We start from the raw sequence: 120,849 nt of genomic DNA, 5'->3' as shown, positions 1-120,849 counted from the left end.
AGCATTTTGTTGATCTATGACATTTCTCATGGGAGACGATAAAACATTCAGATAACATGTTCATGTTGCAATGCATGAAGTAAATGCAGATTTGCATGTTTTGATCCCTATCATAAAGGACTGAATCTTTGAAATAGTGCATGGAAGAAGTCGCCTCCAAACTGGGGTTCACAGGCTGTCAGTGAACAAAAACATCCCAGTTCAGTTTTGTAGTTTTACTGCTTAAATTTTTCAAACCTTGTCCTGACAAGCAATGAAATTAATATAAAGGAATCTGTAGATTCAGTCTCAACTTTGAAAGAAGCTGCTTGTGTGCTGTCTAACAGATCTGGTTATAGCTACTTAGGTACCGTGCTCAGAAAGGTCAGTACTAACCTTGAATAGCCATATGGAGTGCTGAGCATTGCTGGTGCTGCTTTAAGGGTTAAATGTGTGCTTTATTCTGTATTCATGTATGCACATATGAAAAATGAGTTGTCCCAGACAGTTCACTGAGCACCTCAGTTAAGTCTAAATGTATGGGACACCATTTCAAGTGCGGAAGGGTGAAGAAAGCTCGTTGGTGAGGATTAAGATCTCCATCTGTTAAGTTTGCACTGATGATAAAACACATGCTCCCAGTTGGAACAAGATGCATTAAAAGAGCAATTTCACTTCTACTGCCTAGCAACAATGTCATTGAGCACCTGCAATAGTTTAAACATTAAGCATAATTGGCTTTGCTTGACATAAATCTGTAGTTTTGTAAATAAGAGCAGTTGAGTTTCCATGTAATACCAATTAACTATGAGGAATGCTTTGTTTGTTGAAGCCTGAAGCTTTGCAGAGGAAAGAGGGGGCTGTTAATGCTCAGCAGTAGTAGTCAGAAGATAGGTCCTGGATCAGACATTGCATAGACTTCATGTGTGTCCTTGTGCAAATTATTTAATCTGAGTCAGGTCCTCTGTCTGTGAAAAGAGTAATAACATTCTGAACTCTTTTTTGGTAAAGAACTCCGAGTGTGTCAGATTAAAATGTAATTTTACAGCATTAAACCAATCTCTGTGGGTCTGCGCTAGATATCTTTTTGCTTTCTGTTAGGTGGAACTACTAGTGCACCTGAAAAGCTTGTGCACATTTCCTAAAATTGCTGCTTTTCCGCCAGTTTCTGGAGAAAGAGGTGCCTGACCTGCTCGATATAAAAATCACTCTTGCTTAGTTTCTTATTCTTGTTCAGCGTCTGTGGGAAATCTGGGTAGGAAGGAGTCAGGAGAAGCCTTCCTCATGGTCCCAGAATTAATCCTTTTGGACTTCAGCTTGGTGTTAGTTTGCTGTAACATAAAGTAACATGCCTTGGCAGGGACAGACATAAGTGCCTTCCAGTGTGTTTGGAAAGACTGTTTTTATATAATTCTTTACAGTAAAAATAGGTTCGCAAGTCTCCTCATGGCGTATCTGCTCTAAATAGAATACAAATTACCTCTTCCTTTTTACCTTCCTGATCTGAAGCAATGCTCACTGAAGAAAGTATTATTCTGTTGGCTTAGTTCTTCAAATTATTCTAGCTTCAGTCTCTGCCTGTAACCTGAAGTATAGATTTCCTTAATTTAGAGAAAGTTGATGGGGAAATTGACATCTGAACCTTATGAAGTCTACTAGTCCTGGTGCTGGCTTTTTAAATTTAGTTAATCAGTACTCATGCACAATGAGAGTTTAAACTAAAAAGAATTTATCTGGTAATGATTTTTCTGTTTTTTGGAGATGCTTCATCTCTGCAGAGGACTGGATAACACACTAAGAATAACAAATCATGAAGGCAACTTGTGCTTTTTGTTGGGGATGTGCACACTCAGAAAATGAGCAGAAATCTTCTTAAAAGACTGTGTGACTGGCATATCTTCCTGCTTTTTTTTTTTTTTTTTTTTTTTTTGTGTGTGTGTGTGTGTGTGGATTAAAACAAATAAGTATATATACAGTTTAATTGGAGGGTAGCCCACCTCTTTCCAAACACTACGGTTTTGTGTGGAGCCAAAATATGTCCATTCCAATAATGTAATACTCCCTTGAGAAAAAACACACATCCAGAAAATACTTCAGTTATTAAGTTTACAGTTTGGGGGTTATACTCCTTTCCTGTTAGTTGTGGGAAACTCCTATTCAAATGCTTGCTGCACCACTTCTGGAATAGTTTAGTTTAGAGCAGTAAGTGAGTTTTCTATACCCAGCAGGGTATCTCTGGGATAGAGGTTGAACGAAGGTGTGTTGGGTTTTTTGATACATTATTTTTACTTAATGAAAAATAATGCAAAATGTTTTTTTAATTTTCAACTCAGAAAAAGAGATGCTTTGGCATCTAAACAAAACAAAACAAAACAAAAAAACACAAACCAACAACAACTAATAAAAAAACAATCTGTCAGAAAATAAACAAAGGAACAGAAGCCCTTAGCAGTCAACATTTGTCTTCCCTGCACTGTAGTCTGTGAAAAAGCATCTTTTGAAAACAGATCCTGAATGTTTTCCTTGTCTTGTCTTGTGAACTTCAGAAGATCTCAGGTTGAGGATGGTAGTTATGGGAGTGCTTTAAAAGAGCACGGCAAGTTTTCTCAGCTTTGCTGTAGGGATGGTCAATGAATGCAGTATGTAAATGCTGTCTACTTGGCTAGCTGGCAGAAAGAGGATACCTTTGAAACAAACAAACAAACAAAAATCTCAAATTCAAAAGCAATTTTAAGTAGTAACTAAAGGTTAGCAGAAGGCGTTGCTTGAAAGCTAATCCAGCACTGTGCGCAACTCTGCATTTCTCTACGTTGTCTTAGAGTTCTCTTGTTGTCTTGAAATTGTTAGTTTTAAAACGTTCAGTATATCATGTGAAAAATATACAAACCTGAGATAATTTAATAACTTGCTGACAGATGATAACCTCTTCAACAAGCTTTGTCACTGCCTATAAAGAGTTGTCACTTAATAGAAATGCTTTTAAAGCTTAAACTCTTTGTAAAGTAAACTTTAATGTTCAAATGCTGTATAAAACTTTAAACACCAAAAGTTCTGCACATATTTTCTATGAAAAAGAGCAAGGGAATATTCACCACTTTAAGGAGGACACTTCAACGCAGAGATCCAAATATATAAATTATACAGATTTTGTAAAAATAAGTAAAAAGCTTTAATAACAGAGCAACAAACCATACCAGGGAGACAAAGTGATTATTACTGATTTGAAAATAATGTTGTTGTGTTGTGGGAAATCTTTTTGTTGTTATTTGGAATAGGAGATACTAGTTTATCGAGTATGTGAGAGTGGATGGAGGTCTTCTCTGTTACAACATACAGAGGCTTTAAAATAAAATAGAATAAAAATAAAAGTAAATACACTGGCATAGAGGGAACACCTATCTCATACACTGCTTGTAGTTCAAAAATTGCACATAAGAAGGTATTCCTGAAGCACTGGTTGAAATGGTTGTAGGGTATAGCTTAGTTAAACCCAGTTTTTTTGTGTTTTCTTTTTCCCAGTTCCAAAGTGAATTACCAGTTGATCGATTATTGCTTTTGTGAAGTTAGTTCACCTGGTTAATGGCTTGGGTGAACTGTTTTCTCCTCAGGTTTTTGTAATATCAAGATAGTTAACTAAATCATCGCGATTCTGTTTTAGTCCTTTCCCGCAGTTTGCATTTTCAAGCTATGTTCCTATGCAGCTGGTGGTTGTTACACCTAACTTTCCACATTCTTTAGAAAACTACATTCTCACTTTCTTTCTTCGAGCCTTTTAAGATGCAGTGAGTTCCAAATAATCACTTGCACAGATGCTCATAAATTTTTTTTTTTGAGATTCTCATACAGTTCCAAGGCGGGCTCAGGCATGTAGATCCTTCAGAAATGCTCAGAGAGAGTGGCCCAATTTAAATTATCTATTGAATGCTGAAACACAAATTGCACATGAAATCCCCAAGCTTCAGGGGTCTCTGGCAGGTCACATCCTACCAGTCACTCAAACATTTAGTCAGTGCTACCCCCGTGCACCTATGAAACTGAGGCTGTTTGACACCTCTGAGAATATTTCTCATGTTAGATCTGTTGTAAATGAGCACATGGTCCAGAATAATTAATGGTAACACTTCAGTCCTTTTTTGACAGAGTTGTGTTTCTTATGCAGTTTGCGCTGGTCTGTCTATTTAACTGCAACCAGCCATGCCTGAAAGACAGGAAAGAACAAGACGGACAAGTGTGTCAGTGAGTGAACCTCTTTTCTGTAATTAGAAATGCACAGGGAATAAATTATTCTCCAATTCAAGCTGTCCAGCTCACACTAATAATAACAACCCAAGAAGCAATCTGTTTACAAAAATTAAAACTGAATTTGTGAGATTCTACTGCAAGACGGGTTTTGCCATGTAGTCCTGTTCTGGTTTATCCCGCTTATGGGTCTCTGTCTAGGCATTACAAGTGGTTCAGTCTGGACTGCATGGTGATTTCGTGCACGTGGTTTCTATCATGTAAGAGTAGCTAAAACTGCTTTAATCGGAGCTTGTTGCAGCATCTCGGGACCAAACTCATACTGCTAAGTGAGTAAAAGGTAAGGAACAAATGCTACAGAAGAAAAGTATAAGGAATTTGTTCAAAGACTATTTTTTTTAAGCCTGAGGACACCTCTTAATACTACTGCATTCAGTCATCTTTCAACTTGCATTGGCAAAGCTTTCTCTGTAGAGGTACTTGGAAGGAACCTAGCAATGGCTTGGCTTTTGGGTTATCTTTGTTTCCCTAACTATAATTTCTCTGAGCTCATTTGTATTCCTAATGGATAAAGATTTCATATAAATTATCCTGAGGTAGATCTGACAGTTCTCAAACCATGGTCATACTAAAATTGGAGGAATCAGATGGGTTCAGAAGAATCTGCTTTAGCCATAAGGCACAGCCACAAAACTAATGGCCAAACTCTTCCTTCTCTGGCTTCTGGGTAAGGGAGTGTTGACAGGATCTTGAAATTTGGGGCCCCAAAGAGATTTGATGGACTCAAAATGTTTCTGAGCTTTTTTCCTAAACTTTTGTTTCCCTTAATTTTGGTTATTATCTAATTGTAGCACCTGATTAAGATGCAAAAAGCTGAGTGCTGGAAAGTGCAGAGCACTCTTACTTGACTTCAGCTTGGCTTGAAGTGGCAATGTCATTCCTTGAGAGCAGATGAGGTGCCGGAAAGTTGCCTTTCCAGCAGACAGCCTGAAAATGAGAATGCGCAGTCTCCATTTTAAAACTGGGAAAGTAATCAGGTCTTGGGATTAGATGTGTTACTTATGCACCTTTAGAGCCAAAAGCTATAAAGAAACTGCTCAGAATTCGAGCAGCTGTCATAAAGCATCTCTGACATTTTTAAGCAATCTCAGATCTTTGGATGAAGAGTCATGATAGTAACTCATATTTTTGGAATGCTGAAACATACACAATGAATTCTCTCTGTCAGACAACATGCTTCAGAAGAGAGTATTGACTACAAGAAGTCAGACTAACAGGTATTATTTTTTGTATTATTGTTATTGAATCGCAACAAATCACTTGAGCCATTTCGTTCTTCATACGAAGCACATGCATTATGGTCAGTTGCTGATCCGATAGTACAGATGAGATCCTGGGGAGAAAACAAAAGCTGTCTAAGGCTTATCTGGCATAGTTATGTATTTACATCACTTCAAACCAAGTAGAACAAGCTTGAAGAGTCACTGGACAGTAATTCAGAGTACCTAATTAATTTAATTGCAAACCATGAAATTCTCAAATTAATTTATTATTCAAATATATTCATGCATTTCCCTCCCCCAGGGCATCTTCCCTTAAAAAAAAACCTTGCCTTTTCAGTGCGGTTCAGTTTGTGAATGTCTGAAATGCGAACAAAAGAATAGCGGTGCTATGTCAGCCCCATGATCCTTGTAGCAGGCTGTGAGGAAGATGCACAAGGGAGAACACAATGGCCTGCTTGTGCTCTGTGCAGCATTCAGGCTGAAGGAGTTACCCCCAAGTTCTATGTTTCTGGTCATCATCTTACCGTTTATGTAACTAAACGTTATATTGATGATAATTGTACCTTATATAATTTTCAAGTTGATTGTGTTCCAGTGCAATGTGCTGCTTACTATTCAGATTTGTTTTCAGTATCTCTCTGTTAGCTACCTGTGCTCTTGTGGTTTCTATACTTTTTTTTTTTTTTTTCCTTGAAGTCAGCTGTGGCCAAACCTCATCACTGCTCAGACTTCTAGAAGCAGTAGGAATCACAGAGAAGAAGAGAGAATGCACAAATTGTTTACTTTCACTCCTCAAATATTGTTTTGTATGAGTAATTGCTGCCTTCCCACAGCTTTTTAGCTCAATGCCTAACATCAACTAATAGAAGAATGTGGGGATAGAGGAAGGACCTGGGGTACTGGGGAGGGGGATTCTTTTTCACAGTCTTTTGCTGCAAAAAAAATAGAACTTTCGAGGTCTGCACAGAAGAGACATAGGTGATTTATAATTTGATTTTAAACTACTGATAGGAAAATCCTTCCATGGGAAAATGGCATGATCTCATTCCTTTTTGACATAGAAATAAGCAAAGGAATTTTTACTTTTTTTTTTTGGATGGCAGATCTGACCTTCAGTCACATGGCACAGTAAGTAAGTATAAGTTGATGCTAACACCTCAGCTTGCTACACCTTTATGTGAACTCAAACCTCTCATTCAACCTGACCTCAAAATAGGACATGAATCCTGGTGGATTTTTTGTTTTCCTTTCCTTGATTTGTCCAGTTTTCATCCCACCAGTGCCCTCAAACCTTTGTTTTGGAGAGCACCCCATGGCATTGTAGGTGTTCTCTTGTTACTCTGGCTCCTTTGGATGCTTTTGACTGGCAGCTGTTCAGTGGTCTGGTGCCGACATCCCTGTTCCTTCTCACCCGTACTCTCACCTGTTATGGCACTGGGGTCTTTTCCATTTGCTGCACTGCACACCAAGCTCCAGTCCAGTATTCCTGCACACCTCAGGAGAAGCAGTTCTGCTTTCTGGCTCCCTCCCAGATCTGTCACCCAGCCTCGCTCCATGATGCATTATTAAGCGTGCAGCAGGCGCCAAGTGAATTTGGTGGAAACCGTATTCAAAGAGTATTTCTCTCTCAGTGCCTGTGGGCTGCTGCTCCCCTGCTCTCTAGTTTGCTTCTGTACATGCAGGTGTGCGTGTTTGCGTCTGTGTGCACTGGAGGTTTGGCTACTGTGGAAGTCATCACTTGCTGTGTCCTTGCACACACTCTGCTCTTTGTCAATTCTGCTGCTTTTTCTATCTGCCAGCTAGATGATGTCTGCATTGCATTCAAGGAACAGTGAGGACATCCAGTGGTCACATGGGTTAAAATTAATTACTCCAGATCCTGTCAGCAAGATCAGATTTCCAAGCTTTCTTGTTTTTTTCAGCGTTTGACTTGTTTTTCATCATAGCTCATTATGCTGTAAAGTGCCTGACAGAAGGTTGGGATGACTTCTTTCTCTCTTGTCTTTTCCTTTACTCACCCTCCCCCCCACCCCCCATGTTGTTTCATACCTATCAGCAACTGAAATCAGGAAATTGGGTCTTTTTTAGAAGAAAATGTGGGTATCTTTTAATTGCATTTCAAATGAAGAATTTGGGAGAAATAGCAAGGGAAATATTGGCTATTATTCTGAATGCACAACACTGGAATAAGAAGTAAATATGTTTTCTGTTAGGTGGATAGACACTCTTCAAAAAAAAAGTTTCAATGAGAAATAATCACAACTTGAACTTTTTATACAACTTTTTCAATTTATCTCATACAAAATTCATGTGTACCTTGGTTCATCCTGGAGTCTGTAATGAGTCTGAGAGGAGCTGTCTCGCTCTCTTTTCTGAATGTGCTGGTGATCAAATTCAGTCACTTAGCTGGTGCCATTTCGGGAGCTCCTAATCTTCTAGTTAGCATCGGAACAGCAAAATGTCTATCTGCTGCGCATCAGTGTAGCCAACTTTGATGCTCCCTAGTTTGGTGCAGGTATGTGAAAAAAGGAATATGAACCCTCTAGGAATAAAGAGAGCGTATGGAAATCTAATTTCATTTCTTTTTTGTTATTATGGTTAGAATAAAAGAAAGATTATTTTATGTAATATTATAATATAATCCTCTTAGCTCACCTGATTCTAGAAACGCTGGGTTTTTGTTGTTGCCAAACTACAAATTAATTTAAATTAAATCTGATTGCTCCTGTGCAGTTTTTTTGGTTTTTTTTTTTCCACATTGAGATAAAATTTGTGGAAGCTTTGGGAGAAATTCTTGTAGAGGTCACCGGCCTAATCATAAAATGTCTTTAAAATTTTTATGGTCCTTTAATAGAGTGCTATTGGATAATTCCTCCAGGAAAAGATCTAGCTCTGTAATAAACCCTTATGAAGGAATGCTGCAGCTTTGGTACAGCTCTCAACAGCTCTTTTCCCCAGATTTGCATACGGTACCTAAGTGCAGTGACCAGTACAAATTCCTTAAACGTTTGCAAAAATATAATGCTCAAATTAAGCAAGAGAAGTGCAATGGATTTAAAATATTACAATGACAAAAGATTATGACAATTTAAATTAGGAAAATCCTTATAAGGAAAAAAGCATTTATATAAATGCATCTGACAGCTGAGCATGTTTCATTAAGTTACGTCTGCTTTATTTGTGAAATGACAGTTGGCTCCTGCCAGTGTATCATGATGGTCAAATTTCATAAATCCTTAATCCTACCTGGGTAATGGAGGCAGCAGGAATGCCAGACTGAAAAACCTGTGTTGCTCTCTCATTTTGTGTTCTTCTTTGCCCATATTCTCCCAGGAAAATTAATCTTCAAAACTTGGAACAAACATCATGTGGCAAATTATGGGCACATGTGAATTTGTATATGTAAAATGTATGTTCATACCTACCCCGATTCCTAACAATGAGGCTCTTTTCATTACAACTCTGTACCTTATGTTGTTTGATGGACATCTGCTCAACACTGAACATTCTTACTGATACCCAGCTTTGCAACAAACGTATTTCTAAGGACAGAATAAATGTTGTGTATGTGTTTTTTTACACATCACTGGCAGTAGTATATTGACCATTCTTCTCTATTTTCAAAAAAAACAAACCAAACCAAACAAAAAGGCATTCTAGGACATATGGAGGGGTGGTCAGGAAGTGTCAGGGCTGTACATCCTGAGTAGCCGGTCGTCCATCAGCTCAGAAGCAGAGCTCAGTTCTGTGAGGCAACTCACCTGTTTCCTCCTCCGCTTCTTTCTGAGGGAGCTGCTGCTTACACTTAACATCTCCAAACAACCTACAGTAATATGCATTTGAAGTTCTGCCAAAGGAAAGTGTAACAGCGTTTGACAGTAGCGGATATTGTGAAGATGGGAAGGTTTTTTTGTTTGTTTTTTCATTTCTTGAGATGAGCCTTTCCGTTTTTGCTTGAAGTTTTGCTTGATTAATGCATTCATTAAAGAGAAGTGACGGTAATGATTAAACAAAAACATCTTTAAAATGCAGAGTTCATTTCAACCCATTTGGTTTTGTTGCACACAAATTGGATTGGCATTGCATCCTGCACAGCAGGTACTCCACTTGAAATCAAAGACAGATGCTTTTATAGGATTAGAAAGGATATCTTGAGGGGTGGAGGAAGAGACTGAGGTGGGGGGGTTTTGTTACTTTCTCTTTTCTATAGTGCTTCTTAGTAAAAATGCTAAATGAATAGTGATAATACTGCTGTTTTGTCTGCCTTGAGAACTAATAATACTGTTTGCTTACAATTAAAAGGAAATAAAAACTCCATTGTAACTTGAATTGTTAACAAATCAAGAATACTTAATTGAGAATCTTTCGCTCATAAATAGCTAATGGCACCTGCATCTATTTGAATCGTAATGCTAAATATCTCTGAATGAAAATAAATGTTTGACTGCTGAGTCATATCAGGAAGCCACATTAAATACTTATTATTAATATTATTACTATTATTATCCTGCAGCGTACATATCTTTAAGAGATTCACAGAGAGTTTATCCTTGTACGTGCTCAAACAGAAACTCACAAAGGAGCTGCAACATGCAGGGGATGGTAGTTGGTTATGATAAATACAACCAGTGCACATCTCTTGTGTGGATGATCTCAAAGAGTGTGTCACATGCAGAAGTGCTTAAGGTGCTGATCCTCCTCAGATGCCCTCTGGCCAGTTGACTAAGGAAGCCAAAAGAGGGACAGGCCTTGGCTCAGTTCTACAATTATGGTGGTATCTTCTATTTAAAATGCCAATTTGGCTGGATATCACCCTGAGCATCCAGTGCCTATTAGTAAACTACAAGCAGCTTTTGATGCAGAACATCTTGATACTGCTTGGTGTGTAAAATGATCACATCATACTACGTTGACTTTGGTCCCCAGAACTGGAGTATGTATGTTCCCAGTATTCTGATATGCCTAATCTTCCAATATTTCTGCACATTATAGCTTTTCAATTAATGACTACTACAGTTAGTTAGCGCTGTTCGCTACTTTCCACATAGCCATAAATATGCAACAGAATGGACTTCCAAAACACATCATATTTAGTCCCTTTCTAAAGATGGTTTGAAGAGCTGCTTCTGCCTCCTGGCACCACAAAGCATGAAAAAATGGATTTTACCATTATATACATACACACACATATACATATATATATAAATCTTTTTTTTTCTTTTTTTTACACCTATATTACCTTCAGTCAAATCTTAGCCTGGGCAGTAAATAACAGAACTGAAAGGAGAAGCAGCTTTCTGGGAAAATCTATTTTTTTTTCTTATTTTTGCAATGTTGTTAATTTCCTTACATGTACGAAGATTTTGATTACATTCAGAGTTCACTTCTGTGTGTTATTCAAATACAACAGATGGAGTTTTGTTAACCCCCAGCAATTTGTTGTTGCATTTTGAAACAATAAAGAAAGAAACACTGGGAAATAAGAGAGAAATACCACATACTCCAAGCAATTCAAATTTTTATTCACTTAATTTCTTTTGACAATATTTTATCAAGTACTTTGAGTTTCATCTCAGTTGTTACTGTCAGTTACTTCAAGATTATGAGAATCATGACTGCAATGGACTCCTGTTTGGGCTTTAATTCCTGGTTTCCTTTTGCCTGACTTAGAAAAGCCTTCAGAGAGGGTCTGAGATGTGCCTAATATAATTTGCATGAGTATGGTGTGACCGACATGATTTTTTCAACTGTGGAGTCCTAAAATTCCCTTATAGGGCTTGTATTTGTATTCTAATAGTTAATTTTTTCACATTTCTTACATTATCTCTTTAATGCATATGTTTTATCTAAGCTAAGAACTACATTTTGATTTTGTTGATCATATCATAATAAGGAATAGCATTTTGTCATTCATTATTTCACTGCTGCAGAAATACTCTTATTCTGCAAATTATAATTATAGCCCAAGACTCTTTCCTGACTTCACTTACAAAACTGATCTCTATCATTTATTTTTCTCATTATTTTTTTAGTTTTGTTTTTTTTTCCCCTTTTTTTAATTTTGTCGAGCACTAAAATTCTTTATCTATGTTCCATATGAATGTTAAAATGAATTCTGGACTAGGTTATTTTATTTTTGTCTATTTTTAAGAATAAAGGATCAGTCTTAACCTATATAGCTCAAATGGTGTGGACCAGGGGAATAAATAAGTCAGCTTTATATTTTTGCTTGTCCTACTTGAGAAACAAACTTTGTCACTTAACGCTCTTTCACAGTGATTCTTACATTCAGTTGTTAAATCAAACTCCAGACTCCCAAGGAATGTGTTGATTCTTAGAAATGAATAGAAAACAAAAAATTGAGGCCAGGAATTGTAGAGGTAGATTTTCTATCCTTAGGAGACAATGAAGATCAACATTTTTGCATAAGAAGAATCAGGCTGCTTTTTCTGCTCCTGTTATTAGTATATAAGCTATTTAAGTGGTTGAGATTTTCACAAACTCTGTAATAAATGAATGTTTTCCATTGAACTTTTGAGAGAGATGCATTCTTTTAAATTAATGAACAGAGAAACAGTTTGCTTACTCAAGAGCAGTATCCCCATTAAGAAAAGATGTGGTATTTATCATGAAGCAATCAACTTAATTGCCTTCGATTATGAATTTGGCTTGGATTTTTGGGTTTCCGCCACCACGGTTTTTAATAGCACAAATGAATTTTTCATAGAATGAGAATGAAAATAAGTTCAAAAATTATGAATTCAAAGATGAATTTTTCCACTGTGCATTCTTCTAGACTCCTGCTGGAAATCACTGAGTCAGATGTTGTTATTGCTTGTCAGAAGAATCATCCAGATGGGAAGTCTTTCTGTGTTAGCAGAGGCTGTAGGAATGCAGTAACAGGGAAACAATCCTGAGGTCTTCCAAAGGCAAATACAAGAGGCATGTGATGAACCTTGCACGGGGACTTGAGGACTTTTACTTCTGTGTGGTTTCAGTACTAGCTCAAATATTTATACAGTCATGGTACAGTATAGATGCCCCTGATCCACATAACTTTTCAAGCTTATTTTCTCCATTGTAGCATGGAGTCAACATCAGGTCGGGCAACTCACTTCTTGTCATTTTGGAAACAGGCCACTTCAGATCCACAACTGAGAAGATACACATTGTTTATATGCACAGTTAGTGAAATGGAGGTGAAAGATTTGGGGGATTTCCATTTTCAGAAGTGCATTTCTTCCTTTCCTCTCTTTCTTTCCAATCCCTTCTGCATGAGAACCATGTGCTTCCTGCTTCAGTGGCTCTGAGCTGTTACTGTTTGCAAAAATTAAATCTGAGGGCAGCAGTGAGGTGGGGTTAACTTCTTCTCCCAGATAACAGTGATGGTTACAAGAAAGAATGGCCTCAAATTTTGCTAGCGGAAGTTCAGGTTGGATATTAGAAAAAAATTCTTCTCAGAAAGAGGGGTGAGGTTGGAACAGGCTGCCAAGGGAAGTGGTGGGGTCACTGTCTCTGGGGGTGTTTAAGGAAAGAGTAGATGTAGTGCTTATTGACATGGGTTAAGGAGTAATATTAGAGGTAGATGGATGGTTGGACTGGATGATCTTAGAGGTCTTTTCTATGAAAATAGTGATTTAACACAGCTCCATAGTAAATAAAAAAACTACCTAACAAGATTTGAGATGCAAAGTACACTTCATTTACTGCATAGAGGGTTAAACACTCATACAGGACACCCTCCCGTTGAGTCACAAAGTACAGAATGGACCCCTTGCTTTCTAAGAAACAGAAGCAATAGAATAAATGCTTTCCTGAAGGCAATTCTTTAATGTAGTAACATCACTAAGTAGCTAAGAAAAAACTTATGCCAATTTAACTGGGACCAATTGGCTATTTATTGTATCATAGCTATTTTATTTTAAATTATAGAATCACCAAAGTTACAAAAGACCTCTAATATCATCCATTCCAACTGTAAACCTATCACCAATATTTCCCACTAACCGTGTCCCTCAGTACAATATCTAAATATTTCTTGAACACTTCCAGGGATGGTGACTCCAGAACCTCCTTGGGCAGCCTTTTCCAGCTCCTGACTACTCCCTCAGAGGAGAATTTTTTCCTAATGTCCAACCTAAATCTCCCCTGATGTAAGCTGAGGCTATTCCCTCTAATCCTATTGCTAGTTACCTGGGAGATGAGGCTGACCCTCACCTCACCACAACCTCCATTCAGGTAATTGTAGAGAGCGATAAGGTTTCCCTGAGCTTCCTCTTCTCTAGACTGAGCAAACATAGTTCCCTCAGCCTCCCCTGATAAGGCCTGTGCTCCAGACCCCTCAACAGCTTCGTTGCCCTTCTCTGGACATGCTCCAGAGCCTCGATGTGTTTCTTGTAATGAGGAGCCCAAAACTGAACATGGTACTCAAGGTATAGCCTCACCAGTACTGAGTGCAAAGGGATGATGGCTTCTCTGCTCCTGCTGGCCACACTGTTTCTGATACAAGCCAGGATGCCATTGGCCTTCTTAGCCACTGCTGGCTCATGTTCAGCTGAGCATCAACAAATAACCCCATGTCCATTTCCTCTACGCAATAATAGTTTATTTTTACAAAATTGCAAAAATAATAACTTTTTGTACTAGCAAGCAATATTTTAGTTACCAGAGGTATTCTGTTATGGACCTGACATTCACAACCAGCATTTCACCCCTTAATTTACATATCATTTTCACTTCTTTCTCAGCTCCTGTGGTCAAAACACATCAGCAGAGTTAATTTTTAGAGAGATTTGGGAGATTTTCTAAGAATAAAGAACTACTGAGAATGATGTAGAAGTTTGGGTTTTTAAAAACAAAACAAAACAAAAACACATTTGTGTTGGCTTTTCTACTTTGAACATTGATATTCCAGTTGGATTTTCTGTTTTGAGGGAGTGCTTTTATTTGTTGTTGTTGTTGTTCTGTTTTAAAAGGCAATCTATCATGCAATTTTTAATGGCTCTGATTTTCATGGTTGTGCTATTGAAAGAAAACACATTCCAGTATGTATTTGAAAGATGTTACTTAATTCTAAGTAAAATTTAAAATTCTTCATATATCCCATATCTAAAAAATTAATTTTGAGGCCAACCTAATTTAGGAATCTTATAATCCAGGAAAATCAGGCTGCTGTCTGACACACGTTAGTAAATGCTGACTTCTCCCAGTGGTAAATGCTGCATGTGCTTGTAGCTGTCATGAGATCAGGCAGATGTGTTGTCTGACAATAGTTGTATTTTTGACTTACCTGTCAAATTTGAGAGGGGGTGTTGATGGTATGCATGGTTCAAAAGGGATGGAGGTGAATGTCTGAAAAGACAGCTGGAAATTTATGAGTTAAATGTATATTATTTTGTAGTAGGGTAAATTTTTAATCCCACTGCAAATGTACTTTTTTTGGTGAAGGAAGTAATTGATATTTGGGACACAGAGGGACATAAATATTTTATTCAATCTCCTAAATATAAAAGGAGTCATGTGGGTTCTTTCATGAACTTGTATGTTTGTAAGGTTTAAGATGAAGGAATTTATTCATGAATGTCGAGAAGCAAAGACACCATCAGCAACAACAGCTGCCTAAATCAGTTGAGACAGTAGTGACTTACATAGGTTTGGTTTAGATCTGCTTTTACTTTTGTGGGAAGTGAGCTTGTAAACACTCACTCTTTTGAAAGTAAGTAAAAAAATCTCCGCAGGTGGTGACACACCTTTTTCTTAGTTGACTAAAGCCCATCACCAATTCCTGTGTTCTCGTCCTTCTTTGGCACTGACAGTGTGGTACAGAGCTACTAATAAGAACTGCAAGAAAAGCCTGGGTTTTTCTTTTGGAACGAGCTTTTTTTCTGAGATGCTAATTGATCCCTCCTTGACAGAACAGCAGTGGCACAAGTTAACTGCATAGGATTTGGTGTACGTTTTCTTGAATAATATGGTTGTTGGTTATTTTTTAAGACTTTGTGTTCAGGTATTTAAAAACACGAAAATATCATAGTGACACAGTGGTCTTGCATTTAGTAACACAGCAGGAAGAGGTGTGTCAAGATACATGCAAGTGGTTCGTGACACCACTGATTGTTCTGAGTTAGAAAATTAAAACATCCTCCCAAGCCCTCCTATTTTTATAGAACCATAGAATCATTTGAGTTGGAAGGGACCATTGAAAGCAATCCAGTCCAACTGCCCTGCAGTGAACAGGGACACCCACAGGTACATCAGGTTGCTCAGAGCCCCGTCCAGCCTGACCTTGGATGTCTCCAGGGATGGGGCATCCACCACCTGTCTGGGCAACCAGTGCCTCACTACCTTTATTGTGAAAAACTTCTTCCTTATATCCAATGTAAATCTCCCCTCTTTTAGTCCCCTTTAGATACAGAAAGGCTGCTCTTGGGTCTCCCCAGTGCCCTCTCTTCTCCAGGCTGAACAGCCCCACCTCTCTCAGCCTGACCTAAAAAGAAAAAAGTCCTGTGGCATTTCCTAACACATATGCATACTGTTTTTTCTTTCAAATGAGAACAGAAATGTGAAGGATGTAGAAGAAACCCAGCTCTCACTTGTGTTACCTGTTGGTAAGCAGTGATGTGGGACTGCTGCTTGCTCTGCTATACCTGGGCAGAGCTTGTGCCCATGGCCAGTCTCTGGTAAGGGACAGATGTGACTAGAGCAAGATATTGAAATAGTGTTTGTATCAGGAAAAAATAATGTTGCAAATGCCTTCAATTCACTGCATTCAGTTCACTGCTCTTTACCCTTTCTTTAGAAACTAGCCCCTGACAATCCCCACCTATGCATGTGTGAAGACAGAGTGAGGCATGGCCCCAGTCTAACCCAACAGGCAGGGAAGATGTAGCAAGCGTGCAGATGTGAAGCAGAGGTGTGAGCATCATCTTGAACAAAGCTAGCAGGGGGTTGTCAGCCCTGTCAGAGCCTGTCCCCTCCTCTCAGCTCCTGCCTGGTTAAACAGAGGATACATCAAGTTGTTTTGAAAAAGTTCACCAAAAAGCAAGTATAATGCATTCACTAAATTTTACTGCACTGCACTGTCTGCTCCTTGTTTATCCAACTTTGTTAATGTTATTATCAATCCCTCAGGAAAATATTTTGCTTAAAATCTGTGGTGTAGCCTCTGTTCTTTTTTTTCTCTCATTATATTGCTTGATGCCACTTGAGCATAGCACACTGCTTGAAAAACCTTTGAAAATATAGATTGGGTGATCTATCTCTTTTAGACCATTCACTGATGAAATTTCTACTGTACTACTTTATTGTGACATTACCTGACTAGATAAAACCATTTTCTGTCTGAGAAAGGAGAGAAGCTGGCAGCATCTACATAAATCGCATTACTCATTTCATGCCAAGACAGGGGTTCCCAAAGGGAGACCCTTGGGGACACTTCCCTCCTCAACAGAAAACAAGCAGAGATGCAGCCTGTTTCTGAGGGATGGGGATGATCAGTTTTGTAACGTTGCTGTTACTGCAATAAATGTTCGTGGTCCAACTATTACAGTTTGGCTTAATAGCAGCAACCACAGGCTCTGCCCTGAGCTCTAGAGTAAGACTGAGATATTGTCTATAGCTGCCTGAGCCAGTTAGGGCAATGATGTGGGGATAGGCACCAAGAACAGCTCTGGAAGATTTGGAAGAAATTCTTTCCCATGGTGGGGTTGAGGCGCTGGTACAGGCTGCCCGGAGAAGCTGTGGATGCCCCATCCCTCTTAATGTTCAAGGTCAGGATGCATGGGCCCTAGGCAGCCCAGCCTAGCAGAAAGTTTCCCTGCCTTTGGCAGGGCAGTTGGAACTAGATGATCTCTAAGGTCCTTTCCATCCCAAACCACTGCATTTATCTATGAACAGACAGCCCAATAGCTATAAGAAAGTAAAGCATGTATGAAAGAAATACACCCTCTTTGTCCCAAAACACTTGACATCACCATTGGACTCCAGTTCCATAGAAATGAATGGACATTTTAAAAGAATATAACACAGGTCTGCTCATGCCAAAATTTTGCACGGCCTAGTTAGATACTACTGTCCAGTATTAGTGTGGCAGCTGCCAGATTAGTTTGTGAAAGCACTAGCTTTTAGTTACACTTATTTTTGTGAGCTGTTCACCCACTAAACCCTAATGTGCTTCATAAAAGGCAGGTAAAATTCTCATCCTTGTTTTCCAGATGGCAGACAGCAGTCTTTAGAGATAACTGAATGGTGGAGCTGGACAGGATTTCTGGGGAAAAAAAAAAAAAAAAAGTCAGTAAACATTTATTCATTAAAGCTCTTTTGCAGAAGCATATGCTTTGATGAAACTACTGGCGCAAAGTTTTTCCTGTGTCTGGTACAGAATTTAAAGTGAGAACTTCTGTGCTAGTTGAGAAGCAAATATGGGCCTTCTTCTATCACTGCACAGGGCCCCTAATCTGGAAGATGTCAGGCTGCAAAATAGAGCACCTATTGCATGCACAGCCTGTGTAGCACAGCTATGAGCTCACCTCTTCAGTTCAGGCACAACAGGGACATGAACTGGGACCTCCTGTTACCCTTGAGAACATCCTAAGCTCCTAGCCTCTGGTATGTTACACACCTTTTTCCTCACAGATTTTTAAAATAATCTTTTTGCAAAGGACCTACAGCTTCCAACCTCCAAAGCACACACACCAGATAGTTTATTTCTCGTAAGGCTTTGATACAACATTAGCAGAGATGAAAAGAGAAAGCCTTTCCAACACACTTGGCTACTAGAGAAAGCTGTCTCGTCACTGCAGAGGCAAGTGCCTGCTGCTTGTCCAGTAGAGACACCACAGAATCAATTGAATCATCTAGGCTGGAAAAGACCTTCAAGATTATCATATCCAGCCAGCAACCTGACCTACTTAGTCCCATCACTAATCCATCTTCCTTACTGTCACATTCACACATCCTACATACCTCCAGGTATAAGGACTCCGCCACTTCCCTAGACAGCTCATTGCAATGCCTGTCCACCTCCTTGTGAAGAAATTCCTCCTGATATTCAATCTAAGCCTTCCATAGTGCTACTTGAGACTATTTTGTTGCATACTATCACTTGTCAACAGAGGAAAGAGACCAACACCCATCCTGCTACAACTTCCTTTCAAGTAGTTATGGACAGCAATGAGGACTCCCTTCAGCCTCCTCTTCTCCAGACTAAACAGCTCCAATCTCTTCTGACACTCCTCATAACTGATCCCTTCAGCAGCACTGTTGCTTTTAGATCAGCCAGCCAACTGGTTCTTCAGAGCAGAGCCATGGGGCAGCCGAGGTCGCAGTGCCACCAGATGCTGAGGCATTAATGGAAGGCATAGTGCTGCCTAGGGCTGCCTTTTGTTGTCCTGCCCAGGTGCTTCTGTACACTCTGTGTAGCTGGGAATGAAGAGTGAGCCACGTTTTCAGACTGCTTTGCAAGAAAGGCCTGCAGTCTGTCCTTTCCTGTAAGGCTGTGTGGGGCTTTCCTCACACCAGGCATGTACTTGGAATCACGCTGGGGACGAATGCAAAGCAGTTTAACAGTGTAAAATAGAGTGGGCTGAAGAGCTAGGACTCAGAATAATTAATTTGTACTTGACAGAGAAAACACTTTGTTCTGTCCTATCAGTAGCTGCTGGGAAGAAACTTGTGGCAGAGCCCTAGAAAACAATAACTGTCTGTGCACAGTACTTCTGGTGCCACGCTGCCCTTCTGAGCCTCTAGAAAGAAGCTTTTACTCTTCTCCTTTGAAGGAGGCTTTGATCTGCAATGAACTACCACAACACTAACAGTAGTGTTCTGCACTTCTTAGGGCCTGCTTCCCAACACAGAACTCCTGTATGGAGACTGAAGGAAACATCCAGCTGCGCCTGAGAAGTGGGCAGGTTAGTCTGCCTTTCCACAAGTGGGGGAAGCAGAGATCTGAAGGACTAGGAGATGTTCTCATAGACACACGGGAGGCCTGCCGTGCACCAGAGTCCGAGTACAGGAGCATTGGCTCCTTCAGCATGCAGACTGTGCTTGGCGCCATGCAAGGAGAGCACTGCCAGCCTCCCGATGGATGCCCTGTTCCTGCCTTGCCTGCGTGGCCACATCCCCACCTAGAGGCTCAGTGCTGTAGGAGGAAATTAAAACTTAAAAATTAAAAAAAAATGCAATTCTTTTGTAGCTGGTTTTGATTCTGTTTTTGTTTTCTTTCTTTTTTTTTTTTTTTTCCTAAACACAGTTGTTTTTTTTTTCTGTTCTTTTTCTTTTTTCTTTTTTCTTTTTTTTGGGGGGGAGGAGGGTCCCACTTTGTTTTCCAGCTCCATCCAAAATACCCAGGACTCTGTAGTCAGCTGATTAGTGTCTTCTGGGGTCTTTTCTCCTTTGATAAAATGCTGCTGGCTGTTCTGTACCTGCTACGTTATGTCCTTCCCCCTCTCATATATATCTATCTATATCATATGGAAAGGATCAAACAGTTTTGATTTTTCCCAATGATACTGAGAAATGCAATATTTATCACAGGTTACTTGCAGAGAAGAAGAAAGGGGAATCTACGAATGTTCCCTTCAGCTGTGTTTCTGTCAAGGCACAGTATACATCCCAGTCCACCTCTATTTGGCTCAGCGTGTTAGTTCTGCTCACTATAAGCTGTAATGCAGCAAGACTGATCAAGTTGGTTGCCCACTGGCCATGCGAAGGAGGAAAAACAACCAATGCTGGTTGTTAGTTATCCCCACTAAAATGCTAAACAAATCTCCCAGCAGCTAAACTCTCTTCCCTTTTTATTACTCGCTGTACCTTGTAAATCAAATATTTATTAACTGAAAACAGCTTTGCTCGCTGACTGATCTTGCAAACACGGGACAAATCCGCCGCAGCTGGCTACTAGCCAATTGCTTATTCAGGCTGCTAAAGGAAATCAGCCTGTTGGAAAGACAAACTATGTGATGATCCCCCCCCCCCCCCCCCAGCTTTCCCCCACCCTGTTCTGTTCAGGAACAAACTGCTGGCATCACTGCTTTGCCTGCCATCTTTACCTTTCATGAAAGCGAGCGTGTCTGAATGAGGTCACTACGACTCTTTTGAAGAGGACCTTTTTTCCATCGCACCAGTGTCAAAACAAAGCTTTCATGGTTTGAAATCGCATGAGCAGACACAGATGTTGTTTCAATTAGCATATCAGGTCCATCACCCGGTGAAATGAAAAGATCTTTTAAGTATCTGTTTCCATGATTGCCGTCTGATCATCTCTTACCATCTCCTGTCTTCTGCCTGTGCGTTAATACATGGGGGTCCTCAACAGTCTGGCTGCAGCTAGCTAAAAGCCCTTGGATGATGAGGGATAACAGTGTACAAAGATTTTTGCATTGCTTCAGGCATTGCATTTTGTCACTCTAATGAAGGTAATTTGGTGGCCATTGCCTAATAACTATCCCTAGGACCCCGAAGTGGCAATGCAGTTGCATGTAGTCACTGAGAAGGAAGCAACAGAACATAGACTGCAGGCATCTCAGCAGCTGTAAAAGGAGCCTCTTTTGGGTGCTGTTTTCTCTCTCAGCAGTACCAGAGTCCATGTCTGCAAGCATGGTTATCACAGTGAGCACACACAGCTGGTCAGACAGGCAGGTTTCAGCGCCCCTTTTTGCAGCTGAGGATCCACATTTCATGCCATGAAGTTTTGCTCAGCAGCTCTGCACACTTGACACTCCTGCCATCTGTGGTTCCATTGATTTCTCTGATTACCGAAAGGACTTCAGATCTTATTAATGCTTCATGTAACTACTTTTGTTCTCTCTAGCAGTAACTGAAAGAAGTATGCAGAGATTTAAAGCAGCACTTTTGCCCTGCTTAGGCAGCAGCCAGCTCCTGGGTATATATCCCTTGTTTTCTGCAAGCACACACGGGGGTTACTCGCTTCCCCTCTTTCTGCATGCTACCACTTCTGCTGCACTCCAAGCATCTTAGCCCTCTAAATGCAAATATCTGCACAGTAAGTGGCAATATCCCAAATACTGGTTTGCTCTGTGGGTCACAGTCATCTCCAGGTCCTTCAGATGAGGCTGCACTTAGAGCAGGAGGAGGTCACTGCTGGAAGGGGATGGGGTCATTGGTGTGTGTTACTGAAGTCAGGGGTGGCTCTCCAAGGATGGATTGGGTTCTTGTCAGGCTAGCCACATTTTTTTTCGAAGGCTAAAAAACATAATAATGTCTGGGTCTTCTGACCTATTCCTTTGTGAAATATTGCTATTATTTTCACTTTTTCATTTTTATACCTTTAGATATTTTAAGATGGATATCCTCTGTCTTTAATCACTTTGCCAAGCTAGAAATATTTATATACAAAAAAATCTACATTTTATATTTGTGACAAGACAAATGAGCATTACTGAGCAAGCAGCAACTGCCAGAACCCACAAATCTCTGCGTTTGTTTTACATCCAGAGAACAGGGACAGTATATTTTATAGTGTGCATTAACAAGATGGTCATCTGAGACTACTCATTTAGATAGCAAATAGCCAACGAGTTATTGTTGCTTTTTAAAAACGTTTTTTGAATGTGCATGAACTATTGCCTCAAAAGTTCCCTGCATACTTAGCAAGGGTGGAGCAGGGAAATGCATGCAGTCCATGAAGAGCTACTCACTGCCTGTGTCTGTTACAGCCAAAACAAGGTTATTCCATTTAAGGGCACCTTAAGATTTATATAATATATTTAGATAATATTGTTCTGAGCTTTAGTAATTAATGACTTTGTAAAACTATTTGATAAGATACTATACCTAGCTACACTACGGGCATGTCTACCCATGCAAGATGGTTTGACTGATGAAGACACAGGTATTGCAGCTGGGGCATTCTTGCACAAAGCTTTCCTGTTGCCATGAAGTGGTACTTCATCAATTTAAAAAAAAAAAATGGGGTAGGGGGTTGGGGGGGTGAAGCCTTGTGTTGTATATTGTGATTAATTTTTTATGCCTAGGAACAGGCCTTGTATATAAGTAAGTTCAGCATCACCTGTAGGTTCCGTTCATCTCACAGGAACTCTTCTTTACTTGCAGTGTGCTCCACCTAGCAAGTGAGGGGACACAGTCCAGATGAGTGTCAGAGCCAGGCTGAGGAAACAAAGCCTTAGATATCCATTCTGCCAGCTACTGGTGTCCAGCCATGTGAGTTAGCCTAACATAGACAGATAGTAATGGATTAGCTGCTCTAGAGCAGATGTATTACTGACAAGTAATCATTTGCAACCTACTGTGCTCTTCCACCCAGAATTTTCCAACTGAATATCCCTACGCCCCGTCATCCTAGCACCATCTAATGTCAAGCCTGGAGACTCATGTATGATTAACTGGGGAACACAGTCAGCAGGGGGAGAAAGTCAAATATGGTTGGCTTAGGTGGTGGTGATTGGTTGGGGTCTTTGGTTGTTTTTTTCTTTTTTTTTTTTTTTTTTGTTTGTTTGTTTGGATACTAATTGTGGGGATTTTTTTGTATTTTTTTTAATGTTATGTTTGTTGGTTGGTTATTTTTTGTTTGTTTGTTTGTTTTCTTGTTACCATAGACTCCTACAGCAGCTTCCCAAAAATCTGCAGCTGCAACAGCCATACAGTTGCTTTTATTTCCAAATCCTGCCACCTTCTTAGCAAAATAGTCTTCTTTTGGATATTTGAAATCTCTCTGCATAGAAGAGGATAATAAGTGGGGACCATATTTACTCAGTCGGGACATTGAAATCTTCACTTTTGTGGAAGTGTATCTTGGCTGAATGAATGAGTGCATAGAGGTATTGAGAAGAGACTTCATGAAACATGCAGGCTTTTAAATGGAGGTGGTTAAAATGCCACTGCTCAGGAGTGCTGGCTTATTTCCAAGTGGATAGAGCAATGGAGAACAGTGTGTGCCTCAGAGAACTGCAAAACGAGACCATAGTCACCTGGTAGTGTGAGCTGGCATGCAAATCTACAGAAATTATTGCAAAGTGTCTTGTGAAGTCAGAAGCACAGCAAGAATGCTGGCATTCCTGAAGCTGGCCCCTGCACAGTGTGTGCCATGCTAGCTTGTTGCCAAATGCTGAGTTTACTACAGAGCCAGGAACGTGCATTTGTTGCCCTTCTGTTGTATTGACTCTAAGGGGTTAAGTCTTGCAGTTTGAAAAGTAAAACTCTGTGTTAGCAGATTAGTTATTGTATGTAGAAATGACTAAAGTCTGACAGTCACGTGTCCCCTGGGAAGGACAGCTCATGAGAATCAGATAACAATGAGGAAAAAATATGCTTTGGGGAAAACCTTCCAAAATTTTTAGTAGTTGTCTACAGTGTGTTTTTTCCTTATGTCTAGCATTAGCTCCAGAAAAGAGGAATACTTTTGCTAGGTGCATCTCCTGGTGCATGTGTGTGGCTCTCCACACCACAGCTGGCCGCTTATCATCTCAGCTATGGACAGCCATAGCTGCTCACATGGAGATGTATTAAAACCATGAGGACCTTCAGTATGTGCCCAGTCAGAACTCTGAGGGCTACCTCATCTCCTTGAGGCCTTTCCAGCAGCGCCCACATTCACATCTAAAGGAAAACCCTCCTGGCTCCCCAAACCCTTCCATCTGCATCACCCTTCCCAAAACTCATCTTGCCCCACAGTCCCTGTCCTACAGAGCAGGAGCCACCTGTCATGAAAGAAACTAGCCCAGCTCACCAAGTGTTTGGAGGCCATACTTCAACTGATTGCTGATTTAAAATGGAGGAATGATGTGCCTATCTCATAATTACCTTCTGAAAGTAGCCTTCTTTGGTAAGGATAAGCTTTGGAGAGGAAGAGAAGTAGCTACACGAAGGAGTCACCCTGTGTCCTTACAAATAGATGGGATTTCAGATGTGGGAACGCCCAAGCCCCAGCAGCTGCTGAGTGTGCCCACACTGGCTGACACGAAGGAATTCCACCTGAAGTTTGTCACTGAACAAGTGAGATTGCTGAGGTTTCGGGTGTGATTTTTCTAAATTCATCTAAATTTCTCATAGCAGATGTTTTGTCTTCACTTCCCATTTGTTTTAATTATTCCTGATGTTTTGCCTATCAAATTGCAGGCTTCTTCAAAGGGGAAAGAATAAGCAGTTGTCATAACAACAAAGCTCTTCATTACCACATGAACCTTTGACAGCTTTATTTAAAACATTGAAAATAAATAAATAAATAAAAGAAAAATTCTACCAATTATTTTTATCAGTCCGATTCATGTTCTCCTTAAACAGATTACAGTGTGTTCTCCAGCAGCTACACTGTGAAGGGAATACTGCATGAATATTTATTATAGTGCAAACTTCAAGAAAAAATATATTTAAAAAGTGAGTTTGTTGTCCTTATGAGCTTTCCATGGCAATAGCAACCCTTGAGTGTTTATTAGGCTGTATGATATGAAATTTAAAGGCACTTTTTTTTCCTCTTTTTTTTCTCCCACATGCAGCAAAATGGTCACTGTGAAATAAAAATACCGAGAGAGCCATTCATACGTTCTGGTCAACTGCATCTTCCCTTTTATAAACCAAAAGAGGATGTTAGGATCCTGGAGATAGAGATGGAGTGATTTGTTTGCAAAGGGGACAGGGCCCTTTGCAAAGCTTATAACTAAACCTGGCTAGAATCATCAGTTCTCTGAATCTGAGAAAGAGGAGGAGAAATGATAACCTCCTGCTCTGCTATCTTGCAGAAGGGAAAGCTGCAGGGAGGTGCTGCTTGCTGCTTCCCAGCACTGCAAGAGTGAGGTGCAGGCTGTGAGCAGGACGAGAGCACTGGCCTAGAGACAGAGGTTGTGCCAAAGGGGACCAGCAGCACACGTACCCTGTATTTTCTTTGCACAGGAGAGGCAGATAGCTCCCACTGCCTCCTTTTTCACTTGCAGACTCCTATTTGAAAGATACTTTTCTCGATTTCACATTCTAATTTTTAGTATGAAATAAAAGCTAAATGCCTTTCATCTGTTCCAGGCATTTATAGTATCCTTAGTAAAAGGATTTTTCTGCCGCAAAGTGAAGGATAATACTGGAATTGTTAAACTTGTATCCCTTAAAATAAGTTACATTTGTCCTCAGTTTGAACAGAGATGTTTCTTGCTGGGCCTAATCAACAACTTAATTCTTTCTCTAAGCCAAGGAAAGAATGAATATCTGCAGAGACCTATCATTCTGTCTTCCATCCATAAAAGAATATAAAAAGCAGCTGTGGCATTTATCTTACAAAGATGATAGCTGCAAATTGTCTTGCCTCACCAGCACTCCTCCTGCAGATGTCCATAATTCCTCTGTCATGACAATGACCAAGAAAAAGCAGGGGAAATCCCAAACAGATGAAGCCAGACTCCTTTCTCTAAAGGACAGATTACTTAACCTCAGCAATGTGTTGGGACTGTAGTATCCAACAGTTTTCGGACTGAGATGCTCCTACTTAATTTTTAACGAGGACTGGCTGCACAGAGAAGAACTCATTTTATTCCTGAGAGAAGGTGATGGGGGGTATTCGGTATATTAGTTTCCTTGTAACCTACTTCATCTTCCCACAAGTTGGGTTTGACGGCTTCACTCTGATGGGAAATGTGGCTGAGACTCTCCTGTTACATGAGACGGTGTAGGGAGTTATTATTTAATTATGACAACTACACATATACAAGACATTGCATTAGGAAACACACATACACCATCTGCTAGATTCCATGATTTAGCTGTAGGCGTACAAGAGCGGAGTCTTATGAGCATTAACTCTATTCTAGGAGACTATAAATGCAGGTCTCCTTGTACAGCAGTGCCGAGGGAGGCATTCAGAGAGAGAACATTCCTCGATGATATAGTCATTACTGTTTCAGAAAGATGTTAATTTTTACAATAAATAAACTTAATCCTTTTATGCAGATCGTTTTAGAAAATAAACAGGCCATTTTTATGAGCTACTTAGAACTGGGGATGGGATGGGATTTGCAGTAGGATCCTGCATATGCTATAAATTGTAAGCAATTTTTAATTCCTGGGGAACTACTGCAGATCATTAGTTGTTGTTTTTTAAATAACGTATAGATGCAACATTTCTGTGTGTTTCAAAGCATTTAAAAAGCAAAAACATTGCCTGGCAGCACTAAATTGCTGATTACGAAAGAAAGATTATCATAATCTATGCACTCCACTTGTGTTTCTAACACACAATCTTTATTTGATTGCTTCTCAAGAACTAGTACAGAAAATTGAGCATGTCGGAGGGCATGGTCACTGGCCTTTGAAGCATCAGTGCCCCTGGGTTCCAGGTGGTCTCCTCTCCTGATCACATCTGTAACTTCAGCTGGGTCTAGCAAACTGCTATCTGGTTCTGGTGCCTTTAACCATTGTCCCCACTTGTGGAAAGAAAGCAATAATATGGTTTTGGGCTCAGGAGAATATTACTGTCTTGTATTAAGGGGGCTATGAACAGTAATGTATCATGAATGCGTGATTCTGATGCGAACAGTTGATTAATGTTTGTTGGAGAAATAGTGTGCTATCTTGAGAATAGCAGAGATGTCTTTTTGATGAAGTATGGAGGAAATAAACAATATTAGTGGCCATAGAAAGTCGTTGAATGCCTATGAGGAAATCTTGAGAGGATACTGATTTTGCCTTCTGGCCTGCCATGAGATGGATGCATTTACACAACAGACTGTGTTTTCAAACAGGTTATGATACAATTTCCTGGCTAGGTGGTTTTGCATGTTTGGTGAGAGCCTATGAAGAAGCTGAATTGCTCTATCCCCAGACATTCTGGCTTTCAGGAGAGAAATACCCTACCATTAGGGTTGATGCTGCTGACCTGCAGGCTCAATTTGCTGATCTGCATCTGCATATGAGAAGAACAAAGTGGCCCAGCCTGAGCTTCTGTAGTAAACTACAGACCTCATTTTCTTAGGAAATCTTGTTTTCTCTTGAATGCCAAAACTGATGCTCAGACACCATGGAAAAGAGTCTCACAAAGACTTTAAGAGGTTATTTGCATCACAGAAGCATCCTCAGTTTAGCAGCTACAAGTTGATGTAAAATACCTTCAATTCCTGCAGCGCACAAGCATTAGTAGGACAGTGTTCCTTTTCTTGTTATGCAGTGAGCCAAGCAGTTGTGCCTTAGAAGTAAAGGAAAAGCAAGACATGGAGTGGCTTTATTTGGGGAGCCCCAGAGGTGCTGTGGTTCTAGCACACATCCTACTCCAGCTAACAGACCCCACTGCAACACGCAGAAGCCCTGGCTTGCTCATCCAGTTTCAGATACATCAGTAGCTAATACAGACAAGAATACCAACCAAGGAGCTGTGTTCACAACCTAAGCCATGCAAGCTGGCTTTGAGTAAACTGGCATTGAGCTGAAGCACCCTTGCTGCCTGCTGACCATATGGACGTTCCTGCTACATGCTACATGAACAATGCTCCCTGCACACCCTTGAGCAGAGGGTGCAAGGATCTCTTAAAACCCTGCAGCTGTCCAAAATGCTTATTTACTTAAAAACATCATCTTTTAAGCATCCCAGGTGTTAGGCAAAAGAACAAGCAGATGAAAACATCAATAGTTTTGTTCTGTAAAGGAGAGTTTTTATTGTTTTATTTCTAACACATAATTTATATTGTAAATATAACCTGGGTGAGAAACAGAAAAAGTGTTTTCATCACGAAGGGGACTGTAATTCCCAATTAAACAATGCCTAATAAGTGTTGGTATTGTTCAGCCACTGAGGAGGCCACCACTAACATCACACCGCATGCAGGCTCCCAACACTCCTGTTTGTTTCTAAAGCGATCAGGTCACACCACTCAGTTCCCCTCAATTTATTTAAATCTGTTACTTTATTTCAAGTGCTAATTATCTCTCACAACAAACAGAGCCTTGTCAGCTGCAATTACTGGCATTACAATAGATTATCAACAGAAAAGTGTGTCTTGAAGCAAAATGTGTTGCCTTGGTTACCAACCCAAAATGCTCCTGGATTGCATCTGTAGCCACAGTTTCCCAATTATACCTGAAATATTTCATGAGCAAGGCCCCTCTTTTCCTCGTATATTAGTGCAGCCCATCATGAGCCAAATGATTTTGGGATTTAAATTAATGGAAGGTGCAATGTGGAGCTGGCGGTGGGTACTTAAAGGCAAAAGAGAGGGCTTACACTTCACATGAATGGAGGGATGCATTTTGCTCTTGGAGTTGGCATATAAAGGAATAATTCCTCTGTCTTCAGCAGTGATATGCCTGACTTGTAAATGGGAATAGGCTCTTGTCCAGCAAACCAAAGCAGGTGTGTTTAATAAGGATGTTCTCCTTTCCACCAAGCACTTTGACGCGTACGAAGAGCTGGCACGAGGTAGGGAGCTTTGGACTGGATGTAAATGCAGTTTTCAGGATGGCTGTGAGAGTGAGATTTGATTTGATTTGGCAGAAGGATAAATGTCAGCTGTGAAGGAAGGATGAGCTCCAAGTTCAGGCAAGAAGTTGGTTGGTTGGGTACGTCTCTCCTCCTGTGTCACACAACAAAAAGCTAAATGCCTCTGACTGCCTAAGAAATATCTGCTTGTCTTTCATTCCATGTACGATTGCTTAAAATAGGAGGGAATCAGAGCCAGTGGAGATACAATGCTTGAAACTTAGTGACCTTGTCAGCTGAATGAGGGGGTGCTGAACAGGGGGACGCGTCACTCTCTAAAGAAGACAGAAGACTGGGATACCTCAGTAGAATTTGCATGAAATATGCAACTAACACAATCCGCAGTCCTATTTGAACCCTGCTTTTGACTCAAGCTTTTATAAGCAATTTTCTCCTTGCAAGTTTTCCAAACATCTCACAGTCCGTCTTTGTGCACCCAGAGAAGCGATCTTAATCTTGAAATAGCTGACCAGCTTGCTCACTAAGTCTGATCATGCTTAAGCCTAAGATCTCCAAGCAATATATCTGTACATTTGCTTCTCTCTGAGGAGTCTGAAATTTTTGCCTTTCCCCGTCTTCTTATGAGAGCTGAGCCACCATGTAGAAGAGAATCAGTAATGATTTGGCCAGAGAGAAGGAAGGAGACTATAGCCAGGTTTGTGGTCAGAGCATTTGGACAGAGTCCTGAGTTCCAGTCACAGCCCCTCCTGTATTTTATCTGTGTAGAATCCATGTAATGTAAAATACATCAAGTTCTAAGAGCGTGCACTGGGACCCAACACTCTCCCTCTCAGAGGAAAGTTCTAAATAGTAATCTGAAGAGCCACAGTCCCTGTTGCTCATACACACTCCCTCTCCTCTCTCTCTGGCCCAATTAGTACTGAAGTTCTTCGGCTTTTGAGGAGAGGATAGGAGTGAAGGCTGCCCACCTTCACACAGGGCTGTGCTAGGGCACAGCTGCATGAGCACACCTGTATGTAGCCTGGTGGTTAAGGTCAGGCATGTGGATCTTAGCACCTGAAGCTGAGAAAAGGCTCATGACTGTATGTGCTTGATCTTGAGTGCTGTAGCATCACCAAACCCACAGTGCTGGGTTTTGTGATGTGAAATTGCACTCCTCTGAGGGTTGGATCCAAAATCGATCAGACACGCCTACAGAAACTTGACAATTACTGAGCTGGAGAGAGGAAGTCCTACAAGGGCTACAAAAGCAGAGTGAAGGTCTGGGAACTGAGCACAGACCTGTACAGCCAATGCCCAACTTGGGCACATCATCAGAAGAACATCATTGCCAGTAGTATAATAAGGTGCTCTCCCAGCACACGTTTCTTCAGGTTAGGCAGGAAATGAAGGGTACTTCCATACAGCTTCTTCAGAGGTAAGCTTGGACTGTTTCAAAAATTAATTCATTAATTCTAAAAAAAATGGAAGTTTGAACAAAAAGTAGGTTGTAAGGTGAAGCAGCTAGTGCTGAGCGGGAGAGCTTGAGAGAAATGGCAACACAGAGAGGTTTGGGCACACAGAGAAGTATAAATTCACGGTTAGCTTGTCATGCTCCTGCTACAATCAGATTCTGTCTGTTTTCTCCTAACTTGGGCTTTCTTGCTGTCTTTGATAACACTCCCACTGATATCGTAAATAGACAGTTGGGAAGTTATACAAGTAAATTTCTATCAGTCCTTGATATTTGATATGCTTGGTAGTGCTCAGCAGCTAGGAGGAGACCCGCTGCCCTCTGCGTGGTTTGCAAGGCTGCTCACGGATGAAGCGGGCAGAAGCAGGTTTGTGCCATTGTTTAGATGTGGTATTTGAGTGGCCTCTAATGCATTTTGTCTGCATGCAGCCAGCACTGGAATACCTCTAAAAGGCTCCCTACTGGACAGCAACAGGTTTTGACAACTGCCATTGCTTGAAGGAAAAGTAATTGTGTGATTTAGACCACTGTTATGGAGTTGTTTTTTTTTTTTTTCGCAAAGACAGTTGTCACACTGCAAAAATGTGAAGCCGCATACAATAGGAAGCTGAATGTAAAACAAATGACATCCCTATTATTTAAAAATGCATCTATGGCTTTTTACCAATTCAGCATTGCCAAATCACAGAGAAGATCAAAAACTGCGAACAACTTAGCATGTCTGTAACAAACATCTGTTCCAGTTGAGGCTATGTTACCGCAATTTTTTATTAAGAAATAGAACTGTATTAAGAAAGATGTATTGTGTTTTGTTTTCCTTAGAGGTGTGTGGCTCTGAAACTGCATTTTTTTGTTTTCCATAAAACTGAATTTTGAAGTTTTAACAAGAAATAGGGGTCAGTTTCCTCAGGCAAGTTGAACAAATCATTTCTGATGATGTATTTAGGAGCAGTGCTGTGATCTTCTTGTAATCATACACTCAGCACCAAGAATGAGGTGTGCAAATCAGTCTGCTGTGCACCTTTGAAATAAATGGATAAATAAGCCCAAATGCATTGGAAAAAAATGATTCCAGAACAGGTTTTGTTTTCTGTGGACAGAATGAACCACCAGAAAAGTAAAAATATCTCTGCTGTAATTGAAAATTTTGCTGTCATAGACTAAAATTAACAACACAACTCTGAGCAAGCACAGAACAAAGGAAGCTACTCTGTCCCAAAGACTTTCCAATAAGAAAATTGCAATTACAAATACCAGGTCCCCCAATTTTTTTGTTTTATGGCTCTTTCTCTGAAAATGCTTTAATTTTGATCTTTATTTGCAATATTTGCTCCTGAATTCCTTGCAAGCACCAAACTCCTCAGGCCAGCTAGAGGATCAGGACGGGGCCCTTGCTCTGTTTTTGTATCAAATGTGTTTGTTTCTCAGATGGGGAGCTCCTCCAGAATAATGATAGTGTGACTACTTGAAAGCCACATGGAGGGAGAGAAAAAGGGAAGGAAGGGATGCTATTCACTTCAGCAGTACAAATAAAGCAAGAGCTTTCTTTCTACAGGCATGTGTGGGAAGGGCAACAACAGAGCAATTACATGGTGGGTGGGAAAGAGGATTTTGTCACTTTTGGCAGGGCTGACAGACAGAAATAAACTGCTTCTAGGGGGATAGTAGGGTAAGAACTTGCACATCAAGAACAGAAGCAGAATTAAAATGGTCTCTTAGGGGGATTTATTGAGGGTTTCTTTTTTGTTTGTTTGTTTGTTTTAAGCGCCTAAGGCCCCTACTATTTCACTGTGTGCATGCCAAGAATCAGGAGTGAGGAGAGAAAGTAAACAAGTTACAGCCAAACTAGTAAGAAAGAGTTTAACTGCAAGAATGAGACTGCAACCCCTGTGCAGCTGTTCCTGATGTTGGGGAATGGTACACTCAGTGTGTAGGGCCTGGAAGGGAGAGTGTCATGTTCAAGGAGACAGCATGGAAAAGCTCTCTGTTTTTAATGAAGGAAAATAAATTGAGAACTTTTCAAACCAATATCAAAGTCCCTTTCCTCTTTTCTTTTTTTTTTTTTTGTACATAAAAAAAAATGCTATTACTGGTCATGGTGTCTAGAGAGGTGTAATACTACCTTTGGGCACATGAAACACCATCATGACGAGGTAGTAAACTCTGTGAATTAGAATGTTAAAGTACGGCATTTGAATTCCCTCTACCTGTGACAGACTTTCTTCAGCAGATGCGACTGTACTATTCTCACTTCTTCTTGATTCCCCTCTCATTCAGTATTACCCATGAGGGCAGAAGGCAAAATTTGTTCCAGGTCAGCTGGAAGAGAAGACCACAACATACCTGTTCTGTAGCTACAGCTGTAAGTGCTGTTGGTCTTTTGTGGGAAGCAGTCATATTAATATAGGTTACAGGAAAAACTGATTGCTCATAGACACATTCTGCTCATGGAGATGGTTTTGCCTGTTTTTCATTTATTTATGTTCAAAAAGAAAACAACCAGAAATGTCTACTAGCACAGGTTGACACAGAGAATTGCAATACAATCATTCTGAATTGGCAATAGCAGATTGATGTAAAAGGCATGTAAGAAATAATATAGAATAAGTATGGGAACATGTTTACACGCAGTTCATTCTGCCCATCTCTCTACCTTACGCCCATCTCAGAAGAAACTCCCTGACACAGTGAATCCTTCTTTCTCTTTCTCCTTTCCAGAAGAAGTGATGAAAGGGACATCTGTCTTCTCTTCCAATGCTGAATGCTGCAAAGGGCTGGGAAGCAGAATTTTCCTTGGTGTATAAAATGTGTATTGCTATTCCATGGACATTAGGTTTCAGCCAAGATGCCCACAGTCAAACTTGAGTGGATCACCATTTAGTGGTGCCAAGACTACACAACTAATGACACTCTTTTGGTCCAACAATGCTTTTAAGAGCAGGCTGTGCTCCATGGAGTGCACAGCAGCTAAAAGAGAATCAGCCTGTCTTCAGCAAGACAGCCCAGAGATTTTTTAGATGGCAGATGATTGGTGATGTCACATAAAATTGACAGCTCTTCAGAAAAAAGGATGAAGTTTGACTTAATGAGTGCTATGGGTGGGTGTATAAGCAAAGACTTTTCTAACAATTATCATTACCTGAGAAAGGCAATTTTGAGCTGAATTGACATTCCAGTAATTAAGGGCCAACGTAGAAAATCTTGGTCATTATAACTATTTAAATTTTCAAATTGCTTAGTTTAGAATTGCTTATGGTTGAACTGCTACTGACAGCTCCATCACTTTCTATTCTCAGCCAGCTTGATTGGCAAAATGATGAGGTCTGTACCACATATCACAACTGCATGCTGGCACCAAAAATCACTACCTGGAGCAGAACAACAAGTATCAACAGTGGTCAGATGAAATCACTATGAATCAAAATTTATATTCAATTCCTGATAGTGTATGTGTATGTAAAGAGAGCCTCTGTGTACTAGTCTTGAAAACACTGGTGGACGGTGTTGCATCACTGTATTTAAATTTACTTTATTGTGGCACGTTTTATATCCGATCAGTTGAAATCCCTTCTTATGCCGGACTAAGAGAACACTTAATTGTTGTTTGTGGCTAACACTTTTCCTCCGTGTTATCTTGTTTGTGTGGAACGATTTTCAGATGGCTAGTGCTATTTTGTGGCAGTATAAACTTTTTGTCAGTGAGCTAGATAGAAGAAACATCTGGAGGAGTTCACATTATGTATTGAAGTAACTTCCCTAATTTTGAAAGTTATTTTAATTCCCTTGTCATACCGAAGTCAAAAAGACTGGGAGAGAGATACCATATTTTTATTTTAACAATTTAGAAGACTTGGTGCATTATTGTGCAAAAATGAAGGCACTGGATCTCTTCTAGCTTTAGCATGTTGGCCTCTTTTTTCCCCCTGTAAAAATGTATTAACTTATCATGTACTTTGTTCTACTGTCTTAGAGGCAGATTTTTTTTTAGTCCCTCTTCCTCTGTACTGTCACTTTTGATTCACAGTTGCTAAGCATTGCAAAAGCTCACCAGAGGGACACTCTCATAGTGTGATTTGCAAACTTTGAAATAACACCCACCAGCAGAAGCACCATATGCTACGAAGTTGCACAATAAACTGACAGCAGTATTTCATTTATAATTTGAATTTCCAAAAATGTCAGCATTTTTCACATCAACAAATGCTCTCTGCTTGCAGCTTATGACTCTGTCCTCTGAGTGGACATTAAATTCTGTTAATTCTTCTTAAATTTCTCCAGACGTTATTAATCACTGCCACATGAAAATCAATTTATTTTTACTGTGATAACTCGGGGTATTAAGACAAAATGCATCTATGAGTTATGTGAACATGTAGCTACGTCACTGGGTTAACATTCTACACAAATGTTGGTGCAGTTTATGGCATGTGGACTCTGTGGCTCTCTGTAACACTGATGATCCAGTGCACACTTTTTGATAATAAAATAAAGTACCAAGGAATATTTTTTTAATCAATCATAGGCAAACTTCATATAAAACACAAGCTGTTCCCTTTGTGGTTAATTTTCATCCAGCTGCACTTAAGTACAACAGAGCCAGCAGAGAAAACTACTTGGCAACACTTCCTAATTAGGGGACGTTAATTACAGCTAAATACTATACAATTTCTATGTTATAAGAGTTCATCTAAATCAAAGTTATTATGGTACTAAAGGAATTAATAATGATTTCATACTTAGAGGCTGTTGCCAAACTACCCATTAGTTCAGAGTTTAAAATGACTTTACAATGAAATCTCTAAATCTGCGTTACATAAAACACTGGAATATTCACAGACAATCACACATGGCACTTCTATTATGTATTAATAACTGTGCCTGATGGCATCCCTTTTTCATGCTGGAGTGTTGATGGGAAGGGTGAGAGAGAGAGAGGAGAAGGCCCCGGGAGGGAAAGCATATATCCTTACAAACTGTGAAAGTGAGATTTCTCTCTGAGAATGGAGGTCGTTGACTGGCAGATTTGATGCCGACTTCAGGGAGGACACCAACACATCCACTACAAAAACACACATAACTTTGTGCATGAGTAGTTCAAATTCCAATGCTGGAATATCATTAGTTGGGATCTACAGGCTGTGCAGTGGGACTGCAGTGCCTAAATCCACTGAGGCATGTGGCTCCCATGCCCCCATTCCTGACACACCCCTCTCTCCATTTAGGATGAAGAACTCATGATTGATCTGACACAAGCAAGTCCCCTCCTTCGGGGGAGACAGTTTTGTTTCAAATGTAACACGGTGATTGTATCACTCTTTTTGCATCTTCCATTTCTTGCAGCATCTGCCTTGTTGAAATTATGATTTAGCATTTCTAAATCAATGCAAATTAGAAAAAAGGAGGACCAGAAGGCTACTATGCAGATGGAGAATTTCTCTCAGGTTAGTTCTTATTAAATAGGGAACCACAAGTGCCCATTGCTGTCAGAGCAGCCACTGCTCAGCAACCTCGTCAGTAAAACTGGAAGAGAGATCAAGCGCAGATGAGATGCGCAGAGCAAACTAACACCTGGTCTGCACAGGGCCCTGGAAGCTCCTGAGCTACAAGCCTGCAGGGGCTCAGCACAGACTTCACAAGGAGGAAGTTTAAATGGCTTAAAATCTTCTTTGTGCTTTCTCAGTTTACGACAGCTCTAGTCCATACACTTTCCCTTAGCACAACTTGTACAGCTTGCAGTGCTCTCTTGGTGCTGCAAGAGCTCACTGGACTTATCCCTACCCAGAGTTACTGCCACCCTGGAAAGCACTCAGCTGTACACTTATTTTCCAGTGCCGTGGGGAATGTCCCCCTTACTATCTAGCTCTTTTTTTATTTCATCCTGCCCCTTTTATTCAATGTGATGGAGGAGATATGATGCGCACAGACACCCACATTCTGGCTGTCTGCTTTACAACATCATTGGTTTATTTATTTCTGAAAAAACACACAGAGAAAGATTAGTGTTGTTGCAGGGAAAAACTGCTCAATTCACATAATTTAAGGTAAATCAGGATCAAAGAAGTTTATTGATTTATTAATAGCATGTAATTAACTGGCAATCAGTGATCGATACATCCAACATCTTTATCAAGCATAAGAGAGAAACCAAAATATGAGACACTTACAAAAGTAAACATAAATTCAAGAAAAGCCTTCCATAAGAATCATAGAATCACAGAACCATATAATAGCCCAGGATGGCAGAGATCCACAAGGATCATCAAACCCAACACCTGGCTCTGCAAAGGACCACCCGAAGTCCAAAGCCTGTGTGTGAGAGTGGTGTCCCAGCATCCCTTGAACTCTGGCACTTGGGGCTGTGCCCACTGCCCTGGGCAGCCCATTCCATGCCCACCGCCCTGTGCTGCAGCCCCTGTCCCTGACCCCCAGCTGCCCTCCCCTGACGCAGCTCCATGCCGTTCCCTTGGGCCCTGTCGCTGTCACACAGAGCAGAGCTCAGCGCTGCCTCTCCACTCCCTCACAGGGAGTCAGCAGCTCCTCCTTCAGAGTTTTGACACCCTCCTCTCACATCCACATGGTGATGTGCCCCCTGAGGGTGAGGAGGCACCCTGAGGCAGTCACCCTCCCCTCCCGTGTGCACTGTAAACCACATCATCAGTACACTTGTGACATCCAGTGAGGAGGAGGCAGCACCAACCCTGAGGGAGCTGAGTACAAAGCATGGAATCTGTCTTTGCATGTTACTCATTTTTAGGCACATTTTCGGGCTGGCACCTTCTTTTCTTCACAAGTGTCTTTGTAGGACCCTGGATACTCCTTAATCTACTTAGTGGCCATCTTCTTCCTCTTCAGGCTTATAAAGATTTAGGCAAATAGTTTGGGGTACCCCACTTACACACAGCGTTTACATTCACAATCTTCTCCATTGGTTGTTGTTATCCCAGCCACTTTGCCAAGAGGAGGCTGTGTGAATCCCTGCACAAGGGTGAAAGAACCTCGCAGGAGTTTAAAGACCAGCGAAGGAAAAGCAAAGACATGCAGGGTATCACAAGACAGCCTCTGAGCTGCTAGCTTTGAAGAGCCGACCTCCAACCAAGTTCTTAAAGTTGTTTTCCTACACAGCCCCAGGATGAAGAAGGATCAGTATAGAGATGCAAAATTAACCCTTTCTGAGAAGTCAGACATGGAAACATTGCTCAGGAGGAGACGTTTTAGATTGAATCAGGTATTCACAGTCACCTAATGATAGGCAACACTAAGAGAGCTATTAGCCTTTTCCTTGAATAAACACCCATGTAGAATATATTTTTAAAAGCTTTATTACAGTTGTGGACACAAGCAGCGGCAATGACATAGGCTTCTTGACTTGAGGTCTACCTGTTGCTGGAGAAAAAACTGCAAATATCTAACCAGCCAGCCTTGCTGGGTGTGTGTACATGGCACGCTGCTGTGGGAAGTCCTCATTCCATCCCAGAAAAATGAAAAGCACAAGTCCAAATGCCTGAAGGCAGGCCCAAAGGAGGAACAAGGAAGACAGCAAGGCATCATATAGGTTAGTGTCTGTGGCTCAGTATTATTGGCCTGGGGGAGGATTAACTATCCTTCTTGGATATCCAAGCTTTCACTTTCAGGTTGGATATCAGGGAAAAGTTCTTCACTGAGAGAGTGGTTGGGCATTGACACAGGCTTCCGAGGGAAGTGACTGTGGCACTGAGCTTGTGAAGTCCAAGAAGTGCCTGGACAATACTCTCAGTAATGTGGTCTGATTTTTGGGTGTTCCTGCAGGGAATGGCCATAAACTTGAGTGTAGGAAGTTCTGCACCAATATGCGAAGTAATTTCCTCACAGTAAGGGTGACAGAGCATTGGAACAGGCTGCCCAGGGAGGTTGTGGATCTCCTCTGGAGATATTCAAGACCCACCTGGATGCCTACCTGTGCAGCCAGCTGCAGGGGGCCTGCTTTGCAGGGAGGTTCAACTTGATGACCTCCAGAGATCCCTTCCAGCCCCTACAATTGTGTGATTCTGTGAAGCAGGAGTTCACAGGAGTAGATGATCCTTATGAGTCCCTTCCAACATTTGTATTCTATGTTTTTATGATTCACTCACTTTCACTGCTGCCATTCTTTACACTGAGTACAGTGCTTGCAAACTAAAATATTTTGCCTTTCAATTCTAGATGAATTCACTTTCTATTTAAGATAACATATCCATATTAATACTAACATGATATTTTAGTAAAACTTCTAGTAACATCTGCATTAGAAGTACACTAAGTTCTGCATCATTTATGCATGGAGTGAAAGTTTGACTTGCAACAGATTGCTATTTTGATAGGAATACCTTCCGCTAAAGAACCAGTCTTCAGGTTATTTTTCAAGTGCTAGTCCAAATCTATGTTATAAAATGTTTATATGTGTACTTCAGAGCATAGTTATAGTATAGCTGTAAAAGGAAAAAAACCAAACCACCCCACAACTGGTGTCTTTTCGCATACTTAAAGTGTCAGAAGCAATTTGCTGTTCTGTCACCCTCAGGCTGTGCAAAGCTAACCCTCACAAGCAGTTGCACGCTGCTAAGTGCACATATACTCACCAGTACAAGCCCCACTGCTTGCCTCCACACCTCACGCAGTCACAGACTGTCCCCAGAACCTCAGAGCGAAGCAGAGTGGTGCTTTCACCTTAAGGATGTGAAAGGAGATGTTCCTGTGACAATAAAAGCACTCCTAAGTGCACCACCAATCACAAATCATTTTCAAAATTGCTCCTGGCTTTTTAATTTCTTTCATTTGTAGAATTTACAGCACAGTGACATGCTGGAATATTTTTTCCATGGTCTGCCCATCATGTGGTGCACCACTGGCACGACACCAGGCTTCAGCCTATATTAATCTATACCTCTGTAATGATCATTTGTGTTTCTTAATAAATGACTGATAATTGTGTGTGTAACTCTGGAAGTGATTAAAACTATCATCAGTATAGGGTGCAGACTGTTTCAGCTTTTTTTTTTTTTTTCATGGATATTTGCCATTCTTCCTTTTTAGTATTGTTATCACTGAAACAAAAAGCTTCCTGTTTGAAAATTATTTATGGAGCGTTGCAGAGCTTTATAAGATTTTCATACAGTGCTCTTTGAGCTGATATCCTTTTGGGTTAGTGTGTACTCTCAATTTCAGCTCATGGATGAGAACAACTTTCTTTTCATAGTTTTCAGCTCAAGAAATGTCTTTGAGTATTGCATCTTTTGATGTGCTCCATCGTGTTGGCTTTTGGGGAAGGCTGTGCAGAATCACAGAAGCTGGAGATGGAGCATCCAGACCATCCAGTGTCTGTGACCCTGTAAAGTCCTGTGCCTTCTGAACAGTTATCTCATCTTCAGCCAAGTCCCAGCTGAGGGGCTTCTGCTGCTTCCACAGTGCGCTGCCCAACAGCCTCACCTAACCACTTATAGAACCATTCTTTGGTACTCACCTCCAATTTTCCACTTGTTATTTTTGCCTGGTGCATCTAATAATTTCCCAGTGTTTTGTAGCAAACCATTTTCCTCCACTGTTAGAATTCACATTTAGCTTTTATTATAGATCTCTACCAGCATACTATTTCCTATCTGCATTAATATGACATGTAATGGCACTAGTCATGAACCACAACACTTTACAGCAAGTGATGTGCAAAAACAGGGCAGAAAAGCAATCTCTGCCTCAATGAGTTAATTGTTAGGATGAAATAAGCTTACATAATGCACAACAAGCAACAAGGAAGAAATATTAGTTTCAAAGCCAAAGCATTTCAAAGTTACAAAATATTAAAGTTGCCCATGCCACTGCATCTCAGCCTCTGTAAATGCCATTTTCAGTGACATTGTTCTCTGATTTGTTGTTCTTCCAGCCATTACCGAAATTTAAATTCACAGGCAAGAGATCTGGTCAGTGAGCAATTTCCTTTTGGTCTCAGTATTGCTCCTTTTATGATGAGGCACTTTGTTTCCAATGAGTTCACTCTAGCTCCTCTTGTTTGGATCACCCTGCTGTTGTTCAGCTGCCAGTTCTAAGTTCTCATCTTCTGTGGCATCTTATCCCCATGCCTTTCCTTTTCCTTTCCCTGCTTGCACTTGCACTCACTGTTTCCTTTAGTTCCCATTAGCTCTAATCTGCACTGGACTTACTGTGCCAATGTCTTTCCCTCTGTTCCAACTTTCAGCTGATGTTTGAGTTTTGCTGCATCCATCCTGCACTGCTCCTCTTAGCACCTTTCATTGTATAAATGCAGCAGAAGGCAAGTGGCGAGGACAGGGGCCAGTCTCTCCTTTGCCATGGCTCATGCTCTGAAGTGTTGGAACTCAGCACAGTGAAATTTTTAGGTATGGGCTGAAAAATCCCATTCCACAATATGTTTTCTTTTTTTTTTTTTTTTTCCAGCTTTATTTATTTATTTTTGTTTGTTTGTTTGTTTTTGTTTTGAATAAAGTTCAGCTGAGGAAGATATCTACCTAGGAAATTGTAGTCTATACAACTAGCTTGTCAGTATCACAGCTGAAGCAAAATGGAGCCTGTAACATTTACGATTCTTAGTCTAGCCTCTGCCTATAATACTTGTAGTTCTTAAGAATTCAAAGCTCTACATGTGCATTGCAAGTGCTCTTTGCTACTTTTTCCTCAAAACATATCCTATTGACCAACTGTAGTGTGTTCAAACATGCTAGCAGCAACTGACTCACTCATCTGCCTCACCTGTCATACATGTGTCTAAAAATCTTACCAGCTCTGAGTTTCTGAACATTGTCAGAAAAACCCAGAGCTCTGATGTATTCTAAGGTGTATTCTAAGGTGCTGTGCATTTTTGTTCTGTATTGCACCACTTTTACACCTCACTGAGTTTCAGGAGAGCAATACAGAAGAAAATTAGGCCCCAAATATATATATATATCCATTTGTGTTCTAAAATTATCTAACACACGGCTCTACAGCCCTCTAATGGAGAAAATGGCAGAGCCGTTCAGGAAAATGAAACAGAATTATTGCTTAACAAAGAAATCTGCCCGGTGGATACAACTCTGAAAACACATGTTCATTTAGGAGCAGATGGTTATCTTCCTGCAGAAGTGACTTCCATTTATTAATTTATTAATTTACTCTGAGCAGAAGGTCCTGAGTTTTCAATGAGGTGCAGAGGTGGGCAACGAATGGCACAAGATCAACAGAAGGAGCACAGGTGAAGGCTACTGGAGACCTCAGTCCCGCACCTTGCCCACAGTCTGCTTGGGGCAGTCACTGCCACTGGGACATCTCTCTCAGTATCTCACAGAGACAGGTACACTGAGACTGGACAGAGCTGATATGAGCACAGTGTGTGGCCTTAAATACCCGCAGAACCTCTCTGAACACTTTCTGCAGCACACTAAAACAGCCTGATCTGATTGTAGTCCAATGCAAGGCTTTTCACAAGCAGAGGACTCTCATGCATTGCTAACGTACCTGCTAAAACCCAAGCTGGCTAGGTGAAGATGTTCCAGGTTAAGCCTCTGTAAGGACAAGCTGCTCCTACTTGTTGTCACTTCTCATTAGGAAGATTCTGGTTTGCGATCTTCCCTGCCAATTACTGTATGAGCCCAATACAAGTTTTGAAAGTTGGGACACCGCTCTGCCTTCAGCCTGGCAGGGATAGCCGCTAGGATGTCTTCTACTCCTGTCTCAGCTGCTTCCTCATTAGCTTAAGTGTCTGAAAGAAATACAAGTTGTGGGAATTTGTTTCTGAAACACTGTAGGAATATGTGGGAACAAGCCGAACTACCCATGCTAGCACAATTTCCAACTGTTTATTTACAGCTTCTTTGACTTTAGACATGCGCAGGCCAGGCCACTTTTCAGATCACAATTTCAAGGAGCCATCATGAAGCACATTTAGCAGAAGAGAGCTGTGACTGTTTTATGGAATGGCGCTGCCATTTTCGTAAGTACTTGCCATCTCCAATGATCAGTGTGGTTTGGCAGCCATGTGGGGAAAAATATGTTTGTGTAGATGTTCCCTGCTCCGCTGTCGTCAAACACTGACACAGCTTGCTTAAAAGGGCTGAAGAAACTAGAAAAAAGTCCCTGGTGCCCAAATCTATAGTTAGAGGGGCATTATTGGATAACGTGATCCTAGCAGGCTGCAGGGTTTATTTTTTTTTTAAACATTAGAGGACTCATCAACCCTGAAGGGACTGAAGGAGAATGGAGTGGATGAAACTATCTGGATATGCAGCACCGCAGGCTTAAAGCTCCAAGTCCCAGAGCTTGGCACACGCAGTTGCATCTGCTTAACGTCCCTGCTGCTTGTGGGCTTCACCCTGAGAATTGCTGCAGCACCGCACCGCATAACATGCCCCCACACTCACATTAGGCTTCTCTGAGCGCTCAGAGGGAATCAACAAAAGTTCCCCTTTTCCTTTACAGTTCGTTCACTTTCCGCCTAATGAAGGTGGAATATAAAACGCTGAAGGAAAAAGCAGCTTTCCCCCTACAGTAGAATTTCCTTTACAGTTATTTTTAATCTGACATCCGTTTTAACATGCACTCACACACTACATTTATTTTAAATTTTTCCCTCCCCTGTGTTTTATTATTTACCTCCTGTTCCGAAGAGATACAAAAGATTACAATTCTGTGAAGCAGTAACAGCAGTGGTGACAATCTCTCTCTTACTTCTTGCGACTTCTCTTTTTGCCCCTCTGTTTTCCCTTTATCTACATCTTCCTGCCACTTGCCTCCCAAAGGCCTTGTTACAGTTGCTACCAGATGGGGCAAAGGCATTTGAATTTTTTGGAATTGGACTGATCTGTGCTAACTAGAACATAAAAACCTTCTTGTTAGAGCCTGGATGGAATAGTTGCTCTTTGTTCCAGTTCCATTCAGGCCCTTCAGAACATTAAAGCAAGAAGCCGTGTTCTGGGTCAGACAACACCTGTGCTGTGAGGAAAGACCAAGACCCCACTGAAGCTGCAGAAAGCAGAAAGAAACCCGACAGCCAGAGCTCTGACATGACTCTGAATGAATGTTTCATTTCCCTTGGAAATGAAGATAACATCCTTAATCAACTTACATGTAATTAAATTAAATGTTGGAGAAATGCATTCTCCAGCTTCCCCTCAGAAGCTGGTTGCTCAGGTCTGACGTTGAGGGGCAAAAAAATATTCTCAATGGATTAGCAGTTATCACTACAGGCAAGCAGCTTTAGCACTAACTGGTCCTACAGCCATGCTGGTAACCCCTGAAGCAAGCCACAGAATCATAGAATAGTTTGGGTTAGAAGAGACCTCAAGGATCATTGAGTTCCCTGCCACAGGCAGAGTTGCCAGCTGCTAGATTAACTGCTAGATCAGATTGCCCAGGCCCCATCCAAACAGGGCTTAAGCACCTCCAAGAATGAGTAGCATCCACAACCTCTGTGGGTAACCTGTTTCAGCACCTCATCACTCACTCAGAAAATAAATTTCCCCAGCATCTAATCTAAATCTCTTTTCCTCTATTTTAAAACTATTCCCCCTTGTCCTATCACTTTCTATCCGTGTAAAAAGTTGATTTCCCTCTTGTTTATAAACTCCCTTTAAATACTGGAAGGCCATAGGCCCCACAGTCTTCTCTTCTCCAGGCTGAACAAGTCCAGTTCCTTCATCCTGTCTTTATAGGAGAAGTGTTCTAGCACTTAGATCCTTTTCATAGCCCTCCTCTGGGCCCTCTTTAAAAATTCTACATCTTTCCTGTGCCAGGGGCCCCAGACTTGGATGCCTGCTGGACTCCAACTGGGTCCTCACTAATGCAGAATAGAGGGGTACAATCCCTTCCTTCTCCCTGCTGGCCTCCCTCCTCTCCTGATGGAACCCAGGATACTGCTGGCCTTCTGGGCTGCAAGCGTATCCTGTTGGCTCATGTGAAGTTTTTCATCAACCAGGAACCCTGAGTCCTTTTTAGCAACGCTACACTCAAGGAGTTCTCCCAGTCTGTACAATGTCTGGGATTGCCTCAAGTGCAAAACCTTGCACTTGGCTTTGTTGAACCTCATCAGGCTCACAAGGGCCCACCTTTCGAGTTTATCAAAGTCCCTCTGGGTGGCATCCCTTCCTTCTGCTGTACCAACTGCTCTGCCTTGGTCAGCAAGACCCCGGGCTTTCTTGTGAGGCCAGCCAGCTAGAAAGTGTGCCTTGTCAGATACGACCTGTAGTGCATCTGCTCTCTGGGCTAAAATGGCAATGGGAATCCCTATACTGAAGGATCACCAGCCCAGCCCTGGCATTGGCTTTTGCCAAGACACAGGATTTTCTCTAGTTTGTTTGCTTGCTTGCTGCAAATTAGTAAGTATGTGATAATTTACGTAAGTCTTTGAATACAAACAGATCTCATTGCTACTGGTGAAATGGAAAAATGAGCTTATCAAGTTTTCCTGATTTTCTGGGCAAAACCTCATCCACCAGGGGGTTTGGTTTTATACAGCACCATATTGTTGAGATACTACATTTATCTTTATTAATTGAACCTCTGAAGCTCCTTTGTCTACTCCTCCCTTAGAGAAAGCAAGACTTACAAAAACAAGTGTAATAAATTCCACAACCACTTCCTCCATTTGCTAACATCTTTCAAAAAGTTGCTTTCCTCTCAGCTAAGGAAGCAATTCTAAATTGATGCTTTTACAGTTCAGTGTTTTCAAACACCTCCAATGAACTGGGAGATCTGAAACTGCTATACCTCAAGAAAGCTTTGCTTCCAGAAGATCACAACTTATGCAGTTTCCAAGAATTAGCAACCCACAGGATGCTAATCCTAGTGCTCAAACTAGAGCCACTTAAAATCACTAGACTCATCAGGAATGGCTAGAGCATCTTGTTGGCATCCCTTCTTGCAGAGTTAAATTTTATTAAAGGATATTAAAACAATTTTGTCATGCTTTCCTTTGTTACTGTAGGTCCTTGCAGAAAGTGTCTGTAACTTGTCTGGATCAGAGGAAGGATCTCTACAAAATAACTGGCTGGGACCTTATGATCACTTGCTTACTCTTTCCTTTTAGGATGTGAAAGGACTGTCACCTTTTTTGACGATTCTTTCTTTCCAAGTCTTACTTCTCAATTTACAGTGCAGGCTGTCTAGGATTCTAATAAAAATGGTCAACTGGTAGTTTCAACAATGGTGTCTTCATATACTACAAATACTTTTATCCTTTGTTGTCCTATTAATAAGAACTAGCCAGATGGACATTTCCCTGTCTTGTTCTCCTGGGTAGGTTACATCTAATTAAATGCAATTCCCTCCCTCTACTCCTACTGCACACTTTATGTATCATCCAGATGTCAGCACTGGTAATTTCAGCAAAAGTGCACCAAGATTTGGATAAAAGTTGCTGTTCCTTTTTTTTTTTTTTTTTTCCTTTTTCCCCAGAGGAGGCAGGGAGCCAGTTTCAACTGAGCAAAATAAAATTAAACGTAGATCAGCCTTTTCTGCCTCAGAAGCATGTGCTATTGTGTATAACGTATGTTCTCTGCTTCAGAAAGGAAATGAAAGAATGAACTTATACTACTGATGAAATAAAGATATCAAAGTATTACTTGCCCCAGCTGATACGTGCACTTTGAATATAATTACTATTTAATATCTTTGTTTCCTGCAAACCAGGGAAAAAAGCTTACCCCTTCTCCCAGTTCCCTCTTCTTGTAAATAAGTTGATACAGGATATTCTAGATTTGCAGTTTCTACTTGACTTTCCTCTTGAATTTATTCGCTTATTTGCAAAATGAGGTAGTCAACAAAATGAAGCTATTTAAAATCCTAAATGAATAAGTGTTACAAAAATAATGATTAGTATACTAGACTGACTTCCACAAAACATATGTTATACTCTGAAATTTATTTATCTAAATATAGATGTATTAATACAGATAAACAGGCATAATTGCCTGCTTCTTTTTTAAAGGCCTGAAGCAGAGTGCTAAATCTGAACTTTTTTTGAAGGCTATTCAGCAGTGCTGTGCTGCCCCCTTCCTGGTTACTGATTTCAAGTCCCCATCTCCTTTCATACACTTTGTGCAGCTGTTATGACCAGCTGCAACAACCTAGATAAAGTCTCAATTCCTCTGTGACAATGGGAAATAAATAACAGCCAACGGTCAGCCATGAGGGGAAGAAATGGAAGACTGCAGAGGAAGTGCTGGTCAGGGTTAAAAGCACCATTGCAAGTACAAACTCAAAAGACCACACTGAGAACGTTTCTAGTTCTCCATCAGTGGGGACATATGCTCTGCAATACCAGCCTCCAACTTGAGCTTGGAATGCATGTCAGACCATTCCTTCCAGCTCTAGCTGTCTCATGGGTCAGCACTAGCATGAGCCCCAGTACTCTCTTGGCCTGCTCAGCCTCAGCCTCCCCTCGTCATGACCTACCAACCCAAGAGCCAAGCTTCACCTCAGTCTGGGGCTCTCAGCATTATCATGAGTGATGTAGGAGTGCCAGGCTGCAGCCCTCACTGCTTCCTAATGGACTTGCACTGTTGCTAGCTGTCTCTTGAATGGGACAAGAAAAAGACAGCCAGTCACCCAGTAACGCTTTGCCATCTGCTTATTCCTCAGGCTGTCTAAGATTCTTCAGAAGGCCAAATCTCTCCATGCTGTGTTTCACAGAGCGACTCAGGTGGCTTAGCCAGATAAATAACTGAGTTATTATCTTTATGAAGTCAAGATCTTTTTGTAATAAATGCACCTTGCAGCTTGATTTATAGCAAAATCCTCCTCCTCTTACTTCCCTGATGAGACCTACTTAAGTCAGTGAGACTAGTCGTGATGATAATTAAGATTTTAGTACAACTCCGGTTAGTGAGTAGAATGTAGCTCTAAAGTAATGAATCTACCAGCTCCAGTCTGATATTCAAAAGGTATTGATGATTTAGGTATTATTCTTAATGTCCTCTGAGAAAAGTGCTTTTTCATTAAGGCTGAAACTCTGTATAGGACACAATTCTTATAAATTACAGAAATGCTCTTAGAAGGGAAAAGTTAAAGTTCAGATAGCATAGCATAGAAACCTGTAAACTGATACTCACCCCCCCCTACATTAAAATGCAAAGATTTGCATGACTGTGTTTAAAAATGACAGGAGACAGGAATGGGAGCTTCTAAGCAAGACAGACTAAAATTTTTAAGAGTGAAATGCCTGAAAATAGCCTCCTGAATGCATAGTTAGGCATCTATATAGAGGCTGCTTGATTTTCAGTTGTTCTGATCACCCAGAGCTCCCATTAGCTTCAGGAGCAACTGTGGATACTCAGCTGTTCTAGAAATCAAGCCACCTTTATTCACGGGTCTAAATATGGATGTCTGTGCCCAAGTTTGGGGGAAAAAATAAAAAAAATAAAAAAATAAAAAAAAAAAAAAGGTTTTTTTGCTACCAAGATTTTATAAAAGAAAGAAATAACCAAGTTTCATTTTATCAGATTACACTGCTTGAAACCGAATCAACATAACAATTAATAGTGCAACATATCCTACCAAAGATCTAGTCAGAGGTGAATGGAAAGCTGTTCCAAGATCTGTAGCTCTTAATTAGCAATATGAAACATTCTTTAGATACTTCATTTCTCAGCCTGCAAAGTGCTACCAGGACACCCAAATCATCTTCATAGTGTTTCAGTGTTGCCATTAATAAGCTTTTCAGGCTGGGCTGAGGAAGACTTTGCAAGATTAACTTTGCAAATCTGTATTAACTATTTAACTGTTTCAGAATTACCATTTTTTTCCACTTTTTGATCAAGTACAACCAGCAGACTTGAACATATTTTTAAATGCTGTAATATATGAAAAAGAGAGAATTACGCCTTTAATTCTATCAAACGCACTCAGTGGTTGGAAGACTTCTGAATGCTGCTTTTTTAAAGGCTTCTTTTATAAAAATAATCCTGAGTCGATTCTGTGTTTAAGCCATTGCCAGGTCATGTTGAAGTGCATAAGAGCCAGTCACGTGGTGGAAAATCTGCAAGAAATGAAGAATATTCGTGATGGAGTTATATATGACTGTAAATTTCAAAGTATCATGAAAGTCACAAATTAAAGGCATGTCAGAAGAAGATGATGGATATTTATTTGTGTATGTGTGTGTTCATAAAATATGATGCAGTATGCCTTCATATACTTGTTTATTTGATTTGAACTAAGAGCTCTTGCTGCCTTGCTTGGAAAGAAAAAGAAAAAAGACTTCTGTTGCTTTCAAAAACAGACAAGTAAAAGACAATGATTCTCTCCCATTGTAATCTTGGTTTGATGACTGCAGTATTATTTCTAATATTCAAAGGATTCAAAACTGTTTATGCTTTTATATGGCTCTTCACTGCCTCAGGGCTGAGTGTTTCCCTGTTTTCTGTGTTTCGCTCTTATACATATCTGTTTTTGTGAATATAACAGCTGATACATTTTATCTCACATAGTTTTAGATGACACAGCATAGCAGAGCTTTGGTCATAACTGTGGTCTTTGTGCAATCCCTGGCGGATAAAAAGGTGCCACTGTTAAGAAACCAGAACAAACTATCACATACTCTAGCTGTCATGTAAGAGCCAGCAATGATAGCAGTGGCAAAAAAAATAAGCTCACCATGCTTTGTCATAACAAGAGACATGATTTTAGGTCAAGTGAGAGGCAGAAACAGCCTGGCAGTGAAGCAAGACTGTATTACTCTCACTGCAAGAGGGAACCAGGGGTTTTCAAATGTCATCAATATTCACCTGATATCTTTGAGCTGTTAAGACTTTTCTTATAACATGTTAGTACTTCAGTTGCTAGGAAAGATGGGCAAGAGAACAGTTTCATGTTTTTCTCTCATTCAGTCCCCCAACACAGCAGATATTCTCTCATAGAACAAGAACTATGAAACTGTTTTTTTTTGTTAGAGCTAATATCACCTCATCTCTTGGGCTTAAAGGGAGTAAAGTTAAAGGGAGGGCTTAATGGGAGTAAAGTTGAGCAGCCCTAATGTTTTAGTCCTTCCTATGATACTGTTGCTTCAACTACGCTGTGTCCTTTGAGTTAGGTCCCCCACTCCAGTGAGGCAGGTCACAGGCAAACAATTCTTCCTACTGAAAACTACATGTTGCCACTGTATCTCATACACTGTCTGCCAGGAAACATAGTGATCTGCCTGCACAAAAAATGAAATCAATTAGACTTTGTAATAGGCAATTGCTTTTTCTTCCCCGGGAAATAATCAATACATAAGAAATTCTCTATCAGCAGTACCATTTGTAGAATGACAGGACTTTTTCTACAATATGGAAATACATTGTAAACAGTTGACGCAAAGGGTCTGTAATGTTTCCTGAGGGCTATTTGAACTGGCAGCAGATAGAAATGCAGGGGAGTGCACTGCTGAGTGTTAGCAAAAGACTGCATGTGTACAAATGAAGCTCCTTTGCCTACTGCACTGTGAGTCTGGCCCAGGGAATTGTCAGATGTTTGGGATACCCAAGTCCCAGAGGTCTGTAATGACAGGCCAAATTTAAACTAATACTGTTTTAGAAGTGAACTTGTTAATAATGCATGTTCTATTATCTCTTAAACAACACCAAAAAGCAAATTCTGCAAAAACAGTAAGCCAGTACATTTAGAAAGATAATTGCTTCTCTCTAAAAATCTGAAAACTATTAACAACTAACCTGTTTCTCAATGTCTTCCAACAAACTACTCGCACCAAGGCGAAAGAGCTCTGGTTTCAGCCATTCCACTCCCAGTTCCTCTTTTACCAGCATAAGCCAAGTAATAGCTTCTTTTGCTGTCCGAATGCCACCAGCAGGCTTAAATCCAACCTATATATTAAAAAAAATTGCAATATTTCATTATAGCTCCAAAAGAACAATCAGCATTTGTTGACTTGCTGTCTAAATCTGCCTGTGGTGTATATAAAAAATTCTGTTCTGGTAAATATCTGATTGTAAGCAGTGTTCGGTCTGGACTACTGCTGCAAGTCATCCATCAGGCCTCAGTCTTCACACTGAAAGACAAATTTTTTGTTGTGAGTGAAAGCAAGTGAGGGAGCAATACTTTTATACTTGTGCACTCTCTCAGGAGCTGGGTTTGACTGAAATTTGCCCGCAACACATTAGGTCAAGGGATTTGGGCAGGACCAGGGCTATTTGCAAATCAGAGAATTATAGAATGGCTTGGGTTGGAAGGGACCTTAAAGCTCATCCAGTTCAACATCCCCATCATGGGCATGATTCTACCCAGCAGCTCAGGCTGCCCAGGCCCTATTCAACTTGGCCTTGAACACCTCCAGGGATGGGGCACACACAGTTTCTCCAGGCAGCCTCACCACACTTCCAGTGAAAAATTTTCCTCTGACATCTAATCTAAATCTCTCCTCCTTTAGTTTAAAATCATCCCTCCGTCCTATCACTTTCTACCCATGTACCAAGTTGATTTCCCTCCTGCCTTACGAGCTCCCTTTAAGTACTGGAAAGGTGCAGTGAGGTCTCCCAAGAGCGTTCTCTTCTCCAGGATGAAGAAGACCAGCTCTTTGTAGGAGAGCTGTCTTTATAGGAGAGGTGCTCCAACCCTCCGACCATTTAGTGGCCCTCCTCAGGACCTGCTCCTAAAATCCCACTTCTTTCTTGAGCTGGGAGCCCCAGACCAGGACACAGTACTTCCAATGTGGCTTCTCAAGGGCAGAGTAGAGGACAATGATCACCTTCCTTGCCCTGCATGACATGCCTCTTTCGACACAGACCAGGATACTGTTGGCCTTCTGGGCTGCAAAAGCCCACTGCCAGCTCAATATCACATACTGCTCATGTTGCAATCTTACAAAAAAAAATAATCAGCAAGTATAAATGCAATTATGTAATGTCAAACATGCCGAAATAAGGCACACAGTGCAGCTGACTTGTGTGAAGAGCAATAGGAGGCAGTTGTATTTTTTAAAAATCCTAAGTGTCAGAGTAATACATAATTGGGTTGTAAATGCAAACTTATTTCGAACTTTTTCACTAAAATTTACTAAATGAAGACTAAATTAGTTCTCTCTACAAGAAATGGATTTTTTTTTTCTGTTCTACAAGAACTGTAAAACTTCCCTTCCACCAGATACTGGATATGCTTTCAGACACTTGATGAGAGATGTGTCATACTTGGTTAGGTGAACTGCCATGTCTATTAGGACACGACAGGAAAAACCTATCTTTAAGGCAAAGCATGCTTTGAATCTCATGATCCCATGAGCCAGCACAGAGACAACCTACTGCACACCCTTCTAGTTATGTGCCATTTACACATATCTCATTCTAACACAGCATTTGTAAAGCAGAGCTATCAAAATCCTGGTCAGAAAGTTTGTCACATGCATTACATCAGTTGTTGGCCAGCTACAGATTTTTAAAATACTAGAAGAACAAGTAGAATTAAGAAAAAGCTTATCTGCATTAAAGAAGAAAATCTGAACAACATGTACAGTAACACATAGCGATGCTTTCTACATTTCCTTCTGCCATACATCTTTATCTTGGTTAGTCCTTCTCTTCAGCCTCCTTGTGAAAGAATTATCATTCTGATTTCTGTATATACTTTCCTGAAAACTCACTGCCTTGATTGGTTTCTCTGTACCTTATGGTTATGACAATAGAATCTAAAATTATCTGTCATTTTAAATAAATTTGGTAATTTTAATAGTGATTTCAGGACAAACAAACAAAATAAATCCTTCTTTTAACACTGAAGTATTGTGATAACAGCGTATTTCCAATAAGATTATAAAGAACAATAACAGGAAAAGCTTGATAAATCCAAATACAAAGACTATATTTTTGTGGATGGATGGATGCATGCGTAAGTGTATGCATACATCTGTTAACATTAGATTTCCAAAAGGAATTTAAAGCACATCAACTGGAAAAGCATCCTCTAGACAATAAATCAAAATACTGGGACTGTGTTTTCCCTAAGGAAGAGAAATCCTAATCAAATTCAAATTTAGATTTCTTCCTAGAAATACTACAGCTCTTCCTGAGAGAACCTGTGGTAAAAACAAGTAAAATATTGTTAATAAATAAGATAACTAAAAACGCTATGCAAAATTCCTTTCCCTTTTAGCAAATTCTGAAAGCTCTTTGCAAAAAAAAAAAAAAAAAAAAAAACCCAAAAAACTGACAAAGGAAAGTCTGTCCCCTCCCCCATTTACTGCACATCTGACTGCCATAAAGACACGAAAAGGAAAGGGGGAGGGCATTTAATTCGAGAGTGGTATAAAGTCCAGCTACCACTTCCCTGCTGTTTCACAGCATTTCATTATTTTGCTTAATAAGTTCATCTCCTCAAGAATTTTCTCTTCACCTTATATTATTAAAAGTAATAAGTTTTTCTGGATTGGGGGTTTTCCCAACAGAAAAACCAATTTATGTATGTCCTTCAATAATGACAAGAAAAGATTATTTCCCATTATATTGCACACTTTTCATATCACCACCACAGCTTATCATTCAATAAATGTTACTCTGCAACTTGTTCCTATCCTCGAAGAAGTTTAATTTCTGTATTAACCTGTTTTTCCCAGCCAACGCCTTGCTAGAAAGGATCCCTACAGCAGCAAAATTAGTTTGTTAAAGAAACCATTTAGAAATCTCTTGTCGCAGATAATATTGTCTTCAGTTAATAAAAGCACACAAAGTCAGTTTACATCTAATTCTCTGACATACACAGACATAAGCACTCATTCTGAATAACACATTTTATACCATGAATACATTCTTTTAAAGCAAAAGGTGGATTCAACATTTGTATCCAATTATATGTACAAAGCTGTGCTGACGCCTCGCCTTTGCCACATGGCTCCTGCAAGCGGCACCTGTGTGGAGGCGAGTCACCTGGCCCAAGAGATCTGCCTCCAGTTGGCAGCAATGATGCTTCTGCAAAAGCAAGACTATGAGAGAGGCCAGAGCTGTTGTATGGCAGGCAGAGATGCAGATTGGGGAAGAGAGGAGTGAAAGCAGCCCAGGGATCCATACCAGCCTCATCCAGACAACAACAGAGAGTAGAAGGACACATGTAGTCTGTTGTGATGTGCTCCTCAAGCTCCAACAGCCACTGAAGCCATCTCAGCCTCTGTCCCACTGATCATCCCATGTCTCAGTATCACATCATCTGCTGATAGGAATGAACCTTAAGTTGGAAAGAATAGAAAGGTGGCCCAGAACTGGGGAGAGAGTCTTAGCTAAATGACACCTCCCTCCCTGAGGCTACAGGTAAGGGAAAAGCCCAATGCTGAGTACCTGCAGCAGATCTGGGTGGTGACACATTGAAACAGGTTGCTCAGATATGTTGTGGATGTCCCATCTGTAGAGGCATTCAAGGTCAGGCTTGATGTGGCTCTGGGCAGCCTGAGCTAGTGGTTGGCGACCCTGCCCACAGCTGGGGGATTGAAACAAGATGATCTTTGAAGTCTTTGTCAACCCAGGACATTCTATGATTCTATGATCTAAGAAGGAGCTCTGATTGTCTGCAGATATAGGAAATGGAAGGTGGCATAAGCCTTTCTGAATAACCTCCTCCTGTCTCTGCTCTAGCGACAGAATAGATGCACAGATGGTTCATAGACTCCTCTCTACTCCTCACCTCCCCGACCTCCCTTGACAGTGACTTGACTATCAGATAAAGGGTGCAATGTTCTCCCAGCCTGTCTTGCTTTCCCTCCATCTCAAACAAAAGGATCCAATTGGATCCTCTTGTTGCCTTTGAAACCTCCTCCAGCAAGGGAGAAATGAGCAGAATTTACTCTTTGGGTTGTCATAGCTAAGTCAGAAAATAGTCGTGTTCTCTGGATGAACCCTTGGTGGCTATATTATGGGAGTATGCCAATCACTGTCAGCTTGAGATCTGCCCCATCCTTGAGATGACCATTTAAATATCTTATATGGTAAAACAAAACTCAAAACTAAATGCATCATGTGATGTACCAAAATTGCATGAGGTTTTAGGGAATTAACTGACAGTTACTCAAGAGAGGAAAGGCAAAAGTGTGTTTTGGTTTTGGATTTTTTCTCTGTTTAAATTACTAGTAAACAGAAAGAGGCATACAACAGAGAAATCCCATTGCCCACTACCTATTGCTCTATAATCATGGAAACTAATATATGCAGCTTTACATATACTGTATTTTGAAAATTTTACAGTCTCATAATCTTCTGAGTAAACCTGTTTGGTTCGTTTTCAGAAGGGTCATGAGAATTACCTTAAAGCCAGTTTGCCAGTAGAATTCTTTAATGGCTCGCATCATGACTACTCCGACCGGAAGAGTCGCATTTTCCACTTCCTTTCCTGTAGATGTCTTTATAAAATCAGAACCTGAAAGGAAGTAAAGATCTTTATGGTGGTTTTAGAATGAGAACCACTGTGCATATGTGCACTTCACACCCTCCAAGGATGTCCTCATCCTTCGCAGCAATTACAAAGCATCCCTTTTACACATCCCTGTTGTCCATGTTAAAGTCCATGTTAACTTTGCACCTGCAAAGACTAAAGCAGGAAGGTGAGATACCCATCTGGTTTCAGAACAACTCAGACATCCCAGGGGCTAAATGAATACCTCAGATCTTAATTCTCTGCTCTAGAAATCACATCAACTATCCTTTCAATAAACTCCAGTATATTACAAGGGCTGCTCCAAAACTAATGCCTATTTTACTAAATTGACTCACAACATCAGAAACTGATGTTGGTGGTATGGCAGTAGAGGTTGAACCTTACCACCAATATTCTATTACATTTTGTTTCCGTCTGATAGATGGCAACAGAGGGGCAATCTAACAGAATGGCATCTGATACGGAAGTGCATATGAAGGAAAGATGTGTCACTTAATTCCTCCATGTGGAAAAAATGCCAGCCATTGACACTCATCGATGCTTGCTGAAATTTTATGGAAACCAAACAGCAGATGTGAGCACAATGAGGCAGTGGGAGGTGCCAAGTTCTGGACGGCCGCGCTAAGCTGTCACACCACGAAATGAAGAACACCTCTGTCAGCTTGTCTGTATGTAAATCTGTAGGTTACAACTGCAGAGTATGTTATTTATGTGCACGATTCAGCTTCAATGCACTGGAAACGATGGTGGCAATGTTGTAATATTGCAAAGTTTGCACCAGGTGGGTCTCATGAATGCTCAGCGAGGAATAGAAAGATCACCATATTAAGGTTTGTCAAGACCTACTGAACCAATACAAGGCTGAAGGTGATCACATCATTGCTGGTGATGAGAAGTGCTGTCATTACTATGAACCAGTGTCAAACTGGCAGTCCATGGAGTAGCCACACTGAATTCCTCATCAAAGAAAAACAAGATGCAACGTTCAGCAGATGAAGTGATGTGCACCATCTTCTGGGAAAGAAAAAGGGTAATCATTCTGGATTTCCTGGAACTTAGACAGATCGTCAATTCTGACCACTATACCGTGATGCTGACTAAGCTGAAGGCTCAAACTTCCAGAGTCAGGCCAGAGAACAAGATAACTTTACTCCTGAAACATGATAACACCAGGCCTAGAACTGGTTTGAAGACTGAGGAGCACATTGCCAGCCTTGGCTGGACTGTCCTACCACACTCGCTGTACAGTCCAGATTTGGCGCTCTGTGACTTTCATCTTCTCAGGTTGATGATAAAGATGGGCCATTTTCCTAGCAACGATATCATCACAGCAGCTGTGAAACAGTGGGTCACCTCTGCTGGTGCAAATTTTTATGAGCACAGAAAGCAGACTCTTGTTAATTGGTGGCAAAAACGCATAGTGAATGGTGGTGACTATGTTGAAAAAGAGTGCCTAGTAGCTGAGAATCTGCTGTATTGAATAGTGTTATTGTGCTCTTTGTGTCTGTTGTAGCTTCCATGGAAATAAACAGGAGGCATTATTTTTGGATCAACTTACATATATGTTCCTGAATGGACATACATTATATATGTGTGCTACATGTGTTACATATATGTAAAAGGAAGATAGCAGATTAACAAAAAAAAAAAAAAAGCCAATGATTTTCTCTGAACAAATTTTGCATATAAATCAATATTTTAATATTTCCACAAAGATCTTTCAGAATAGAAACAATTTTCATCAAGTTTTTAATACAACTTTTCATCAATTTGATCTCAGATTTGACAGTCTAATATCATATTTCAAATAGCTGTTTAAAGTGATAACAAAAAAATCCCGTGTGTGTTTAATGAAGCCCGCTGTATAATACCGTAAACAGGGAAACAACTCCTTTCTTATGCGCTTTGTAATTGTAACATTGCAAATTACAACATTTAATGCCATGGTCTGATATAATGCAGTAACAATATAAAAAGAAATGTGTTATTTAAAGAGGGAGAGTTAACCTTGACTCATTGTTTATTTCACGTTTTCTCACTTTTACACAACTTTCCTCACCGTCTGTTCTGAATACTTATGTAGTTTTCTTGTACCTTCCTGCTGTTCTGGGTGGGCTTAAAACAAATTCAGCAGTGCAGTATTACAAAAAGCTAAGAAACGAGCAAAAAGAATTGCTTTGCAGTGTCTGATCCTTCACTGACACAATGCAGTGACAAAAGTTCTTTAATTGCAATAGAGCATACTTCACCCCTGGGAACCTACTTCTTAGAAAAGGTGTACTGTGGGATCATTCATTATCAAAAGTAATCGTGAGGAGAAGAGGGCTAATTCAAACATAGCGTAGCAGTGCATCATCCACTTAAGTCAATTGGAACGGCATCTGCTTCCACTTCAGATTTGGCTTAGTCCATTTTGTCTCTTTTTTGAATGATGAAGCTTCTATGACATCCCCTAGAGTAAGAAAGGGAACTTTCATTGCTGGCTCAAAGTAAGGAGATGCCTTGACTACATTCTGACAGTATGCTGTAATATGCTCCAGATACCTGTCTTTCTGATGCAGGTTGGCATGCAGCTAGGTTTCAACCTGCTGGGAAGTTGAGACAAAACCATGCATGTTTCAGTGTCCTGCAATTTAAATGCAATCAAACTTCATCACTAACACTGCCTCCTATAAATCCGTGTTTGTTTTTATCTGCAGGTTTCCTGCCCAGGCAGTCAGTGGTGCTTAAGCTGCACCATGCTACAGCATTACCCATTCAAAACTGAAGTGACTACTCAGGGAACAAGTTCTAACTGCAAAGAAGTTGCAATACGAAAAAGAGGCAACTAGAAGTTGATTGAGTCTTGCAGGGAACTAAGCACGTATGAGAAATAGTTGAGTTATATATTTCAGAGCTATCCTCTGTCAGAGAGACAGTATGGACATCTGATAGTCACATTAAAACAAATAGTGGAAGTGAAACTTTAACAGTGCCAAATTATACTTTTAATTTCCCTTTTGAAATGCAGCACTTAAAGTTCTTCATTGCAATACTTTTCATTTTTTCTAGTATAAGGTAAGTCAAAGCTTTTATAAGTCTTATAATTACAAGTCTCTATGGTACAGTTTCATTAAAAACTTTCATTAAACAACAGCTGCCCTTGTATATGGTCTTCTAATCAATTTGGTCAAACAGAATGACTTCTAATCAGCTGTTGATAAAAATAGAAGATGAAATTTTAATTCTAATAGATTAACCACAAACTCAAGATAGTCTTCAGAATTCATCTAGCTCTATTCTCCAGTGGATTTAACGACTATTCAGCAACTCATTACTAAATAGAACAAGATGAACATTTTCCAGTTCATTAAAGAAATGTACTATGTATTTTTGCATTGTCCTCATGATTCGTTACAGGGAGTCTTAATTACAAGATAATGGATAATGGTTATTAAATGCAGACTCCAGTAATGAAGCTCTATTCATTTGCGAGCCTCAGAGACTGCAAAGAGGGGAAAATAAAATTACTAGCTTCAAAAGATTAACGAATCAAATTATTATTCAATTTTGAAAATCTCATTCAGACTTCACAGAAACAAGAAGAGATTAAAAACTAGTATTAGTACAAAAGTAGTGCATTTATATATTTATTTTTAAATAATATCTTAAGGCTATTACCAGAATAATCAGCTTTAGATGTGATTATTAGACAAACATAGAGCCAATTTAGTAGCATCCTCTACCAAAGAAAACAATATATTTTTATTTCCTGAACAAATTCTATTCATGATACAAGAGCTTCCATGCAGGACTCCAGGCAGCCTCTCACAGAATTCAGAAGATGCATACTACCAAAGCACTCTGCAACGTGTTATTAAAGTGGAGATTTCAGTAATGAAAAGGGGGATTTAAAAATCAACCGCTGCCATAAAAAGCACCTCATTAAGTAGAATTTATGCCAGCCTTGTAATAACAGAAGTGTTTCATCAATTCTATTTCTTATTCATGTTTTCAAAAACAAGTCTAAGGAATGAAGTTCAGTAGGAGTTTCATCTGGAAACTTAGGTGATGATTTAGAATCCCAAATTTATCACCCATCTTCCCATCTTCCTATGAATATATACATGCAAATATCCAGGCTGATGTTAAATTACCCCTTGGGTCACTTGTTGCTTTCTCCTTCATTTGGGTAGGTTACACAAAAGACTTACAAAATGAGTTTTTCCATATAGACTTGTAGGCCCAATGAGCCTGGAAAAGGGAACATTTTCACTCTTTTTAACATTGCAACTGCAAAAGTACATTTGCCTTTCAGTGAGTCAGGCACAATTCACTGAATCAGTGAAGAGTGCAGATATCAAATCTCCTATGCAACACAGCACATCAGATGCCTGTTTCGGCTGGGCTTGCTGTGAACCCAGGAACAGCACCAAGGCCCAAGCAAGCAAAAACTTCATCACCTCAATTTAAATGGAGACAGAAATTAGTATAAACCACAAGGAACGTGACCAGTGCAGTCTATACAGAGAAACTGAGTTCTCTACACAGTTGGGAGCCAGGCCACTTGAGCCATGATCACTGTGCCCTGTGACACTAGCTAGAATACTTCCAGATATTAAAACTCTGTTCCTCTGCTCTCTCACCCTACACACACACCTCAGCTACTGTAGGTCACTGAAGACCATTTAAACCAAGACAGCTGGATTTGCACATGCTGAAAGTAGTGGCTTAAGCATCTTGAACCCACACCTAGAGGTTAAGATGAAGCCCACTGTTTATCCCACATACTCATTAAGCCTTAAGCACCTGAGTGTAGGGAAAGACTTGCCCAAGTCAAGCAATTGGCAGGGCAAGAATTCAATGTCCTGTTCTCCTGAAGGTCAGAATTGAGCTGGCCATCCTACTGCTATCCCCTCCATCATATCAGAACATCACAAAGCTTCCCTGTCCCATGCAAAAATGAAGCAGAGCGTGAGAACCAAATAATGCCACTTAGCTGACAGCATCCAAGAAACATATTACGGTTCCATAATTAAGCAATAAGCAATAATAAGCAGTATGGCAATTGAGGTGTAATCACAACCTTTTGGTTGCAAAGTGCTTCAAATGCCCTTTGGGAACGATTATAACTACAGAGTCTGACTTGTTGCCTTACTCTTAAAAAAGAACGAAGTTGCATCTGGCAGTTTTAAACAATAGTTCGGAGACATATGCTTGCAGAAGGACAATTATGCCACATTACCTCGTATGTACTTCTAGTGAGTAGAAATGTATCTGGTTGCTGCAACTTGGCTATAACAAAATGTGGCAACATGGGGTAACTCCCTTACAGGACTTCTCAGTCTGGTGGCACAGTCACGCTGTTGAGGAGACAAGTGTAAGCCTCTGTTGTTTGCGCTGACAAGGCAGTAGTAATAATATCACTACCAAATATGTATAGAGTTCCAAGAGCAAGACATCTTTTTATTTTAGAGTACCTAAAAAAGAGGATCTTAAGATCAAACCTCTGAAAATGAGAGGCCACGCTAACATGAGCGGCTAATTCTTATTAGCTGAGACATCACATTAGTCCACTGACACATCCTTATTCTACTGCAGTTGCAAGATAAAATATATTTCCCTATAGTTTAATTTTGCCATTTAAGAGAAGAGAATACACATCTGTGACAACATGCTTCAACAGTAGCTCACTGAGCTGCTTCAGCTCCATCACACATGGCTACTGTGTCAGATCACTTGTTCAGGTACCTATGCATCTTTTCAGGGTCTGCAGCTATGTTACCATTTTTGAAATTGCTGGCTTACAATTTGGTATTCTGTGAACTAAACTTTGCAATTCTTTTCTGAAAAGCGCCTGCATGAAGCAAAAAATGAATCAGAACATGGGGCTCCATGTTTAATGTCTGTTTACAAATAAGACAACTTTTCTAATGACCTACCCTATCATCTCAGTTGGTTTTCAAGACTAGAAACGGATGCTTCCTTTCCTGTACACCATCTCTGGTAACGGGCAATCTGCAGGCCAAATAGTGCCCTTAGGAACAATTATGTACACACATGAAGGGACAAATTATTAAGTCCATACTTATGCAAAATTCCCTGTAGGTGATCTCTGAAGGAATTCAGCATTGCTGAATTATGTATAGCTTGCTAATGCATTATTATAGTATCTACCACAGGTCTCCATAGGATACTATTACTTAATTAGTATTAGATTCTTGTGTGTTCATTTAAAATGTGTTTAGAAGGTTCAAAAGAACGATCCATACCACTTTCTTTAGTTCTGCTACAAGGCATTGGCTGCTGTTATTTTTAGAGCATTTCTTTCAAACCAAACCCTACTTGTGCATAGTAAAAGAGAAAAGAAATAACGGACATACTATGACCTCAGTGACCACAGCTGGGATCCCCATCAGTGGTGACACTTGGTTTTAGGCTTCAAGCTACACTAAAGCACAGGAAAAAAACACATGTTCCCAGTCCCCTCCCACAGTACCAAACAGAAGCAGTGTTAGGATGTGTATGAGTGCAGGAGCAGTACAGGCAGTTATGTGCCTCTGCAGTAATCCGCCCTTGTCCTCTCCAATGAAAAGCAGCAGGATACACTCCCAAGAGCAGTGAGTGGGACCACAAAGAAGATTAAGGAATCCCTGTATCATTATCTATTTGTTAAATGTTGCGCTACTTCCCTGAGATTTTTTATGTTATTTATTCAAAAATGTGCACCATGCATTACACTCAAGGGCATTACAGTATACAACCTATATTAACCTTATTTCTTTTTGCAGATGGCAATACTAAAACTGGGTAAGCAGTCTGCCTAATGACACATGACAAGCCAAAGGTAGAACGAATAAATAAACCAATGCATTCCAACACCTACTGGTAATCATACAGTAATCACTAAGAAAAAATGTACCTTTCCTCTCAGCTTATCTAGTCCAAATGCTGTTTATTTCTGAGTTAACAGCGCGGAGAGAGGTGGGCCCATGCCAACCTCATAAAGTTCAACCAGGCCAACTGCAAGGTCCTGTATCTGGGTCAGGGCAATCTCAAGATACAGGTTGAGTGGAAAATGGCTTGAGAACAGTGCTGAAGAGAAGGATTTGGGGGTGTCGGTTGATGAGGGATTCAACATGAGCCAGCAATGTGTGCCTGCAGCCCAGAAGGCCAACCGTATCCTGGGTTGCATCAAGAGAAGCGTGACCACCAGGTTGAGGGAGGGGATTCTGCTCCTCTACTCTGCTCTCATGAGACCCCACCTGGAGTACTGGGTCCAGTTCTGCATCCCGCAACACAAGAAGGACATGGAGCTGTTGGAGCGGGTCCAGAGGAGGGACACAAAGAAGATCAGAGGGCTGGAGCACCTTCCCTATGGGGACAGGTTGAGATCTGGGGCCCTTCAGCCTGGAGAAGAGAAGCTCTGAGGAGACCTTAGAGCAGTCTTCCAGTACTTGAAAAGGGCCTACAAGAAAGCTGACTTTTTATAAGGGTAGCGACAGGATGAGGGGAAATGGTTTTAAAATGGAAGAGGGTAGATTTAGACTAGATATTTGGAAGAAATTTTTTACTGCGAAGGTGGTGATACACAAGGACAGGCTGTCCAGTGAGGCTGCAAATGCCTTTTCCCTGGAGGCATTCAAGGCCAGGCTGGATGGGGCTTTGAGCAACCTGGTCTAGAGGTAGGTGTCCCTCCCTTCCCACTCCTTGCTGCAAAGATAGCAAAGGATGAATTCTTCATAAAAGAACTAAAGGTTATAACAACACATAGTCTTTGTACAGGAATGTGGATATGGCCATGGACTAGGAGGAGAAAGTGACCTTTTCCTGCTTTGGCAGTGTTACTGTCACACAAACAGCACCTACAAGTATGCTGGGTTTCTGAGAAGGAACCACTACATACCTTCTTATCACTTTACAAGTTGTTGCAAAAACAAGTTGCTGCTTTATCAAACAACATAAAGGCTGGTCTCTCCTTTCAGATTAGAGGCAGGCATTCAGATTCTGAACTGAGCTCTGTGCTCTCACTGAGCTGAGTGAGAAAAGAAAATGTGGGAGAACCTAGATGTTATTTGAAAATTTCACCCATCAATCTTAACTTAAAAACATTGAATTGCATTGCATGATTTACTTGCTCACACTTTAAATAATCTAGGCAATGATAAACCATCCTAAACTGTGATATAATTAAACCAGCAATGTTCTAGGCATCTATTGGCATTCCTGGCTTTGGATCAATACATCTTAGTCTCTCAAAATGTTGTCTAGTACATGACATTTTACAAACTGTGGCTAAAGCCCTGATATATCTACCACTAATAGCACTAGCACTTGGAAGGAAATAATAAATATCCATGACTGCTTGGAATCATAGCACTACATGGCATTTCACATACCATCTTGTAGCAACCAGATTTAGCTTTGTACTATTTAATGTTGATATCAACTCAGAAATAAATATGTTAACATTAAAACTCAGGTATGCTTACATACTATCTATTAGCCTGTAACAAAATTACTCACATTGAAAGAGCAACTTAAAATCCATTTGAAGATACTCCATACTGAACAATGTAACTAGAAAATTAGTCTGCCTTATTAAGATTGGAAGGTGCTATGAATTTAAAAGATTAAAAGAAAAGACACTTAATAGAGACAAAATCATGACACTTCAATGTCACTTTGAGTGTTTTTCAACACTTTGTAGCAAAAGCAGTTTAAGATTCTGTTCTGACTCCAACCCAGAGGAAGGCGCGATTGATTTTTGAAATTTAAAAGTCATATCTTAATGCCACAGTCAGAACCTGCTCAGCATCCATCCTCTTTGTTATGCAGAAGACAAATATCCAGCATCGGCTGCTCAGCCATTTTGACCCTACTCAGAAGAAGGCAGCTGGCACAGGCAGAGGCTTTTCCAGCACTTCTGCGTTGGGGAGATTTTCATTGTCAAAGAAATTTCCCAAGAGCCAATGTCCTGACTTTGCCTAAAAAATATTAAGTGACAGATCTCACCAGACCCCAGTCATTAATGTCTTTGTTTCTTCCTGTCTTGAAGAAATCAGATGGCAGTTACAGGCTTGCATAGCAGGTTCAACCATCTCCCTCCAGTAATCATGTGATTGTGTGGAAAATGCGAAAGCACTTGGTTTAATTTTTATGACACTCGAAAATCTTCAATACAATCAACTTATGAACAAGTAGACTCTGCCATGGGTGTAGCCGTTGTACACTCTTCTTTTAACGCAACGAGTACCAGAAGAGAAACACCCTGGAAAGACTTAGCTATAAACAAGGTAGTGTATTTCAAGGCAGAATTGTCAAAATGACAAAAACCATCAGTTGTTTCTTCTTTTTTTTATAAGATAATTTAATAATATATACATTTAATTATAAGAAGCTCATTCACAGCTCCTCCTTCCCAGCAAGTCTGCCTCTCAGTTTGCTTCCTCTTTTCCCAACTTGATAATTTGATAGCTGGCAAAGCTGCAAAAAACCTGCAAGTGTGGGCTGCAGGGTGGAGTGTTTTCACCACTGTCAGGAGGGTTATTTCAGAAGGTTTCTAGCTCTTCAGGTGGCCTGAATACCAAAAAAACTTGCTGCCCAAACAACAACAAAAAACCCAACCAAAAGCTCTGACTGTGCAGCCACACTCCAAGCAGGCAGCACTTCTCAGCTGGAAGTCAGGGAAAGACACACTTCTGTGTTTTTTTTTAGGAAATCTTTTTTTTCCCCCTCAGCTGTATTATTAATGATGCTTACATGGCAAAACTAACAATTTTATTTCAAAGGGATACTTTATGAAGGCATGTTGCTGATTTTTCTGGCATAACAATCTATAAAGAATTAGTTAAAAAAAGGAAGGAAATCAAAAGAACTCTTAAGCACCATCAGCAACTCATAAGGAGGTATTTAACATGCTGGGATGTTGTTTCTTCCCTTCCACTTGTCCTGATCTGGTCAGAGATTGCAAACACGGTAAGCACTGCAAACCAAAAGTACCAAAAATCTGATCAAACAACTGCCTGGCTTCTGTTTAAATGATATGGAAATACATATTTGGTTAACACACTGGCAAAATGAAGATGATATTCTGATCTTCGAATCTAGATGTTACCTATATGTTTTACTTTTTTTAAACCAAAGCTAAAAACACATCATTTTGAATACTGGCATTTCAGTCTTATTGAAATATTGGGAATGAAAGAAGTTGTGTATCAAATTCTCTTTGTGCTAGATATACGTATCTTCACTGGTATTAGTGGAGAGTTATTAAATGCCACTATTCATTGTGAGTGCATTTAATGTATTTCTTACAAAAATTATCTACCTAAAGTTCATATCTTTGCATGGAAAAGTATTTCAGAGCCTTACTTCGATAGCAATGGCTTCTTCAACCACACTTACACATTCTGTAACAGAAGAGGTTAAATAGAACATTATCCCTGGCTTTCCACTTGGCAAAATGCAGCACTGGTGACAGTATTAATGTCACACAGGGAAGCACAACCACCTTGTTATGCCTTTCCTTCTGAAATGTTAAGCTCTTGGCACAATAGAAAAAGCTGTCCATACTGTCTCCCCACTTGAGTTTGGTCCTAAGCATGCAAAGTTTACACAAAACGCAGCAGTGAACAAAGGTACCCAAGGCTGCACCCTAAAGGAACAGATACAATTATGTGACAGATCCCAATCCAATAAACTCAAAGCCCTGCAGGATCAACACTTTTAGCAATGACTTCTAACAGTGCCTAAATTGGTATTTATACTTTTTGTAGTGATTCATGATTACTCTGTCAAGAGTGAGATCATGACACATACTTTGTTTCCATACTCAGTCTAAAAAAAAACTATAAAAGTTTAAATCCTCTGAGCTTTCTTTTATTATTACTAGCAGGTGATTCTAATTGAGTAAAAGTTGACCGTATCATAAGACTGTCACCTACCTTTTCTCCTTGCCATCTAAATAAAGATGTACACACTTCCATAAAGCTGTCATTTTTCCAAGTCACTGAATCACAACTGAAGTCACAAGGAACCATGAGTTTAGCATTTCTCTACATCAAAGCACAAACATACACACCTGTAAGTATTTACACTGAAAAACACTGTCTGAAGCTCAGTACAGTAGTGTTGCACGTGCTTTGTCTAACAACTAAACAAAATATCTCTTTGATAGCCATCTTCTGTAGAGTGCTTTAAAGCTCCCAAACGTTATCCGAAAGTAAAAATCAATTGTCTCCGTTTAACTAGCTATCTCTTCCGACTTTCTGTGATCAAAATGACTGAGTTAAACAAAATGGTTACTAGTAACAGGAGGCTGTAGTTAACCGGAAAGCTAAGATGGGTGTGTACATGGGGAGATCAGAAGAAAAGGATGCTGCTGCATGGTGTTTGCTTCTTCGGTGTGAATTTATTAAGGGGAGTGAAAGTGTAAGATGAGAAGAACTAGCAAGAATTTTAAAAGGATTAAATTCTCAGGAACCAGCTATGTCAAAGAAAAATGGAACACGGATTCAGCCCTAAAAAGATAAAATTATTCAACAATTTATTAAAATAGTTCATCATCGTAATTAAAATCCAAGTGCCTACAAAAAAAAGTTGCACAAGAAAGGTAATTATTTATGAGGAGACTTTTAAAAGCCATTTGTTGTGAATTTAGCAGAGAATCAGTCTAAAAGAGCTGGTAATAAAAAGAAGTTATTTGTTTATTCATAAAACTTATTTTGGTCTAGCATACCGCTAAGAAACCCTAACATCTGCTCAATGGCAGCTGTAAGTAACATTAGGAACACTCAGTCAATTTATATGCTTCTTTTTTATTAAAAAATAAACAGGTCTTTTTAAATTATTCACTAGTATATTTAGATAAAATTCTGTGCTGTAGCAATGCACATTTTGTGGAGAGGCATCTGCAAGCTTTGTATGATCATGATGGTCTAAACCTTTCTACGTTTCACTGACTACTTTAGTCTTTATGTGATGTCCCACCTAATTTAGCAAATGAAAATGCAGAAAACCTAGAAGCTGAACCAGAATCACAGCTATGAATAATACAGAACGCAACACTGATGCCTCAAATGCCCCATCTCCTTCTAACTTGCACGCATTCTAGTCTTATCTTCCCTCTGCTTTCCACCATTTAAAACTTACTCTCAGACAGTTGCAGCCTCTCTCTCGTTTATGCCTTTCATGCAACAGACCTTAGACAATAACCTCAGCTGGCAGAACTATTTGCTGAACTGTTGCCAAGTAAGGAATTGCAGCACTACTAGTAATTAATAATTCTTTGTTCTAATTCAAAGTACTTTCATTTTGCAAAGTGCTTTGCATATTCCCATGTTTCGCTGCAGAAACAGCGCACAAAAGGCAAAGGAATGTCCTAAATCCTCAATATTTCTCTTCATCCATCACCCTATCATGCACTCATATACTTTTTTAAGTCTTTTGCTTGAGCATTTCAACAGAAAAATGCATTGCTGTCTTCCTAGGTTTCTCTCATGTATTCAATTCTTACTTCATAATAGGAGGCAAGTCTCCGCTAATGAACTCATAAGGAAGATCAAAAGCATGGAGTACCTCTATTTATTTTACTAGGATTGTTTGGTTCTACTTTTAAGCAGTAAGCCAGCATTTCTGCAGTGCACTTTGGAGACAGTTAGTTGAAAACTACGCAAGCTGTAATTCTAATCCAGGCACTAGAAGTGGCTGAAAATGGCACTGAAGGTCCCAGAGGAGCCTTCTCAAAGCTGCAACTCCACTGCGATCGTAACCAAACAAACTGCTCAGAAGCTAAATCTTCCCACATGTAACCACATCCAGAGAGGCCGCAAAATGTTCCTGATTCCAACAGAAATATAAGCAGTTAGTTATCAGGAGCACAGGCATAGTGTCTTGTTATCACAGTACCACAAGCCAATGCTACCTTTCCTCATGCTGGCATCTGGAGGCCTGGAAAAACACGGCACTTTTTCCATCACACCCCACCAAGATGCTTTCTCATCTAGAGGCTTGGGTTCCTGTCAAAGCTCCATTTATGTGTATGGCTTTGCATTTCCCCTGAGCTCTCTGCATGTCCATTTTCCAGGACCAGTGGGAAGGATGCTTTTGAAGATACATGATTCATAATTTCCTTTTGCATAATTTAAGCTTAATGTGCTGGATGGAATATGGAACATCTCCATTTGTTTCCTTTCTGGTTCTTTAGAGATGAATTAACAAATCTTCCTGATAAACTACAACATTTTTCTGCAATGTTTGAGATAGGCTGATCAGCAGGACACTGAATTGGCATTGTAGTGGCAAAGTTTGTAGAAGGAAGAGTTTTTGCTTGCAACGTTCTGACATCAACAAAGAGGAAGCTTTCCTACATCTTAGACTTACTGAGAATACAGGAAATCAGCTTGAGAAATCAGTACACTGCAGGGAAAGTCACTCTATAACAGAAGTGCTAGAGGGAGAGAGACATCAAAGCGGCAAAAGACAATCAGATGTCAGATCCCTGTTGACTTGCCACGGACCATGGACTTTGCTGTCATCTTTGTCTTTGAAAATACCCCTCAAAAGCAGGAATATTAAAGGAAGCTCTGGAGAAGCCACTGAAGTTGGATAACAGTAAAATACACATAGTAAGAAACTAGATAGTACCTTATCTGAGAGATATTAAGAACTATCATTTTATTTATCTATGATTCTCTCATTTGAGAAAATTAATTTTAAAAGATATAAACCAGAAGCATTTCCCACATGGTGAAATTCCAAAGTACTGTATCAAAGAATTCCTTCCATTCCTTTCAACGTCTTCCCAACATGGGTCGTCCTTTGGTGCTATGAATCAAAGGAGCCTGGGAGACAGATGAAGCAATCCAAGTACTTACCAATAAAGTTCTGGCTCCTTCACAACTCATCAAAAATGGTGCAAATAACCACAAGAGCAAGTTGGGAAAAGCTATGGTGAAGAATACTACTATACTGTCATATTCTGATCGAAGTATTTTCCTTTGAGAAAAGACTGACAAACTCTATGAATACGACCTTTTAAATTCTAGTTAAAAACATACAAGGAATGGAAGCTGTTAAATGCAAGCTTAAATGCTTGCAATCAAATAGTCAGTCCTATTTAGCTCAGCGAGGAATGTGTTTGTAGTAACATGCAGCCCAACAGTACGCTTGTGCATTCAGCCTGTTTCTCTGCACTTAATGAAGTAACGCCTGGAAATACTGTGTCAGCACTATTAGGAACTGATCTGTTAAAAGTTAGTGGATGTCTTTATACTGATCTCAGTATATTTTAAGATCCAGCTTACTGGCAAGAATACTATCCACAATCTTCTAAAGACTAAATTGTTTTGTACAACTAATTTTTGTCCCACTTTGATGTCTCAATATGGAATTTGCTTATGTGTCCACCTTTTGATACGCTTCTTTGTTTTTCACAGCATTCCTCTTCCTGACAAGTAAATGCGTTTGTTTGAACGAGGTCTAGAAGTGTTTCAAAATGGCCTACTGATGTTCAAGATCACGTACTCCCAGTGTATTCTTCCACTCAACATCTTTCTGTTTAGAAAACTGATTTCACATTCTACTATCATGGGTGTTTGCTTCAAAATAATTTCATAGAATAATAGAATCATAGAACGGCTTGGGTTGGAAGGTACCTCAAGGATCATCAAGCTCCAACACCCCCCCTCTGCAGGCAGGGTGACCAACCTCCGTATCTAATACTAAACCAGGATGCCCAGGGTCCCATCCAGCCAGGCTTTGAACACCTCCAGGGGCATCCACAACCTCTTTGGGCAGCCAGCAACTCACTACTCTCTCTGTAAAGAACTCATGAGGCCCTGCCACCTTAAAATTAACAAAAAACTCCCAGATCTGCAAACCTAAAATCATGCTTAGTTTATTTCCACATCTATATTAAATTGCTGTTAAGGGACTGTATTTTCTAAGTGGTGTTCTACTTGCAATCTCTTAAAAGATACTTTAATATTTCATAAGCCAATTTTGTATAATTGATAGATATGGTAAATTAAATATTTATTTCTATTTTTCACTTGTTTAGTGGAATTTAGCACCTGCTGCTAACACAATAAAAAAACAACCTGAAATATCAGAGAAATAAATAGTACCCTGTGCATCTATTGATTTTACATAATATTTCCATGTTTTAAAATTGCATTCTCTCAAACCATTACCCTGAAGGTAATCAGGGCTATCAGAGCTTCACAGATGCAAAGGTTTTTGCTATGAAGTCGTGTTATTTTGATGGCATGTTTGACTAGAACTATTCACTGTGCAACGATTTCTGAATCTGAGGCGATACGAAACTTCAAAAGTTTTAATTCAAATTCTAACAAATTATTTAACATAGAAACAAGGTTTCATTCATGGGGAAAATTAACGCAACAGGGGTGCCTTCTCCCCTCTCTGCATCAGTTGTTGTAAATTGAAAGTATACCATTTAAATATTCCTTAATTAACATGCTTTGAGAAGATTTTGACTATCAGCAAAAGAAAAACACTATCCAGGCAGTTAGAATAATTTCTTAATAGAAGGCTGACACCTCACAGCAGTATGCCACACTGTCAGTACCTGCCCATTCACTGTAATCTATTTCACACTAGTTTCAGAGACCGAAGTGTAAACGGCTACCTTCTCATAGGTCAAGCAGCAGAAATCTGTGCAGGTGGGGATTCAAACTCTTCTGATATGCCACAACACTAAAGCATAGCGAAAGAGATGTATAGGAGTCATGGCAAATCTCTTCTATTTTGTGTAGAGAGCTATTAAAATGGTGGAAGGGGGGTGACCTCTCTGCAGCTATGGACAGTGCCAGTCAATTCTGCAGTGCACAATGCCATCACCCTTGAGTACTGTGGCAAGCTGTGCCAGCTCCCATCTTCACTGTCATTGCCAGGATTGGCTGTGCTGGGAAATCACAGTCCTATGCTTCCACCAGAACATTCCCAGAATTTCTCTTGCTAAATTTCCCAGTTTCAGCTGTGACCACCAGGGTGTTCCATCTTCATGTGCAGACAGGGAAAATTTATTCCTTCTAATAACAGGAATGTACTTCTACTTGAATCTTAATTTACTAGACCTCACTAAAGCCCTATGAAATGTGCAATGTCAATTTTATGCATGGAAAAACAGAGAAGTTAACTGAGTTGTCAAAGGTGAAGGCAAGCCAGGATCCATTCTGCTTTCTCAAGCAATTCTACCCATCATCTGGTTTCCTGACTTAGCTAGAAATACTACAGTCTCTATTTGGAAATGGGGAAGGGGTGGAGGGAAAGTCAAGTAGTGTTATGGATGATGAAAATCAAATAAGCAAGTAATGAGCTGATGGATGTCATCTGTTTTTACACTGGCATTTCTTCTTTGACTTGAGTAGAGGCTTTATATTCCTATTTCTGATTAGAGAAGAACACCATTAGTAGAATAGACCTTTCACAAAATTAGAAAATTGAGTCACCAGGCATCCTGGTACAGCAAATATGAACAACCTCAGATAACTATCTCCCCCCATCTATGGCTGCAAATACATTCAGGCTTCACTGTATATACTAAAACTCTGCTGTCCCCTCAAAGATTCTATGTACTTTTTTCAACATTTTTGTTTCTCTTGCATATTATTTACATACACAGAGTTCTGTTGCTCTTAAGACTTTACAGGTAAGACTTCTCATTAGAGCCTACACTAGTCTTTTTAACCACTCCTATACTTCTGATTCCCTAGACATACATAATTGAGTTCCAGGTAGATTTTTAAGTCTCATTTTGCATTCTTTCCAGGTCTCCTTTATTCAAGTCCAATTCTGATTTTGTGTTACTACTCTTTGCATAGACCCTCATCAGTAATCCACACCTGAGGGTATTGTGATTGCATTGTTATAACTTTTCAACTCCAATCTTATCTATTGCACCTACATTTATTTCTAGTGATTAGCTGCAATATCACTGGTAAGCTTGTAGGCAATTACATCATTTAAGGGAGCATTCTTGTACTGCCTTATGGAACATGCAGTTATCTGCATTTTTATACTACTGGCCTTTTTAAAAATTTATTTATTTATTTATTTATTTATTTATTTTTCCCTCACTCTGGATCAGAATAAATGTTATCACTTGCTCCTGTAGAGGCTTCTTTCATACAAAGTATATTTAAAGACTTTCCACATTGCTAGGAACACGTGTTGATCTAACTCCCAATCCCAAACCTTTTTTATTCTATAATCTTATTCAAACTTTTGAGTCAGACTGTGTCACCTTCTGCGTCACCTGCTCTCTATCTTGGTTTTTCATAGCAAGTTTTACATTCATTCCTTGCACTGAACTTTCAGTGATATTAACCAGAGCTGTGAACGTGCAGACTGTGTAGAATGCATGACGTGTTGCAACAAACACAGTGAAGTTATCAAAAACTAGTGATTCAATACTGTTAAATACTGTCCTATGAGCATCTTACAATAGCCACACTGCAACAACTTCTACATTGTGAGACAGCACCCAAGGCCATGATCCTAAACATATGTGTAACAATGCATCCTCACAGTGCAAAGAGCTGAAGTAGTTCCAACTCTGAAAGCTCAAATTTATCTAAAAATTCTGAAGGAACGGGCAGGTCTTTGCACAAATGAGGTATTTTCTGCTAATATTCAGATAGAAGAGGGCCAACAAAAAGAATCATATAATGCAATCTTGGTAAACTAAAGGAATTCAGAAATTTAGCCCATGCTAAATCTAATCTGTACTGTCAGAAGTTCACAGTCACAAAGAAAACTGGGATTACTCTCTACCATTCGGTAATCTAGTAGAAGGACTCTCTCTGCACTGTGCTTTGTTCACTGAAGAAAGCAGGCAGTGTGAGAACACAATGCATTTCAATATCCTTCCCGTGAGCACAGCTCAGCCAAGACAGCCCAGCAAGTAATTGACGTTGCAGCCTGGATGCTCCTGGTCCTGCTTCATTGGATGGAGAGAGGAAACCACCACCACACTGTGACTGAGACAGACCTACTCACCAGTCAGAAAGTAAGTCCTCTTCCCATACATTCAAAGACTGAGGACTGACTAGTTTGCCCCCAGGCTTATACGTTAAGCCAGAGCTTAATATCATCAGTCACCCTGCAAAGCACTCAAAGATTATTTGTTTCTGTAGAAAGGAACTGACAGTTTTGATCTGGTCTGCTTTAGGAACGTGACAGACACACTTGACTCCTAATTTCTGACTATCTCGTTACATGGCAAAGTGAACCTTTTACAAACACACAGTAAACTCAATATAATTGTGTGTGCTTTGGATTGGTAAAAAGAGACAAACTGAAACTATGATTCATTTTAACTACCAAGCCTCCACCCCTGATTTGCCTTTCATTTGCTTTGGGGTCTAATAACTGTCTCACCAGTATCAAGTTACAGCTGAATGCAGACACATAATTAAATCACATTTTTCTTTAAATGTAATACAGCTGAAATGCTACTGAACAGAAGCTTCAGCCTCTGGTGTGAACACAGGATCTGAAGCCTCGCAACTGATCTCAGCTTGACTTTTGACTTGTCTGTTACGATCTTCATCTCATACTTCACAGGGCTGTTGCGAGATTTCTTCTGCTAATGTCTGCATGTATCTTGAAAATGTAAAGTGCTATCTAAGTGCCAAGTACTATTACTTATTCATCAGTCTTATTTCCTACATCAGTATTATCTGCACAAAGCATGCCTAGCTTCTCAATCGGCAGAACTTTTGCTTTGGACCACAGCAGCCCACAGCCAACAGTACAAAATGCATCCCTAACACTCAAAAGTTTAAAGCCACACCATCTATCCTGGATCCAAACAAATCTTTATAAGACACTGCTCAAAACAGCAACAATTATTAGTATTTCAGAATTTGTGTTTCCATTATTCACGCTAAAATTGGATCTGCAGCAACATTAATTACAGTACAGCAATCTCACTTAGAGCGGCGTAGCTAGGCATTATTCTTTGATGTCCCAAACCACATTTCTTGGATCCTCTTCATTTACTAATTGCACTTTTATATCTTTTCTTAATTCAGGACTGGCTTTTTGTGTGGTGGGATATTCTGATCTTCAGGATTTCTGAACAAACCTTTTCAAGCAGTACTTTTGTGTCTTGAGTTTTCTTAAGGGAACTCCTGTTTCTCTGCATTCAGAGCCAAAGACGGAATACGACAGTTCTCAGCCAGTTTCTCCCTAGAGCTAAGGCAAAGCCAGCCTATTTGTGGCTTCATGTTCTGCTGTGAAAATGATGGCTGTATTATTTCTGCTCATTTTGGAATTAAAAGCATCAAAGCATCTCAAAACTTCTGTCTGCAGATTCCACATGGTTTAATTTTCTTCTTCTGGCCCATTGGCATGAGAGACTTTATTGCCTCAGCCAGGTTTTGATAATTTTTGCCTGCTTCTTTATGCTAGAAAATCTAGACGTTATGGCTTTTTAGCATAAACTCATTCCCTTTCTAAATTCAATTTTTATGAGTCAGTATCTCAACTTATTTGACTACTTCATGACCTACAAAATATTTTTGAAATCTATATGTTTAGTAGAATTACCACTGAGCATACATCTCTTCTTCCTGATCTTTACATAGGTACTTGTTTGGTTATTTATAATGAAAACAAGTATCTCTCATATGCCACTGCTGCATTTCTCTCAAATTCCCAAAGAATGAGGTAAATGAAGTATACTGTGGAGACCAGTTTTCACAGTTAAAAAGACACAAAAGTTTTTACTTTTAAAGCAATGCACATTTACTTAGCCTCTAGCTCCTTATTTAACACAAATTCTTATAAAAAATGATAAAGTTTTTGCAAATAGGTAATATTGTTAAAATGTAACTTTCCAAAATAAAAACTTTATGTAATAAAGTCATCCTCACCTTTACGGGAGCTTTCCTCCCCCACTGCAAGTTTACCATCTTTCCTTTCCTTATCTGGCTTCCTTGGCACTTTATAATATAGTTTGTGTCAAAAATGTAACAATAAAAAACCTGTCACCCTGTCATAACAAAACAGTGAACAAGATGTTTGTGGCTTGTTTGTTTTTAAAGACAACAAGATGAAGAAACATGGCGTAGTTCGCACTAGTACTAGGGAGCCAAGCACTCCTATTTGTGTTCCTCAGAACTGTTTCTTGAAGAGGTTACAAAGACGTACATTTGTGTTTCTCCTATAGAAATGGAGCTCAACCAAATCAAATGCTGAAAATCCCTAATTTGTTTGCTCTGCTCAGCATTTGTAAACTTTCTGGTGGAATTAAAGATGCAGTCAGCTGCCCCTGGGAAGCTCATGCATTCAAACCCAACATAAAGATTTTAAGAAGACCAAAAAATGGCAGTGGACAGTACAAACTATGAACAAAAATTCCCTGTTTGTCTGAGACTTTATCTCAGCTTTCTGAAAACAACGTACTTCTTTGGTAGTGACACTGATCCAGTGCTGTGCACTCCTTACCTTCTCCATTATCTCCTCCTTAGCACTGCAAGAATTATTCTTGCTAGCTGACTCACTGTCCTTAGAGGGCTGTCAGCCTCTTTCAGAACAGCACTCAGAAATAGATACTCAAATATTCCAGAATAATTTTTAGCATGTCAGTCAAATATGTAAAAGGGTGACTTAAAAGACTTTAAGAACTAGTTGCCTATTTCCATTCTGATGTCTTTTTCTCTATGTAGTGTGCTAGAGAAGGAAGAAAAAATAGACGTTACTTAGGAGAGATATGGTTTCAGACACAGAATGAGCCAAAAAAGACGCAAATTATTGTATTTCCTTCAAATGAGGCTGATTATTACCCAATTCACCGTGAAGACACCCTTCTCCCCAACAAGAATGTTGTACAAACTGCATTTTCTAAAGCTGTCCCTGGCCTCCAGTGCACTGCTGGGAGCTGCACGTCCTGTTGGGCTCAGCCTCTTTCTTGGATGAAAATTGTGCTCCAGAGCACAGTTGCTTGCCTACAGACATGGTCAAAGCAAATACTTCTGAATATAGAAGTGCACAGACACGCCACTCCAGCCTGAACGTGGCTCTTAGTATTATTTTAAAATTCCAGCCAATGTGGAGGTGCACACTTTTCACACTACTTGATGTTTTGGCATGCCTTTTCAAGTCAGTCATTCGTGCAGCTGCCCCCCCTACTTGGAAGCTGAATCAGACTGAATGGAACTTGATCCTCCCTGCACACATCAGTCACTCCTTGCGCACACATCAGCACAAGGATGACTATACAGAAATTTTGGAAAGGTACTTGGGAGAGGAGTCATCTGCATGGCATTCGCTGCTCAGATAACTGCTTTGTGAAAAGCAGAGTAATTTTATAAAGAGGGCTTGAGACACTTAATGGCAAACACAAATAAAACTCACCTTTGTGTGGGAGACCTGTCAGTGAGCCCAGGTGCCAGACATCCCAGGCAAGCTTTTCAATCACGTGGCTATTGCTAGATCCACACTGTGACACTCTTTTGTCTCCAGTCTTCTGCGTCTCACAAATGAAACAGATGGGAAATAGGAGGGCTGCTCTGAAGTAACGTCTGCTATTTTATTATGCTGGCCTACAATGTCAAAGGTGGTGTTGGTGGTACAGCAATAGAGGTTGAATCTTCCTGACAATATTCAGTTATATTTTGTTGCTGTTTGACAAATGACAGCAGGAGGGGCAGCCTGACAAAATGGCGTCTGATATAGAAGTGCGCATGAAGCAAACGGGTGTCACCGAATTCCTCCATGCTAAAAAAATGGCACCCGCTGACATTCATCAACACTTGATGAATGTTTCTGGAGATGAAACACTGGATGTGAGCACAGTGAAGTGGTGGGTGGTGCACATCAGTAGTGGTGACAGCAACACTGGATCACCTTTTGCTGGTGCAGATTTTTATAGAGTAAGGCATGCAGGCTTGTTTATCGCTGGTGAAAATGCATACCTAATGGTAGCAACAATGTTGAAAAATACTGCTTTGTAGCTGAGACTTTGCTCTATCAAATAGTGTTATCATGCTCTTTGTATCTGTTGTAGCTTCCCTGGAAACAAATAGGAGGCATTACTTTTGGAGCAAGGTACATACATGTGCTTTAAAACATGCTGTAACAGCTCAGTGCTTCAGGACCTATGTGTGAGCGTGTATGCTCAACAACAGCAATGTGAACATACATAAGGCTATGATTTTGTACTCCCTACATGGTAGACTTGCATTATGCACTACACAGTGAAAGCAGGTTAAGGACTATATGCCACATACTCGCTTGCACCGATACAACAAATGCAAGTTGTAAAGGCAAGGCAGTAATCTAGGTTCCTAAGGTGGTGACAGTTTTAAAAGAAAATAAACCAAAACATGATCAATCAAAAAAACCCCCAAAACTAGTTATCCCCTTCTGAAGTAGTTTTCAGCTGTCAATTTTGATAACTCAGTTCTACAGAGCACTTCTAACAACATAGCTAAAGGAGAAGCAAATTTTGGTTCAAGGACAAGAACAAGTGGCCAGAGGCAGAAAAAACTTCTAAATCCAGTTTTGCAATCAAATCCAATATACCGTGTAACTCATTTCCTCTCATGTAATTAATCACTAGCATCAGGTTTATCAGAGGTGCTGCTTTTTCACATTTATTTCAAATAAAAATCCCTAGGATCCAGCATATCCACAAGATCAGCTAAACCTTCATTTCTTTCTTTCACTTAAATCAGAGCACCAGTTGTAAAAACATATGGTCACAAAAGCGAGAGCTTAAACCTACCATGCCAAGTTTCTTTACTCCAAAATATTACAAGTATGCAAATCAAACAAATATCTGGAATTTGAGGTTCTCAGCTACTCTGACAAGTCGCAGTTTGAAAATTTGGCCTTCAATGCATGTATGTACATTCTTATTTTTATACTTACCCACAAAGAAAAAGCAAGAGACTGAAATAAGGGAATTACTGCACATACTCGTGTGGATAGGTATCTCATAAAATGAATAACCATGCAAGAAAAATCATTAACAATAGAGCCATCTGCTGTATTTCAAAAAAACTACACCAGCAAAAAACCTGAAAATGTTCTAATGCCTTACAATCTGAATTTCTTAAATAAATTTTAAAAAAAGATTATAATTATAATGGTATAAATGACAGGAAATGCATTTCTTGTACCTCTTCTAATTAAAAACAATATTTACTAGCATAATACTGTACTGTGTACTTAATGATACTAATTGACTTTGAAGCTGAGCAAGCAAAAAACATAAAAGCCTCTCATTCCATCTAAGATAAGCACAGCACTGTGTAAAAAGACAAGGAGGCCAGCTGCAAGTTGAATATTTATTTAAATACAGACAAGACACTCAAATGACCTTTTCTTCCCCTAAAATAAGAAATTTCAGGTCTGAAGAGCTTATAGTAGGAAAAAAAAATCAACAAAAATGACCCAAAATTTAGTTAGAATATGGACTAACAGTGGTTTTTGGGATATCTTTACATTTCCCTCTGCCAATAGAGAAGTGCCTTCCTTCAAGAATGGTGGAAGAAGCAGATGTTTAGAACAGAGAACAAAGAACATTCTGCATCATAAAGATTGTATTAAACCACAGCCCTGAAGTCCTATTTGAAGTAGGCAAAACTGAACATCATTTAACTGTCAGTATTAACTGTCCCACTTTCGAGAGTGCCACTTAAAAACAGTTATCATCTAGAGCATTCCAGCACCTGCTGCATCACTGATACTCTTCCTCTTGATGAATCCCCAGCATAGTTGGATTACTCAAACCACACTCCTGTAGAGGTGATTAGGAATGATCACAAACCAAAAACAGTTGTAGTCAGCACAAATCATCTCAAGGAAGAGATCTGCCCATCTACATTTATAACAGGCTCACAACGCACCTGCTCACACTACCTCTGTACACTCACTGACACTATGTGGATAACGTCTATCTGCCCCAAATGTATGTGCCCTTATCAAAAATACCAAAGATCAGACACTTGAAGACAAATTTTTCCTACAAATCCTGTTGCTTAGCATTTCTAAGTGTTATTTAACATTTTGTACCTTTTTGTAGATTATACAAAACAAATGACACTTCATTACTACACCTGCAACTTCAGTAATTGCTGTATAACAATTTTTGCCTACTATAGGCAAAACTAAACTTTCACAATGAGAATTTTTTACGCTTCATGAATAATATAGTAAAGACATTCATAGCTTAAAAAGAAGAAGCCTTATATTTACCTGCCATCATAGCGATCATACTGGCTTTGTAGACATTAGCAAGGGACCCCAGTTCACCTGTTGCTAGGATTGTTTTCATGTGAGCTTCTCCACAGGCCTCACGGCACTGGCGGATCTCCTCATACAGACCTGTGGATAAAAGCATTTGAAAATGATCAAAGTTGGCTGAGAGACATTTTCAAGTATGGCTGTAATTTCCACTTCTGGATTAATTTCCAATCTTATAATTAGTCATAGCACTCAAGAACTTAAGTTTTGTAAGTTCAATAAATTACATGACTGGAGGTAATTAACAATGCCACACAATTTCAGACTGAACTTAATAGCTATTAATGTCGCTTCTCTCAAAACTACTAATGTGCACAGTGTGCCAAACACTCATGAATACATCAGGAGCAAAAAAAAACCCACTATGATGTACAAAACTGATTTTAAAACAGCTTTTTAAGCAATAGATTTGGTAATAAATTGAATTAGTACTCAGGCACAGTTATGTTTCCCCTTGCACATCATGTCACCACACTCCCCGTTCCCTACAGCCATCTTTGCAGGGCTCAGCCTTTGAGAAAACAGAGGTGTAGCCAAGTTGTCTAATTACAGATCTTGGTGCCACTTGTGGTTCCCTGACATCTTTTTCTTGGCCTCCAACTGCTACTCCTGGAGGCACCTCATATCTATTAGGGCCCATCCTACCCCCAGTTCCATAGGGCAGTCTCAGGAAGGCCAATTAGGAGCTAGATGCCTGTGTTTAGGTATTTAAATTCCATCCTAAGTTTTGTGAAAACATGAGTTTTCTGAAAACACGCAGCCTCATCAACACAGGCTGCTAACACCCCTGGTGCGGAAAGCCTGAGGTCCAAGGTAGCACCTTCATGGCTCAACAGCTCTGCATGGATCTGCATCTGTGAACTCCCCTCAGGGAGTTACTGAGGACTCAGGCCTACTGAGTTCCTTAAAAAAACAGAACTTGCAGACCTGGACAGGAAATGGGAGCACAAAGAAAATGTCCCACCCCTTTTTGGCAAAATTCAGCAGTCCCATCCCCTTTCCCCCCCCCCCCCAACCCCCAAATATTAAACTTCCAGAGATTAAAAGAGTGAGAAGTTGTGGAAATATAGCTGCTACAGTCTGGCCACTTGGGGATGATTAAGGCTCATCTAATACTAGTGGCAGGGAGAAAAGCAGCTCTTACAGTGTGCTGCCAACGTTTCTGGAATCTGAATTAGAAGGGAAAAAAAAGGCAAAATAAGCAAATAGTATCTTTTATAAGAGTCCTTTTCAGAAACTATACTTAATCTTTAAGCACACATAATGAAAAAGTTCATTTATAGAAGACAAAAAAACACCAGCTTTAACAAATTTTCCTAAAGTCCAGGATTATCTTTTTCAGCATACTGTCTCAGTCCCCACACAAGTCCCAAAGAAGGCTCCCCAGCTGGACACCTCCTTTACCTGCCATGTTGCCAAGTCCTACTGATGCTGTGGGTTTACCAGGCTGCTGGGGCTAGGATCACTGCGGTGGTCCTCAGAGACATACTACACACATTAGTAGACAACTGGCTAACGTACTTAGCAAGTCCCTTTATAGACACCAGGCTTCACCTTGTTTCTTACTGTGTACCAAAGGTGTGAATTAATCAGTACTAGCATGCGGTCTAACATGTTTTATTGATCAATTGATGATACTCCAAAAACCTTCTACATCAAATCAAGACTCAAAAAAAAAATAGGAAATACAAAGCACCTGTGCTATTTTCTTGTGCATTTCATAATGCTACTCGTGTTAGATCCAAACGCAGTTTCTTTTTGTGGAGTGAGTCTTTCCTGAAGCCTTTGGAAAGCCAGAAAAAGCAGCTTTCATGTTCTAGTTTCGGTAACAACAAGAAAAGACTCGAGTTTTCTCTACCTTTAAGATACACTGCCAAAAATGTCAAAACAAAATCAACAAAATGTACATTTAGTTTGGATTCCATGAAAAGAAATTTTATTTCCGTAACTGTGTTGTTCACCGAAGTTAGTTCTGCAGCTACAGCACTCTCCCTATTGTTGGAAAGTACATTTATAAGCAATTAGTGCCAAGATCATTTGAATTGTCTCTCTATCTGACAGCATGCATCAACCCACAGACAGGAACAACTGAAGATCTTCAATCATCTGTGTCTGTCAGGTTACTTGAGGTGGTGGAACAGTAGGCATGTGTTAATGGGGCAGGTGTGGAGGTAATAAATACTCTTCTTTTATTCACACTCTATTCACAGATCAATTATTGCATTGAGTATTTGGCACTCACAGGATATTCTCAGCCCTACAGTAAAAGTACGAATAGAAACGCAACTATCTCTGGGAAAGAGAAAATTAACCAGAGCACCTGAGATTGAACACCTTCGTCCCAGGTCAAGCAGGCACTGCTTTGTTTCAGAAACAATGCATGAACTCCTATTGCTCTCAAAAATAAAAAGGGTACTCAATCAGATTTAAATAAAAAGAGAAATTACTCGATCAACTCAAAACTTCCTCTCAAAAGACTGAAGAGCGATCGCACTTGAATATACAGTCACTTTTTCAAGAAGTCCAGGGCCATTTTTAAGACAGGTTGTGCTGCCAAATTTCAATCTTGTAGCTACCTGGTTCTCTCAAGCTCTTTAGTGACGGGAGCAGAGCTGGACACCATGGCTCTTGGCATACTTCTGACCTCTGCAGAACACTAGTAGTAGCTGGCAGAGCAGATGGGGCTGCTCTGGGTAGCAGAAGTGGCAAAATGCATTTAGGAAAATCTCCAACACAGGAAACTCCAGAGGCATATTCTCAGCTATGAGCTAAAACCACCACGAAAAGCTTGCAAGAGATTCTTCTTCTGACTCTTAAAAACAGTGGAAATAATAATGAAGAGCTCTCAAAGCAAATGGCCAATACTGTGTAGCATCTCAAATACAGCACTAACACTACACATATTAAATCAGGAAAAAACACACACAAAGAAAACAAACAAAACCAGAATCAAAGCTAGCTGTACTACATAGATTATATTTACACCCAGATGCTCATTGCTGCAGTTTGTAGTACCTCTGCTGATTAAGCAGTTAAAATGAGTGTGATACAAGAATTATATTCTACTTTGCTCCCATTTATTTAACATTCCTTACTATTTTTATGAGCTTCAAATACGCTTTTATTGTATGCATATATAAGTCAGAAAAGATCAGATTTTAAAGGAGAGAAAAAATCCTTTATAGCAATATTTTCTATATATTTCTATACAGATACATAGATATATCTATATATAATAATTGCACAGTTATAAAATATAAGTGCTGGATGGTGACGATTTTTTTTTTAAGCTTTACTGAATTTCCAAATATTCAGTACAAACATTCCATTGTATTTAGCTATTATTAAATACACCAGAGAAAATGTGCCTTTCCCTTCATGTCTCTCAAGCAAGCATCCCTATCAATTAATACTGGCTATGATCTGCCCTAGATTGTCTATATGGTATTTTGATTTGGTCCAATACATTTGTCTTAAAATCAAATGAAGGGAATAATACGTCTCTTACACAGGATATGAAAATGTTAAAGGAAGAATAAAAACAGCTTAATTTTAATGAAACTGCTCTTCTAAAAAAAATGTGATTAAAAACACTTTTTTTTTTTTTTCTTTAAATTCAGTTTATTCACTGTTTTCAACTAGTCATTCACATTGACTGATGTTAAGGGTAGAAACTGAGATGAGAAGGGACGATGTTTCAATTTCTGTTAGACCAAAAGATCAAGGTAATCATGTTAGGAAATTGGAAAATGAGCTGGAATGCCTTCTGTCTTGCACATTAATGGCAGGTTTGTTAACAAAATGACAAGCACGAGGCTATCAGCACAACACGACTCTATCAGTTCTGCTCTCAGCCACATATGTGCAACTCCAGGCTCCAGTGATTCACATGAAACTGAGAACAGAATTTGGCTTCAGGAGTCTGAGCTGCTGCTGACAGTATAAGAAAGAAATTATGCAGACTTTACAGTCCCAAGTCAGCTTGCAAATCTAGAAAATGGAAAATTCCAATAAAATATTTTCAAACAACATGTAGAGTCTTGTTCAAGTCTGCAGAACAGATAATATGTATATTATCTCTGCAGCTTATAAAAGGGGGGGCCCAATTACTGAAAAAAGACTTTGCACTCATAACTGAATACTTATTAGCAAGGATTGAAAGGCAGCTTTCATAATGAGGTTACAGCAATGCATTTCATGGATGCAGCCATGCTCTAACTTCTTAGGCTAATCTATTTTTTCACCCTTTTTTTTTTTTTTTTTTTTTTTACAGGAAACTTCAACTGACATAGAGCAAATGATGATCAACCATTATTAGTGGTTGTCAAGTATTTGGAAGCCACTGACATTGGTGGTATAACCAGTGTTTGCTAAAAGCTGTGAAACTAAAAGTAATTTTATCAAACCTCAGATAGTTTCAGAAGGTAGAGCAAACCATGATACTTATGGAGAATATATCCAGCTTCTTTCAGAAATTTGTTGGTCAGCTTCAACACACTTTACTCACAGGCTTCACATGCTGTGGTTAAAGACATAATCTAAATTCTGATTTTTAAGCTTAATTTATACTTCCTTAAGTAATACAAGACAATGGCAACCTGATCTGAATGTGTATGTTTGGTGGCCCTGCTAGGCAGGGGGGTTGGAACTACATGATCCTTGGGGTCCCTTCCAACCCGGGTGATTCTGTGATTCTGTGATTCTGTGATTCTGTTTAGTAAACTATTGTAAAGTATTATTGCTCCAAAAGCAAATTGCTTGTAAAAGGTACGTATACATAAGCTCATAAACATTTAAGATTCTTTTCCAACCTGAATTAGCTGCCCAATAAAGCTGCTTTCACGTTCAGCACTATTACAAACCTCATTACAATTACCTCATAAAGATCAGATCTAGAAAATATATTTCGAGTGACATAAAGAGTCTCAATAATACTAAAAATCTGCTCAAAATGCAGCCTGCCCCCTGCCCTGTGCCATCATGACAGTGGCTCAGTCCTGAGCCCAGCCCAGGGAACACATTCATCCCTTGACAACAACCAAATATTGTAGCTCTGTTAGAGCTGTTTCAGCTGAAACCAGTGGAAGGATAGGGCACAGTGCAGTGCTAGCTCAAGTTATGGCAAATAATTGCATGCATTTGGATACACTGGCTAAACACGGTCCTGTGAAGAGTGCAAAATATGCAGCTGTGCATGTTTTCCATTCAGGAGAATTTCATCAAAAATTCTCTGATGAGCAGCTTGAGACCTCACGCAGAATGGCAACCACTAACATCAAACCAGACTGATAAGCTTCACAAAAGCAGGGTCAAATATCCCACTAGTTTTATGGTTTTGTTGCCTTTTTTTTTTTTTTTTTTTTAAAGTTTTAATAAAAATACGGACAATTAAAGTAAGTTTTGTTACTTATATGCATTAACTATATTTTAGGAGGGCTGCTCCAAAAGTAATGCCTCCTACTTTCTTGATACACAACATCAGAAATGGATGTTGGCAGCATGGCAGTAGAGGTTCAACCTTCCCACCAATGCTCCATTACGTGTTGTTCCCATGTGACAGATGGCAGTGGAGGGGTAGTCTGACAAAATGGCATCTGACGTGGAAGAGTGTATAAAGTAAAGGCATGTCACTGAATTCTTCCCCGCAGAAAAAGTTGCACCCACTGACAATCATCAATGCTTGCTGAACATTTACAGAGACAAAATAGTGGATGTGAGCACAGTGAGGTGGCAGGTGGCAACAGCAACAGTGGGTCACTTTGATGAGCATGATGTGCAGACTCTTGTTCATCATTGGCAAAAATGCATAGCTAACACTGGTGATTCTGTTGAAAAATAGTATTTTGTAGCTGAGAATTTGTTCTATCAAACTGTGACTTTTATAGAGTTACTGCGCTCATTGTATCTGTTGCAGTTTCCATGAAAATAAATGGGAGGCATTACTTTTGGAGCGGCCTATGTATGCATGGCTCAAGACTTCTTCCCTTACTGCAGTCCAGGCAACCCAAAATGTTGGACACTCAAGCTATAAAATATTCATTAACAGTACAAGCTTCTGAAACAAACCACAGAGCAATACTACTCCATCACAGTGACCCCAACTATGGAACAGACTGAAAATATATGAAGCTAGAAATACACAAACAGTTAAGACAAAAGTACTCTAAAGGTCAGTAGCATCCGAGATCTCAAAGAATGACAACATAACAAAATAATCATAAAAATATACTTGGGTTTTAAATATAAAGAGTTTCTATCATAACTGCAAGGCAGCCAAAAAAGCTACCCTCAGTAAAAGATACGGATGCCTTTTGAGCTTGTCCTGACCTTGGCTGTAGATAGAAGACTATAAACAGCAAATCAAATATCAGTTTTATTTGTTTAGTAAACTGATAGCTTTATACTAGATCCACCATTCTTATGTCTATGTCCTCCTTCCCTGTGACTTACAATCACCAGAAACAGTTCACTTCCCATACAGGAAAAATCTGACAGTGTATGTCCAATTCATTTCAGTCACTGGTAAAAACTCTCTCTCTGAATCGAACTGTGCTTCTCCTCAATTCTTCTCATAATATTGGGCTGTATAATCTAGAGCTTGCACTTGTAACTGACTGCATGCCCTAATTTCCTGACCTCTGCTCTGTGCAACTTGCATCGAACAGCAATGTACCATGAAGTCTGAAGCACAGTAAGAATGGTTAAGTCAAAAATTTTCGTAAGATAGCAACAGACGTTTTTAGACACAAATTCAAGCTGCTTTCTAAGTTCAGTGTGATGGACTTTTTTTTCCCTCTCTCTAAGTGCTGGAGAAAGACCACTGGACTTAGGTCATTTTGTATCCAAGACCTGTTAAATATCTCCACTTGAGGAGCAACATGCTTCCTAACTGTACATAAGGCTTGTTACAAGTCACAAGCATGGCACAGGAAAATGTGCATACAATCTTAATGTTGGCTAACAGGATTTGAACCATCATTCTCAGTCTCCTAGTCTCCATCTTCCATCAGTTTCAGAGGCTGTATCTGAATCACTTAAGACAGAAACAAATGGCTACAGCATCTGCCTTCAAGAAGCCAGACATTTGTAAACATGTATTTATTTCAAAGTAAAGGAATGGAGAGAAGAGGTCAAGATGTAAGACCAAAAGGCAAACAAGATATGAGTCTTGAAGAAACAGATGCACAAACTTCAGGTGTTTTGTTTGTTAGTTGTTCAAATTCAATTCTAAATGATAACTGAAAGAAGCCCAAAATCAGAAAACATGATCTGTTACTGCGATGTCTCTACTTCCTTAACCAAAACCAGGTACCGGTGTTTTTATGGAGTCTTCCAATCACACAAGCTATTACAGTACTGCATTATACAATTAAATGGAAAATTCACTCCAAGACAATGATGTGTTTACCTTCACACTGAGATTAGTTGTAGGAGCATTGTCAGCACTTAAGGTGAACTGTTCACAGTACATTAAGGAGGCAATTAGAGCAAAAACCATCTTCAGCATTATAGTTCTTACTAATTAGTTGCAGGTTACAGGCACAGGAACATCAAAAATAATATGAACAGTCAATTTGTACCCTCAACTTTAAAAAAGAAAACAACGAAAATACACACTTTTGTCAAGAACTGAAATGTGTATTTAATAAGAGATCATTTACATTAGCCGCCCCCTGGGGGGTTTAACAAAACTGTTCAGAGATTGTCGGCATTCATTTCTCCTCCGTTTCACTTGCTATTTTTTTAATTCTGTATGGAAAATGCTCAAAAATATAGAAACAACAGACCCAATCTTTAAAGCATAAAGCAATTCTGAATTCCCAACCTGTAACAGCATTCTTTTTAAGAAATTTGATAATTTGTCATGCTTTAGTAAAATTATTTTGATTTAGTTCAGTGTCCCAGATGATCAGAAAGTCTCTGGGGAAGGATCAAATTCTTTAAGGACTAGTAATGTAGAAACTGGGGGGGAAGAGACAGAACTAGCATGTGCACTAGCACTTACATAGGTTTAGCTTCCTTACCTTCCCACTGGCCACTGAGCACCAGGCTCCTGCTAATGACGATGTCAATCTCTCTAGCACCATACTGCACAGCCAGCTTTATTTCAGCCAGTTTTGTTTCTAGAGGAGTTTGTCCAGATGGAAACCCAGCAGCCACTAACAAGGATGGAAATGGAGGTAGGGGGGAGAAAGTTTGGTTTATAAATTGAACATAAAATTGTGAGTACTTCTAATACACCAAAGAATTTGAAAGCCATTGATTTTTTTTCTTTTTAAATCCCTATCACAAATCAAAAACCTAAAGGCACTTGATCCTACCCTCCATCCAGCAGATACTAACTGCTTCTTACGAAAAGGTCTCTTCCATAAGACATAAATTTCTCCAAAACATTCTACAAAAGAACCGTATCTATAGAACTGAATAAAGAAGGAGTGAACTCGTATGTGAAACAACAAATAATCTTAGAATTCTCCCCAATTCTTTTAAGGAGTTTTTTGAGTTAAGTCCCAGTAATACATTAAATAACTAAATCACATTAAAGCAAAAACTTTTTAATGAGGTCTACTTAGAATTTCCTTTATGATGTTTAAGTACAAAACCTAAAGTAACTTTGGAAATAGAAATAGTAATGGCTTTGTCAGAGATTCTCCATGACATAAATGCAGGCAGCATTTTTTTTTTCCTTACACAACAATAAAGAAATGAAAAGAAAATCCAGAGAACACGGATGTTGGCATAAAACACCTGATCTAACTTCAAAGTTAGCCCTTGCTTTGAACAGTTTGACTAAATGACATCCAGAGCTCCCATCCAAACCACATAATTCTGTGATCCTACTTTTTGCTTATAGTAGATTCAGAACTTGTTTACCATGTGGTGACTAGAAAAGAACTGGCACTATGAAATTTATGAGTACAAGTCCTGAACTTGCAGACTGCTCAGCCTGCAATAACCCTTGCCTCTGCACGAATCTTCAATGATTTCAGCCCATAGGACCATACTTAGAAGCCAAAAAACTGACGATGAGAAAAAAAACAACACAGCAACAACAAAAAAATCACAAACCAGAAAACCCAATATATGTATTAGAGTAATCTACTGCTTGTCTACTAATTCTTTGTCAGGTACACTATCCCAATCAACTTCTACTCATTTGAGGGAAATGGCTTTGTATAACTTAAGAACCTCCCAGCTGAGCTTCCAGATAACAGACTTGACATTCCTGATAAGCATGAAGTTGAAACAACACAAATCACCACAAAAAACATAAGCAAATCCTCCCCACAATTCCCTTCCTTCCACCTGCTACCTTTTCACCTTACTCAGAAACAAAAGCAAATCTCAACTTCCAGATTTTTCTACATATTTTACACATGTAGATAATACTGCTACACAACTATATATCTATGAAAAGATGTAATTGATTATTTTAACAAAACACTTACCTGAAGCTACTGGTATACTACAACCAGCAGCCTTCAGGGTGTTAACAGCATCAGTGACTCTTGCAGGATATACACAAACTGCTGCAACAGTAATACCTGCAAGAGACACAATTCATTTTTTTCATATGCAGATTTGCACTTCTCTAGTGCACACCATATAACGAACACAGGTATGCTATTTGCACCTCTCTCCCACTTTTGTATTCTCACAAGAACCTTAAGGACATACAACAGGGATATTCATGTAAGCGCTTCTCCATATTTTTATCTCCCTCATAGTCCTCTACCTGTGCCTGGGAACAAACTAGCATTATCAGGAGTTAAAGCACCTCTCAGTGTTGTTTTTTTTTTTGCCAACAGATTCCCTGTTTAATGACATACATTTAAGGCATGCTTAGTCAGCAGCATATTGTGTGAAAAACTGCTGCCAAGCTCTGTCCTTACCTGTTGAGCCAGGCTGAGCCCAGCAGCAACAGAGCAGTCTTTATGTTAATGCATTTCTACTGCTTTTCTAGTTAAAATGCTGTTCTCTCTGTCTCAGATAATTGCTCTCATATTTAATCTTTCAACCACCTGAAAAGTCCATAAATCTAAGTTTAGTGAAAAAAAAGGCCAAGCTTTGTTATTTCACATGTATGGCTAGAAACTAGAGAACTGAACTTCCTCCTTGGTTTTACATCATATAACTTCAATTAGTGGATGAAAGCCTGCATAAAACTACTGAAATATTTTGATAGTGCAAGCATGTTGCACATGTCACTGAGTTTTTTCTTTTTGTTAGATGATTCTAAGGCCAACGTGCTAGGACAGAAGCCAAATACTCACTGGCACACCAGTGATCACATCTAGAAAAATTCAGAGGTGTTGCACTGATAAAGAAGTTTTATATTGAGAGTCTCAGTTTGCTCTGAAGTTTTATCAGGTTCAGTCTCAGGTATAAAATCTGAACTTCAGATGGAGCCTGCTTCAGTAATGTCAACTTGTTGTCAATGCTTTACCACCAGTTGATAAGGGCTGTCTGCTTCCCCTCCAACTCTGTTGGCTTAGCTGAGAACTTTGTAAGTATACGGGCTATATGTGCTTCACACATAACCACGTTCTAGAGGAATTATTCCTTAAAGCAGACTGGGCTGCAAAGATGTCATCTATCATAGTTACTCAAACAAGCAAGTAACAGATAATGTTTTCTGAAGGAGAAATAACGTGCTTAGACATGTGTAATACCTATTTTCTGACAAGTAAAGTGACAGAGTCTTGAGTATCACAGAATTATAGAATGGCTTAGGTTGGAGGGGTCCTTAAAGAGTAACGCAGAGCAGAATCAGCTAAGCATGAAATCCCCCACTTCTGCAATTCAGAAAGGACATCAGCAGATTGATTTGTTTCACCTTAATGCACAGTTATTAAAAGATACACTGAAGTTACACATTTATGGTTTCTGTATCAAATTTGTACATCATGTACTGTAACTTACAGTGTTTACCTGAGTCCATGCCTTAGTTTGGTTTCCAAACAGTGAATGGACTTATCCTTTTCACATTACTGTATTAACTCAAAGAATAAGTATTATGCATTTAAGGCAGTTTCTTTGAATAAGACCAAGTAGTGCCTAATTCTCTCACAACTATTAGTTCAGCAGCACTGTCTGCCACAACTGTTTCCATAATAGAACAGGTCATTCGTACACCTTTCTGAAAACTAAAAAAAATACTGAGAAAACACAGACATTTTCTCTACAAACTTAACAGAACAAAAACAATCAAACCTTTGTCATGCATATCCATGGCTTTCAGTAGATCCTCTCTGATGGGATGCTTAGCTTTAAAACACAGTCTGTGAACATTTGAAGGAGTATCATCACCAGACAGAGTGGTAAGGTCTATGCAGGTGACAGCTTTCAACAGCCAAGCAGCCTGCAAAGGGAGTGAAGAAAGGAATAAGAAAGGAAGAAAGCTCATGCTTCCAAAGCCAAACTGACTTAGAAACAGGAATCCAAAGCCTGGTTCTCACTCTAAGAATTAGGAAAAGTATGCCATATATATGGAGGATACAAAAAGAATGGTTTATGACAGACAAGGATGGCGGAAATTTGTTCACATCTTAAGTAATATCTGACAGGACAGAAAGGCTTTGGAATCAAAAGTCATCTGTTTCAGAATCAAAGGCTCAACTCCATTTTTTGTAGCAGAGGCTAAGTACCAAACAGGACTAAGAACCAGACAAGCATTTGTACTCAGAAAAAAAAAAATAAAAATAAAAATAAAAAACCCATTAAGTTATGCTTGAAAAGGCCCACAGATTTACAATTGTAAATAAACATATGAACGTACATGTCAGCAATTTGTACATGGGTTGCTCCAAAACTAATGCCTTCTATTTATATCCAGGGAAACAACAACAAATACAAAGAGAACAATAACTCGCTATAATTCTCACTATATTTCAAAATACTTCTCAACCACTATTAGCAATGCATTTTTTGCAGTGATGAACAATATCCTGCACGTTGTGCTCATAAAAATCTGCACCAATACAGGTGACCCACTGTTGCTGTTGCCACTGCTGAAACACACCACCCACCACCTCACTGTGCTCACATTCACTGTTTCGTCCCCATACACATTCAGCAAGCACTGATGAATGTCAGTGGGTGCCATTTTTTTGCACACGGAGGCATTCAATGCCACACCTTAGCTTCATATACACTTCCATATCGGATGCCATTCTGTCAGACTGCCCTTCTGCTGTCACCCATCACACAGCAACAAAGTGTAAGGCAATACTGGCATGAAGGTTCAACCTTTACTGCCGTGCCACCAACATCCGCCTCTGATGTCATGTGCCAATAAAATAAATTTGGAGGCATTACTTTCAGCAGCCCTCATATGGTAACACATATGCATGCCTTTTCAGTGAAAATAAAATATGGAAGCAGTGGAAGTTAATAACGCACAATTTTTTAAAATTAAGAGCCTAGACTTCAAATGTTTCTTTGACTTGTGTGAATCTGGGACTAAAAAGATATATGTAATTAATAGTTGAAAAACAAAACAAAATAAGAAAAACAGAACAACAGACTAAGAGCTAAATTACAATGATAGAGTAGTCTTCAGAGGAAAATGCTATACAACATTAAAAGACTTATTGATTAGAGAATGGAACAAAACCACATCCAAATATTTTTCAAGATTTGTTGTTGAGCAAAAATTGAACTTGAAACATTATTTTGAAATATTTGCTGGAGGTCTTCTAGCAAACGCACATTTGCAGCAATGGCTTCACTAAAAACAGACATCTTTTGCTTAGCACTTGTTCAACAAGGAGTGAGATGGCAGTGAAGGCCATTTGAGTCTATACAGCAATATCAAGGACAATCTCTTCCTGACCATTCCATTCTATTTCATGGTTTGTCAGCGTACGAGGCAAAACTTGTTTCTGTGTGGAGGTATTGCTCTGCAAATCCTAAGAGGCAGGCCAGCCTGTAAACCTTTCACACTTAGCTAATGAGTGTCTCCTTTCTGAACCTATAGCAAATATTACATCAAAAGCTGCTTCTGGGGTACTGAGCTGAGTAATGAACTGTTACTGGCCTCTGATAGTCTAAGCTTGACCACTTGCTTCTAACCAATTTCTACTTTCATCCTATAATACTTCAGACTTTGATCATGAAGGTAGCTTTGGCCACCCCAGAACAGCTGCCTGCTACATTAAGCTCAGAATGTCAACTGCTTTGAAAAAAAAATTTTTTTGAAGAATTAAGTACAAATAAGTGATTGCATCTTCATTCTATTAAGTTGCAATATAAAGATTACTCCTTTATTGTCTACTATCTCCTGCTTCCAGTTTATCAGTCACTGCTGAAAAGAAGCCATTTGTTCAGTGTGGAGACAGAAGGAACAACACTTTTTGCCCACTGAACCAGGAATCAAGTTGTCCTTCGAACACCACTCACAGCCTACAGCAGAGTGCTCACTGAGAGCTCTGGGCCTGCTCCACAGCACTTCTCAGACCTTGTCCTTGCTCGATGCTGCCAAACTGCCTATCTATGGCATTCCTACACCCAGCTCTGTAGCTGTACACACAGAAACACACATCAAGTACCATATCCAGTTAGGATTTTTGAGTTTTCAGCAATAACTAGTTAAGCAAAAAAATCACACTTGTTGGGAATGTTTAAGTAAGCAATAATCATCCAGGTAGGTCAAACTTGACAGGGACCATGATCATATCTTACAGCTTTAAATTAAAAAATAAGGAGGTTGTGTGCAGAGAAGTCTGCCTAGGATACAGAATAAATGTGGTGGGATAGTAATATACAACTTAATCCACTCATGAATAAAGATGACTGAAATTCATTTGCGGTTTTGCCACTCATGAGTTATAAGGTTTTTAACTTGTTTGGATAAATGCGTCACCTTATTCCATCCCATCATCATCAAATACAAATTATTAAAATAAGACATGGACAAGCACATCTTTTAAGTTTACATGCATCTTGAGGAAAATTCAATATTTCAGCTTAGAGAGGGAGAGTGACTGCTTTAAAAATACAGGAACAGAATGCATAAAAAGAGCACTTACTTGCCAATTACCTTTCACAGTCCGCCATTTCTGAATTTGTTCCGCATGCCTTACAACTGCAGGTGGATTCACATACACTTTGGAGATCCAGCCAAGCTCTGATGTGGGAGAAAAAAAAAGAAAAAAAAAGTCTCTAATCTATTTCTGTGTTCTTTTAGTGTGCTGTGTGAGACTTCAGGAAGAAGCTGTAGATTTATTTTGGTCCTCCAAAGAGCATATTGTGCTTTCATACCCTTTCAGGGGCTTCCGCACTTCTAACCAGTCCAAAATACCACACTACGATAAACGTCTGTCAGGGGATGAACTGTGAACTGTGAACTGAATCAGGGGATGTTTCACGCAACATGTCTTGTTTGCTGTTAGAACTAAATTAGCTTAATGCTGGTGAGAGATGCTGTGTTCCAGTCTCGACCTGTGAATTTTAGTATGCATGCTGTAGATAAGCAGTCTTCTGTTGCTGTTTGCTGATTTAGTTCTTGATTATAGAGTAAAGCAATATTTAGTCAGCCCATTCCTTGTCTGCTTGCAACAAGGATGCAATGGCATTTTATGTGTATGTCCGTGGATCTTTGATTGCAGGAACTGTATCCCACACGGTCACAAAAATCTCCAGACAGACTTTTGTGTAATAATACAGATCGGTTGTTTTTCACCTGGAGCTCCTTTTAATGAATTTGCTATGAGGGATGGACAATCTGCAAGTTTCCAAAAGAACTACATTCCTGGGCAGCACATCTGATGGAAAGTATATATGTACCTGCCTGCCTTAGAAGTGCTCACCTTGCCAAGCACCATGGGGGACTCGGGCAAACATCTTCCATCTGTGAATTTCTTTAGATGCCCACTGCAGGTGGTCTGGGTTGCAATTTCAATGAGTTACAGTACTGATAAACAATAACCAGAGCCAAAAAGAAGTGGATACTCAACATTTACAAAAATAATAAAAAATGTCCAAAAATAGCACCACAAAATGATAATCTCTTAACGAAGGGTAACCGAATGATAAAGAAGAACTGATGGTTCACACCCTCACATCTTGAAATTTCTGCCTAGTGTGATAAATCAAAGGTCTCATTTTGAATGTTAATAAACACAGACTCATATTCTCCTGCTCAGAGAAGTACACAGATAAAAGAAAACAGAACATCTTCAAAATCTCTTGCACCCCAAACATAAATAATTCTTTTAAATCTCCTTCTTTCTACTTTTTAGTTTTAATAACGCACAAAAATGAAGGACTAATGCACCAATTAAAATATGTGTAAATGCAACCTTGTTTCCTAACGAGTCTACAGATAATGCTGAAGAAAACAATTTAGGACAGAGATTACTCAGCAGATAAGCAAGACAATTGTAGGAGATTTAGCTAAGACTTGTTCTCAGCACGGTCAGTCACCTTGCTAATTACTTTCCTATCACTACATACATTTAATATCATAAGTAGAATCTGCAGGATCAAAATGTCCAAAGCAGATAAATTAAAAAAAAAAACAAACAAAAGGAATTCCAGACAGTCATAAGGAATTTAGGATTTCTAGCAACAGTTTTACTATGGTCTTACTACATACAATATAAGGAGCAGCAGGTCAAGATGAAAACCAGTTTAACAAAAACCCTCAATAATTCTCTTCACTCGCAACAGGTCACATTATCTAAAAAATAAAAAATGAATCTGACATGTAGAAAGCAACTGAGAAAAGCTATTGCTACAATATTTACAGCTAAATCTTTCCTACTTTTTAAATGTCAATAACTGCAAACCATATAAACACAGACAGCTGAAATATAAGCTGCATCTTCTGCAGCTGCTTTAAGGTCAGGTCTCCTAGGTGAGAGCACAGATCTCCCATGGGGCTACCATAGGCAATATTTGCCACTGAGAAGGAAAATATAAACAAACAAACAAATAAATAATGGATACAGAAATTCTGTGTAGTGATTCTACTACTGTGTGCCAAGTGTACAGGGGCAACCATTTAGTTGTAATCCAATTTGTCCTGAAAACTTTTGAACCCTACTGCATACATGGTGATCTTTCAGTTCCTTTGGAAAAATGCAATAAAAATTAAAGACGCCAATTTAGATGAGGAAATCAGCTTCTAACACTCTAATAAGGACCCAGAAGTTTCACTTGCTCTACTATAACCTATTATTTCTACATTTTGGAAGACAACAAAGAAATCTGGTTTAATTATTAATCTGTAAAAACTACTGCTGTCTGCAGAAGTGTTTGGAAGAATACGAAGACATCAAGATTCTATCTGATACATCTCATGCTGAACCTTGCTAGAGATACTTCTACTGTATCTGGCCCTACCTGACTTTTGGACATAGCTTCTCAGAAGGTTTGAATAACCTGTTCAGAAGATAGAGCACTGCACACTAGATTGAATTAAAGGAAATAATTAAGGGTAATGCTCTGAGGGGTAGGAAAGGCAATAATATCAAAGAAATTCACAGTCAGTAGGAGAAAAGAAAAGAAAGAACAGTGGAAGTAAAATAAGCTACTACTTCTGCTAACTAATCTTCACCCATTGCTGCTTTTAATGGAATGAGTAACCTGATATGCTTATTCTTATGGTTCATTTTAAAAATTCTATTCAGAACCAAAAGGCTCTTGGTTAATTATGTAATAAAAAGAATGCATAGCAAAGAAGGACAAAGGTTCTGGTAATGCGCAGCAGCAGATGGAGACTTCTGTCTGACACAGATCTTCCATTCAAGCCCACTTCTCCATTATTTAAAGCAGTGGGCAAGTGAAAACAAATACAGCTCACCACAATTGTCTCCAAATAGACTTTCAAGTCTGCCATGTGAGGTCTCACCAAATAAATGTGTGTCTCTATTCATCACTCTGAAAATCACAACTCCAGTTTATTCTTCTTTTTCTCATTAAAAAAGCAGAATAAAATCATTATTTCAAATAGAACTGACCGCCTTTGGATTCTGCCCCTCCTCCACCCCCCCCCCCCAAGGGTTATAATTTAGTATCTGGCTAAGGAAAACTATATTTAATTAGGCTCATTAACCTTGCAGTGTGAACATGTCTTTTTTTTTTCTTTTTTTTTTTAATAAGTCATCTGCTAGTCATCTGTACAATCATGTGGCTTCAGGGATAAGAGTAATTAAAGCAGTTACACTATAGCTAATTAGCCAATATTCTGTAATCACTCTTCAAGTTTACTTTTTCCTCTAAAGACATTTGAAAAAATCATATTCAAAATCTTAACAGGAAATTCAACTCCTTCCTTCGAGAACATGAATCCAAAAATACCAAGCAGTTCCTCAGAAAATAAATAAAACCACTTGATTAGTATAATTACATAAATATCTAAGATATCTAACACATGCCTCGTAAAAAAGACTCAGCATTTTAGAAAATGTGTACATGTTACCCTTCAGATGGCGAAACAGAAAGCTAAAAAATGCCTGAGGCTGTAGTTTCACAAGCATTTCAAAGCAGCTCTGTCCCCATAAGAAGCTGCCCCCCAACTGTTTATTTCCTCCTCTGTGCCAAAAACAGCATGTGTGCTCCTCCTTACCATGAACACATGATAAAATGGAGTGATGAAAGCTATTATTTCTGGAGAAACGATTATGAAACTGTGTCCTGAACATTTACTGGAGAAATGAAATGCTCAAGTGAATGCAGGCTGAATCCAGCTGGCCATTTGTAGCTGAGGAAAAGACTTCAGGATCAGATCTTGTTGAAGAGCTATGTTACCAAGTAAGCTGTTTACAGGCTTGAGGGTAATTCTTTTTTTTTTTTTTTTTAACACAGAAGCTGTAAATATTTTCTCATAGTGATTGTTTCAATAGATCTATTTTGTTTTCATATTGGGTTCTTCTTATATGAGAGAAGTTCGGTCTGCAAGTTGTCAGTATTCACACCAAGGCATAAACCCAACTAGAAATAAGTTCAACTATATTGCGACATTGGTGAGATCACACAGTGTTGAGTGTTGGTCACATGAAACAGCTCAGTGCCCTCCAAAGCATTTTGAAAACCACTGATAAGCCTTTTCCCAGAATGTCAGCTGTTCCATGAGCTGTAGAAGAACTGGAGCTTGATTTCCTGCAGCTCTGAGTCCCTCACTCCTTCCCTTGCTGCAGAGACTTCTCCTTACTCCAATAGTCCAGCTGTCCTGATATGGTCCGTGTGACCATGGAGTAAGGCAGGACATCATTACTTGAATACAGACAAATTAAAGGTGTAATGAGGAGCCATGTCATTGCTGAGCTGTGCCTGCTCTGCTTTTGCACCAACAGTGGAAGCAGTTCAGTCATTCTGCCCAGTGACTTAGTTATCTTTGAGATATCTGTCTTTATTTCAAGTATGATTAAAGTTATCCAGCAGATTCAGAAAGTGTTAAAGAGGAAACAGTGAAGGAACAGAGCCACTGTAACTGATAAAAACAGCTATTAATATATTAGAACATAATTACGCTGTCTTGAAAAGGGATGCAACACTTCATTATCTAAATGCCACTTACCACAGGCTAGCTCTCATATGCAAATGGCTCGGAAATATCAACTACATATAATTAAAAATATCAGTAGAAACATAATGTATGTATCTTTGGCCACTCAACTAGAAGGTTGAGCAACACGGATGGATTTTCTTTTAAAGAGTCCAAAAACACATTTTGCAAAACAACTGCAATTAATTAATTAATTAATTAATTATTCATTATTCAGAATACATACACATACATGTATGTATGTACACATATATATAAAAGAATATAATAAAATAAAAGAATATATACATGTAAGTATATATACAAATAATAGAAGACTTTGGGTTGGCTTGGGTTAAGTTGGTCTTTCACCCAACCTCATGCTCAAAGCAGAGACAGCTCTCAGCTCAGGACAGTCATCAAGGCCTTATCCTGTTGGGTCTAAGAATCCTAAAAGAAAAGGACTGCACAGCACCTTTGGGCAGCCTATCCCATCACCTAACCACCTCTGCATGAAGAAATTTTTCCTTGCATCCAATTTGAACCTCTCAGGTTTCTATTCATTTCTGTTCTCTCTTGATCTCCAGCTACACTCAGTCATGAGGAGACTGGCTCCATTTCTCTGATGCTCTCCTTGTACAGATGGGCAAGCTGCCCAAAGCTGTGTTGTTCCAGGCTGAATCAGCCCAGCTCCCTCCTCACAGGGCAGCCGCTCCAGGTCACAGCCATCTTGTTGGCCCTCTGCTGTCCTTCATGAAGGAAGGCTAAGAGATCTGTAACTGGCCTGGAGAAGACTGAGAGGGGATCTTATCACTCTTTAGAAATATCTAAAGTACAGGAGTCAAGTGGATGGGGCCAGGCTCTTTTCAGTGGTGTGCAGTGACAGGACTAGGGGCAACGGGCACAAACTGGAACAAAGGAAGTTCCATAAAAATTGAGGAGGAACTTCGTTACTTTGACAGTGACAGAGCACTGGAAGAGACTATTGAGAGAGGGTGCAGTCTCCTCTGCAGATATTAAAGTCACACCTGGATGTTTTCCTTGCAACTTACTGTAGAGAGGTTGGACTAGGTGATTTCCAGAGGCTCCCTTCCAACCCCTATAATTCTATGACTGTAGCTGATTTAAAAATCACTGGGAAGGGATGGCAACAAGTAGCTGGGAGCAATGGCAGTTTAAGTTCAATTAGCTGCAACTGGCAGAGGCTACAAGTCACATACAGCCCTGAAGACATCCATCCCACTGCACTCTCTGTTCATAGTCTTGTGCACAAGTTAACCCTACCTCTCTGGCAGGGGGGTTGGGCATTTGTGGGAAGAGAAAGATTAACTCAGAATGTTTGGAATGTACTCAGATTGTTTTGGTGGGTCCAAAAAACAAAGGCTATAATTTGCTGGTAAGTCGCACATTCCGTACTTCTTTTCCAGCCAAACATTAATGAGCTCACCTATCTCTATCAATGATTTTATACTTGGCAGCACTGCCTTCCTTACAGGTAATCCTACCTGTTGGAAGACAACTGTTTGATAGAACTGGACTGATTCAAGCTTCTTGAGTTCCTGCACAGACGGCAACTCAACTGTAAGCAAAAATTTACAGTAAGAAGTAGAACATGTGCCTAGCTTACAATAGATGGAACGCATGTGCAAACTCCTGTGCTGGCTTCTTTTTGTGACAGACACAAAAGTTTTGCTACTACATTATTAACACATTTTTTTTCAGCAAAGAAAAAGATGCTGTTCAGATGGTTACAGTTCAAACTCACCTGTTTCTGCAAGCAGCCCAAGGATAAGCACATCAGAGGGCAATGTGACAGCTCACTTTTAGAGCTACGTGTCAGTCACTGTGCAGAATGACAACAGAGTTAACTTCAAGTAGTCCACAGGCTAATCCTTTACATTGTGTATTAACTCTGTGAAAGCGTGTGCCCTCATGCTAGAGTGTAACACTGCTGTGTGCCTCCTGTGCTCTGAGACCTGCTGCTCTCCCTCTGCCATAACATCACTTCTGAATCTCCTACACTTAATGTACTGCTGCTCTATGGACCAAACTGCCATACCCCTCCTTAAAGTGGCCACTCAAGAGGCTGGTCACCTGAATGTAGCCCACCACTGCACTCGTGTTTGGCTGCGTGGAGAAGTGGGAAGGCTGCTTCTCCTTCACCGAGCCCGGCAGCAAGAATACAGGTTCCACACAGGCAGTGGCACAGAAAAGCCCGTCTGGATGGGTCATTAGGTAAGGCTCGGCCATCGAAGATTGGCTGCAGATATCAGGAGAAGCTTCAGCGAATAGGCGGCAAATGAAAAATCAAAAGTGAGGCAATGAGAAGCATTTTGAACAGTTTGGGTGAAAGGAAGCGAGAAGGAAACGCACTCAAAAGGTTTGGCTCGGCCAGGAGCCGGCACGCTGGAGGCGATGTGACACGGCAGCGAGACGCGGCCGTGGGAACATCAAGCCTCGTGTGGACACGGCAGCGGGCTCCCGCCGCTCTCCAGCCCTCGTACGGAGCAAAAGGCCCTGCCCGAGCCCCGCAAAGTTCCCGTCCCGCAGGCCGCCGACCCTTACCCAGCTCGGTGCCCGCGTTTCTAGCCGCCATGGCCCGCACTCACGGGCCCGAGCGGGGCGGAGAGAGGCAGGCAACGCCGGTCCCGCCCCGCGCCGGCAGGAAGCAGTGCCAGCAGCGGAGCTCGCGTCGGCTCCTCTGCCCCAGGGAGACAGCCGTGCCGGGGAGTCCCGGGCACCGGCACGACAAGCGAGAGCGAAAAGCAAAGGCACGAAGGCGGGACGTGGCGATGCCGGGTGCCCCTGCACCCACATGGCCGCTTCGACTTTTTGGAGAGGAGCGGGCGGACGCCATCCCGCTGCCCCGCCCCGGGAACGGCAGCACGGAGCGCAGGCCGCCGCCACGCTGCTGAGGTCAAAGAGCTCTTCAGGCTCCTGACGCTGACAGAGTAAGGTCGCTACATGCCTGCTTTGTACAGCCTTCTAGTGACACCAGCAAAAATCATAGAAACCTGAGTTGGAAGGGACTTCTGAAGGCCACCCATTCCAACGCCCCTGCAATGAACGAGGACACCACTGCTACGTCAGATGGCCCGGGGCCTGATCCAGCCTTCCCTTGGAAAGACTTCGGGACAGGGAATCAGCCACATCACTAGGCAGCCTATTCCAGTTCTCAACATCCTCACTGTAAAATATTCTCTTGTATCTAACCTAAACCTATCCTCCTTGAGCTTGAAACCGTTTCCCCTTGTTCTATCACCACAGACTGCTGAACAGTGTCCCCTTCTTTCCTGTAGCTCCCCTTTCAGTACTGAAAGCCCCACTATCAGGTCACCTTGCAGCCTTCTGCAAGCTGAACAGCATCAGCTCTCTCAGCTTCTCACAGAAGTGTTCCATTGCATGGATGGAACAACCTATGGAAATAGAAATCTAACAATAAGGCCATTGACAATTTCATGGGCTTTTTTTTTTTTTTTTTTTTCCTTAGATTTGTAATGATGCAAGATTCCAGGAAAAAAAATTAAACATCATCAATATGAACATTTGCAATTTCAGCCCTACTCATTAACCCCTAGCATGGAAACCACAAACTCACAACAGCATCTGGGAAAGCAACAAAGGGCCAAAGCGCTTATGTTTGAATGTTAGTGCAGCATTCTCTGTGAAACACTCAGCAGTCTACTCAACATACAGCACAAGAAGTTTCATTTAGGTATGGAGGGGGGGCTTCTGGTTTTAAACACATCTTATTCAGCTGGTAAAGTAAGGAAGGATGAATTTTGGAATCCTCATAAGCCATAAATAAATTAGTAATTACTAAAATGAACTATTAGCAGTAAGTGAGGGACATTTGTTTTAAGGTTAAAATTTGAACAGATTATTCAAAAATTAACTTCGTAGTTAAGTTACTGAATTGACAAATTCCTAATGATACCAAGAAACCAAGACTGATTTTATCCTTCTTTATTTTCCTTATTTACTCTATTCCTCCCCCTTCCACAGAATAAATTAAGGCTACAGTCAACCTCCAGAGACAGAGTCCAAACCCCCTACTCAGGCAGGGTCAGCTGAGAGCCACGTCCAGTTGGGTTCTACGCATCTTCAACATGGAAGAGGTTTCCTGGAAAGGCTGTAGAGGCTTCTAAATCTGACTGCCCTCACAGACAAAGTATTTTCTTATGATTAGACCTCTGTTTCAAATTATAATCAGGTTTTCAAAAGTTAGGCTTTAGTTTTCTTCTACCATTACTGGATGCCACTAAGAGTCAGAAAATTAAGGACGAATCTCAATATGGAAAAAAAAAAAAAAAAAAAAAAAAAATCAGGAAAGTATATGACCATATGTTTATATAGTGTTTTTCCTTCCCTAAAAGAACAACTTATGCAGGTCTTTCAGCATTAACATTAAAGGAAATGACAAGCAGAATGGCAATATTTTCTTTAATGATGAAAGTATGGGTTTTGACCTTGAGAGTGTAACTTTTTTCATTCAGTTTAGAGAACTAAACCCAAGATTTTTTACAAACTCAGCCAACCTCTGAGATTTTCATGTACAACCACGTATTTCAGTCAGTACATTTAGTTTAGGAGTTCCCAATGCTTTTGATTTAGAGACTCACTTTTACATTCAAAAGTTAAGGAATAAAATGATGCAAGGCTTACATATCAAGAAACTTGCCACTCTCTGGACCAAACACTAAAACATTCTTATTGCTTTCCCTCTGTATAATACAAAAACAGATGCTAGAGAGTATTATACCATTAATTTGGCTGCTTTTCCATTCCATGAACCCAATGCTAAACAGTAAAGCTAGGAGTTTTGAGAGGCATTTTATTTAGACAACTGAAAACAGTTAAACATTCAGAAGCAGTGTACAATGAAACAAAAACTGAATACTTTTAGTACATAATCCCCTTTTCAACTAAAGCCAAATCTTCCAACTTTAAAGGAAAAAAAAAAAAAATGGGTAAAAGCCATATTTTTTCTCTGTAATAAAGAAAACACACTACAATGAGTCTAATTGAAATTGGAGAGACTGGATCTTGGCTTGCACACTTCTTTCAAAAGACAGCAGGCAGTTATGCTAAAAAGATAGCAAAACTCTACTACTTGTCTTTTTTTTGGATACTCAGTTCTCTTACAGACAACACCTAGCCAGTTCCACTGCATTCTCATCAATTACTGCCCATCTTTGCCTTATGTAGAGAGTGCACTCTGGAAGGCTGCTGTTTATCACTGCTCACTTGATTTAGTCTTGTATGTCCATACGTTGCATAACAGTTGAGATAATCACGCCTTAACTTCAGGAGTTGAGCTGTACACTGAATCTGAGTTTTCAGAGGCAACTTCTTCTGCAATTAAAGAAAGAATCAATTTACATACATAAACCAAAGAACGCTGCAGTGATGTTTTAAAGACTGGTTTAGTTTTCTTTTCCACTTAACCCAATTCAGATTTTTCTACCATATCTGCTAAGTTTGCAAGATCACACAGCCCTTGTCACTATTTTGACACTTAATATATTTTCCTAGAAAAACATGCTCAAAGATCTTTAGATGAGTGAAAAATGCCAGAAGGTACTTGGAAAAAAGTTAAGACTTCTTCAGTAGGAAAGAGTTAAAGTTGGCAGTTCAATGTATTACCTATTTCCTCCTCTGCAGTTCCTGGAAGAGTGGTCCTTGCTTTTGCTGCTTCTGCATTCTCCTCTTCTGTAGGGAGGAGAAAAAATGGTTAGTACCTTCCCTTCCACTCAACACAGAGTAAAAAGTGGGTTTCACTCTGAAAACAAAAAAAATTCCCACTTATTTATTGTTAAGGAGAAAGAGCTAGGTAAGTAATTCCATCAATTGTTACTTGTTTGCTGTTTCCTAAGCACTGCCTCCCCATGAGCTCCCTCCCCCCAAAAATACTAGAGAAAGTAGAGAAAGCTTGTAAGAATCTACTAGAGAAAGTACAGAGAAACCTTGAAAGAATCTGCAGAAGGAGGGGTATATGTCTTAAGTATTCACAAAATTATTTCAAACCTCTTGCTCTATAACATGAAGATTTGAGGCCATACAAGCAATTTGATACAAAGTACCAATATTAATTAAGCTCTCATTTAAGTTGCTTAAATGACAGCTACAGAAGTAAAATCTTAAATCCAAAAGACTTGAGTGCCACTGAAGATGCCAAATGACAGTAGAGATCCCGCAACAAATTCAGATGATGTTTGCCATTTATATTACTACTAAGATTTTTGAATGAAGCAGCCAAGTAACCAGGAAAAAGAAAACAAAAGCACACACTTACCAGGAACTACGCACTTCCAAAGACCATAGGTTTTCCCTACTGTTGTCTGCCACAGCCTTAGTGTACCATCCTCTGAGCCACTGGCATATAACTCCCCGTCAGGGCTAAATCTCACACAATGAATTGGACCAAAGTGCCCTTTGTAAGATTCTATAAAGAGAACATATCGAGGCCAATTATTTCTAACTTCAAGCAACAGCAGAAATAAATGAGTAAAAACTAACTAGAAGGGGAAGAGAAATATGAATTGGGAGAAACTTCTCCAGTACTTAATTTTTGATACAAAACAACATCTCTAATAATTAGTATCCCCACAACTTTTAATGAAGTACTGTTATCTGAATTAAATGCAAGACAGGCATCTAATTATTATAAGCAAAATTACAAAGCAAGCCAACAGCATAGAATACACGTGCTCTGTTTCATCAACCACTTACCACGTACACATCTATGTAACTTTAAACAAAGACAGGAGCAATAGATGAAAATACACTTAAAAATGCATTACACTTGGCCAGCATTAAAATACAGTCCAGTAACTGTGATTCATTAGACATAATGAATGCCACAGTGTGACATTTAAGTTAACATATAGTTTGCTATTGCAGCAGTATGGGATGACTCACTTTTTTTTTTTCCTCCCTAATAGCTGCACAGCTATTTAGTGGAGGCTTTAATTAGATCTATAAGAGTAACATTAGGTATACTAACAAAGGACAAAGCCTCCTAACTGACTACTTACCTTTCCATTATCTTAAACTCAAATAAGGCTGTAGCACAGCCTGCTCTACAAGTTTAATTCATCACCCGCTATGTCATTTAGCAAATACCTGTCAGAACTTGTTTTTTTTATTATTGAAGTCAAACATACCTAATTCTTCTCCTGTGTTATAGTCATATTTATAGAGTTTAAAATCTTCACCACCTGCAACCAAACATTCTTTCTCTGGGTGAAGGGATGCAGAATTGATTGTAGCAGGTGCTTCAAATGATTTAATCTGCTCTAGACTGAAGGAGGAGAAAAAGTTATTTTAATAAAGGTCCTGAAAGCAAAGGACTTGCGATTCTACAAATCACAGCTGCTTTAAAAAAAAAAAAAAAAAAACAAAAAAACCACAACCAAAAGTAAAACAACAGAAGACACCCACATGCAGTTTCCAAAACTAATTTTAACACTAGCAAGTCAAGCTCATAAACTTTAGAAACAGCAAGTTCAGAATAAGCAAAATACACAGAATAAGTTCACACATTTCAAACTACTTTCTGGTACATGTTTATGACTGCAACTTGCTTTAAAACATCATAGAAATTGTATAAATTAGTTCTCTTAAAGCAATAAACTGAACTCTGGATGAAAATCTTATTTAATAACAACTCCAACTAGTTTTGAGCTATTAAAATGGTACTGATCCATTACAGCCTACCATCTTGCAGAGAGTCCACTATTTTAGAAAAGGACAGTTGTTTCAGACTGATGCCTCTACCGGCATCAGTTCTAACAGCTTTGTGACCTTGCCCTTGTACTGTCAGTTTTCCTCACAATCAAACCCGTAACAAGTCAAAAAGATTCTGTGTTTTAGACTCACGTTTCCGCACTATGAAAAGCAATAGTCTTCCCATAGGTTATCACAAGTATTTGCCCTTCTGGAACATACTCCATGCTGCTCACAGACATTGCAACATTTAGCGCCTTCACTTCAGTCATGGTACTCCTGTCCCAGAGGCTTAAGAAAAATCAGAAAGACTCTCAGATCAGTTCAGCAAATCAGTTTCCACCTCCACCCATGGCATGCTGTGGTTGCAAAAAGCCACCTGAAGAACATTCCACAGACACTTTAGCATGCTTTACTTTGCTTTGCTTAGCTTTACTTACATGAGAATTAAGGCACGTTTATATTAGAATACTGCTACTGTTAAAATTTAATAGCAACGTTAAACAGCATGCATACTGTTTTACTGTTTAATTACTCAAGGATTCTTTTAAAAAGCTAAAAGCTTATTACATGTCTCCTGAACAATACAGCTTTCTAGAAGCAAAGCTTTAAGACTGCATTCTACCTTTTTAAACTTAAAACACAAAGAAGTATAATACTAATTTAAGAAAATGTTAGACTCATTGAATATAATTTAGCACTTTACCTAGGCAGGCAAGAAATATCTGTATAGAAATCAAATTAAATCGTAACAAACTGTCCCACACAACATCCTGGTCACCAAATTGGAGGAAAAAAATGGATTTGATGGATGAACCACTTGCTGGATAAGGAATTGGCTGGATGGCTGCACTCAAGAGTTGCAGTCAACAGCTCAGTGCCCAACCAGTGAGAGACCAGTGATGAGTGGCATTCCTCAGGGAAAGGTTCTGGGACTGATACTATTTAATACCTTTGTAGGTGACATGGACAGCGAGATTGAGTGCACCCTCAGCAAGTCTGCAGATGACACCAAGCTGAATGGTGCAGCTGACACACTAGAGAGAAGGGATGCATCTCAAGCAAGACAGGCTTGAGAGGTGGGCCCATGAACCTCATAAAGTTCAAGATGGCCAAGTGCAATGTCCTGCACCGGAACTGGGGCAAGCTTAAACACAGATACAGGTTGAGCAGATAATAGCTTGAGAACAGCCCTGAGAAGGTTTTGGGAATGTTGTTTGATGAAATTCAACACGAGCCAGCAATGCACACCTGCAGCCCAGAAGGCCAACTGCATCCTGGGCTGCAAGTGTGTGTGACCAGCAGGTCGAGGGAGGTGATTCTGCCCCTCTACTCTGCCCTCATGAGACCCCACCTGGAATACTGCGTCCAGTTCTGGGACCTCCAACACAAGAATATCAAGGTGTTGGAGCAGGTCCAGAGGAGGGACACCAAGATGATCAGAGGGCTAGAGCACTTCCTCTACAGGAATATACTGAGAGCACTGGGATTCTTCAGCCTGGAGAAGAGAATGCTCTAGGGGAACGTTACAGCAGCATTCCAGTACATGAAGGGGCCGACAGGAAAGCTGGAGAGGGACTTCTTAGAAGGGCATGTAGCAACAGGACGAGGGTAAACAGTTTTAAACTGGAAGAAGGTAGATTCAGACTAGACATTAGGAAGAAATTCTTTAGTGTGAGGGTGGTGAGACACTGTAACTGGTCACCCAGTGAGGTTGTGGATGCTTCCACTTTGGAGGCATTCAAGGCCAGACTGGATGGGGCTTTGAGCAACCTGGTCCAAGGGGAGATGGCCCTGACTACAGCAGGGGAGTTGGAACTAGATGATCTTAACTATCCTTCCAAACCAAACTATTCTATGATTCAGTAAAATAAGAAACTTATAAGTTAACTGAATGCTATATTTCTATTTCTAAAATTCAGACAAAAAAAGAAAAGAACAGTCTTTTACCTATCTGGAATGAGGAAACTGAAGAGAAATGGAACCAAAAAAGAAACAAGGAGACTACAACTGTGATTGCACCCTATCCACTGTCAGTCCACAAAGCAGAAAGCCACTATTATTCTGTGCCATAAACATAATAATAATGAGACATTAGGCATGAGATGATGCTGATCATATCAACCAGAAAGCTGAGGAATCAGCAAAGCACATCTTCCTTTTTTGGTCAGCGTAGTTTGAGGAAGGATCTTTGTCATTTGATCTCCCCAGTAGCCAAGTCTGTCTAGGTTTTACCCATCTACATTTAACGGGATGATCTATGTTATAAAACCACAAAAGCTTTCTCAACTTACCAACACGGTAGAGAAAGACAGCTATGACTATTAAGAGTGCACTGTCTCCAGAGAGGTTTCCCTGCTTTTTATCTCAGCCCTCACCTTATGCATGTTTCAAGGCTTGACTGCAGAAGACAAGGCAGTGACACTTCATCTCATATCTTCACAAGACCTCAGCTAGCAATTAATTTCCTCCAGGATTACGAAAAATCAAATTAATTCTACTGTTCAGTTATCAAAGACCACCTCTACCCACCAGGAAGGACATGCTTATGGTGCAAATCAGAATTACCACAAAAATTACATCTCCAGCAACATATAAGAATTGGGTTACATGAGCATATGCTAATCTAGAATCAAACAGCCTGTGTTACCATTTCCCAAGGAAAGAACAATCTTCTGACAGAAATTGTGCACTATAAGTGTGAGCTTCTTAGAAAACTAGAAGTTATTTTTTTTCTTACCGGACAGTTTTATCATCAGCTGAAAGAATCTGTTTGTCATCACTGCTCCATAAAGCCTTTTTAATACCAGAAGTATGTCCACTGACAACATCAGGTTCTTAAAATAAGAACAACTATTTAGTACACATAAGAACATAAATAAACATCATGCAATAGTTTAGGAACTCTGGTAATCTATATGGATTTCTATTTGCTAGAAAATGCAAAATTACTTCAAACACTACTGACTTTATTTACAGATTTCAATCTAGGAATCTATTCAATTGTCTAAACTTGAAGAGTTTCACTAGGTTAACATCAATATCAATTAGCTTGATATCCATTTTCAGCAGTTCAGTATTAATATGAATTTAAGCACAGTTAAACATGAAGACACTTTTCCCTTTCAGGTAGTGGAACTTTAGTTAGACCTACTCATAGTAAGTCCCTGTTGAAGTAAAACATGCTATCCTTGAAACGTTCATAGATAAGCTCTATTTCACTTCAAAGACTAACACAATTTGATTTAGTACATAGAAAACTGTTTGACACATTCTTTGTAGAACAAGCTCAAGTGTGTCTTGCGTTTCACAACGAAGTCCAGAATTCACATTTAACTCGCACACAAGAAAAAATCAACACAACAGAAAACCAGCAATAACCAGTTCTAAGTGCAGACTCACCTGCTTCTGGCTTGCTTAAATCATAGATGCGCAACAATTTATCTTGTCCACCTGTTAACAGATAATTGCTATCCTGAAACAGAAGTTATAAAGGGTCAACTGTATTTTGAATTGAAATATCAGCCTTCATCCAATAAGCCTTAAAATATCAGTTATTTATCTCAGACAGTTTCTAAAATATTTATTACAACTTGTTTATAAGATCAAAGCTTAAATGTATGCTACGTTACTTGCCTGCCAAAACAGACACAAAAAAAGTAGCAAATAGCAAAACATACCAAAGACCTTACCTCTCTGTTGAGTATGCTATAAAGATTTTTCATACCTGTGTAAAATCCACACTTTTGACAATGTGTTTGTGAGCCAATGTGATTAGTTCATCTCCTGACACAGCATCCCACACTTTGCTAAATGACAAGAGAAAACATGTACATATCAGTAGCTCCAGGACAAATCTGAACAGACAAATTAAGTGGTCTCTCTTAACCTACCCTATAATATCCTTCCTGACACTATTATAACATTTTTAATCATAAATGCTATATTCTAATGAACGACAGACACACCACATCTTCTTGTACTGAAGTGTTTTTTGTTACTATCCCACCATTTTCTTTCACTCACTTCTTCAGGATAACACACAATCAGCATTTTAGATTTAAGACAAACAAAGGCAGCTCTTCTCTACAACTTTTACAGACTGAATTCGAATAACTGGATTTGAATCATCAAATATATTAACATACACTGCAAACAGTTCAAACAAGGAAAACAAAAATAAATGATTCACTAATATTTCTGCATGTCTCCTTCTAATAATAAGTGTCTGACTGGTACACAAAATGAAGATCACTCTTGCCACTCTGGTATAACTACAGCACTTAAGTCTTGAACTTCACAGCATTGTTTATTCTAGCAAATCAGTTCATTAATTAGATATACTTGTCAAGAAGCAACCACAGTTGCTCAGCAAGATAGAATTAGTTGTAGATGCTCATAAAAATTTCAAATTCTAGTCTGTAATATAGTTATAAGGTAACAATTTACTTTAAAAAAACACAACCACAGCAACTTACTACAGACATATAAAAAAAAAGCTATTGACTGAAATCAAAATAAAGACTTCAGAAGCAGGCAATCACTTACGCTGTAAAATCTGCGGCTGCTGTAGCTGCTTTAGTGGCATCTTTGTTCAAAGTCGCACCCCAGACAGCACCTTTATGACCTAGGAATGTGCCAATCCAGTCTCCTGTGTCACCCTGACGTAGCATAGGCTTTCCATCTTCAGAAAAACAAAACCAATATTCAGACAACATAACAAAAAAGAAAGCTGTTTCAGGAAACTGTTCCCTTGCACCAAGTGGAACAAAAATTAAACCGCCATCAGACCAGCCTCCCTTAATGGAAATGCCATATTCACTATGAAGCTATTCTTTATAAAACAGCTTAGCTAAAGAACTTAAATATACAGTTGCACCTCTAGCATGCATCTAAAGTCACAGATACTAAAATATTATTCTAAATGAATTTCAAGTTTTCTTTTGGTTTTGTTTCTACAATAGAAAGGAGCACCCTTTGTTGCTTGTCACTTTTTTTTTTTTAAATATAGTCAAATTTTCCTAGGGCTGGTCAGTTCCATTGATTTTGAAATAATATTTTCAGACTAACAAGGCACAAAAAGGAGTCTTGGGTTTATAACGAGAGATGTTTACTGAGATGCTGTAAAAATGAAATAGAAAGCCTTTATTGTGATTATTTTTTCTAGGAGGGTATCAGATACAGTTCACACAAATAAACAGAGCTGAACATGAAGTCCTCAGAAAGAATGAGGAATGTTCTTTTAAACTTGTGAACACACGTGAAGATTAACTCATACACGTACGAATGAAAATGCTACTCTTATAAGAGAGCAGAAGAGAATTCTCATGGGAAAGGAAGCAGAAATCACTGCTCTGCAATCAGCAAGGCAGCTGCCTCGGTTGAAAAGGAGCCGGCTTTACAGGGTGTACGGGATATGTACACAAGAGGCAGTTAAAGCTACTTTAAAACAACGATTTTCAAGCCTTTCCTTCACAAACGGGATTCAACCTGAATGAATGGAAGCTCTAACACCCTGCGGGCTAAAACGCTGCAAAAACCCTCCAACCGGTTCCCTTCTCCATCTGGTCACGCTGGAAGCAGGTATTATTTTAAGAGCACCAACGCCCCGCTGAATGCTCGCCTCGACCCTCCTCCTCCCCGCTCTCCCCATCGCAAACCTTTCTAATAGGTATCTGCGACCGCAGCCACGCGCGACCCGTTTACAGCGGCCCGCACACCCGCCCGCTGTGCCCACGCAGCCTCAGGGCGGAGCAGGCCCAGTGACTGCGGCCCTTGCAAGAGGCCGGCGAGGCAAGCGCGGCCGCCCACCCCTCTCCCCCCAGCCGCGCTCACCCTTGCAGGCGCTGATAAGGAAGTAGCCGTAGGGGGTGACGCCGCTGAAGGCCAGGTCCACCACGGGCCGCGTGTGCCCGGAGCACGTCAGCGGGGTCTGCCTCATGGCCATGGCGGCGACTGAGCTCGGGACGCGCAGGGAGCTGAGCAGGGACGCGGCTATCCTACAGCCGGGCAGGAAACGGCGACCGCGGTGTTGGCGGCAGCGGCGGAAATGACGGCGGCGGAAGCGCTCCGGAGCGGAAGCTACGTCAGCCAGCGGGTGCGGAACCGGAAGGGCTTGTAGGCGTTACGTGGGGGCGCAGCGTGCTCTGAGGGGCTGAGCTGGCAGGTTGCTGGTGGGGTGCGCTTGGCGGCACAATGCCCCCTGCTTCTGCTTCCTGTAGTTATAGCGCTGCGCTGTGCTAGTCAGCTCTGTTTGTAATCTCTGACTTGTAATATTACAGATTTTGTAATTTCATGGCCAGTTTTTTTTGTTTTTGGTTTTTTTTCTTCAAAGTCGTAGCATCCTAAAAGTTGGAAGAAGCCTCTGAGATCGTGTAATTCACCCATCAACCCGTCACCACCATGCCCACTAGCCATGTCCCTCAGTGCCACATGAGCGTGTTTCTTAACGCCTTTCAGGGATGGTGACTCCACCACTTCCCTGAGCAGTCCATGCCAATGCCTCACTGCTTTTTGAGAAGAATTTTTTCCTAATATCCAAGCTGAACCTCCCCTGATACAACTTGTTGGAAATATCCAAATAATTTATCAGGATGCCATCTCCAATAAAGCAGATTTTATTTGCAATTGCAATGGTGGGCCTCCTGCAAGCAGGAGAGCGTGCAGAAAACAGCACTGCATCTTTTATGCCCTATTACTCAATGCTTATTTCTTTCTCCCCTGATTCCTCGTTGGCTGAGTACTTCAGGTTCGCAGTCTTCCTGACACTCAACTAAACATACGGATACTGGCTAAATATTTTTTGCTAGCTAAACATACATCACTAATTAGTTAACTTCTCACACTTGCTCATTCAACATTTGGTCATTGTTTCTGGACATCTGCTCGTCCTTGCATAGAGATAAGCTTAGAAGGAGGATAGGGGGGAGTACCTTGATGCCTGCCTGTTGCATTCCAACCTACCCACAGAGCAAGGCAATCCAGCCTTGTGTAGAGGCCCTGTCTTCTTCAATGTTTGTTAAGTCTGTTTTTCTTTTGCTGAGGGTCTCTTATCCAAACAGAATAACCCTACAATATACTTTCTAGTCCATAATACTGTACTTACACTATTGCAGTTTTGCAAGTAAGAATTAATCACATAATTCATCAACTATATTTCTAAAGCATGTTGCTAACATATATGGTATTTCTACTTTTTCACATGAGCTATTTCTAAGGACAAGTTACAAAATGCAAATACACTGTGCTCTACTTGTTCAGATCAGTTCCCCCTTTTTAATATCTAATGCAGAAACAACATTCCATTCCTACAAATGTAAGGCCATTACCTCTATTTGCTAGTTGCCTGGAAAAAGAGGCCACTCATCACCTTGCTAACACCTCCTTTCAGGGAATTGTAGAAAGTTAAAAGGTCTCCCCTGAGTGATCTCAGCAGCTCTTTATAACACTTGTGCAAGACCTTACACTTGACTTTGTTCAATTTCTTGAGGTTCTCTTGGTCCCACTGTTCATGCCTGCCGAGGTCCCTCTTGATGGCATCCTGTTCCTCAGGTTTGTTACCACAGCACACAGCTTGTTGTCATCCGCAAACTTGCTGAGAGTGCACTCGACCCCACTATTGATATCAAAATATTGACAAACATGTTGAAGAGCATCAGCCCCAGTACTGACCTGTGTGGGACACTACTCGTCACTGATCTCCATCTGGACATTGAGCCACTGGCCACCACTGTCTGGGTACTATCTCACAGCCAGTTCCTCTTCCATCGGACAGTCTGCCCATCAAAACCACATCTTGCCAATTTGGAGAGAAGAATGTTATGGGGAACCATGTCAAAGGCCTTACTGAATTTCGATTAAGTACTGACGTCCAAATAGATGATCCCTGCCTCTTAGCCCCATTATATCACTTCCAATTAGGTATGTTTATTACCTACAGTCTGATGATCTTTGATTTAGAAATAGATTAATTCTGTGCACTCAGGCTTGACATCTTTTAACATGGAGGTTGTAAGAGAAACAATAAACTGTAAAACAAGTACTCAAGTTTTCAAGAAGTCTAGAAATGTATTGGAAAAAGAAGGAAGAGTAGAAAAAGTAGTCATTTACAAATGAAAGCCTCACAAGCTTAAAATAAAAATAGTAAGATTTTATTTTGTTCAATTTGGTTTTAGACAAGGTTATGATGTATGAGACAGCAGGGAAGTAAGCAAAAAAAAAAATTATTCAAAGTTTCATATTTCTCCATTCATTATCTACATTATCTCCATTTCTTCATTATCCAAACAATTATCCTATAGAGTTAAGTAAATATTCGTTAACTCCAGCTTGTCAGGAAGTAATCAGGGACTTGTAATCATATAGAGCAATTCAACTCATTACTGCATGGAATAACAAGTATGCCAATCATATGTTGTAAAGCATCTGGGCAAGAGTCTCTGTCACTTATGATTTATAATACAGAGTATCTGCTTGATTAACAACATCTTTCCACAGACAGTGATTGAATTTTCGTAGAAATTGTTGCTGAACACGAATAAAGCTATCCTAGTGAAAGGTCATGTTGCTAGTGCTTTGATTAAAATAGATCAAGCAGAGATTGAATCACGGAGTGTTTAGTGTACATATTTACATTTCCAAAGATTCCTTTCTTCTCCTGTGCTAGATAACATTGTTGAAAATCCCTTCTCATGCCACTGAGGGGAGCTCCTTACATATCTATTAGCACATTACTGCTGTAGCTGAGAGCTTCTGCTCTGGGTGACTTTTTGGTAGTGATTTCAGGTTATAAAAGACTGCCTTACGGACATAGCACTAAAGCTACTAACTAGATGTTTGATTCTCTGAAATGAATCAGCTCAGCAGGTGAATGGAAAGCTACCAGTGTCACAAGAGGCAGCAGTGGGGCAATCTCTTCATTAGATTACCTTGAATCTGAGTTATTCTAATAATCTGAAGATTCGATGTAATGACTAGGTGCACCAATGCTCTTTACCTCTATTGAGTTTTTCTTTGGCAAAATGTTCCCTATAGTGATTTGTACAGATAAATTGGGAAGGAAAAAAAAAAAAAAGGAATGGATGTTTGCTGAAGGATGATGTGTTGCAGATGCTGTGAGTAGATACGAGAGCAACTGCAGAGCATGTGGTTGTGTTTTCACTGGGGAATAATTACAACTGAGAGCCAGCCTTAAGCAGTCAATTATCACTAAGTAACTGAATGAGAAAAGTAATCTTATTTTACAAATAACAGAAAAGTGTGCATCAAGGCAATGATTCCTTTATAGAACAGCCCTTCAACATGATTTTTATAATTTTGTCGATGTTATTTTAACACATATCTAGGGAATGTGAGGACTGCAGCACAGAAACTCTTCTGTTGGGTGTACATGGTAATATCTTTTGAGAATGTGAACAGAGGCAAAAGGGACTAAACAGAGAAAAGAGTTGTAGAGAAACTGAGAAGAATATAAAGAGGAGTTTGAGAGACCAGCAATAAAGAGATGATAAGGGGCTGTGTATGAGACACATAGCACATAGAAACAAGATAGGAGGGAAAATAAGAGACTTAGCTCAGTGTCCAATCTTGTGTCTCATACAATTGGTGGAGTTTGTAACTTTTTATCTCTTACTTACGGACAAGGTCAGATTTTAGATCATTTCTTTAATCATCACCTGGATGTTAGAATACCAAAATAATTCACTCATCTATGCAGAATTTTAGTCCTGACTTTCTCTGCTTTCAATTCAGTTTCTCAGAAACTTTTCTGTCTGACTGGAAGACAGAGATATGGGACATTCAGAACCTGCACCAACAATAGAGTGACTAAGCCAACAAGGATTATTAAAAATGGTTTTATCTTACTTAGTTGCTTCTCTGATCCTCAGTCTTCAGGTTCCATTCTGTCTTTTGAAGAGAGAAAGATGACCGTGCTGGGCAAATAGATAGGATAGCAATAGGAAAAAGTGATGACAAACTTTAAGTAGGCAGTGTTTTCACTGAAAAGTTATTGCCACTGCAAAAGTAAAAGCAGCAGTTGAACAAATTATTGAGACAAAAACAAATCCAAGGAAAGGAAATGTTTCCCACAATTCAGTACTAACCATATGTTCCCAAAACACAGTTCCTAAGTTAACTCTCCAAAAAGAAAGTAATGTAGAGTAAGTGGTATACTTTGGGGGTTTAGGATGGAAGATGTGGAGTAAAGGATAGCTGGAGAAACTTGGACATTATCACCATGGGAAACTCACATAGAACATAACATATATTATGCCTGTGTTCCAAAATCATGTACTAGGATTGATTGTATTCAATCAATTCATATAACAGTAGAGTTTTATGGTAAGCTGATGAATATGATATGGATTTATAGAAGGAACAAATGTCAATGAACAGCTTTATAGAGACTTGATGGGATGGAAGGGGACAGATTATCTTGAAGTGTTAATAGGGGAGATGAGAAGGAGGAATGCAGAGGAAAGAGATAAACAAGTCTATTCCCATGCTTAGTTCTTGTAACCAACTGACATATAGGTGTTATGGGTGCTAAGTTACAGGTAAATCATTTATATTTTAGTTCTCAGCCTGCAACTTTGCTCCCTAGACGGTTGAAGCATGACTGCATTATAAAGGAGGAGACATAGTTATGAGTAACATAATATTCTTTTCCCACCTCTTTTCAAGTCTCATACTGGAACCACTTCATAATTCAGGCTACCTAAACAACTATACACTTCTGCAAAGGATTTAAATTCACAATGGAAGTGAATCAGATTATAACAGCTTTGCTAAAAGAGCATACAAATTGTCTGGCAGTTGACTTACTTTCCAGGAAACAATTTAGCAAAATTCTTATTTTCTAACTATTATAAAATCTATAAAATCTATAAGCAGCAGACAGACTTTATCTTGCTATCCTAGAAGTACTTATGCTGACTGTACACAAACAAATCTGTGGCACTGAACAGGATCCTTCTGATAGTGCCAAGAAAACAGATCAGTGTCACTTCATGTCTGCTCTTCATCACCTTTAGAAGTTGTGGAGATCAAGGGAGGTTCTTTAGAACTGGAAAAAGGAAAGCAACACATCCAACTTCAGGAAGGACAAGAGGAGGATCCAAGGATCATCTGTGTTCCTGGGAAGTTTGTATGGCAGTTTCTAGGCCATGAAGAATAATCAGGAATAATCAGCATGGATTTACCAAGGACAAACAGTGCCTGATGAATCACGTTGCCTGACTTTAGCAGGACTTCTACTGTGTTCTTTCAGAGAGTATCTTTAAAGTCAAAATAAGACATAAGTGGATAGATGGGTGGAAAACTGACTGCAGTGCTGAGCTCAAAGAATGATGTCACAAAATCTGATGGCAACTGGTTACCTCAGGGATCAGTGTTGGGACCAATAGATGTCTTTTTTGACAACCAGGATGGCTGGTGAGAGTGCACTTTCAGCAAGTTTGTGAATGATCCCAAGTGGGACAGGGATAAAGCAGCCAATACCCTGGACAGCTAGTATGTTTGCAAAGGGACTTTTATGTCTTGTGTTTGTCATAAAGTCCAGCAAAGGCAAGTGCAGAGTCCTGCTTTTGCCACTCCAGGTTTGTACTTTCATAAAATATAAGGCAAATATGGAATCTTATTGCTGTGTATAACAACCTATAAAAGAAGGCACACCCAGACTTTTCTCAGAAGTGTATAGTGGAAAGAAGAAAAATAATAGACACAATTTGGAAAATGGGAAATTCCAAACAGATGTAAGCAAAATGAATATTCATCATAACAGTGATGAAATGCTAGAAAAGGTGTCCAGAGAGGTGATGGCATCTCCAGTCTTGGGGATACCTAAAACGTGACGGTGCAAGTCCCTGAGCAACCTGACCTACTTTGTCCCTGCTTTGAGTTCAAAGATGGACAAGGTTACCTTTGAAGTTTCCTTTTAGCCTATATGATTTTATTTTGTTACTTATTTCCTCTGAATGATGATTTCTTAATCCTTCACTATTTGCCGTCAGCTTTTGAAGATGAGTTGAACAGCTTTCCAAATTGTCTTCATGTTTAAGGCGAAACACTGCATCTGAAAGGGCTGACAGGTGCCCCCCATGCATACTTTATATTCAAGCATTGACCTGATTCCTCTGAAGCATATCCTGCTTCACTGCTAAATTTTACAAGTCCTTCACCTTCATGCACAGGATGTCATCTAACTTATGATTTCTATGCATTAGTGAATCTATATTTCAGACACACAATGCTAACTGATGCAGAATGGCTATTACTCACTATCAAATCGGATCATTCAGAAGGCTTATACGTCTGCTTCCTTTAGTCATACAACCAGACATGACAGGGAGAAGATCAGTGATACTGCTTAAGTGACCTCCATGCACTTTAGTAATGCCAAATTGGTGCAAAGAATGCTTCTAACACCGTCAAGATCTAGACCAAACAAAGAGAAAACAGTCAAATTTATTTCTGTAATTCATGGTAGCTGTCAAGGCCTTGACAGGGCAGGCAGTATAGAATTAAATTTATGTTGATATGTACTGAAAGTATTTTGCTTTTCAGAGGCATAAGCTCTTCTGAATTCAACAGTTAGAAAAGAAAGGAGCATAGGTAGCATCAGGCAGGCTTTGCTGACAGCTCTTTTCTCAGACTTATTAGATAAATTTCTTTGCACAGACAACAAATTCATGCAATTTTCTCTGCTGTAAGAACATAAAAGAAAAGCAACTTTTAAACAAATATTATTACTGAGATGTGTCCTGTTTCAAAACAACTTATAGCTACATTTGTCTCTGGACCGACTCCACCAATGTCATCAGTATTAGATCATGGATTCATTTGGCTTGTGGTATTATGGTTGGAATAACTACAGTTGTGGGGTTTTGTTTTCTTGCCAGGATCAAATCTGAAAGATATTAGTAGCATCGACAGTAGAAGAAAATGACAGCGCTTTTACAACTATGAACATGCCAGAGAGATTTGCAAGGGTTTTCATTTTATTGATATTTGTAGAAACAAATATTACTGTCCCAGGACACGTAATGGTTGTATACCTCCGAGGAAATGAAAATGTATAACAGCGGAATGAGTCAAGAGGAAAGGAGGTACCATGATAATTCTTGAATAGAACTTTGCTTGCAAGGCTTATATGAATAGTTGGAATTCCTTTAGTGAAGATACTTGTCAGGTGGTTTTTTTTTTGTTTGTTTGGTTTTTTTTGTTTTGTTTTGTTTTTTTTGGTGAGATTTTCAGGTCTGATCAGGCTAGGATTCCAAAGACTTTAATTATTTTGTTTGTTAGTTTGTTTTGTTTTTTATGGCGATGCAAGAAGAGCTTGACAAGTTAGAGGGAAGTATTAGCTGTCTTACAGACAAGCCCAGGCTCGTCACTGCTCATCTGCAATCACCATGGGGTGCTAAAACCAATGATCTTATTTATATGTGAGTGACCATATAGCACAGGTTTTGTTTAATATTAATGTGGATAAAGTAGCTTTATAAGAAGGAGTCACTTAGATTTAGGCTAGAAATGGCTGGCTCTCAGACCAGATAAAAAATAGAGTAAGAAGGAATCTTTAGAAAGCCGTGTGTCTTGATTTTGAGTAAGATCATGACTGAGTGTGAACCAGGAAGAAATCACAAGTTTCCAAGATAGCTAGATCTCTTCAGATCCATCACTGGCCTTCAAAGTTTTATGTTAGAGTCTAACTCCAAGGAAATAAGTACAGGACCATAGACTCTGGAAATTCAGCATTTGGCTCTGAATGCCAAAGTATAAGAGCGCTCTGTAAAAATATCTAAGCAAAGAGAGGTAAACCAGCTATGTGTCAACCAGAGCAGCATTCTCTAGGAGTTCTACTTGTCATTTCTCCCTTGCTTTTTATCTAATTCCTTGTCCTAATTATTATTATTTTTTATTTGAGCTTGAGTTTTATAGATCGGGGTTGCTCCATCTTTGAAGAGGAGAGTAAATCAAGCATCACAGAGACATTCCCTGGAACAGCTGGGACACTGTTTGTTAGAGTATATAGAACCAGTGTGGGAATATCACAAATATAGGCTTATGGGAAGCTTCTCATTTTCCTTCTAGGAAACTTTCATTTGTTACTTGCCAAGAAGAAGTATCTTTGAAGAAGTTTGTCATTTTTCTTAGAAAAATGGAACTAGTAGCACTGTAGTTCCTAAAATCCCTTGAACATTCTAGCCACCCAAGGGTTGATAGATACAAACTAATTGAAGACAAAACTCCTGATCAAACTAGCAGATTTGTGGACTTCAGTCTATTTACATGGACAATAAATATAATTCATATGAATGTGGTATTATAATCAGTAACATCCATCTGGTATATTACCTATTCAAGGCACTGAACAAATTGCCACGTGTGAAATAAGACATGGGAACACAACTTGGAAGTTAATAACTGGTATCCCACAGGAATAATACAAGTATCTTAATTTATCTTACTATAACATTGTAGTGTATCGGCCAATCAAAAAATATTTTTCCATTAAAAATCTGCTCTGCACCTGGAAATGCGCTGTTACTACAGTTGGCAAGAGCTAGAGATTTCCACTGGTAGACCATTAATCAAATCTGTGACAGTTTGAAAGATCAAATCTGCTATCAGTTAGTTTGTCATCTTAAAAAATATAAATAAAAATAAACATATAAACACAAAACCTCCACACACCATTGGGGTGTCATGTCAAACAGACAGCATCACTTGAGAGACCAAAGGCAGATTAATCCTCTCAGCTGAACCAGTTTTCTTCTCCTTATAAGAATTAAAGTACATTGGTGAAAAAGCAGTAAGCTACATGTTAGTACATTCATTTCATTCTAGGGAAAAACAGACTTATTCCACATATTCCATTAAACAACTGTCAGATCTCCATCTTATCTACCGGCTCACCAGCGCTTGCAGGCACTGCTGACTGCAGCTGAATATGAATTGGTTGTGTGAGAGTGGAATATTTTGTTCACCTTGTTAACTGATGTAACCCTTAAGGTTGCTCTAAGACCTTCAGACTTCTGCCCTGTGTCTTATATCCAGGTTTTGACCCCTCTCTTTGCTTTCTCTGTCATCTGTCTCTTCTGCCTCTTATCAGCTCTTCCATTAAAGTTACAGCTAATTCGCTTGACGTTGTTGTTCCTATTGCTTTACAAATATTTTGCTAACTAAATTTAATTATTCCCTTCATCTGTTATCGACAACAGATCTTGATGACAATGCAGAAGAATCCAGATAAAAGCTGTTTTTGGATCTTTATGCACAACTATATAATTTGTATGAGTCTCTATGTCTTAGCAGCACCAGCTGCTTATTTAAATTTATTTGAAAAACTCAGAATTGAAGTACTTGATGTGATGTGAGTTTGAGGCGAAACACAGTTACTGGATATTTACTCAGAGCTGTAATGTGAATAAGTAGATAAAAGCAAACATACTGCTTTTGTATGATTTTGTATGATCATGGTCTGATAGCAAGTACTGAAAACAGCAGAGGCACAGAAGCATCAAGAATAAAACTTGTATTAATTCCTTCTGATGAAAGTCTTTATACTTCTAAAACAAACAAACAAACAAATGTTGTACTTTAATCTCAAGAGATATTACTGAAAATATCTGAAATTCCATATCCAGATACCACCTAACTTGGCTTTAAG

At 39.7% G+C, this 120,849-nt stretch overlaps 2 protein-coding genes across 6 annotated transcripts; both read right to left on the bottom strand.

The window, feature by feature from the left end:
• Positions 1-38,298: 38,298 nt before the first annotated feature.
• DERA (deoxyribose-phosphate aldolase) lies at positions 38,299-100,123 on the bottom strand. Of its 5 annotated transcripts, XM_042889695.1 has the most exons (11): positions 100,017-100,123; positions 92,992-93,089; positions 90,176-90,323; positions 88,411-88,506; positions 86,986-87,120; positions 78,914-79,042; positions 54,570-54,700; positions 50,008-50,157; positions 48,199-48,332; positions 41,819-42,062; positions 38,299-39,047 (listed from the first exon to the last, which is right to left on the bottom strand). In XM_042889695.1, the coding sequence occupies exons 1-9, from the start codon at positions 100,045-100,047 to the stop codon at positions 48,276-48,278; spliced, it is 975 nt and encodes a 324-aa protein (XP_042745629.1). In that variant the 5' UTR covers positions 100,048-100,123; the 3' UTR covers positions 38,299-39,047; positions 41,819-42,062; positions 48,199-48,275. The 5 variants fall into 5 exon arrangements, with proteins under 5 accessions (XP_042745629.1, XP_042745630.1, XP_042745626.1 ...); XM_042889696.1 differs by lacking the exon at positions 41,819-42,062; XM_042889692.1 differs by lacking the exon at positions 38,299-39,047 and having other exon boundaries at positions 40,742-42,062.
• Positions 100,124-101,880: 1,757 nt separating this feature from the next.
• LOC122190408 (serine/threonine kinase receptor associated protein) lies at positions 101,881-111,227 on the bottom strand. Its single transcript, XM_042890386.1, has 10 exons — positions 111,015-111,227; positions 109,728-109,863; positions 108,907-108,988; positions 108,582-108,654; positions 107,920-108,016; positions 105,333-105,470; positions 104,618-104,754; positions 103,747-103,896; positions 103,098-103,163; positions 101,881-102,806 (listed from the first exon to the last, which is right to left on the bottom strand). The coding sequence occupies exons 1-10, from the start codon at positions 111,124-111,126 to the stop codon at positions 102,745-102,747; spliced, it is 1,053 nt and encodes a 350-aa protein (XP_042746320.1). The 5' UTR covers positions 111,127-111,227; the 3' UTR covers positions 101,881-102,744.
• Positions 111,228-120,849: the final 9,622 nt, after the last annotated feature.

The sequence above is a fragment of the Lagopus leucura genome, unplaced genomic scaffold (assembly GCF_019238085.1).
Source record: "Lagopus leucura isolate 7727_CA_CO unplaced genomic scaffold, USGS_WTPT01 Super-Scaffold_100159, whole genome shotgun sequence".
NCBI classification, from domain to species: Eukaryota; Metazoa; Chordata; class Aves; order Galliformes; family Phasianidae; genus Lagopus; species Lagopus leucura.
The sequence above is the reverse complement of the archived record's forward strand: the minus strand, read 5'-3'. Positions and strand labels throughout refer to the sequence as shown.

Bases quoted from the DNA above. Each gene is read 5' to 3' on its own strand.
- DERA (XM_042889695.1), bottom strand. From the start codon at position 100,047: ATGGCGGCTAGAAACGCGGGCACCGAGCTGG. The intron at 93,090-100,016 runs GTAAGGGTCGGC...CTCCCACATCAG, and splicing joins AAACGCGGGCACCGAGCTGG to AGCTTGGCTGGATCTCCAAA. The intron at 79,043-86,985 runs GTAAGGAAGCTA...TTTTATCCACAG, and splicing joins GCTCAGTGGCCAGTGGGAAG to GTCTGTATGAGGAGATCCGC.
- LOC122190408 (XM_042890386.1), bottom strand. From the start codon at position 111,126: ATGGCCATGAGGCAGACCCCGCTGACGTGCTCCGGGCACACGCGGCCC. The intron at 105,471-107,919 runs GTAAGAAAAAAA...ATTTTTCTTAAG, and splicing joins GCTGATGATAAAACTGTCCG to CCTCTGGGACAGGAGTACCA. The intron at 103,164-103,746 runs GTAAGTGTGTGC...TCCTCCCTACAG, and splicing joins TTGGAAGTGCGTAGTTCCTG to AAGAGGAGAATGCAGAAGCA.